The sequence below is a fragment of the Callorhinus ursinus genome, unplaced genomic scaffold (assembly GCF_003265705.2).
Source record: "Callorhinus ursinus isolate GAN/ISIS: 27379988/994484 unplaced genomic scaffold, GSC_fseal_2.0 scaffold13, whole genome shotgun sequence".
Lineage (NCBI taxonomy): Eukaryota > Metazoa > Chordata > Mammalia > Carnivora > Otariidae > Callorhinus > Callorhinus ursinus.
In genome coordinates this window covers 20,937,152-21,081,330 of record NW_027397075.1, presented here as the reverse complement: position 1 = coordinate 21,081,330, position 144,179 = coordinate 20,937,152, and the positions used below count along the sequence as shown (strand labels likewise).

Below are 144,179 nucleotides of genomic sequence, written 5' to 3'. Positions count from 1 at the left end.
CATTATAAAAAGTTAAAAGAAACAGGTGAAAGTATTATCATTTCAACATGTAATCACTGCAAAAGCTTATTAATGAGATATTTTACTGAGTTCTTTTGTACGAGTCATCCAATTCCAGCGTGTATTTCACTCTTCTATTTCAGCTTGGAATAGCTACATTTGAAATGTTCGACAGCCACGTGTGGACATGCATAGGTCTACACACCTCCACTCTGGGCAGCCGAACTAAAGCACCAGAATGTTTTGTCTGGTTCCTAGGGGGACTCCTGTACTGAGGATGGCACTGCACCCCCCTCCTGGGGTTTCCCTCCACTTGACATTTACCAAATTCTGAAAATATTCTTGGAAGACTGAGTGGGATTTTATTTTATATTATTATTATTATTATTATTATTATTATTATTATTTTCACTTTCCCAGCTTTGGGGTAGCCAGGCCCTTCACTGCAGGGTTCAGAGTAGGGGCCCTTCTGGCTCTGGTTTAAGGCCGGCCCTGGAGCTTGGTAACATTATTTCAACTCCTGGATCAAGCCAAGCCAAAATCCAGTTCTACCTATAGACACTTGAGTTATGTGTGTCCTCTCTTCCCCTTGAGGCAGTTTAAGAAGTGTTCTCTGTCAAGTACACAGAAAGAGTCCTAACTGATACAAGGTCCAGTGTTTCCCTTCAAAGGCCTGGGGTGGGATAATCATAAAGGGCCGTCAAAACCCCTCTGCCTTTGGGGCTGTGCAAACAAGTTACTTTCCAAATGTCAATGAGCCTATGGATTTCTCTAATTGTAGGTAAATAGACAAATCAGACCACATCCAATTGGAACTCCCAAGTGTGCTCAGCTTTTTAGGCAAAGGCATATGTTACTAACATTCTGATATTCACAGCATTCTTCACTTATTCCAGATGCACATCAAGCCCATAAAACAATTCTTCTGAAGCATTGGTAAAAAAACAAAATCTCAGGAATATGAAATCCTGAACAGAAAGAGTACATTACTGTCTTTTTAAAATGGAATGTTTCTATACACTAACAGTGAACAATTAAAAAAGGAAATTAAGGGGCGCCTGGGTGGCTCAGTCGGTTAAGCGTCTGCCTTCGGCTCAGGTCATGGTCCCAGGGTCCTGGGATCCCACATCGGGCTCTCTGCTCAGCAGAGAGCCTGCTTTTTCCTCTCCCTCTGCCTGCCGCTCTGCCTACTTGTGCTCTCTCTCTCTCTCTCAGTCAAATAAATAAATAAAATCTAAAAAAAAAGGAAATTAAAAAATTTCTATTTACAGTAGCATCAAAAAGATTAAAATATTTAGGAGTAAACCAAACCAAGGAGGTGAAAGACTTATACAATGGAAACTATAAAACATTGCTGAAAGAATTTAAAGAAGACACAAATAAGTGGAAAGAAACCCTGTGTTCATGGATTAAAGACTTAATCATGTTAAGATGTCCATATTACCCAAAGCAATCTAGAGATTCAATGCAATGCCAATCAAAATCTCAATGACATTTTTTCCAGAAATAGAAAAAATCCTAAAATTCATATGGAATTGCAAGGGATTCTGAATAGCCAAAACAATTTTGAAAAAGAACAAAGTTGGAGGATTCGACTTCCTTATATCAAAACATATTACAGAGCTACATATTACACATCAAAACAGTGTGGACTGGCATAAGGACAAATATAGATCAATGGAATGGAACAGAGAGCCCAGAAATAAACGCTCACATATATGATCAAATGATCTGCAACAGGGTGTCAATTCCATTCAATGGGAAAAGAACAGTCTTCAACACCTGGTGTTGGGAAAACTGGCCATCCATCCAGGAAAGAATGAACTTGGAATCTTATCTCATCCCACATGCAATAATTAAATCAAAATGGATTAAAGACTTCAAGCTAAACTCCTCAAAGAAAACATTTGGGGAAACTTGATGACACTAGATTTTGCAATGATCTCTTGGAGGACAAATATATAGGCAACAATAGTGCAAACTGACAAGTTGGGTGACAGCAGACTTAAAAATTTCTGTGCATCAAAGGACACAATCAATGGAGTGAAAAGGCAACCTACGGAATGGGAGAAAAAATTTGCAAGTCAGATAAGGGGTTAATATTCAGAATATATAGGGGTGCCTGGGTGATGCAGTCAGTTAAGTGTCTGACTCTTGGTTTCGGCTCAGGTCATGATTTCAGGGTTGTGAGATGAAGCCCTGCATTGGGCTCTGCACTCAGCATGGAGTCGGCTTAAGACTCTCTCTCCCTCTGCCCCACCCCACCCCATGCTCTCTCTCTCCCCCTCTCTCTCCAAAATGAATAAATAAATCTTTAAAAAATATTCAGAATTTATAAAGAACTCCTACAACTCAATAATGAAAAATCAAAAAACTCAATTTAAAAATGGGCAACGGGCTTGAATAGACATTTCTCCAAAGATGATATACAATTTGCCGATAAGTGCATGAGAAGATGGTCAACGTCAATAATCATTAGAGAAATGCAAATCAAAACCACAGTGAGATACCACCTACACCCACTATGATGGCTACTATCAAGAAATCAGAAAATTATAAGTGTTGGGTGATGTGGAGAAATTGGATTCCTGTACAGCGTCGGTGGGATTGTAAACCAGTGCGGCCACATGAAAAACAGTAAAACAGTTCTTCGAAAAATCACAAATAAAACTACTGTATCCAGCCATCCTACTTCTGGGTATATACCCAAAAGATCTGAAAGCAGAGTCTCGAAGAAATGCTTCCACACTCCTGTTCATAGTAGCATTATTCGCAATAGCCAAGAGGTGAAAGCAACCCAAATGTCCATTAATAGATAGATGAATAAACAAAATGGAGCATATACATACAATGGGATATTATTTGGCCTTAAAAAGGAGGGAAATCCTGAACTTTGAGAACGTTCTGCTAAGTGAAATAAGCCAGGCACAGAATGACGCATGCTATATGACTCCACTTGTTTGAGATATCTACGGTAGTCAAATTCATAGGAACAGAAAGTAGAACAGTGGTTACCAGGGGCTGGAGGGAGATGGGGTCGGGGGAGGGGGAGACGACCAGTTGTTGTTTAATGGATATAGAGTTTCACTTCTACAAGATGCAAAGTTCTGGAGATCTGTTGCACAACAATGGGAACATACTTAATACTACTGAAGTATACGCTTAAAAATGGTTAAGATGGTAAATTTTTTTTATTTTTTTATTTTTATTTTTTTAAAAGATTTTATTTATTTGCGAGAGAGAGAGAATGAGAGAGAGAGAGCACGAGAGGGAAGAGGGTCAGAGGGAGAAGCAGACTCCCTGCTGAGCAGGGAGCCCGATGTGGGACTCGATCCTGGGACTCCGGGATCATGACCTGAGCCGAAGGCAGTCGCTTAACCAGCTGAACCACCCAGGCGCCCAGTAAAATTTTTTTTAAAAAGAGATGTACTTCTGGCCCTCTTTCTTTCTTGATGCACCTATGGTTCATTCAGATACATATTCTTCCATGAACGTTACCTTCTATTCCAGCAGCAGAGATATACAGAATCATCAATTCATGGTCATGATCTGAGATTGTTTTTAGGTAAAATCTGCCCCTAAGTAGGAAGACAGGCTGATGCCCCCCTTCCCCATTCATTATGCATTTGTCGTCTTTTTTAATAACCGAAATCTCTGAAGGGACATCACACTGAAAGGGAGGGGAGATTACCAGGATGTGACTAAGAGGCGGAGGAGATCATCGAGGACCATCTCAGAGGCTGTGTAGGCACCCCTGGACCATTCCTCTAACGTGGCAGCGCCATAGCACTCATGATCATCATGCTCTTTACCAGAGCTTTTATGAGGGACTTCAAATAGCCATTTCATAAGGTTCTTCCCATTTACAGCTCAGTGTATTATGTAATTTGTTCAGGGTCACAGAACAATAACCATAATTAGATCTCACAAGTCTTAACCTCTAATGTGTTCTATCCCACAGGGTATTTTTTTATGATTACATGCAAATCATCTTATTTCACATTTATGGAAAATCAACGATGTGCTTTATGGCACCATGTAGATAATGGGCTTGGAAGCAACTATTTTCTTTTCATATTTTGACTGTAAGTGTACTCTTCTTCATATGTCACAATTGGTTTGTTGGAATCAAAATCCAAAGAAGATGTACATATTACATTTGGTGGTTGCATCTCTTTGGTTTCTTTGGGTGTAAGGTGATCTCCTTCCCTCCTCCATACCTCTTTTCTCAATGCCATTGACTTAAGGAAGACACTGGTCTCGTTGTCTCGTACAATATCCCACAGTTTGGATTTTCCTTCTAGTGCCGTTTAACTCACTGTTCCATTGTCTCTCCTGCTCCTTTCTCCCATTTCCTGTAAATGAAAGCTAGCTCTAGACGCTTGATTAGAGTCAGGTTCAATTTCTTTGGTGAGAATATTTCATATCTCGGTGGTATAGCCACTGGTAATTTAATAAAATTTCCTATAAAATCAAGCAATGTTGGATTATTCCAGGAAACACTGGAGATCTCTACTGAAGACACAGTGTCATGGGGCATAAGAACCCCAAAGTCTAGCCACTGGCTTCAACCATTTTTTTCTGCTCCTTGCTAACATTGGCCAGCAGTGATTACCTAGTTTTGTCATTGTCTAAAGCAGAGAACACACTCCAAGGGCCTCATGGAATACGGGATGGGCAGGGAATGAGCAGGTATATATCCTTCTGGTTCTTGGTTGGAAGCCACAGAAATGAACTCTGCCTAACTCATTAAAAGTACTGTATTCAAAGGATATAAGATGCACTATGGAATCCATACTATAGAACCAGGTTCAGAAAAAGGACAGAAATCTCAGGAAGTGAGGCAAAAGCACCTGCAACCAAGGTCATCCCATAGGAACCTCTTGGATGGGCATCAGGCATTCCTGCCACCTACTGTCCCTAGACCTTGCTCAATGGAAGTTCATAACAGTCTCTTGACCTTTGTGTCACATGCTCAAGATCCAGAGTTCTGGGCAGGGGGGGCAACGAATTTGTCATCCTGGCTCACACGTCCACTCCCTACTTCCAGAGGGTTGGAAGAGGGAGCATCTGGACACTTTGGCATACATAGTGGAACACTGGGTCTCCCCCTACTACTCATAAAACGGGAGATCAATTCTCATTGGAAACTGTGTAGCCAAAAAACTGACAAGTATCTATTACACAGAATGGATTTGATGAATGGCTGGATCTGTTCAAAAGATAGGTGAATTGGAATCACTGAGGAGAAGGAAGGTTTTCAAACCTAACAGCATTCGAGATTTTAGGCCAAACACCTACATCTGATGATCTGTAATGGTCGTCATGTTTAAGCATGCATCAGAATCACCTGGATGACTTATTGAACCACAGAATGCTGGGCCATACCTCCACAGTTTCTGATTCTGTAGATCTGGGAAGGGGTCCAAAGGCTTTATATTTCTGACAGGATCCCAGGTAAATTTGGTGCCACTGGTCTTGAGTCCGCACCCTGAAAACCACGAGTTTATGTTCCAGATCAATAACTCTGTGTTTTGTTCTCATTCAGATATGTGTATAAGAGATCGTATGTGATTCAAGCTGCAGAAGGACGGGTGGAGGTGGATTCTTCCAACTGTGACTTTCTGGTCCAGGAGTAGGCTGCAAATATGATTTCTTTCCCATACACCATTCAAATTCTCGAAGCTAGCCGTCATGCTTCCCCAAATTATTGGTCTCTGGACTAAAATCCCTGGTTCCATCACTATTCTTCATGTGTCACAGACTTAATTCTGCTCAGCACCCTTGTTGCTTTCCTATGGATTCTTTTTAGGTCCCTATTGTTCCTGTTAACATGAGGGACCCAGAGTTTGAAACATATTCCTAACGGAATCTATTTTAGAGCAAACCCAAGAAATACCCTCCCTTATGTTGTTCCCTAATTGTCCATTAATTTCATTCAGTAGCTGAATCATATTATCAGCCTCATCTTGAGGGTTTTTTTAAAAGATTTTATTTGTTTATTTTACTTTAGAGAGAGAGCGCGCACGAGCAGGCTGGGGGAGGGGCAGAGGGAGAGGGAGAGAAAATCTCAAGCAGACTCCACGTGAGCCTGATGTGGGGCTCAATCTCACGACCCTGAGATCCTGACCTGAGTCGGATGCTTAACTGACTGAGCCACCCAGGTGCCCTCATTTTGAGGTTTTTATCCATGAAAGTACAAACCAATCTTCCTTCCTTCCTTCCCTCCACATTTCAAAGCTCAATGCCCATGTTTTCTCATGCAAAATTCTTCTCATTGTGAAACTGATTATGGAAGTTTAAGTTTAGAATTTAACATTTATCCCTATTAAATTTTATTGTTTTAGCCCTGACCTCTCACATTTGCCTATTATATTTTAATCTTAAATTACTTGTTTGATATGATTCTTGTGACTTGAAACTTTGTGACAGCTAACATAGTACAAATATTCATTCATTCATTTATTCAATAGGTTTACATATCCTATCATATTACAGTCCCTGCTCTGGTCCCAACCATTAATGAAATGTTGATCAGAACAAGGCCAAGGACAGAACCCTATTGTACCTACTCCCAAGAATAATACGTTGGCTGCTAATCCACTCTTTGAAGGTTTCGGCCATTTTATCCATTCGCACTTTACCTAAATCTATTTTCACAGAGTTTCCCTGACCATAATTTGTTTACAAATGTGTCTTCAGGTTTCTGGCACATACCTTAATGAAATGAGATCCACACTGCCAAGCAACGTGCCCTTCTTCCAGACTAGGAGATTCTGTGTTTCAAACGACATTGTGGGCAGTGACTTGGGTCATCAGAGCAAGCTGTGTGCCCCAGGTCTGCACTCAATACTATGAACCAGTGGCAAGTCTTAGAGCCTTGGCTTCCCCATCTCCACAAAGAGCAACAAAGCCAGCCTCACAAGGTTGTTATGAGGATTAGACATAACGTATTTATTTATTTGTTTTTAAAAGATTTTATTTATTTATTTGAGAGAGAGAGAGAGCATTAGTGGGGGGAGGGCCAAAGGGAGAGAAAGAAGCAGACTCCCCACGGAGCAGGGAGCCTGATGCAGGGCTTGATCCCAGGATCCCAGGATCACCACCTGAGCCAAAGGCAGATGCTTAGCTGACTGAGCCAGCCAGCCGCCCCAGACATAATGTATTTAAATATAATGTATTTTTTTGAAAGTGGCATCTAAAAAAAAAAAAAAATCATAGGAAGAGAAGGATTTCCAGTGAGGGGAAATTGGACTTTTTTCAAATCCTATATAAATTCATGGAAAGCTTTGGTTCAGGGATTTGTAAATCAGAGAATGAAGCAGTATATACAAAACTTAAATTATCAAATAATTTAAAAATATTTTATTGTGATCTTTAGCTTGAATGAACTCATTTTCTACTTAGTTAAAATATACAATATAGTCATTTGGTTCTTTCTCTCATCGTCTGTGGCAGGGTTTACTTCACTGTCATTATATTCCTCTGCAATAGAAGACTTTCCCCAGGCTCAAAGAAAATAAGCAAATTTTATTTTCTCTGGGCTTCACATGTAAAATAAAGACTTTGTGTAGAATTTTGGAAGGATTATACACTATGACATTTTCCTGGTTTCCTGGTTATTCTAAAAGGAAGGTAACAAGACATTAATTAAATAATATAAATATTTGTGTGTGGTTTTTAAAAAGTAGACAAACACAAAAAACCTGGTAACTATAGCTAGAGAGAGATTTTAGGCGGGTGGAAGACAGGGAGGGAGACTTTCCTTTCACTATACAGCCTTTGTACCTTTTGAATTTTGTGCCCCATGCATATATTACTGATTCAAAAAATAGTTAATCCTTTCTAAGGAGTGGAAAAAGAATCTTAAATAACACTATCCTTTTCATTGAAAGCTTCTTTTTATAAAATCTCAAAGCTTCGATAACAAAGAAACCAAAGTCCCTGAAAAGTCCCATTAAAGTCTGATCATATATATGAGTTAAACCAGTTACATGAACCACATTAAAATAGATTTATTTTATAACAACTTCTAAACACTGCCTCCCAGCCATTCCAATTAACAGTAAGTTGTTTCTAAAAAGATGCCTGACCCATTGCAAAAACTTTACGGAGCACATCGACTTTTAAAACACGGACGCCTAAAAAATATAATGAACAGGATAGTAAACTCAATTTAGATGTTGAGGTATCAAAATCTAGTTTTTCAAAATATCTTGGGCCACCGTATAACTTTTATATAGAAGACATTTTTGTGGTTTTATATTTGATTTTTGTTGACAAGATTGTATTCTATGAACAATCAACAATTTACATGAATCCTGACTGCCTGTTTAAGGCAAATAAAACAAGAGTGTTCCAAAGAAAATTGTGCACAAGAGGGAGACATTAAAAATATCAACCATCCCCAGGGCCCTGGGTCGGCTCAGTCAGTGGAGGGAGCGACTCTCCATCTCAGGGTTGTGAGTTTGGGCCCCAGGCTGGGTGTAGAGATTACTTAAAAATGCAATCCTAAAAAAACCCAAAATCCACCATCTCCAAGGATGACTCACAAAGTTTTATATCACAAAATGAGAGCCCTTCAGTCTGTGAAATTTTATGCAAAAATACTTACTTAGAAAGTGTTTCTGTCTTGGGACGCCTGGGTGGCTCAGTGGGTTATGCATCTGCCTTCAGCTCAGGTCATGATCCCAGGGTCCTGAGACCGAGTCCCGGCTCCCTGCTCAGCGGGGGAGTCTGCTTCTCCCTCTGCCTGTGCCCCTCCCCCTGCTTGTGCTCTCACTCGAACTCTCTCTCTCTCTGAAAAATAAATAAATAAAACCTTAAAAAAGAAAAAAAGAAAATGTTTCTGTCTTTAGGTGTGAGCCAGCATCATGGAAATGTCCCTTGTCACAGCAACTGTTATGAAGCAGACATTATGACAGAGACCTGTGTTAGGTAATTTGGCAAATGCCAGAAAAATGAAAACTGATATCCTTGCGCTGCAGGAGTGGATAAGGACCTGAGGATAGAACTGCTTGAGAAAGTCCGTTAAGACCTGCAAAGCACTAGAACCAGACAATCAAAATTACATTCCACAAATATTTCTTTTAAGTATATTGCGCAGAAGACGTTGATCATCAGTGGATATTTAGTGCCAGAGGACTCATAATTCTTTCCAGTTGGTTCAGATAGCCCGAAGAAAATGAGTTGTCTCTTGAAGTAGTCATATAAAAGAGTCTGTTTTTCTTTTTCTTTTCTTTTTTTTTTTAAGACTTCATTTTTAAGTAATCCCTACACCCAGCATGGGGCTTGAACTCACCACCCCGAGATCAAGAGCCACAGGCTCCACTGACTGAGCCGGCCAGGCGCCCCCAAAGAGTCTGCTTTCAAACTACAAGAGATTTCATGCTCAGCAAACACGGGGCGGGGGGGGGGGGGGGGGCGGGGCCGGGAATCTTCCTCTTAATTTACCTGGTGCAACGGTACTACCGCGCTTGCGAAATTCCTGGCAGAACGGGAGGCCCTACAAACGCCTCCTTCCTCACCAAACTCAGCAGCCCACGACTCCTGACGCCTACCCCAAACTGGGGGAGCTGTATCAGTGCCTCCTAACAGGACAGTCCAGTCGCAGACAGTAGAGGAGGCTCTCATAATGAGTTCCCGGAGCAGGACTAGGCAAACCAAGGCTGTTTCAAAGTCACGGGGTGTGACCTCAGACCACTTAGCAAAGCTCCACTGGCCCTTGACCCCGAAAGCATCCAGTCGGTCTCCCAGACGCCATGACGGGGATTCTGAAATCTCAATTCTGAAAACCGAGTGGTTTTAACCCAGACCCAGTGGGGTGTAGACACAGGAGGCCAGGATCTCCCCTGTCCGTATATGTGTATGTTGCTGCTTCTTTCTGAGCTGTATGGAGACCAAGCAGGCCGAGACACACCCGCTCAAAGCTAATATTCTGTTAAACAATTACCAGGACCCACTTGCGAGGTCCCAGCAGCTGTGTGAGGACTCCCAGGGGCAAAAGGCCCTAACCGAAAGGTCTGGCGGTTGTTCCAAAGCTGAATGGGGTGATCGCAGCAACTTCCAGCCCCTCAGATCGGGACTGCCTAGCCAAAGGGCTCCAGAGGCCGCGTAGTGAGCATTTAACTGATGTGTCTCCCCAGCTCTTTGACCTTTTCTCTTCTAGGACGAGAAGGAACTCAGAATAATAAAAAGTAACAATGCCCACCTTTCACGGGGTTGCTGTTTGGTGCCAGACGCTGTCGAAGTGGCTGATATACTACACCAGCCCAGTGTTTCTTCACAACTACTGGGCTATTTTCCCGTTTGGCAAATGAAAAGGCTGAGACTCAGGCTGGGTAATTTGATCAAGTTCACAGAGCTAACAAGCGACAAAGACAGGATTTGAACTCAGGATCACCTGGCATCAATGCCCGTGCTCATTCCACTTAGTGCATCGCTTTACAATTACATGTCGAGTTACAATGTGCTTGGGAAGGCAAGCAGTCTTTAGCAACACAGGATTTTTTTTTTTTTTTTTTTTTGAGCATCAAATAAGAAAACATTTGAAAGCAGGCAGCCTGTTGCCTCTCATTCGGCAGGAACTCAGTAAAAAAAAATTTTTTTTTAAATCATTATCTTACATCCTAGAACATGTATGGTGCAGTGGGGTAGGCATACAATGGTCTTCTCTGGGGCTTTAAATGGGTTGCAGGGACAACTATTATATATTTAAAAATAGCAACACTCACATGGCTCCATAGTAAATCAGTTGGCCAAGTTAAAAATAGATTCTAAACATAGCAGGAGCAGAAATTCAATCTAATACCAAGTCACCGAATGCAGTGACACTGGTTGCAACAGAAAAAGAATAGCAGGCAAAAACCGATTATGCATTTGTACGCAATTATCCACCTCCATTTCAACTTCGGTCTAGCCCTTCTCTGCAGCAGAAAATACATACATGCGCACGCATTCATGTATATATATATATATATATATATACATATGCAAATAAATGAAGAGGACTTATCCCTCCTTATTTATCTGCAATGGCATCATTTGCAAACCCGTTCATTTCGAGGCTTTGGTACTGATTAACACATCCCAGATACCCTACAACCGCATGCCTTTCCTTAAGATCTTCAAGTGGAGGAGAGAGGATATTTCCTGTCTCGCATGGCGAGGCTGGTAGGTACCTAGAAAGGATGGGGCACAGAAGCCACATTCAGAACTATTCCCTCTGTGTCCAGCAAATTCACAGTGGCAGACTTAGAAAGTTGGGTTCCTGCTCTGTCGCTATCATTTGAAACCCTGGGAGCTGGTAAGTCAGATAAAAACTCCAATTTCTGTGCCAAGGACTCCTTCCCCAGAAGCACAATGGCTTTCAGAAGGCCGGAGCTTCGGTTCTGCTTTGGTCCCCTACTTTAAAGATGTTGTTTCGAGCACACCATTTGCTTTCTTGCGGTTGCCAGGGTGTCCCAGCTGTGTGCGTGATTCTTTAGGGAGGAAGCCATGAAACGTGTGTCCCTAATTCACAAAACTCCATGAACAGCAAGAAGAGAATGACAGATGGGTGTGTATTATAACTTGAAATAGAACATCACATCAAGCAAATCTTCCCATAAAAATACAGATATAAAGACACATTTGAGAACTGAAATCTTGGGGTACCATATAAAGGATTAAAAAACGTACAGAAGGACTCACCATTATATTGCTTTATCAATTAAGGAACAATAACCCTTTGCCTTAAAAAAAAGTTTGAGAGAGGTTTATTTGTAAAACATGAAACAAAATAGGATTACTAAGGAACAAAAATAGGAGAGTGGTGAATAGTGCGGGTTTTGGAATCAGACTAGCTGGGTTCATAACTCACTTTGGTCAATACAAACTCTCACTTTGGGTCTTTGGATAAGAAATCTCACTTCTCCAGGCCACTGTTTCTTAGAATGTCAAGAGGGAATAATCGTAGTATATACCTTGTAGGGTTGGTGTGAGGGTTAAAAGTGTAGTTTTGGGCCTAGCACATAGGACTCTAAATATTAGTTATTATTTTATAAAAGTAACAGAGGGGCTAGATATCATTAAGTACCTGGGATAAGCTGATTACTACAATCAAGGACTGATTTTTCCCAAGAGCTAAAGGAAAAAAAAAGATTTTGCTTTTTTGGCAAAGAAACAATAGGCATTCATCAAGGAAGGCAACCCAAACTTAAAGAGGAGATTATTGTTATTTTTTTAATTATTTATTTGAGAGGGAGCGAGAGAGAGAACAGGGGGAGGGGCAGAGGGAGAGGGAGAATCTCAAGGAGGCTCCACAATGAGCAGGGAGCCCGGCCATGAGATCAGGACCTGAGCTGGAATCGAGAGGCAGGTTCTCAATGGACTGAGCCACTCAGGTGCCCCTTAAAAAGCAGATCATTCACTGAAACTTGGAATACAGGATATTACGTGGAATGGCAGATATCTTCAATGGCAAGCTTGCACATGACAGAAACAGTTGTTCGAGGGAGGTGCCTTCTGTCGCCTCTCTGAAAGAGCTGAGGTCTACAGCACTAGCCTGGGACTCCTAGCGGAGAAAGCAGACATGCTCTAAATTCTTTGCCTTATGACACATAGGCATAGGACAGGGAAAATCTAAAAAAAAAAGGGAAACATGACAACATTTTGAATGACTGGTACCTTAAGTGTGCATTTAGCAGAAGTGGATCACAGTTCATTCATAACTTACCTACATTTTTGGTCCAGCAAGTATTTGTTTCAGGCATTGGGCAAAAAGGTATACGGGTCATGAAGACAAATAAGATGCATTACTCTTTTTGGACTTAGATGTTCAGCATGTGGATTAAAGAAAGAGCCACAGGCTTTGGATACTTAAAAACTTCATGTAAAAATGAGTCAAATGTCTTCTCTCCTCCCAAAGAGAAGTCCAGTGGGGTTGGTGCCATGGGGATGGGGCTGCCTCCAGAGAGAGCCATGACAGCATTTGACTTGAGAAAGCTATGAATGAACTAAAACCCTAGGATAGCTTCACAGTGAGTACATCAAGTTACATGCCCTATAAGACGAGGAAATGATTATGGCCTGAAAAACTTTAGGATAGGTTTAATCAGTCCTTCTCTCTATTCACAAGTTGGCCCTAGGGTAGACTTTGTCTAATTTCCAGAAATATTGAAGGTGTTTTGGAATTAGATTTAATTGCTCCGCTCTGTGCTCCCTCACCCTTGGGCCTTTCTCTTTTCTAGTACCTTTCTTATTGTACTGTTTTCCCCCCTGTTGGTTCTGAGGTACCTGTTCATTAACTGAGCCAGATTATATAGATAATGCAGATTAAAAAGAAGAGCTCAGGTACAAGGCCGAGTTCGACACAGTTTCTTGAATGGATTAGTTCATTGATTAATCCGGTGTTCCCAAACTCTATTCAGTTATTCTTCACTTCTGGTTTCTGTCATATCCATGTTACTTGTACAATTAGGTAATGTTTTCTCTAATTTGACATCAGTTGAATAATTTTTATTGAAATCATGGGTTTGAGGTACTAGATTTTTAAGTCCATTATTTAAAAAACCCAGCTATGTAAATTTAAAAAAATGGTGAGCCACCTGACATAGTCTGCCACTCATTTGGGCAACAGGGGATTAATAAATGAATGAAATTTTGAACTTGAAAGACCTCTTTTGGCTTTTCTAATCCAATCCAGAGTTCCGTGGGGTTAGGAGATTGGGCCAAAGCCACCCGTCAAGGGGACAGTTAAGAGCAGAACCTTGGTCTGTGGTTTAATATTGCAAGTTTAGTGCTTTCTTTGTCATGTTTGGTTGCAAATTGTGCCCCCAGCTAGCTGATTAGCTATTTAAATATGGGAATTTCCACCAAATAAACTAATCTTAGTCTGGGTATAAATGACACGAAAGTACTTCTTCTGTCAGTAGCTAATATGTCCAACTGCTTACAATCACCAATACTTTTTGCCAAAGAAATAACCGTCTCCAATTTTAAAAATATAATAAAATAAAAAGAATAGGATTACATTAATATAAAATTTTAATGATGGGGAAATGGTGGGGGAACCGAAAAGAGGTCTATGGGAACTTCGCTTAATTTTTTTGCTTTTAAAAATAAAGTCTATTAATAAAAACAAACAAACAAAGAATGCTATTGAGGTTTAATCCTCTTTTTTTAAAAAAGATTTTATTTAGGGGCACCTGGGTGGCTCAGTCAGTTAAGCATCTGCCTTCGGGTCAGGTCATGATCTCAGGATCCTGGGGTCCAGCCCCACATCGGGCTCCCTGCTTGGTGGGGAGTCTGCTTCTCCCTCTGCCTGCCATTCCCCCTGCTTGTGCTTACTCTCTCTCTCTCTGACAAATAAATAAAATCTTCAAAAAAAATAAAAAATAAAAAATATTTTATTTATTTATTTGAGAGACAGCACAAGCAGGGGGAGGAGCAGAGGGAGAGGGACAAGCAGATTCCCCGCTGAGTGGGGAGCCCATCATGACTTGGGGCTCCATCCCAGGACCCTGAGATCATGACCTGAGCCGAAGGCAGATACTTAACTGACTGAGCCACCCAGGTGTCCCAAGGCTTAGTCGTATTTAAAACTGGGATTATGGGATGCCTGGGGGGTTCGGTCGTTAAGTGTCTGCCTTCGGCTCAGGTCATGATACCAGGGTCCTGGGATCAAGTCCCACATGGGGTTCCTTGGTCAGTGAGGAGCCTGCTTCTCCCTCTCCCTCTCCTGCTCCCCCTGCTTGTGCTCTCTCTCTCTCTCTCTCTCTCTGACAAATAAATAAATAAAAATATTTAAAAAAAAATAAAACCGGGATTATATAGGACACCTGGGTGGCTCAGTTGGTTGCAATCAACTCTTGATTTCAGCTCATGTCATGATCTCAGGGTCGTGAGATCAAGCCCCACGTTGGGCTCACACTGGGTGTGGAGCCTGCTCAAGATTCTCTCTCTCCCTTTTCGTCTGCCCCTCCCACCCCCCTCACTCTCTCTCTCTAAAAAAATAAAATAAAATAAATAATAATAATATAAAAATAAAGATTCATTAAAAAAATAAAACTGGGATTATATCTAACTGATACTATTCTTGTCCACTTCACTTTAATGTTGGGTATTGTTATGGACCATGAAGAAGCATTAATTGCCAGGATAGCTCAAGGCTGGACAGACAAGAGTGAAACAGTGTGTAGACCCTGGATTGGATATGAAATTTGCTTTTAACATTATCAATATCCTGATCCTATTTAACATGTTTGATCCTCAAACTCTATTTGTGTTGTTAGTAGGTAAGTGATACTTCATGGAAAAGATAATAATTACCATCCTAAGATTTCAAAGCATACGTGTAATCGAGTGGTAAAGATGTAATACCCATTTTAAAGACACGGAGGCCAAGAGGTCTGATAAATATTCCACAGCAATTCCATCAGTAGATATTCCTGAAGAGCATCAGAGAAAAAGAGAATGAAAATTCAGGGCCCTCTCATTATGCTGTTCATTGTTAAAGTGATCATTTTTTAAAATAATTAACATAAAGAAAGGGTCACAGTTTTTGAGCACTCACATGTTGAAGAGAGGGGCATTAAAAAGAGATAGACATAAGCCTTCATCCTGTGCAGACATAGTTATTTAAGATTCAGGAAGGGTTTTATGTTTGTGGGCATTAATTTTAAAAGTATTTATTATATTCTTGGTTTTTTTTTTGCACATTGTTGTATGATTAGAACAAATATAATACATAGCCCTCTCCTCTATGAGATAGCTATAATTAGTATTAAGTTTCTAGTTAATATTCTACTCAGTTAAAGGTCAATGAATTCAAAGGCCTTAAGACCCATTCGAGGCACTGAAGTAAAACAATCTAGTGAATAGATTTTGTCAAATTAAATTCACAATCTCCTGTTCTTCACATGGAGGTTTAACTCACCTCTTACCTCCTGGAGAAGGACACCATTAGTCTAATCCAAAAAAATCCAATTTTTTCCCCTCCCCCCAATGACATACTTCTTTGGTGTTCTGGCTAACTGAGAATTGATCACACATTATAGATATAAACCACTATGGCCACGGTAAGGGTATAGTATGCACTATACATCATTTGAAGGAGAAAGTAGCTGTGGTGGGTGAAGAGTTCAGTTTTGGGGGTCAATAATAAATTTGGGACCAAAAAAAAAAACCCCACCCCCAAACCATGGGGCACCTGGGTGGCTCAGTCAGTTAAGTGTCTGACTTTGGCTCAGGTCATGATGTCGGGGTCCTGGGATGGAGTCCTGCGTCGGGCTCCCCACTCAGTGGGGAGTCGGCTTTCCCTCTCCCTCTGCCCCTTCCCCCCACTCATGTCTCTCAAATAAATAAATCTTTAAAAAAAAACCCCAGGGCGCCTGGGTGGCTCAGTCGGTTAAGCAACTGCCTTCGGCTCAGGTCATGATCCTGGGGTCCTGGGATCGACTCCCACATCGGGCTCCCTGCTCAGCGAGGAGCCTGCTTCTCCCTCTAACCCTCCCCCCTCTCATGTACTCTCTCTCTCTCTCTCTCTCATTCTCACTCTCTCAAAATAAATAAATAAATCTTAAAAAAAAAAAAAACCCAAACTCAAAACCAAAACCCAAACAAAAAACCGCTAGCTTAAAACTACCAGCTCAAAAGGTATCTCAGCAAACAGAGAGCAGGTATCAGTTATCACGTTAGTGAAATCCATGTCATACCTAATAGACTGTCCTGCAGACACAATAGGCACTTCAAGTTTTCTATAGTGAGTGAATCTTCCTCCTGAAGACTGGAGAGGGAGGGTAACTTGAACAAGATGGCGCCCTCTGGCTATATCCCCCTGCCCTCCCAGGCATTTGAGCTGACTTCCTTTTATGGCTTGATGGAGAAGGATTAGGAGTATGTGAAGTAAGTGGGACTAGAGAAGTAGTCAACCCTTTCCCAGGTAGCCAGCCCTCCCCTGGTGCAGGCTGCACCTGCCCCCCTCTCTCGTGTGAGATAGACTTTCCCTTCCCACCCAAGCCTTCCTAAAAATAACTCTCTTTCTAACCTCTCTCCAGCTGCCGCCACTCACTCTCAAGTCTCACACCTTCCCTTACCTTCTTGAAAATATAGCTGACCTGAAAAAAGAAGAGTATGAAGAAAAACTCGGCAAAACCCAAGAAGAGGGGCGCCTGGGTGGCTCAATCATTAAGTGTCTGCCTTCGGCTCAGGTCATGATCCCAGGTCCTGGGATTGAGTCCCACATCAGGCTCCCTGCTCAGTGGGGAGTCTGCTTCTCCCTCTCCCACTCCCCCTGCTTGTGTTCCCTCTCTCGCTGTGTCTCTCTCTGTCAAATAAATACATAAAATCTTAAAAAAAATGCAAGAGGCTTTTTAATCTTTGTAGGTGTGTATTGTTTGCTTATGATAGTGTCTGTTGGGGGTGGGGTTGCAGATCCCTGTTCTGGGGGAGTTACTAGAGAAGGTGGAAATGTAGAAGCAGTTAGCTTCCAATTCATAAGAATGTTGAGTCTCAACTGATTGTTATTTGCAGGCATTTTAGTAAGTGGTCCTAATCATAGGCCAGGCCTATGCAGGCAAGGTGAGGGATAGCATGGAGCCAATTTCTTCTCAATTCTAAGGCTACAAATGGCATTGGAATTGTCTATAATACAAAAAAATAGTACTATATACAGCAATTAAGAAATCCATACGGGGGCGCCTGGGGGGCTCAGTTGGTTAAGCGTCTGCCTTTGGCTCAGGTCATGATCCCAGGGTTTTGGGATCGAGCCCCGCATCAGGCTCCTTGCTCCATGGGAAGCCTGCTTTCCCTCTCCCACTCCCCCTGCTTGTGTTCCCTCTCTCTCTGTGTCTCTCTCTGTCAAATAAATAAATAACATCTTAAAAAAAAAAAGAAATCCATATATACCTACATCTAGAACTATTTATTTATCCCTTAGGCTATTTTTCTTTTGTCCTGTAAGAGCCACATGGACTGGTGTTAATCTGCGTAAACTCTGGGAAGGAAAATTAATCATGGTAGTGGTAGCATTGAAACGATAGGGTGAAGGAAAAGAGCCACATGGGCCAGGCACACCCTTTTACCATCTTAGAGACTCAGAGTAGAGAGCTTTACTAATTAGGAACCATGTCTTTAAAAAATTGCTAGGATTCCAGGATGCATATATCCCTCTCTTTCCTCATAGGTCAGCAGTGAAACCCTTGAAATTAAAAAAAAAAAAAAAAGTTTCCACGATTGTATTTAAGGGTAGCAAGGATGGTGGTGCCAGAGAGATAGGAATGCTACAGCCCCCTTCCCCTCGCCTCATTGGCAGACAACGCCTCCTTCAAGAGCAGGGAAAGCAGGCCAGTCCCTGGGACCTGGCAGAGGGAGGAAATGAAAAATCCAGGAAAATCAGGAGAGACTTTGGGGCACAACAGTAGAAAAGTGACTTTTCCTTTTAGAGAAGCAATTTGGGGATCTTCACTCTGGGTTTCCTCATCTTTAATATGGGTATCATACTAGTCACCTTCTTACAGGGGTATTGTGATGAGTAAGCTGGATGGTCCGCGTAAACTGCGCAGCGAAGTTCCTAGAACACTGTAAGTGCACCAAATAGTATCTCTACTGGCCCAGGAGCCATTGAAGACTCAGCTGGCCATAGTCCAAAGAAATAAAATCAGGCCAGAAGTTAAGGGAGCTGTAGAGGTGGCTTCATGTCCCAACTGTTCAATCGTCTCCATATGTCCCTCTAACCTCCACATAACCGCAGGTGGGGAAACAGTTTCCAGAGGAGAAATAACATGTCCAAAGTCAAATAGCTAATGGGTAGTTCAATTCAATCCTGGGTCTGTTTAATCTATTAGCTTGATTCTTCTACACTGCATTATCTCCTTATGTAAATGTTGACATCAGTGAAACTTAATTTTCCAAGATTTATTTTTTGGAGCTGGAACTAAAAAATCATTCCCAAGTCAATTACCGGCATCATTCTACGCTATTTCTCTATGTTTCACACTTTTCGGGGGTAAGAGTTTATGTGAGCAGTCATAAACATTTACTGACTCTCTGGGTCAGCTCCACCACCCTTCAACTCTCCGGTCTTATTTTTCAATGAAGAAGAAAACAGAGACTCACCAAAATTTGCTTAGCGCTAAGGGTCCCTGAAAAGTGCCGCTTAGGACAGGAAATGTTTAAGTAATGAATTAAACAGTGACTTGCCGTGTCAATGTGTGTTTTGAAATGAAACAGAAAGAAACATGTGCTTTTGAGAAACATAGGTCCAGGAGTGTGATTTTTCTAAATGCTGTAAGAGCTGTGGTTTCACGTAACAAATTATTTTCAAGATGCCCACAAGTGCTGCAGTCCTGGCTTCCTGCTCTGGGTCTCCCTGAAAAGCCCAGAGGATCTCTGGCTCTGAAAATGCTCTTGTCCGGGGCCAAGAATGTAACACAATTCTCCCTCCTTCTCCAGAGGCCTGAAATCTCAGTCTGCAGGGAAGTGGGGAGGGACGAGAAGATGAGCAGACCACTGGGTCATGGGGGTCATTCTCAGAAAGAGTGAGTTTTGCCTCCTCTTCTGCCATCGGAAAGCTAGGACCTCAAGTCTTTGTCCAGATGGGGACAATGTGTATGGCATTATCTGGTTCCCTCAAGTGTCCCTAAGAGTCTGTCCATTGCTTTGGTTGATGTTTTGCAGTGCTAAAAAAAAAAGTGGGGAAGAAGGTGACTAATTCTGCCCAGGACTGTTGCCCTTCTCTAAATATTCAGGTTACTAAACAGGATATAACACTGATATATTAAGAAGCGGTATAGCACAGGGGCTCTGGAATCAGAACTAGATTCCTAGGCAGCTCTCTTGTTGACTGAGACCTTTCAGCAGGCCATTAATGGAAAGATGTAGCTTTTTCATCTGTAAAACAGGGATACCAGGAAAGATGTAGCTTTTTCATCTGTAAAACAGGGATACCAGTAACAGCCTCATAAGGATTTTTCTTTTAAAGATTTTATTTATTTATTCATGAGAGACAGAGAGAGAGAGAGAGAGGCAGAGGGAGAAGCAGGCTCCCAAGGAGCAGGGAGCCCGATGCAGGACCCGATCCCAGGACTCTGGGATCATGACCTGAGCCGAAGGCAGACGCTTAACCATCTGAGCCACCCAGGCGCCCAGCCTCATAAGGATTAAGAGATAATGTATACAAAGTAATTAGAAGAGTTATTTTTATTGCTATGACTGTAATGAAACCAAACCGTTATTCTGTTGTATTCTGATGAGGTTTTCGTTTTGAGATCCCAGGGTAAGGCTACTCACCTATAGGTAGGGATAGTATCTTGAAGGGCTGGACTTTTTTTTTTTTTTATGATTTTATTAAGTAATCTCTACAGCCAGTGCGGGGCTCAAACTCACCACCTCAAGATCAAGAGTTGCATGCTCTACCAACTGAGCCAGCCAGGCGCCCCAGGGCTGGACCTTCTTGATGTTAATCATCTAGGGAGGTGTTGTAACTTTCTTTAGGAAACTGGAATTAGACAAACCAGGGAAGCAACTGCCTTTCTATCATTTCCTGGGTCTAGAGCTCAAGGAGTCGAGATATGCTTAAAGCCACTCCTGCTTGAGGTTTAAAAATGGGAAGGTGGAAACCAGGAAGGGGCAGCACACTGAAGATGCCAACCTCTATCATGTAGACTACATATGTCACGCAGGGAGCAGATTCTCGTAGTGAAGGGTGTGAGGCCTGGAATCAGACCACCTCCTGTTGTGTAGGAAAGCACTGGAAAAGCAAACTCTCCCAGGAGAAGCTGAATCTCAGGAAAGAAGTTGGAGTTCGACTTCTGAGGGCTCCTTCCTACATGGAAGTGGGGGTTTATCTCAAAGAATGTGGATTTCCTTACAAGTGCTCCAAACTCCCAGGGAGTTTGGACATTGCCATTTCTATTTTTCTGAGTTAACAGAGTTTTTGTTTTGTTTTTAAAGATTTTATTTACTTGACAGAAAGAGAGAGAGAGACCAGCAGTGAGGGGGGAGGGCCGAGGGAAAGGGAGACGCAGACTCCCTGCTAAGCAGGGAGCCCAGGACCCTGAGATCCTGACCTGGGCCAAAGGCAGACCACTTAACTGACTGAGCCACCCAGGCGCCCCCTGAGTTAACCGTTTTATTTATTTTACTTTTTATTTTTTAAAAGGATTTTATTTATTTGTGAGAGAGAGAGATCAGAGAGAGGAACAAGCAGACTCGCACTGAGCACAGAGCCCCACTGGGGGCTCGATCCCAAGACGCTAAGCTCATGACCTGAGCCAAAAGTAAGAGTCAGCCGCTTAACTGACTGAACCACCCAGGTGCCACAAGTTAATGGAGTTTTAAAGAGATGAAATAAATGACTTGCCTAGGATCATGTCAGTCCATGGCAATGCCCAAGGAAAATCGAGTTTTTGTTTTTTTTAATTATTCCTAATCCAAGGTTTCAATTATCCCCAGAATAGGAAAGTAGATGTGGTATAAAGATTTTTTTGACTTATTTTGCCTTACTCACACCACTTATCCTTTCCATTTCAGCCACATCTTAGGTAACTGAGTCAATTGTATTCAGAAGAAATATCTGTGTCCCCTCACCGGCATGGAACCGGCGCCTGTGTGAACAGATTTAACTCACTATAAATTCAAACACGCAAAAGGACATAACCTGTACATATCCATCTGGCCCCACTATCAATAATCAAGCATGTCATTGTCTAAAACTTTCCCCTTGGTTTTTTTTTTTTTTTTTTAATAGGCTAGTAGTTTGATTTAGCCCTAAGATTGTATAATGTCTGAGTGGGACCAAAAATAATTTTCCAGTTTGGAATTTCAGAAAAACTCATGAAAAATGACTCTGAGAATAAGTGAAAGACCGCTTGAGTGGCATACAGTATTACATAGTTACTCAAAGCCATAGTTAAAAAACAAATATATCCTAAAGGGAAAAAATGGTTGTGGTTAGTCTGCTGTTGTCCAAAACAAGCTAATATTTTAAAAGAATTAAAATTGTAACATAATTAGAAGTCAGTTTTCCACAACCAAAGAAAAGTGGAAAGTCAAGTCAGGTAGCATAACACAGATAATTACTCATTGGCATTGTAGGCCTCTATTTTGTCATTTGGATACCCACTTTTTTTTCACTTTGTGGAGTTTTCCAGAATAATGATACACTTTTATGTGTATCAGCTAATTAATTGAAAAATATGTATTAATCTCCTAATACGTGTCCCAAATTAGGCGAGGTACTGTGGATACACGTAAAAGATTTATATGATCAGGCTTCTGTCTTCAAACCTAACTGGAGGGGAGGGGTTAATTAATATACACTGTTTTACTCATCCCAATTTAGAGAAACAGTATTGTCTTAAACCTGCTGTAGGAATTCAGAGAAGTAGAGATTAATATGGTTTGGAATAATTTAAATAATCAATTCAAGTCAGTGACAAGACTAACTCCAGTTTAATTTTTAAAACATATATTATTTCAGACACAAGAACTGAAAAATTGTTGTAGGCACTGGGGATATGGGGACAAAGTGTTTCCTGTCCTCAAGAGCTTACAATACAAATATACAAAGTCATTGCAAATCAATGGAAGAGGCTCTAGAATATGAGTTCTGGACCACAGAGGAGGAGGTTGATCCGGAAAGCTTAAGTTTCAAGGAGTAGGTGACCTTCAAGGAGGTCACTGACAACTGGGAGGGAGCAGACGCGTGTCTGTGGGAGGGTGAATGTTGGGGCCGGGAGCGGGGGGCGGGGGGGGGAGGCATTCCAGAAAAAGGAAACTGCAAACAGCCTCAAGGCACAGTGAGTGAGAAGTCAACCTGAGCCCAAAGCTGAGGTTTTCCTACGTTTATTTCAAAGCCCTTCATTATCTGTATGCAAAGAGGGCGTCTTTAAAAACAAACTACTAGACTATAATGACTACGAAATTTAAATATTATGTGAACGCTAATGATTACTCTCCCGTATTCTGGGAAGTACAGAATTTACTGTAAACAACCGTATTCATTTTATGTAAGTACCTATCCTCTAACAGAAGCCATTTTGCGATGATTCAATAGTTTCGCATCAATTTCAAAGAGAATGCGGGTAATAGCACCAAATGAGTATATTCTATAGAAAAAATAGTTATTTTAATTAAAAAGTTTGCTTTCGGGCTTACTGAGCGATTACAGGAACAGAATAAAAGGAGCATGACAAGTATGTTAAGAAAATCAGCACATACTAGTACCTTGTACTCTGAAGGCTTCAACATTTAGTTAACAGTTCATACATTTTCACATAACGTCCTTTAAGCTAGCACGCGAATGCACTTAAAAATCATCCAAGATTAGCTTTAAAATCTTATATTCGTTTGAACCACAAAATTCAAAAAATCATTTCAGAAAGAAAACGTTCTAGTAGAACGAGCTTATCCTTAAGCCGAGACAAAAATCTAACATCCTGCGACAGCTGCCAAGTTGCAGAAACGCGGGAGGTACAACTTCTCCGTAGTAACCTTAGCTGGAGGTCACGTCAAACCTCACGAGCTAGGACATTTAACGTCGGTGTCGAGGCGGCCGGGCGGGCACGTCTCCGTTGCCATGAGAACCTTCCAGTTTGTGTCAGCAACTGCCGCCTTGACGACGCCGTGTTTGCTCGGCGGCCCCGAGCTCGCGCCGCCGCCGCCCGCCCCGGGGGTGCCGGCTGGGGTGCCCCCCGCGCCCGCCCGGCGTCCCGGCCTCCGGGGCAGCCGCGAGGTCCGACCCTGGCTCTCCGGCCGCGTTTTCAAGTCCGTAGTGAAAAAACCGCGCGGCGCCACGTCGTAGCCACGGGCGGGGAGGGCGCCGGGCCTGCGAGTCCCCACGCGGGTCAGGAGGGAAGGCAGGGCCTGGGGCTCTGCCACTCCCTCGTCCCCCAAGTCCCCCAAGGCCGGAGTGGGCCGGGAGGGGGAGGGGACGGGGACACGTCTGGGGGGAGGGGCGGGCGCGCGCTCGGAGCCTTCCCCCGCTCCCCAGCCCCCCGCCCTGGGGGTTCGGAGCCGCCGGTGCCCCAGGCCAGACTCGCGCGGGGGCTGGAGGGGCAAGGACGCCGCGTCCTAGGGTGACGCCAGGCATCTCCCGGGCGACGGCTCCGCAACAAGATGGCGGACGATAAAGAAAGGGAAGGCACAGGTAAGAGCCGCCCGCCGCGACCCGGGCCCGCATTGGCGCGCCGGGCGGGGTGGGCCGCCCTCCAGTGAAGTCTGCCCCGCGGGGAGAGGGCCCACAGGGCAGGGGGCCACTGACGCGCCCTGCAGCGGAGGCCGCCCTCCCCGGCGCCCGCAGCCTCCCAGCCCACGCCTGAGCCCCGCCCCCTCCCTCCTCTTGTCCCCACCCTCCTTCCCCTCCCCCACCGCCCCCCTCCTCGGGAGCTGCGAGCCGCGGCTCCACCGGGCGAGGCCGATAATGGCGTCCCTGTTCGCGGCCGCCGGCACCCCACCTCCACGGCTTCGCCCCGGCCTCTGTGCCGCAGGCGCCACGCCGGCGGCTGCCGGGCTGCGGGCACCCGGGGCGGCCCGGGGGAGGGACCGGCTCTGGCCGCCCGCGTCCGGCGGACCCTCGGGCCGCGCCGAAGCCCCGCCCGGCGGGAACGCGCCCGCCGCCTCCATTTTGCCTGTTCGGTGGGGACGTGAGGAGACGTGGGGGGACGGTCTCCGGCTCGCGGGCGCCCCCTCCGCGCCTGCAGCCTCGGAAACGCGCGCCAGTTGGGGGGCTGGTCGGAGCACCCGCGCTCGGCCGCGTGAGGAGGGCCGGAGAGCAGCCCGGAGGCGGCGGCTGGGCTGCGGGCGCGCCGGCGGAGCCCTGGCCATCCAAGTTGAGCGGCGACCCTGGACGTTGTGCCAGTGCCAACCCGAGCCTCGGGCCCCTTCCTCGGTCGCTCAAAAGTAACACTCTGTGTATGTGTGCTCACTGGCACATTCGTGTAAAAAACCGGTCAAACCGTCGAGGTAAACATCTTAGAAATGAAAATATACTCCGTTCCTGTTTCCTCTCTGGGGTGCTGCAAACACCGTCACGTGGGACTTTTCTCAGCCTGCAGCCAAGTGTAATCGACTTAACACTTACAAGTGCAGACACCAGCCCCGAGGGAGTCAGTCACTTGTTTGGCAAAAATCACACAAAATCGGCGGAGAAACAGTGGAAACTGTGCCAAAGATCTACCTGTGGTTAAGAGTAATACTATTTGATTTATTTATAGGACTGTTAGTCTGAAGAGTCGGAAGTGTGTTCTAGATGTTACCTTTACTAAGATGGCCTAATTTTTTTATTGTGCGGTCTTAAAAAGTACACCTGAAGGAAGTGATTACTTCTTTTTAAAGTCTACTTTTAAAGGGTTTTATTTTTAGTTTTTTGAGTTTATTTATTTTTTTTTTAGTAGTCTCTACACCCAGTGTGGGACTGAACCTCTCGGACGGGAGATCAAGAGTCATATGCTCTTCGAACTGAGCCAGCCAGGTGCCGCTTTAAGACAAATTTTAAAACTCCCCCAGAAAACCAGATGATTTAGTTGTTATTATTTACAAAAAAAAAAAAGAAATCATTAGCAGATAAGTTAACGTTAATTATGGATATATATATTTTTAAGATTAGGTCAGCATGAGAATGCACTGGATCATGTTGCAAATACAATTTTTCTTTACTTGAAAAATAGCTTTTCTGATTTTTCAGTTTTCAAAAATACTTTTCTACTTAGAATTCAGAGGAAGAAACAGTTTTGTTCCTAAGTATAGAAGTAATGACAAAAGCTGGATGTCATTCATTCCGTTGGCATATATTTAATGCCTATGGAAGGTGTTCTGATTAGGTGAGAATTTTGAAGGATGCAAAGGTGAAAAGAGCTATCTTCTTTCAAGAAAGGTGAGATCAGTAAAGGAGGTAAGACATCCATGGAGAGGAGAGAACAGTTAACTGGGCTGGGCAGCCTGTTGGCCAGACCTGTTTCCAGGTGTGTTATATCCCCTTCTGGTCTGTGGACAGCAGCCTGAGCATCCCTGGGAGCTTATCAGAAATGAAGAATCTCAGTCCCTGCCCCTGACCTGCTGAATCAGTCTGCATTTTAGCAGATCTGTAGGTGATCCAGATGCATATTAAAGTTTGAGAAGCTGTGTTATATGGCATGTTTTATTAACAGTTTTTTTTAAGATTTTATTAATTTATTTGACAGAGACAGCGAGAGAGAGGGAACACAAGCAGGGGGAGTGGGAGAGGGAGAAGCAGGCTTCCCACTGAGCAGGGAGCCCGATGTGGGGCTTGATCCCAGCACCCTGGGATCATGACCTGAGCTGAAGGCAGATGCGTAACGACTGAGCCACCCAGGCGCCCCTATTCTTAACAGTTTTATGAGTTGATTATATTGCAGTTGGTAGGACATGATGAAATGACACCATGTTGCCTGAGGGTAAACTAGCAACTCCTTTGGCAGTTACCATCTTCGTATGGACATAACTGCACTCCTGTATTTGATTCTCAGCTCTGAAGTTTGAGAAATTACACCTAACCAGTTAATCAGAATTGATCAAAGCTTAGGGGTTTCACACAAGCTAACTAATTAATTACGAATTCCATAGGGGTATGTTGATACTTTAACCAGAAAGCTGATCTCAGCAATGTAGTATTTTGTTTTATGAGTATTAAGCTTTTGGTGAGGGTGAATTTATATTTCAAAAAGGTCCTTGATGAGCATGGAATCACACAAAAGAAAGGATAGTTTTGGAGGATATATCCAGTACCCTGTTAGCTTTAAGAGGAAAGGGACCATTTTCTTTTTTCTTTTTTTAAATTTTTTATTTACATTTAATTTGGTTAACATACAGTGTATTATTAGTTTCAGGGGTAGAGTTTAGTGATTCATCAGTTTCATATAACACCCAGTACTCATTAGATATAATGAGTCCTCCTTAATGCCCATCATGCAGTTACCCCATCCTCCCACCCACCTCCCCTCCAGCAACCCTCAGTTTGTTCCCTACAGTTAAGAGTGTCTTATGTCTTGCCTCTGTTTTTTATTTTTTCTCCCCTGCCCCTATGTTCATCTGTTTTATTTCTTAAATTCCGCATGAGTGAAATCATAGGATATTTGTCTTTCTCTGACTTATTTTGCTTAGCATGATACCCTCTAGTTCCATCCATGTTGTTGCAAATGGCAAGATTTCATTCTTTTTGATGGCTGAGTAGTAATCCATTGTGTGTGTGTGTGTGTGTGTCTGTATACACCACATCTTTATCCATTCATCTGTCTATGGACATCTGGGCTATTTCCATATTTTGGCTATTGTGGACATTGCTGCTATAAGGAAAGGGACCATTTTCTGATCTGTTACACTCAATGTCTTGAGGAGGTGCTCAGTACTTGGTAGGAACTCAATAATTGAATTTGGAATATTTGAATTAATTAAAGATGTTTATGTTTTAGCTAAAACATTACTTGCTATTTCCTAAAAATCTATTCTATACCCAAAAGTACATATACTATTTTTAGTGTTTTTTTTTTTCTCATTCTTACAGGTAAGCAGTATGCTTCTATTACTTCTGGCTCAACAAACATCTTTTTTAAAAGATTTGTTTGTTTATTTCAGAGAGAGAGAGAGAAAGAGAGAAGGGAGGGGCAGAGAGAATCTCAAGCAGACTCCCCATGCTGGGCTCGATTCCACAACCCAGACCCATGAGATCATGACCTGAGCTGATACCAGGAGTCGATCACTCAACTGACTGAGCCATTCAGGTACCCCCTCAACAAGCATTTTTTGAGAGCCAAAGTATTCACTGGCCTGTCTTTAAAAAACAACAATTATAAAAATCCCCTTTATAGAAATGTACATATATTTTATTTTATTTTTAAAGGTTTTATTTATTTGAGGCAGAGAGCACAAGTGGGCAGGGGAGTCAGAGGGAGAGGGAGAAGCAGACTCCCTGCTGAGCAGGGAACCCAATGTGGGACTCGATCCCAGGACACAGATCATAACCTGAGCTGAAGGCAGGTGCTTAAAGGACTGAGCCACCCAGGCGCCACCCCCGCCTTTTTTAAAAAAAGATTTTCATATATTTTGAATAGTTCATCTTTAATCTTCAGATTTTTTAAAGTTATAAAGGAAGGTTAAGCTTCTGGATTTATATCATATCTAGCTCTTCAACATTTAGGGATTAATCTTGGTAAAAGTACTGAGAACCTTGGTAACAAAAATTAACTATGACAGGCTATTATGTTCTATTTATAATAGTTTCCTATAAGATTATATACACTGAAGTTGTTCTCTTCCTTTGTAGCATTTTTGTGCTTTAACATAAATTATTTTTTCTTAGGGATGGGTGGGTGGCTCAGTCGGTTAAGCATCTTCCTTTGGCTCAGGATCCCAGGGTCCTGGGATTGAGTTTGCTTCAGGCTCCTTGCTCAGCAGGGAGCCTGCTTCTCCCTCTGCCTCTGCCTGCCCCTCCCCCTGCTTGTGCTTGCTCTGGTCTCTGACAAATAAATAAATAAAATCTTAAAAAAAAATTTATTTTTTCCTAGATGAAAAAATGCGTATAGTTATGTTAGCTAACAAAGAAAGGAATTTAAATTTTATTTTTTATTTATTTTTTATTTTTAAATATTTTATTTATTTATTTGACAGAGAGAGACACAGAGAGAGAGAGGGAACACAAGCAGGGGGAGTGGGAGAGGGAAAAGCAGGTTTCCCGCGGACCAGGGAGCCGGATGTGGGGCTCGATCCCAGGACCCTGGGACCATGACCTGAGCCAAAGGCAGATGCTTAACGACTGAACCACCCAGGCGCCCCAGGAATTTAAATTTTAGAATCAAGTTAATTTTAAAGAGTTAATTTTGTTTTACTGAAAGAATGTTTGAAATGGGATAGCAAAAATTGTTTTTGAAGTTCTATTATTTCTCCCAAGTTTGCTCAGCCAGAACATATTTTTCCTTTTCCTTCTGTTTAGTTTTGTTTAAATAGAGAATCAACGCAATTATTGATTCTTTGAATCTTTTAATCTTATTGTTTCTATCTCCTCGAGAATTTTACATAGGACTGCAAGGAACTTCTGTTTGTAATTAGAATCATGTCTAGGAAACAAACTGCTTAGGAATAAAATCCTCTAACTTTTGGCAGGCCAAAGGAACTTTGTCAGTTTTTTTTAGTAAGCCTCAGATACTTAAAGCTTGCTTAGGATTTACTATTTTTGTATAAAAATATTGTTCATTTCTTTGCATTATTTGGTAAAGTGCCTCCAATTCAACTATCAACTCCTACTAAATAGTAGAGGTTTTACAACTTTTTGTTTGTTTATTTCTTTGTATTGTGCCATTCCTCTGAAAACCCAATATTTGAAAATCTAAGGTAAAAAACAAACTACAGGTGGATATTACTTTTTAAAAAGGGAACTATTGATAGTACAGGGTATACTATGGAGTAGTAGAAAAGTGGAGTAAGACCTCAATTTCCCCAAGCTCTGTCTGATCTTAGCCAAGATGCTAGACCATAGGAGCCTCCAGTTCCTCAAATGTAAAGTGGGAAAGATTTTACCTACTTCATAATGTTGGTATAATGGAGATGGTGTCGTCTTACTCATCTTTATATCCCCCAGCACCCACCATGATGCCTGGCAGTAAAGAAATGCTGAATAAATAGAAAGGGAAGTGCTTGGCACATTCTAGGAGATAAGTAGCTATTAGTATATGTGTGGCATGGAATCTAGGAGTTAAGAAAAACTTAAATCTAAGTCTTACCAATTGTCGATCACACGTGATGCATTCACGCCTATTTTGGGGGCCATTTAATAGTTTTCTCCTTGTTTTAGATGGATAACAATCTAGGTAGAGACTAACTGAAGAAGAAAACTAACTTACCGACAATTTATTTCCTCGAATTCAGAATAAAACTTGGAGAAAAATTGGACTGAAATTTATCTTTGTACTTACCTATAAAAATCGGTCAAGAAAATTCATACTTTAAAAAGTCAAATGGACAATGAGATAGCACTTCACACCCATTAGAAAAATTAGTGTTGGCGAGGTGTGGAGAAATCGGAGCCCTTGTGTGTTGTTGATGGGCATGTAAAATGGTGCAGCTGCTGTGGAAAATAATATGGCAGTTCCTCAAAAATTCAGATATTGAATTACCATATGATCCAGCAAATCTACATCTGGCTTTATACCCAAAATAACTGAAAGCAGGAACTTGAATAACTATTTGTACACCCATGTTCATAGCAGTATTAGCCACAGTAGTCAAAAGGTAGAAGCAACTCAAGTGTCCATCAGTGGATGGTTAAACAAAATGCAGTGTAATCATACACTGCAATATTATTCGTCTTTAAAAAGGAAAGAAATTCTGACTTAATGCTACCACAAGGCTGAATCTTGAAGATTCATGGGATCATGATCTGAGCCAAAGGCAGATGCTGAACCTACTGAACCACCAGGCACCCCAATTTATTTATTTTAGATAGAGCAAGGGTGAGTTGGGCTTGGAAGGGGAAAGGGAAGGGACAGAGGGGGAGGAATAGGGACAAGCAGACTCCGCAATGATCGCAGAGCTGAAGCAGGGCTGGATTGGACTACCAGATCACAACGTGGGTTGAAATCAAGAGTCCAACACTCAACCGGAAAGTCTCACAGTTTTAATGTCATTTCTCCAAAAGCTTTAAAATCCTAAATATCCTAAATATTTTATATCCTAAATATAAAAACTATTTTTATATATAGTTTTAAAGATTTTATTTATTTATTTGACAGAGATAGAGCCAGAGAGCACAAGCAGAGGAAATGGCAGAGGGAGAGGGAGAAGCAGGCTCTGCACTGAGCAGGGAGCCCGATGTGGGACTTGATCCCAGGACCCTGGGATCATGACCTGAGCCGAAGGCAGATGCCTAACCATCTGAGCCACCCAGGTGCCCACTATTTTTATATTTTAAAATCCGTACACTAACTATAAATTATTCTTACCCATTTGTGAACACGTGTTTACTACATCCTATACCTGACAGTGCTTTGTAAACCTCTAGTATGTGTTTTATAGAAACTAAGAGTGTAATAAAATAACTTATTTTTTAAATGCGGCAATAAATCTGGACTCTAAAACCTGGGCTTGAATTTGCATACTGCTTTTTTTCAGATTTTACTTGGGTGTGTCACTTAATTTCTCTGAACTTAGAGTTCCCAGTCTAATAAGCACTAAATTCTGAAGTGGGCACTGGATGAAATGCTTTTACATGAATTAGGTCATTTAATCCTTCCAACAAACCTATGTGATAGATGCCTCTGTTAATATCCTTTTTACAAATGAAGAAACGGGCTCAGTTTCAGCCACAACAGGTTAAGAGTTTGGGAAGTCATCACTTCTATCACTATAAACTGGAAGAAACACTTGGTAATTTTGGCAAATTGCTGGAGGCTACGTGAAATACCGAGTGTGAGAAACTCCCTGGGAGCCTGTAGTCCTAGGAGATGCCTCACATACTCTTGGGTTTTGCTTCCAGGAAACCTACCGGGTCACCTGGTAAAGAGCCAAGAAAGACCCCATGTTGCTCTAGCAGGGGGAGGGGGAAGGTAAACATTTTGAAATCTTCTCAGAGCGTTCCGCATAACAAAGGCCTACACTCCAGGTGGAAAATCTCATCTGAGGGGAGCGGGAGAAGCTAAAAAACACTTGTGAAGGTCACAGCCCAGAGCCAAGTCCAGTAAAAGACTAAAGTTTGAATATGAGGTAGAATGCTTCCCTTTACTTACACTTTACCACCACATCACAGAGTTGTAGTACAATAATAGTGGATTACAGCTGAAATGTGTGTGGTACACACTATTTAAGGAGGAGTCCTTAGAGGAATCTGGCACCCACAGCTATAGCAAACATTAAACACAGCCCTATTCTTAGCCAAATTGTTATGAAGCCTCTTGACTGACTGTCTTAGTTCCTATTACTTGAGTGTTACATCTGGCTTTCAACAAAAAATTAGAAGGCATGCAAAAAGCAAAAACACCATCTGAGATCAAGTAAGCATAAGAACTAAACTCAGATCTGCGATACATATCTTGGAATTATCAGATTGGGATTTAAAAGAACTGAATAATGTGTTTAGGGCTTTAATGGAAAAAGACAACATTCAAGAACAAATGGGTAGTATAAGCAGAGACATGAAACTCTGAAGGAATCAAAGGGAAATGTTAGAAATCCAATGCAGTGGAACAGAAGAAAACCTTTGATGGGTCCATCAGTAGACTCAACATTTCTGAGGAAAGAATGATAGAACTTGAAGATTTCAATAGAAACTTCCGAAGCTGAAATGCAAAGAGAAAAAAGAATGAAACAAAAAAACAGCATCCGAGAGCTGTGGGACAATTTCAAAAGGTGTAAAACCCACACAATTGGAATACCAGAGGGAAAAGAATGAAAGAATGGAGCAGAAGAAATGTTTGTAGCAGTAATGGACAATTTTTTTCCCCAAATGTCCCGAGACACACCAAAGCAGATCCAGGAAGTTAAGAGAACACCAAACAGGGTAAATAGCAAAATATCTATGCCTGGGCGTATCCTAGTCAAACTGCAGAAAACCAAAGACAACAAGAAAATCTGGAAAGAAGCCAGAGGAAAACAATCACCTTACCTGGACTTTGTCAGAAACCATGGAAGCCAGGTCAGAGTGGAGTGAAATAGTTGAAGTGTTGAAAGATGAGACCAAGTTATTTTTTAAATAATCAATATTGAGTAAGATACCGTCTAAGGTCACTAGCTACATGGTGGAGCAAGGGCTCCATTCAAGTCTGACTCCAAAGCCAATGTCCTTAGCCTCTGTGCCTCACATAGAGAAGTCAAGTGGAAATTTATATAAGGAAGAAAATAAATAAAGATAAAATTCATCCATCATCTCATTATCTAGAGCAGTACTCAAACTTAAGTGAGCATCACAATCACAGAGAGGGGTTGTTAAAACATAGATTGCTAAGCCCCCAGGCCAGAATTTCTAAAGCAGAGGTCTGGGGTGGGAGTGTGAGAATTTGTGTTTCTACCAAGTTACCATAGGATGGGGCTGCTGTTAAAAACCATTGATCCACAATCTAGAATAAAGTTTGCCATTTTAACATTTCTTTCCAGATTATTTTTCTTGGCAGATTTGTTTTTCGTTTGTTTCATATAGTTGATATTATATATAGTTTTATATTTAACTTTTTCACTTACTGTTATAAGCACTTTCCCATGTCATAAGTGTCTCTCAAACACATCATTTATAATAGCTGCATTCATCATTATTTATGGAACATATTTAGTTAAGCTTTCCCTGACTGTTGGCTGTTTAGATTGTTTCCAAATTTTCTGTGCTATAAATAATGCTGCAGTCAGTGTTGGTCTACAAAGATCTTTTGATCTTTGATCAGCTTTGATCCCCATCCTCTACCCGCTTTGGGAAATAATTTCACTTAATCTCACCTCTGTTGGTTCTAACTAGGTACTAACAGAGGTAATTTATACTAATTAATTCTTTTTCAATTTTTTGTAATCAAAGGCACATAATTGCCAGAGTTTATGATCAGTGAAAGATACGTATTTGTTTGTCTATCCTATTGTAGTAGAAACTCCATGAAGTCAAGAGACTGTTTCATTTACTGCTGAATCCCTGGAATTTAGGACAGTGTGGAGGATGTAGTAGTCACTGTAAATATTTGTTGAGTGAATGAATGAACCAGGAGTAACACATTGAGTAAAGAAATTTAATGTCACCCTTCATGGTCTCATTATGGGTAAATGTATTTTTCAGTTAACCTTTAAAAAAATATTGAAAATAGCTCGGAGCTACCCCCATTACATTTGGAAAGGCACTCAGACTGAAACATATTTAATCTAACCTCATAAAAAGCTAGAATGACACTTCCACTTCACCATGGTGATTGAGCACACATGTTTATTTTTACCCTTCTTGAAACCCCACTAGAATGACAGTAAAGGACTTAAAAAAGGCATAGACCTACAAGGGTAGGGAGAGTGGGAGAGGAGATAATAGCAGTTTGTAAAGACATTAGAAGAAGAGAATAAAAAAAGGTTAGAAGAGGGCATAATAAATTATTTTTTTAAAGATTTTATTTATTTATTCATAAGAGACAGAGAGAGGCAGAGGGAGAAGCGGGCTCCCCCCTGAGCAGGGAGCCCGATGCGGGACTCGATCCCAGGACCCTGGGATCATGACCTGACCGAAGGCAGACGCTTAACCATCTGAGCCACCCAGGCGCCCCGGGCATAATAAATTATTAAATGGATGGACGAGTGGCCACTAGCCTAGCAGAACCAAAGGAAAGAAAAGTAAGTCTATAGAGGAAGGAGCCAAAAAGGAACAAACCAAGTGGAGCTGTAGGACCCTGGGGAGGCTCAGGATTGGCAGCAGCAACCATCACTGAAGGCATGTGTGAGGCTAATTATGGGAGGTTTGGATTGAAGCCCTAGGCAAATGGTTGGATCTCCCATCCCTTGGAATAACCAGGTGATCACTTCCCTTCCACCCATGCAGGAGACTCTCTGATTATTTTTTTTAGAGAGGTGGGGGTGGGCAGAGGGAGAAGGAGAGAGAAAATCTTAAGCAGGCTCTCTACTCAGCACGGAGCCGGGCACGGGGCCCAGTCTCATGACCCTGAGATAATGACCTGAGCAGAAATCAAGATCAGATACTCAACCAGCTGAGCCAGCCAGGTGCCCCTCTCTGATAACTTCAAATCAGAGAGACAGGATTTAGGGATGCCAGCACTGTGGATGGTAGGGGGTGATGTGCCATCATTATTATTATTTACCATGTTTGATATAGTAGCTGAAATATTATTAAAGTTTGTGTGAAACTCAATTATCATCACATAGATTAAATCTTCTGAATAGAACCCAAGATAATAAACCTGAAAAGTAGTATGTTGAATAGGTTGTCAAAGAGATGGGGATTTGAAATTCTCAGATTTGTACTGATGATTACGTTATAAAGTAGTTTAAGTACTAAAAACTTCAAAAGAAAAGTGAAAGGGAATCCAGAGATTAAAAAACTTCAAGAGAAATCAGTAAATAAGATGGAATTTCATATGAAACTGGGATATAATCAAATGAGAGGGAATTATCTCAAATATGGCCTCAGTTTCAGTGACTTCGATCTGTTATACTTTGGCTGCACACCTCCATAGCTAAACCGGAGACCGCCATAATCTAGAATTGTGACGCCTTTGACATCTTAAATTCTTGGACGGTATCTTATTCAATATTGATTATTTAAAAAATAACTTTGTAATTTTTTGAAATAATTCAAACTTGGTGAAAAATTGCAAAAATAGCACAAAGAATACCCACATTTCCTTTACCCAAATTCAGAAATTTCAACATTTTGCCACATTTTTATCAGTCTCTCATATATACTATAATAATGTATTTTGTGATATACATTGTAATATTATCTATATGATAATGTTATATATATGTGTATTTTTTACTTGAAACTTTTGAGAATATGTTACATACCATTGTGAAACTTTATCCCTTAATACTTTGGTGTGTATTTTCTAGGAACAAAGGTAGCCTGTTCTGTAAAATCTCTACAAAGTTTAACATAGACACCATATTTTCATCGAATTCTACAGTCCACATCCCAATTTTGTCCGTTGCCCCAGCAGTCAAGGGTGCCTGCACTAACATTACCCCTCCACTACAGGTTTGGTCCGGATCACATACTGCACTGACTCTCAGGCCTCTAGTCTCTCATCTAGACCAGTCCATCAGTCTCTCTTTGTCTATCCTGGCCCTGATTGCTTCAGAAAGGGTTTGGGCCATCTGCATGGCTTCATGATCTCATCTCTCTAATCCCCTCAGCTCCCTATTCACTCTGCAAACCTTTTCACTTCCTATATGGCAGAGAAGATATAAGCCATAAGATAGAAATTCTCTCAATTTCCTGACACATACACATTTATCTGTATCTACCGGATTGTGAAAGCCTCCGAAATGGTTTACTTGTTTTCATTTCCAATACTGAAAATCTGGTTATCTGGTTATGAATCCTCTACCTAAAACCCTGTAATGTTTTCCCATTGCCTCAGGACAGACTAAACTCTAACAGAGTAGACTAGGATATTTTGTTTCTCCAGGTCCTTTTCTGATCACATGTCTGGCACCACCCTCCACGCGTTCTACACTTCTTCATAATGAACAGTTTGTTGTTCCCATCATGGCAGTGGTAGGCCTGTGCACATGTTTCCTCATCGTGGGCTTCATTTAATAAATTGTGTCGCTTCATGGCTAAGAATATGAACTCTAGGAGCATCTGGGTGGCTCAGTTGCTTGATTTTGGGTCATGGGATTGAGCCCCGAGTCAGGCTCTCTGGGGAGTCTACTTGAGATTCTCTCTCTCTCTCCTCCTCTCCCTGCCCAGCTTGCTCTTGCTCTCTCTCTCAAAATGAATGGATAAATCTTTAAAAACAAACAAACGAAACCATGAAGTCTATAGTAAATCTTTACTGATTCAAATTCTAACTCTGCCACTTAAGAGCCGGGTAACTTCTGGGTAGGTACTGATCTAATTTCTTCACAAGTCAACTGGGTAAAGTGGAACCTACCTCATATGGTGGCAAAGCATGTAGCAGAGAGCTTCACATATAGTAAGAACTCTATACGTGTTTTATCAATCATTACTTTCCATGTCAGGCTCTGTGCTCTACATTGGGGGAAGAATTAGTTGTGGGTCTTGCCCTCTTAGAGACGATATTACTGTAGAGGAAAGACCTATAATAACATAATTATTTAACTGCATTTGGGATAAGTATGTCAAAAAAGTTCAGGGTTCCAGAAGAGGGACACTTAATTTTTTCTTCAGGGGCTTTGAGTGTGGCAGCCCCTCTTACTAGTTTTCAGCAAAAGGAATGCAAATTCAAGAGGCCGAAGCAATAAAGGAGCCTGGCTTATTAGAGGCATTGAATGAAGGCCAGGGTAGCTGGAATGGAGTCACGTGGTGAGGAGTGATGGGAACTGAGGTTTGCAGAGTAGGCTGAGGCCAGGCCTATTTGATGCCCAGGTTGGAGGGGAGTGGGTGCTAACCTCTATTAAAGAGGAAAAGGAAGCCATTAAAGCATTTTAAACAGGGAGATTATACATTTGGTTTATGTTTTTAAAAGGCCACTTGCTAGGGCGCCTGGGTGGCTCAGTCCATTCAACGTCTGCCTTGGGCTCAGGTCATGATTTCAGAGTCCTGGGATCGCTCCAGTGTCAGGCTCCCTGCTCAGCGGGGAGTCTGCTTCTCCCTCTCCCTCTGCCCCTCCCCACTGCTTGTGCGTGCTCTCTCTCTCTCTCAAATAAATAAATAAAACCGTTAAAAAAATAAATAAATAAAAGGTCCCTTGCCTGTACTCTGGGAGATGGGAGCAGAGGACAGTGGTGGTGCCTTGGACTAGGTGACAGCAGAGGCAATGACAAAGGTTTTAGAGTCTAGAGATTTTTAATTTCTTTGTATTTGGAGGACAGAGTTATGGGTGAATTAGCACCTCCTCATTTCACCTTCTGACTCCTTCTGGTGTCTACCTTAGACTGGATGCCCCCTTGTGCTTACCTAGTACTGTGCTGAGCGCTTGCCCCCAGTGTTAGCACATCTTCTGCTAGTTTGCTGTAGCTGGTTTGTTTTCCTTTTAAATTGGAACATATTTGTAGTAGACGGTCAATAAACATTTCCTAAGGGCGCCTGCGTGGCTCAGTCAGATTAAGCGTCTGCCTTCGGCTCAGGTCGTGATCCCAGGGTCCTGGGATCGAGTCCTGCATGGGGCTCCCTGCTCAGCGGGAAGTCCGCTTCTCCCTCTGCCCCTCACCCCGCTCATGCTCTCTCTCTCTCAAATAAATAAATAAAATCTTAAAAAAAAATAAGGTAAAAAAACATTTGCTAAATGAAAGCTAGATGAGTAAATAGAGTATGACAGTTTTAAGCCAGGTGTTTTAGTGGTATAGTGTCTTTGGATCAAGTTGATTATAAAATAAGAATTCAGTAAGAACTACTCCCTCCCCTCCTCAAAAAAAAAAAAAAGACAAATTGGGTTCTTGACTTTTTAAAGACAGAGTATCTCTGGAATAGGTATGGCAGTACCTGAGACAAACAGAACAATAATGTTATTTGTGCTTCTTGTTAATTAACCTTAGGGGCATTTCTTTACCTACTTTGCTGTATGTTTTATACAGTTCTCATGGTAAGGATTCCTCTTGGGACTTATTATTTCATGTTAATTTCTGTAGCTGGGGCTTTGAGCACCTGGTTAAATATTTAAGTATGTATAAGACATCTTAGGTTTAGGAAAGAACTGAGCTGTACTATTTGTTTATAACTCCACTTTATAGAGACACCTGGCTGGTTCAGTCATTAGAGTGTGTGACTCTTGATCTTGGGGTTTATGAGTTCAAGTCCCACTTAACAAACAAACAAAATACTCCGCTCTATAACCTTAAGTGATATGACTTTTATTTTGGTTATGACAGCTCCTTCTGTATTTATTATCATTAGTTTCTTTTTTTGAAATTAAATGTAACTTTTTTTTTCTTTCTATGGTTTGATTTTAATTTGGTACGATAGCTAATTTTTAGCGTTTGCATTCCCATTGCTGAAAAGCTAGTACAATGTCAAATCGTTGGCGTTGGTAGTGTCTAATATGGAATTTTTTAAAATTAATTTTTTAATTTTAATTCCCGTATAGTTAATATACAGTGTTATCTTATCTTCTGGTGTACAATATAGTGATTCAGCACTTCCATACATCACCCTGTGCTCATCACAAGTGCCCTCCTTAATCCCCATCGCCTAGTTCCCCCATCCCCCCACCCACCTCCTCTCTGGTAATCATCAGTGTGTTCTCTATAGTTAAGGTCTGTTTCTTGATTTCTCTCTCTCTCTCTCTCTCGTTTTTCCTTTGCTCATTTGTTTTGTTTCTTATATTCCACATATGAGTGAAATCATATGGTATTTGTCTTTCTCTGACTTATTTCGCTTAGCATCATACTCTCTATCTTCATTATGTTGTTGCAAATAGCAAGATTTCATGCTTTTTAATGGCTGAATAATATGCCATTGTACATATTCCATATATATACATATATATACATCTTTATTCATTTATTGATGGACACTTGAGCTACTTCCGTAGTTTGGCTATTATAAATAATGCTGCAGTAAACATAGGGGTGCATGTCTCCCTTTGAATTAGTGTTTCTGTATTTTTTGGGTAAATACCCAGTAGCTTAATTACTGTGTTGTAGGGTAGTTCTATTTACTAACTTTTTAAAAGAACCTCCATACTGTTTTCCAGAGTGGCTGCACCAGTTTGCAGTCCCATGAACAGAGTATGAGAGTTCCTTTTGCTTCACATCCTTGCCAACACCTGTTGTTTCTTGTGTTGTTGATTTTATTTTATTTATTTATTTTTAAAAGATTTTATTTATTCAGTTGACACAGAGAGAGAGAGCACAAGCAGGGGGAGCAGTGGAGGGAGAGGGAGAAGCAGACTCCCCTCTGAGCAGGGAGCCCAATGCAGGATTGATCCCAGGACCCTGAGATCAGGACCCAAGCCGAAGGCAGTCGCTTAACCGACTGAGCCACCCAGGCGTCCCTGTGTTGTTGATTTTAGCCATTCTGATAGATGTGAGGTGATACCTCATTGTAGTTTTGATTTGCTTTTCTCTGATGGTGTGTGATGTTGAACATCTTTTCATGTGTCTGTTGTCCATCTGGATGTCTTCTTTGGAGAAATGTTTTTTCATGTCTTCTGCCCATATTTAATTGGATTCTATTTTTTGGGTGTTGAGTGGTATCAGTTCTTTATATATTTTGGATACTAACCCTTTATCAGATATGTCATTTGCAAATATCTTCTCCCATTCACTAGGTTGTCTTTTAGTTTTGTTGATTGCTTCCTTCATGGTACAGAAGCTTTTTATTTTGATGAAGCCCCAATAGTTTATTTTTGCCTTTATTTTCCTTGCCTCAGGAGGCATATCTAGAAAAATGTTGCTACAGCCAATGCCGGAGAGATTATTGCCTATGTTCTCTTCTAGGATTTTTATGGTTTCTAGGTTTTATGGTTTACATTTAGGTCCTTAATCCATTCTGAGTTTATTTTTGTGTACAGTGTAAGAAGGTGGTCCAGTTTCATTCTTTTGCAAGTTGCTGTCCAGTTTTCCCAACACCATTTATTGAAGAGACTGTCTTTTTCCCATTGAATATTCTTTCCTCCTTTGTTGAAGATTAATTGACCATGTAATTGTGGGTTTATTTCTGGGCTCTTTATTCTGTTCCATTGATCTATGTGTCTGTTTTTGTGCCAGTTCCATACTATTTTGATAACTACAGCTTTGTAATATAACTTCAAACTTCAGATTGTGATACCTCCAGTTTTGTTTTTCTTTTTCAAGATTGCTTTTGCTATTTGGGGTCTTCTGTGGTTCCATACACATTTTAGGACTGTTTGTTCTAGTTCTGTGAAAAATGCTGTTGGTATTTTGATAGGGATGGCATTAAATATGTAGATTGTTTTGGGTAGTATAGACATTTTAACAATATTTGTTCTTCTAATCCATGGGCATGGAATGTCTTTCCATAGTTTGTGTCCTCTTCAATTTCTTTCACCATTTTTTAAAAATTTTATTTATGGGGCGCCTGGGTGGTTCAGTCGTTAAGCGTCTGCCTTTGGCTCAGGTCATGATCCCAGGGTCCTGGGATCGAGCCCCGCATCCGGCTCCCTGCTCAGTGGGGAGCCTGCTTCTCCCTCTCCCAGCTATTCCACCTGCTTGTGTTTCCTCTCTTGCTGTGTCTCTCAAATTTATTTATTTGTCAGAGAGAGGGAACACACAAGCAGGGGGAATAGCAGGCAGAGAGAGAAGCAGCCTCCCCCCTGAGCAAGGAGCCCAACATGGGACTCAATCCCAGGATGCTGGTATCATGACCTGAGCCGAAGGCAAATGCTTAACTGACTGAGCCACCCAGGTGTCCTTCTTTCATCAATGTTTTATAGTTTTCTGAGTACAGGTCTTTCACCTCTTTGGTTAGGTTTATTCCTAGGTATCTTACTGGTTTGGGTGCATTGTAAATGGGATTGTTTTCTTAATTTCTCTTTTTATTGCTTCTTTGGTAGTGTATAGAAATGCAACAGATTTCTGCACATTGATTTTGTAGCCTGCAACTTAACTGAATTCATTTATCAGTTCTAGTAGTTCTTTGGTGGAGTCTTTAGGGTTTTCTTTATATATATAGTATCACGTCATCTGCAAATAGTGAAAGTTTTACTTCTTCCTTACCAATTTGGATGCCTTTTATTTCTTTTTGTTGGTAACACCTAATATGGGATTAAATAGAAAAAGGAATTACTATCTAATGACTTAACTTGCCTCTAACTGCAATTTCACCAAATAAAATGCATTTTATATTATATTGATATATTAATTTAGCTATATTTCTCTTATAATAAACAAGTCTTCTGTATGTTTATGTAACCTAATGGAGTAGAGACAACTAAAAAATATAAAGAATGTATTTTTAAAGGAGTATAAAACATACATTTTTATTTAATATTTTAAGAAAGATGATTTATTTAACCCAATACAAGAATTATAGTATTAAAATATATGTAGTATTATATAGTAATCACTGTAATAATATATAGTATTATAGTGAAATATCAACAGATTCCAATATGGTTTATGACTTCATGGAAACTAATGCTAATAATTCTGTGTGAAATTAAATTTTTGCCAATTTTCTCTTTCTATATATGTTTCATGTGAGTGAGTAATAGAAAACTTAGTTTCTTTCAATTAAGAAATCAATCCCATTTAAATTGCACCAAAAACCATAAGATACCTAGGAATAAACCTAACCAAAGAGGTAAAGGATCTGTACTCTAAAAACTACAGAACACTTATGAAAGAAACTGAGGAAGATGCAAAGAGATGGAAAAACATTCCATGCTCATGGATCAAAAGAATAATAAACGTTGTTTTTTTTTAAGATTTTATTTATTTATTTGAGATAGAGAGTGAGAGTGAGTGAGCACAAGTGGGTTGGGGGCAAAGTGAGGGAGAAGCAGACTCTTCAGTGATCAGGGACCTCAATGTGGGGCTCCATTCCAGGACCCTAGGATCATGACCTGAGCTGAAGGCAGACACTTAACCAACTAAGCCACCCAGATGCCCCAAGAATAAACATTGTTAAAATGTGTATGCTACCCAGAGCAATCTACACATTCAGTGCAATCCCTATCAAAATACCTTCGACATTTTTCACAGAGCTGGAACAAACAATCCTAAACTTTGTGTGGAAACAGAAAAGACCCTGAATAGCCAGGGGAATGTTGAAAAAGAAAACCAAAGCTGGGGGCACCACAATGCCTGACTTCAAGCTATATTACAAAACTGTAATCATCAAGACAGCATGATACTGGCACAAAGACAGACACATAGATCAGTGGAACAGAATAGAGAGCCCAGAAATGGACCCTCAACTCTATGGTCAACTAATCTTCAACAAAGCAGGGAAGCATATTCAATGGAAAAAAGACAGTCCCTTCAATAAATGGTGCTGGGAAAATTGGACAGCCAAATGCAGAATGAAACTGGTCCATTCTCTTACACCATACACAAAAATAAACTAAAAATGGATTAAAGACCTAAATGTGAGACAGTAATCCATCAAAATCCTAGAGGAGAACACAGGCAGTAACCTCTTCGACCTTGGCCGCAGCAGCTTCTTTCAAGATATGTCTCCAAAGACAAGGGAAACAAAAGAAAAAACAAACTAGCGGGACTTCATCAAGATAAAAAGCTTCTGCACATCAAAGGAAACAGTCAACAAAATTAAAAGGCAACCTACGGAATGGGAGAAGATATTTGCAAATGACATATCAGATAAAGGGCTGTTATCCAAGATCTATAAGGAACTTAACAAACTCAACACCCCCAAAACAAATAATCCAGTCAAGAAATGGGCAGAAGACACTAACAGACATTTCTCCAAAGAAGACATACAAATGGCCAACAGACACATGAAAAAGTGCTCCACATCCCTTGGCATCAGGGAAATCCAAATCAAAACCACAATGAGATACCACTTTACACCAGTCAGAATGGCTAAAATTAACAAGACAAGAAACAACAAATGTTGGCAAAGATGTAGAGAAAGGGGAACCCTCTTATACTGTTTGTGGGAATGCAAGCTGGTGTAGCCACTCTGGAAAACAGTATGGAGGTTCCTCAAAAAGTTAAAAATAGAGCTACCCTATGACCCAACAATTGCACTACTGAGTATTTACTCCAAAGATACAGATGTATGAAAAGAAGGGGCACCTGCACCCCAATGTTCATAGCAGCAATGTCCACAATAGCCAAACTGTGGAAGGAGCCAAGATGTCCTTCAACAGATGGATAGATAAAGATGTAGTTCATATATAAAATGGAATATTACTCAGCCATCAGAAAGGATGAATACCTACCATTTACATCGACGTGGATGGAACTGGAGGGTATTATGCTAAGTGAAATAAGTCAATCTGAGAAAGACAATTATATAGTTTCATTCATATGTGGAATATAAGAAATAGCGCAGAGGATTATAGGGGAAGGGAGGGAAAACTGATTGGGATGAAATCAGGGAGACAAACCACGAGAGACTCTTGACTCTGGGAAACAAAATGAGGGTTGCAGAAGGGGAGGTGGTGAGGGGATGGGATAACTGGGTGATGGGCATTAAGGAGGGCACGTGATGTGATGACCACTGGATGTTATAGGCAACTGATGAATTATTGAACACTACATCTGAACCTAATGATGTACTATATGTGGGCTAATTGAATTTAAATAAAAAAAACTTAGTTTCTCTCAATCAAATCTATAAACCTTACTTTCCTGAGATACTAAGCAACTTCCCCAAATTAGAAAAACTTAGAAATGATAATGGGTAACTTTGAATATTACTAGAGTTCCGATAGTACATTTCAAAATAACCTTGTGAGATAAATATTCTTGATATTCTTCTTTTTACAGGTGAGAAAAACGGAATATCTGAGCAGTTAGGTAACTTTCAAAAGGTTACAATGCTAATAAGTGGTGCATTTGTTCTTTAAACCAGCTGGCTCTAGAGTGTATGATCTCAACCACACTGTGCTGCAATTTAGAAGTGGTGGCAAAATTTGTTCAAAGTAAGGTGTTAACAAGTTTTTTTTTTAATTAACTAAAGCCTATGCTGTAGGGCCCCTGGGTGGCTCAGTCAGTTAAGCCTCTGCCTTTGGCTCAGGTCATGATCCCAGGGTACTGGGATCGAGTCCCACGTCGGGCTTCCTGCTCAGTGGGGAGTCTGCTTCTCCCTCTGTTTGCCACTCCCCGTGCTTGTGCTCACTCTCTCCTCTCTCTCTCTCTCTGACAAATAAATAAAATCTTAAAAAAAAAAAGCCTATACTTTATTCAAGTTTCCTTAATTTTTACCTAATGTCCCTTTTCTGTTCCAGGATACCGTTTGGGATACTACATTACATTTAGTTGTCTCCTTAGGCTCCACTTGGCTGTGGCAGTTTCTCAGACTCTTCTTGTTTTTGACAGTTTTGAGGATTAGTGGTCCACTGTTTTGTAGAATGCTGCTCTATTGGAATTTGTATAATGTTTTTCTCATGATTAAATCAGGGTTATGGGATTTGGGGAGGAAAACCACAGAGGTAAAGTGCCATTTCCCTAACATTGCATCAAGAGTACAGAGTCTCAGTTTATGTCACTGTTGATATTTACCTGGATCATTTGGCTGAGGTAAGTGTTTGTCAGGTTTTTCCACTGTAAAGATACTCTTTTTTCCTCCTTCCCCTACTGTAGTCTTTGGAAGGAAGTCACTACGCAAAGCTCATACTTAAAGAGTGGGGAGTTTTGCTCTGCCTCCTTGAGGGTAGAGAATTTACATAAATTATTTGGAATCATTCTGCACAAGAGATTTGTCTCATTTATTTGTTTACTCGATCATTATATATTTATATATATATTATATATATAAATATCCAGTATAGACTCATGGATATTTATTTTATACTCTGGGTTATAATCCAGTACTACTTTATTTTGTTGCTCAAATTGTCCCAGTTTTGGCTATTGGGAGCTCTTTCAGTTGGCTTCTCTATCCCTTTGATATAGTACCATCAGTGTAATTTTTTTTTTAAAGATTTATTTATTTGAGAGAGAGAACCAGCAGAAGAAGGGGCAGAGGGAGAGGGAGAGAGATTATCTCAAGTAGACTCCCCACTGAGCACAGAGCCCAATGTGGGGCTTGATCCCAGGACCCTGAGATCATGATCTGAGCTGAAATCAACAGTCAGACGCTGAGCCAACTGAGCCACCCAAGCACCCCTGTAATTTGTTTTTTAAAAGTATTTCCTTATTTTCTGGCAATAAGATACTCTGGGCTCATTCTTTATATTTCTTGCCCTAGTCCTAGGACCAGCCATTTCTCAAAAAGCCCTCGTTCCTTTTTTTGGAGAATGGTACTAGAAACCAAGATCTGGGTGCTAGGCTTGCTCACTGCTACTGGAATGTTATTGCTTCTAGGTGCTCCCTGCTGACAGATCAATAAAATATGTGTTCCTACTAACGTGTGTATATACACATATCTATAAAGATTTATCTTTGTAGCCATCAGTATCAACATTTAGCTGAACATGAATTCGTAACGATATCTCCAGCTCCAATCCATGATTACATGGATCATTCTAGCCTACCATTGCTTATCAGTAAATTTTCACTCTGGCAGTGAGAAACCTGGCTCCCACCACACACCTAACATTTACTTTATTGTTCAGTTCCAGTATACATGTATAGCAGGGTCAGAATTGTTAACGCATGCCCCTGTGGGAAGCAGCATTATCAACTAGAGCACAGTTCTTATGTGCAGTTCCTTTTGCCTTTAGTCTTACATATCCCACTCATTTCCAAAGTTACTTAGGTCAGAACTTTCCTCTCCCTCTTCCTTCAGTGAGATTGTCTCATACATTTGTTATACAGGTAGTTTCTTGGGACTTGGGACTGCCTTGACCTCCTAAATGACTTTCGTTTTAATTGGCATACCTTAAGGTTCACTCTTTGTTCTATGGGTTTTGACAAATGCAATGTCATGTATCTATTGGGGTAGTATTATACAGAATAGTTTCATCATCCTAAAAAATTCCATCACATATTCCGTCGTCGTCTTCTGCTTCACACCCTTTACAGCTACTCATCTTTTTCCTGCCTCTATATTGTTGATTTTCCAGAATGTCATATTATTGGAATTATACAGTACATAGCCTTTTCAGACTGGTTGTTAGAAAGATGTAGTGTTTCAGCATGTCTTTTCTGGGCTTGATAGTTCTTTTTTATCCCTGAATAATATTATAATAAATGGATGGGTCACAGTTTATCCATTCACCTATTGAAGGACATCTTAATTGCTTCCAATTTTTGGCAATTATAAATAAAGCTTCTATAAACATCCAAGTGCAGGTTTTTGTGAAGACAAAAGGTTTCAACTCATATGGGTAAATATCAAGGAGTATGACGAGTCATGTATGTTCAGACTGTGTTAACCATTGTAAGAAACTACCAAACTGCCTTCCAAAGTGGCTATACCATTTTGCATTCTCACAGGCAATGATGAGATATCCTGTTGCTTCACACCTTTGCCAGCATTCGGTTTTACCAGTTTTGTGGATTTTAGCTATTCTAGTAGGTGAGTAGTGGTATCACATTGTTGTTTCAATTTTCAGTTCCTTAATGACATATGATGTTGAGCCTCTTTTCATATGTTTATTTACCATCTGTATATCTTCTTCAGTGAGGTATCTGTTCAGAACTTTTGCCCATTCCCCACCCTAGCTTTAGTGAGGTATAGTTGACAAATAAAATGATAAGATATTTAAAATATGCATTGAGATGATTTGATATATATATACATTGTGAAAGGATATTTCTCATCTAGTCAGTGAATACCATCACCCGCTTACATATGTGTGTGTGCATTTGTCTGTCTGTGTGTATGTGTAGTGAGAATGCCTATTTTCCCCCCCAAAGATTGATTTATTCATTAGAGAGCAAGAGAGAGAGAGAGCGGGCTGAGGGTCAGAGGGAGAGGGAGAGAAATCATCAAGTGGACCCCCTGCTGTACGTGGAGCCCCATGTGGGGCTCATCCCCAGGACTCCAAGATCATGACCTGAGCCAAAATCAAGAGTCAGATGCCTAGCTGACTGAGCCACCCAGGCACCCTGAGAATGCCTATTTTTAACCTTGGGTTGTTAGTTTCCTTCTTGTGGAGTTAATAAAATAATTTTTAATGAACAATTTCTTTTTAGTATTAGTCTTCCTGATTATCATTCTAGTTGCATCTATTGAGAGCTTAATTACTATGAACAAACTTTATGAGTGGTTCCTTTTTTTAAATGGTAATCCTTTTATATACATTATTACATTTATCTTCATAACAACTCTATGAGGTATTATTCTTACTTTACAGATGAAAAAATAGATTAGTAGGAGGTAGGGCCTGTTTGGTCAACATTATCCTGTTACCTGCTATTTAAACTTAATGTTCCAAATTTCTGCAAAATTATGTAAACGTTTTAACATTTATTTAAAATCCGTAAACAAGAATCCATAAGGAAACTGTTTTTTTCTTCACTTTCGGTGCTTTTCAAATCATTTTCATGTAGTTTATAGAAAAAAAAGGGAGATTTTTTTTTTAATGGTTTTTGTGGTGCAGAAAGTAAAGAAGTTATGAAAATTGACTTTCTGGGCTGATTAATTCAAGAAGAAAATCAGTTGGTTTTCATAGAAGACCTTTCACATTTTGTGACTGTGTGTTTCAAACCACAGAAAAAACAGAGATAGGAAAAGCTGGTGGGGAGCTGAAAACTGCAATAAGCTTTCTTCTAAACCATAAAATGTAGTTGACAGACATCTTTTTATAGACATGTCTGTGATTGCACACTTTTTTTAGGCATGAAAATTTTTTCATCGAGGAAAACCTTTCTGTAAAACTTATAAAAGCTGTTTACAGTAAAATAGCAAACTATAACAAGACAGAAACCTACCCAGCTCACTTTGGAGCTCTATTGGACCACATTTCCATAGAAGTGTAGACAACAGCCACGGTAGAACACAATGAAGCCTTTGTTTAGTGAGGAGAAGTTTGTAAATACTACTTCCAAAATAATTTGTCAAACCTTGAATTCTTTATAAAATTGAGAAAGTGGCAAATGCAGATGAGAGAGGGAAGGAAAAGGAAAACTAACCTGATTTAGCAAAATTTGTTAAACAACTACAAATACAGAAATCAAAGAATGAGTTTGACACAGTCCTTGTATTAGTTAAAGATAGCCATGCAACCATTTACCCCCAAACCTAGAAGCTTAAGCCACCAAACACTTAACCATTTCACACAGTTTCCAGATGTAGCTTTAGTGGGTGATTCTGGTTCAGATTTTCTTATAAGTCTGGGGCTCACTGACATGGCTGTTGGCAGGAGGCCTCAGTTCCTTAATGGTTGTTGGCCAGAGGCCTCAATTTCTTGATACTTGGGACTCTCCATAGGCCATTTGAGTGTCCTCACAACCTGGCATCTGGCAGAGAGAATCATCTGAGAGACAGGGAGACAGATAGAGGTCCAGACAGAAGCCACAATATCTTGTATAACCTAATTTCAGAAGTGACATATTATTTTTGCCATATTTTTTTGGTGACATAAACTAACACTGATGTAATATTGGAGGTGACTGCGCAATAGTGTGAGTACCAAGAGGTTGGAGTCATTGGGAACCATCCCAGAGGCTAGCTAGCACAGACTTCCCTCAGACTCCCAACGATCCACATTCCTCCCACATGTAGAGTACACTCACGCACTTCCAAGGCCCACCAAAGTCTCATCCCATTACAACATGAGGTAAAAGTCCAGAATGTCATATCTAAATCTAGTCTTGGGTGTGGGTGAGGTTCCTTGGCTGTGGCTACTTAAGTATAGCTTCTTGAGTGGATTCTCTCGAGCTGTAGATTTGTGAACTAAAGAGACAAGTTATTTGCCACTTACCATCCCACGTGCAGTGGCAGCATAGGTAAGGATAACCTCCATGGACACTTCTATAAAAAAAGGGGGAAAATAGGAGGCACACAGGAGTTACTGGTGGATAAAAGCCAGCTGCACGAATGTTGGAAGGTTCTTGACCAGGACTTGTTTCTACTGTTCACAAATTATTCTTAGGTGGCTTTTAGCTCTACTGTCTGGGCTCTGTCTACCCTCTCTCTCTTTTATGATAAATAGTACATGTTTTCAGTTGAGTAGTTTTCTAAACCTGTTTCCTGCTGATAGAATTTTTGGGAGTCCAAAGACTTTTTGCATTTTGTACCATTTATCTTCTGTCAGTCCAAGCTGAAGGTGTTTCTGAAATATAATAATCTTAGAATCTTCATGGGTCTCCTATGAATCTTGTTTTCCTTTAGACAAAAACCCATACCCAACTTTATTTGAGACAAGCCATTCTCTCCCTTGGGCCTTTGCTGACACAGTCAAGGAACATGAAACCCTACTGTTTGATTGAAACCGTCTGTGGGACATGCCCTTGAACTCTTGAAATGTTTTTTTTGCCATTTTGAATTGAGCCCCGAGACACTATGTTTGATCTTTCTGAGGTCTTAACAAAGGATTTTATAGCCACATACTCTGTTTCATGTTTAGACTGTGTTTTCCTGGCAGTGCCCCAAATTTGATTTTTGCCCAGAAGCCATTTCTTATCTTAGCATCTGTTGCCATCTGGAGAGGCAGGGAATTTTCACAACTAGCAATTCCTGGCTCCTTTTTATTTAACAGGCTTTCCTTTGGGTTATCTTCCTCCTCTTGCATTTTATTACATGCAGCCAGAAAGAACCAGGGAGCACCTTCAATACTTTTCCTTGAGATCCTTTCATCTCGACCACTAGGTTCATTAGGCATGTTTTCTACTTTCCATATTAATAGGAATTTTTCTGCAGTTCATAAAAAGGGTCCCCCTTTGTAGTTGCCAATGTGATTTTCCTCACTTTCCTTTAAGCTCTAACAGCCTGCTCAAAGGCCAGCACTACCTGACTCCAAAACCTCTCCTGAATTTTTAGGATTTGTTTTGGTAGCATCTCACTTGCAGGTACCAAAATTCTGTATTATCTATTAATTATTAGAGATAGAGATAGAAGGGAACAGAGAGAGAGAGAGACAGTAAGACAGAAGCCTAACATTAAAAGTGATGTATCATTACTTCTGCCATATTCTATTCACACGATGAGCCCCAGTATAATGGGAAAGGTTGTTTGCCCTGTTCCTCCTGCCTTTAGGAATTCCACAGGCCAGTGAGTATTTATCAGTGCCTACAGGTTCCAAGCATCGTGTGAGACTATTACATGCTGTTCATCTTGTATATTCACCCCTGAAAGGAGCTGCTACCTCCAGTCGAAGCTTAAAGAGATCAAATAGCTTGTTCCAGAACTCACCGGAGAACATAGATTTGAACCTAAGTTTGGAAAAAAAAGACTTGGGAGCCCAGGCCTTGGGTAAGAGAGTGGATAAATATTCCATAGGATTATTGTTTTTGTTTTAAGCATGAATTTTCTTCAGTGTACTTACGTTTAGCTATATGGCCACTGTTTCATATGTGGACATCTTTGGCCAATTATCTTTTCTTTTTTTTTTTTTTAAAGATTTTATTTTATTTGAGAGAGATAATGAGATAGAGAGCATGAGGTGGGGGAGGGTCAGAGGGAGAAGCAGACTCCCTGCTGAGCAGGGAGCCCGATGCGGGACTCGATCCCAGGACTCCAGGATCATGACCTGAGCCGAAGGCAGTCGCTTAACCAACTGAGCCACCCAGGCGCCCGCCAATTATCTTTTCTTGTAGTTCCTTCTCCACATAGCTCTGACCTTTACCTGCCCTCCTCATCCTCCTACTGATTTTCTTCTTGTCACTTTCCATGGAGTCCTTTGGAACTTCAGACTTAGTCTAATGTGAACAAACTTCTTTACAAATCCTCTCTTCTAGAACATTCCCCTCATCTCTTTTTCGAAATTAATCCTGGCTTTCCTTCTGGAACACCACTTGTTTTGGTGCCATCTTGAGTAAGGGCTATTCATTCTCCCATGTCTTTTTGTCTTCATGTAATGAGATGAATTAGCCCACTTTTACTTCCAAATTACTACTCTTTCATATTTTTATTTTTATGTATTTTATTTATTTGAGAGAGAGAGAGCACAACTGGAGAGAGGGGCAGAAGAAGAGGGAGAGAGAAAATCTCAAGCAGGCTGCACGCCCAGTGCGGAGCCCCGTGCAGAGCATGAGATCATGACCTGAGCAGAAACCAAGAGTCTGATGCTTAACCAACTGAGTCACCCAGGCGCCCCTGTTCTTTCATTCTTATATAAAAATTCTTTTCAGGGGCGCCTGGGTGGCTAGGTATTAGGCGTCTGCCTTCAGCTCAGGTCATGATCCCAGGGTCCTGGAATCAAGCCCCACATTGGGCTCCCTGCTCAGTGGGAAGCCCGCTTCTCCCTCTCCCACTCCTCCTGCTTGTGTTCCCTCTCTCGCTGTCTCTCTCTCTGTCAAACAAATAAATAAAATCTTTAAAAAAAAATTCTTTTCATTTGAAGTTTATCCCATCTTACTCACCTCTTTTTGTCACTGTCATTTATCATCTCCCTCTAACTTGCTCTTTGTTGATCAAAGCCTTTGGTACTGAACAGTTTTCTCTTCATCCCAAATTTCCACCATCATTCTGGGTGAGTTTAGTGACCAGCTAGACCACTCATCCAACACACTAGTTTCATAATTCCTTGTTCTTTTCAACCTCGATGACCTTAATTCCCACTCCTTTTCAACATCCTATTCTCCTGGCTAAATCTTATGAGCCACTTTGAAATCTTTGCTCTTTCTTTCCATTGACTGACTATAATCTCCTAGATTTCCAATGGTGCTCTGCTTCCTCACATATAAAATACTTGCTACTGGGGACACCTGGTTATGTATTTGACTCTTGATTTCAGCTCAAGTCGTGATCTCAGGCTTATGAGATCGAAACCCATGTTGGGCTCTGCGCTGGGCATGGAGCCTGCTGAAGATTCTCTCTTCCTCTCCCTTTGCCCTTCCCCCCTCTAAAAAAATAAATAAAATACATGCTATTGAATCTTACCAAGAGCTCTAGTTTCCTTGATCCCTCTCCTCTCTTTCCCACTCCCAGTTTATCAAGCAAAACTGATTCTAGCTAATGTAAGAAGAAAAGGAATTTATTAGACAATAGCAGGGAGCTCACAAAACAGGCAGGAACCAAGAAGGTTCAGCATCCTGTACTAGAGCTAAAGTATAAATGATATAAGGACAGTCTAGTTACTATGCCACTGCTGGTACCACTGCTCTGGACCACTGCTACTAAATTCTTGCTGTTATCGGTTCCATCAGCCCCACAGGTAATTTAAAAATTGTCCCTCATTTTTGTATTACCTCCTTAAGATTCAAAATACTGCACAAGAACATCTGATTGGCTGAGGCTGGTTCACATGCCTGTTGCACCAGAAGACAGAGTGGGAAGATCTAGCCTCTTCAGCTTACCTAGTGAGAGGACATTGTATTCTACTAATATACCCAACATCGATTCCATCCAAATAGGAAGAGTATTTGGATTCTGAGTGCCAAAAAAGAAATGAATGAAAAGGAGAGGAAGGAGAAGAAGAGAGAAAAAAAGGGGGGAGAAGAGGAGGAGGAAAAAGAGGAAGGAGGGGCATCCATGGATGTCTCCTTTAGCCCCTCATGGCTTGGGGATGGGGGGCTGTCTGCTGAGAGCTGTCTGTACCAGCATCAGCCCCCTGATTCTCAGTAGAGGATCTTGCTTTGTATTTCAGAAATGGTAGCCATAAGGCCCGAACCCCTAACTTGTTGCTTCTACCTTTAGACACATGTTCAACACTCTCCTTTCATGCTGTTCTTTTTATTTTAGTAAAAGAGCTAGCTGTTCCTGCTCTTGTTCAAGGCTGATTTTCTTATTTGTTTTTTTTTTTAAAGATTTTATTTATTTATTCATGAGAGACGGAGAGAGAGAGAGAGAGAAGCAGAGGGAGAAGCAGGCTCCCAAGGAGCAGGGAGCCTGATGTGGGACTCGATCCCAGGACCCTGGGATCATGACCTGAGCCGAAGGCAGACGCTTAACCATCTGAGCCACCCAGGTGCCCCTGATTTTCTTATTTGTATTCATGATCTCATCCACTGTTGTCTTCTCCAGGACTTTTTTTCATTAATTAAGGCTTCTCTCTCTCTCTCTCTTTTTTAAATTTTCTTTAAAATAATCTCTGTGCCCCAAATGGGGCTCAAACCCACGACCCCAAGATCAAGAGTCACACGCTCCACTGACTGAACCTCTTTGTTAAGATTACTTATTAATAGCTCTTTTATGCCAGACCTTGTTGAATGCTAGAGATATAAAGATGAATTTGATACAGTTTTGAAGGAGTTAGTATTTAATAGGGAAAAATAGACACAAAGAATTGGTTGCAGTGCAATTATTTAATCATAATCAGAATTATTTATGTAATTTGTTTACTTTCTGGTTATCCATTAGAATGTCAACATACCTTTGTTCTCTGCTGGGTCTTCAGCATCTGGTACATAGTTGGTGCTCAGTAAATACCGCAGGAGTGATGAGAAGTAAGCACAGGGTGCTAGGAATCACAGAGGATGGGTGGTTGGCCCAGCCTAGAGAATGAAAGAAGGAAGACTGGGCCTGGGAGGGGGAGGACTGAAGCTTGGTGTGGAGGAAACTGCAGGAGCAGCATCTTCAAGGTTTAAGGTCAGCAGGGAGAAAATGAGGTGAGAGTACCAGGCAGAGATGGGAGCAGGAACAGAGGAGGGAATGAGGAGGAGGTGGGTGGCTTGAGCAATTATGTGTTAAATAGTTATTAACAGTTAACATTTATGGAGTGTTTACATACGTATTCTAAGTATTCTGTAAGGTATTATTCCCATTGTAGAGAAGAAAAATAACTTCGATTCTTAGGGAAACTATATCACTTGCACATGGCCGCTTAGCCTATGAAGGTTAGAGCAGGGATTTATTTTGCATTCTTTCTGGCTGCAAAGCCTGGTGTTCCTTAAAACTACCCTGTTATACTAATGTGATGGTTCTCAAACTTGGCCACACATTAAATCCCCTGAGGAGCTTTGTAAAAATACAGATTCCTGGCTCTACCCCAGGATACTGAATCCGAATTTCCAGGGACAGAGCTTATAGATATGTATTATTATCAAGGTCTTGTATGCTTGCCATACAACTGGCCTGGTCCTGGTTCTCTCATCCTTGAGGATCACGGCATCTGGTGTCAAGAGAGCCAGGTTATTGTTTAGACCATGGAGCTCTAGTATTCCTAAGGGTCTTTGACTTTATCCTGCAGGTAATGGGGGAGTTTCTGAAGGATTTTAGCTGGAAAGTGATGTGATCAGATACACATTTTTGCATGCCACTTTGGCAACCATGTGAAAGATGAAGTTGAAGGTACAAGATTGCAAGCAATAAGAACATTTAATTTTAGATTTCTGCCTTAACTGATTCCTTCCTTTTTGCCCACAAACATTTTCAAATATCTATACATTTTTTTCTCGTAGTCTTGCCAGTCTTTCAATTATGTGAGTTTCCTCCTTTTCCTTGCTAAATTCTTAAAAGAAACAGCTGTACTCAATGCCAGGTTTCAGTCAGGTCAAGAAATACTACTTTGTGTGTTCTTCATTGCTGTCTCACCCTTAACAATCCAGCTTCTACTCCCTTGTCCTACGCTTTCTCCAAGGTCATCTTTCATTCAACAAATACTTAATGTTATTTTCAAGCATGGTCCTTTCTCAGATTTTGGGTCAAAATGATAATACCTGTGATCTAAGAAAGGGATCTAAAGGAGTAGAGAGAGTGGGCCAGTGGCAGAGTAATGTCAACAGAGTTGTGTGCCAGCCTGTCCCAGAGCCAGTGGCATGAGCAGATGGCCCACTCGCAACTATAAGTCAGAGGGACCTCCATCTGAAGACGCATGAAGGGTCTGATGGAAGAATACTTTGGTTCTGGATAGGCTGAGTTTGAGGAGGTGAGATTTGTAGTAGAAATATAGGACTGTCACTTGGGTGAGAAAGGGCTTAAAGCTAGACAAATGGATGTGGTAGGTCACAACATGAAGTGGTAAAACTCAGTGTGTTCTGCATTAAATTCATGAAATGTTTTTATAATAATTTGTATCTTTGTAGTTGTTATCTCTTGAGACAAATTCTTCTGCTAAAGGATGGCAAATATATCATGAGGGATTTAGTTTATCTTGATGTACTAGAGTTTAAAATGACACAAGGATTCAATTTGACTTTTAGATTTGGATCATAATTGTATGAGAACCTCCCAAATGGTTGCATTTTAGTAGAATAAAAAAGTACTCTTTTTTTTGTATAGTTTATGTACTCCTTCCCCTCATTTTCTGTTTTCAATTCAAGTTGTATGTCCCTCATTTTATTCTTTCTGTTCACGCTATTTTTCTTTTTATTGCTTTATTCCCCACTAAGTTGTCTCAATAAAGGATGAAAATCAACCTATTTTGTTTGTTAAAGTTTTGCATCAGAGTTTTACTGCTTTTGGTTTGTTTGATATCATTATTGTTATGAAATGTTTCCTGAAGCTGGGTAAGTGTAAATGTAATCAGACTTATTTGCAAACCTTCATGTCCGGGTAGAACTCTTCAGTATCATTGCATGACCTAGAATTTTTAAGACTCTATGAGGGGAACATATTGAAAATAGGCCATAAAACTGGCCATAGTTGGGGCAGTTATCTTCAGTAGAAAACAAAAATTTAGAATACCCATGCCCTATTTTATTATGCGCCGTTATTGTTTAATGTAAAGTTAAACAATTCTTTTGTGCCTTTTTTTTACAACTATATACAAGTATTAGGAAACTTATAAACATTTCAAAGATTCAAAGCTTTTTATGAAGAATTACATATATATCAATCTTAAATGTCAACTCTACTATATGATATTTATAATCCAAGCAATTTTTTCAAAGCATTGAGAAGCAGCATAACGTAGTTAAAAAAATAGAATCTTTGAAGCCATACAGAGTTATGCTTGAATCTTCAATTTCCCCCTTACTAGGTATTTGTCAAGTCACTTATCTGACTTTCTAAGCCTCAGTAACCTCATATGTGAGGTAAGGATATCAAAGGGTAGTCTAGATGATTTCTGTTAGAAATAATAACAACAGCTCCCATCTAATGAGCATTTCTATGTGCCAGGGTCACTGCATACATTGTTTCTCTTAATCCTCACAGCAGCCTTGCAAGGTAGCTGCTAGGATTACTATCATTGTTATTATTATCCCAATATTATAGATGAGTCAACTAGACTTAGGGAGATTTGGTAATTTGCTAAAACTAATAAGAGTTTGAATATTCAAGGTGCCTGGGTGGCCCAGTCAGTAATGCATCTGACTCTTGGTCTCAGCTCAGGTCTTGATCTCAGGGTCGTGAGTTCAAGCCCTGAGTTGGTTCCATGCTGGGTGTGGAGCCTACTGAAAAAAAAAAGAAAAAAAAAGTTCGAGGATTCAATCAGTTTTGTTTTGTTTTGTTTTTGTTTTTGTTTTTGTTTTTTTTGGTGGAGGGGGGATTCAATCAGTTTTGTCTGACTTCAGATCTTTAGCTTTTAAATGAAATCCTCCCAGATGTCACACTTAACCTTGTGTCTGGCATGCAGTACAAGTATTAAATTGGTTTATTCAGACGTGTTCCCCACACCCATCCTGGAAACGAAACCAATATGCCCATCTTTCACATGTTAGGATACAAAGTAAAGGCCATCTCCAAGTTACAAATTCCCAATTTAACATAATAAAAATAGCTTATGTTTTTACGTTATTGCCAAGCACTATGCGCTAAGCACTTTACATATAATATTTAATGCTTACAAGGGCCCTATAGTATAGGTAACTATCATTAGCGTGATTTGACAGATTGGAGACTCAGGCACAGAGAGATTGAGTAATTTACACAGATCACACAGCACCTGGGAAAGCTGGGATCTGAGCAGTGAGTCCAGAGCATATGGGCCACATTTTTTCTATATGTTTTGTAGAGCACAGTGCCTAGTGACTACTCAACAAATATTTGTTAATTGAGTAAAGGAATGAATGAACTAATGAATGAAGCAAGCATGACGTCTCCTTTACCCTTCTCACACCAGACCTTCCGTTAGTAACTAACTTACTGGTACCACCATCTGAAATGATCCGAGCTACTGTTTCTTCCCCATGATCCTCTTCCTTCTTTCCACTCAAGAATTATGGAATTGCTGTATCCAAGTTCTCACATATGGCTAAATACAGTGGTGTAGGTCTGTTGTTGTGGGGCTTGGGAGAACAAGGCTGGAAACTTGCCCTGGGCTGTTGTGGGCAGTGCTTCGTGGGTATTCACACTGTTGAGCGTCCCTGTGGTTTTTTCATTTATTTTCTTATCATTTGATCATACAACAAATTTTATTGAGCGCTAAGTACTCGCTTTGTGTCTGCTTTGATGCTTAGGAAGCTATGTATCCTAGTGACCTAAGAGTGTTGAGAACAGATGAGGCCTCTGACTTTATTGAATTTACTGTCTAATAAGGGTGGGGGAAGGAAACAGTCAGCAATTAAGACGCTTTGGGAAGCAGAAGGTACAGTGGGGAGGCATTCATCCTCTCCTCAGGATCACTACAGGAATCCCCTAACGATCTCTGCCTCCAGCTGAGTTACCTTCATAGCAGAAGAATGATCTTCCTTGATTATAAATCTGGCTAGATACTCCCTGCTTTATAAATCTTCAGTTGATATTTATTGCCCTTAGGATAAAATCCAAATTCCTTTAATGTGTCTCACACAAAAAAAGACCCTGTCCCTACCTTGCATTCTGTCTTATCTCAATGTAAGGATGTTTAGGAGCTCAAACTTGAACTTTTCCTCATGTTTTTTAGTTTCTTTTTTGAACCTGCATTATAGTACAATTTTGCTTTTTATAATTTTGAATTATTTTTTAAGGAAGAGAAAAAAATGATCAAGTCATTGATCAAAAAATGATTATGTCAAAAAAATGACATAATTTTTTAAAAGATTTATTTGAGAGAGAGAGAGCCTGTAAGCAGGGCGGGGGGGCGGAGGGAGAGGAAGAGAGAGAAAGAATTCTCAAGTAGATTCCCCACTGAGCACGGAGCCCCATGTGGGGCTCAATCCCAGGACCTTGAGATCATGGCCTGAGCCAGAATCAAGAGCTGGCTCTTTTTTTTTTTTTTTTTTAAGATTTTATTTATTTATTCGTGAGAGACAGAGAGAGAGAGAGAGGCAGAGGGAGAAGCAGGATCCCCTCTGAGCAGGGAGCCCGATGCGGGACCCGATCCCAGGACCCTGGGATCATGATCTGAGCCGAAGGCAGACGCTTAGTCATCTGAGCCACCCAGGCGCCCAAACAGGGCGTCTGGCCGGCTCTGGCGGCAGAAGAGCTGGCTGCTTAACCGACTGAGCCACCCAGGCTCCTGTGAAAGATGTAATTTTTTAAAAGCACACTTAAGAAGAAGTAGTACCTTGAAAGCACCCCCCCAAGAATGCAGAGGGAAGGGGGGTACACTATAATCAAAAAGTGTTCCTGTTTATTAACACTCTCAAAAAATACCTTTAAGATTCTTATTTTATCAAAACAGAGAAACCTTCAATCAGTATACAGTATACTTAAAAATTTATAATATAGTCTGAAATGAGGCCTATATCGTGGTGGTTCTTTCATAAACATGTGCTTGTTAACTGGTATTTCTGGTATAATTTCACCATCTGACCATCTTGTAAAAGTGCTTATTTCCACATATGGTCATTCCATTTTTTGCTAAATGGGCATTCTATAAAAGGTAACATTCTCTAGAACACCTGCTGAACATGACATTTCTGTGAAATTTAATATGTTATTGCTAATATTTTCCCCTCAGCTGGGCAAAATTGCATATACCTTACTGAAAACTTACATATTCATTTCAGCTGTATTTAATTTTTGAGATAACACTTCTGATACTGAATTAGATGTAACCATGAATTAAATAGAATTACTTCGGTTATCAACCATTTTCTCATACATATGAAGGTTGTAGGTTAAACATGTTCTGTGGCAAGAAATTTATTATTTCCAGAGCACATTATTAATTATGGCTTTATTTCTATTAACATGTTATAACTTAACAAGAGTTAAATATAAATAAGACTGTGCTTTGTGAAGAGGGACTGAGTATGGATTTTTAAAAATTTGCTAAGACTTCAGTAAATACATTTTTCATTAATGGTGGTTATAGTCAATACAGGGCTTCATAAGAACAAAAACAAGTGATCAGTCTTTAAGGTAGAGAACAATAAACCAAACCCCAATCCATGACCACATAAGCATGTTTCAGAGGGGATCCTTTCATTGGTTTGAAAGGGCTAACTGACTCTAAATTCTCTTTCAACTTGGACTCTGTTGTTTTTAATTGATCTTTTCTCTACCGACCTAACTATGTCATCAGCCAAACACTTCATGGTAGTTTCTCAAAATGTGTATAAAATCTTAATCTGTTGTGTGTTAATTAATAACTAATGAAGATATAATGGACCACAGTTAGTACCAATTTATAATAATTTACATATATACAAATAGAGAAAAGCACTTTGATTACCAAAATACTTTAAAAATTAGCAATAACACATTTGATCACTCTAATAAACTTATAGATAAAAAATATATTTCTTAGAATTATTTCTTCAAGTACCTCATTTGTTATATTCCAATAATCCTCAAGATTTTTTCTAGATAAAAGTTTTTTTCATCAAATATTTAAAAATCAGATGCATTTTTGATTGTTATTTTGAAATGTTGCTTTGAGCAGTGTAAGTTACCAAATACATTTTGCAAACATTCACATCCATTATTGGAAAGACATATTGTTATACTTTATTTGAATAGTTTATGTTTTTACTGACAACAATGGAATTTTCTAAAGCTTTCATTAGGTTAACATGAAAATATTAATAGGTTAATATAGCTTTCTGACATGTTATCATGGTATTTTAGCCAAATATGAGGAGATAGGTCTTATATTTTGGCAAGAATGTACACAATCAGGGCGCCTGGGTGGCTCAGTCATTTAAGCATCTGCCTTCAGCTCAGGTCATGATCCATGGTCCTGGGATAGAGTCCTGCATCGTGCTCCCTGCTCAATAGGGAGTCTGCTTCTCCCTCTCCCTCTGCCCCTGCTTGTGCTCTCTCTCTCTAAGAAATAAAATCTTTAAAAAAAAGAATATACACAATCAGGCTTTTTTCTTTATATGATGAAAAATGTAGTTAAAGAAGTCAGGGATAGTAAAAAAACAAAAACAAACACTAGCTGGAAAAGGGCAAAAGGGGAAAGCGATGCTTTAGTTTGCTTTTGCTTGCTGGTTGGCTTAACTACCTGGAACTTCCTCAGGTATTGAATTGATCTTGAGTTCCTGGGGTTAATCCCATTTGGTCATAGTGTACAATCCCTTTTATATGTGGCTGGATTTGGTACACCAGTATTGTGTTGAAGATTTTTGTGTTTATACTTATAAGGGATATTGGTCTGTAGTTTTCTTCTGATGTCTTTGTTTGCTTGGATCAGGGTGATATTGACCTCATAATAAATGATTTGGAAGTGTTTACTCATCTTCATTTTTGGAAGAGTTTGTAAAGGATTCAGGTTAATTCTTCCTTAATCTTTGTACTTTAGATGTGGCAGCATATATATGTTTGCAGCTTAAATTTACGATTTGCAGCATATGGCACAAAAATGTATTCTACATGATAAGTAGCACGATAGAGACAGGGCCTACAATATGGTATGTAACTTTCTCTTTCAGTGTTGGAAAGGTAGAGTAGAATGCATATAAAGAATTCTGATGAGATATTTCTCTCAATTTACTGGTTCATGGCAGGGTAGCTAAGAACCTCTTGTTAAGCTGTCGTACAGCAATTTTTATTCAGAGCTAATATCTTTTGGCTGCACGTATATTAACAGATGATGGAAGGGTGTGAAATAATGGCACCATATTTATCAGATAGTATTTTGGAAAATTCTTCTCTATCTCTCCTATACTAAGGCTTTTGAGAATATTTCTACCACTGAATTATGGCAATTCACACAGGTTTTCTGGTCAATAGTTAAGCAATCTAGTTTGGGAAAGTTAAGATTGGGAAAGGGAATTATCATAGACAAGGGTGAGAAACTTTGGGCTATTAATGCTTTAAAACAAGCTATCACTACAATTTTTTTAAATATCACTACAAAATTTTAAGCAAACATTTTCATGCTGGGATTACTTGCCAGGGAAGTAAATGTCTGGAAATCTACCATTGAGCAGCTAAGATGCTGCCAAATAAAATGTTTATTTTACAGGGATGTGTTCGATTTAATGCCAGTGTATATATTGCCATAATAAAATAGATTGCTTGGCCACTCTGCCCTAACAATAGGTAAAAAGCTGAACACATTGAAAGATTAACAACTCTTCTTGTATCCATGAGAAAGGAGAAGACACTAGGCAAACTGCTGCCCCCAAGATTGGAAAGACAGACAAATGAATACAGAGAGTCATGGCTTAAGACTCCAGGGCAGAGACTCCTAAGTAGAAACTGCTGTGGGAACAAGTCCTGGGGAAGGACAACCTGAACTGTAACTGATGAACTACTGGAGGTACAATGTGGACAAGTCATAGGGAGACCTCACACTTTATGAGTTTTACCTCCAGGAGCTTGACAGGTTCCTATAGTAAATATCAGGGAAAAATCCCCTTGTGCTTTCAGTAAGAGGAGGGAAAAAGGAACCATTTTGAAATACTCCAGAGCACTCCGTTCTTAACAAGAAGAAGCTAGTTAACTAGAACCCAACCTGCTGGGGTGTTAACAGAGCTTAAACTGACCTGGGGGAAGGGAAATACCCAACTCCAGCTCACTCTAGCCATCTCATCCCATTGTCCCACCTAATGGGAGAATAAACAACAGGGAAGCGCTTGTGAAGCTCATAGTCCAAAAGCATAGGCTCACTAAAAGACTGAGCCCTAATCTCAGCACTTCTAGGACACTCCCCCTACTCCCCCACCTTACCACTACATCACTAAAGGCCTACTTATTGTAGTTCCTTTTACGTGCTACATCATGTCCTGCTATAAAGAAAAAACTGCAAGGCATCCTAAAAGGCACAAAACACCACTGGAAGAGGCAGAGCAAACATCAGAATCAGACGTGGGCAGGGATGTTGGAATTATCATACAGGGAATTTTTTGAAAAACCGATTAATATATTAAGGGCTCTAAAGGATGAACTAGACAGCATGCAAGAACGGACGGGCCACATAAGCAGAGAGAAGGAAATCCTAAGAAAGAATCAAAAAGAAGTGCTAGAGATCAAAAATACTGTAGCAGGAATGAATGACTTCAGTGGGATTATTAGTAGACACGAGGAAGGAAGAATCTCTAAGCTTGAGACTGTATCAATAAAAATTTAAAAAAGTAAAAAGAGAAAAGAGAACAGTGACTGAAAAAAAAACAGAATATCTAAGGACAGTGGGGCAACTACAAAACGTGTAACATACACGTAATGGGAATATCAGAAGGAGAAAAAGAAAGGAACAGAAAAAATATTTGACACAATAATGACTGAGAATTTCCCCTAAATAATGTCAGACACCAAACCACACATCCAGGAAAGTTATGGAATACCAACTGGGATAAGTGCCAAAAAGACTACACCTACGCATGTAATTTTCAAACTACAGAAAATCAAAAATAAGGAAAAAATCCTGGAAGACACCAGAGGTTAAAAAAAAACAAAAACAAAACACCTCACCCATAGAGGAACAAAGATAAGAATTACATACAACTTCTGCTCAGAAACCATGCAAGTATGAAGAGAGTTGAGTGAAATATTTTGAGTGTTCAGAGAAAAGCCCCACCAACCTAGAATTGATTATCCTAAGAAATTATGCTTCAAATAAATGAAAGAGAAATAAAGACTTTCTCAGACAAAAATTGAAGGAATTTGTTTTTAGTAGATCTGCATTGCAGGAAATGTTAAAACAAGCTCTTTAAAGAGAAGGAAAATGATATACGTCAGAAACTGGGAACTATATAAAAGGAAGAGCATTGAAGAAGAAATAGTGAAGGTAAAATAAAACTTTTGTTTTTCTTATTCTTAATTAATTTAACAGATACAATTTGTTCAAAATTATCATAGCAACAATATATTTGATTATGTGTGCTTATGTATATGTCTTATGTATGTGTATATGTGCATGCTCATGTTTGCTTATATAAAGGTGAAATGAATGACAGCAATGATATAAGTAAGGAATAGGAGGGAGGAATTAGGATTATTTTGTTATAAGGTATATTACCTGTGAAATGGTAGTATTATTTGAAAGTGGACTTGGATTAGTTGTAAATGCATGTTGCATACTGTGGGGCAACTACTAAGAAGAATTTAAAAAAAGAAGTATAATATATATGCTATCAAAGGACAGAATATGGAATTGTATAAAATGCTCACTAAAAACCACAAAAGGCAGAAAAAGAGTGGAAGACAAAAATAGGAACAAAGAATAAGAACAACAAAAGAAAACAGCAAATATGGTAGCTATTAACACAACTATATCAATAATCACTTTGAATGTCAGTGGTCTAAAGGTACCAATTAAAAGACAGAGATCATCAAAGTGGATCAAAAACCAAGAACCAGCTATATGTTGTCCTCAAGAAACCCACTTTAAATATAAAGACATAGATTAAAAGTAAATAGATGGAAAAATATATCATGCTAACATGAATCAAAAGGAATTGGGAGTGGCTATGTTAATTTCAGATAGAGGAGACTTGAAAGCAAATTATCTGGAATAAAGAAGCACATTATATTAATGATAAAGGGGTCAATTCTCCAAGAAAACATAATAATTCTTAACATGTATGTGCCTAATTTTTAATAGGAAAAATAGTTGAATAATAGGAAAAATTTAATAGGAAAAATAGATGAATCGAGGCACCTGCGTGGCTCAGTCAGTTAAGCATCCGCCTTCATCTTAGGTCATGATCTCAGAGTCCTGGGATCAATCCACGAGTCGGGCTCCCCGCTTAGTGGGGACTTTGTTTCTCCCTCTCCTTCTGCCTCTCCCTCCCACTCATGCTCTCTCACTCTCTCTCTCTCACTTTTAAATAAATAAATAAAATCTTAAAAAAAAAAGAAATAGATGAATCTATTCATCACCCCTCAGCACCCTTCTATCAAAAATGGACAGATCCAGCAGGCAGAAAATCAGTAAGGAGGTTAGTTGAACTCAAAAACATCATCCATCAACTGGATATAATTGACATCCATAGACTACTTCATCCAACAACAGAATACACTTTCTTCTTGAGTTCCCATTGAACATAGATAGACCACTGGGGCACCTGGGTGGCACATGGGTGGCTCAGTTGGTTGAGCAGCCAAGTCTTGGCTTCAACTCAAATCATGATCTCAGGGTCCTGGGATCGAGCCCTGCTCTGTGCTCAGTGGGGAGTCTGTTTGGGGATTTTCTTTCTCTCTGGAATGAATGAAAAAAGAAAAACATAGACCACATTCTGGGCCATAAAACATACCTTAACAAATTTAAAAGAATAGAAATCATACTGTGTCTGCTCTCATACCACAATGGAATTAAGCTGGAAATTAATAACAGAATGATAACTGGAAGATCTCCCAAATATGTGGAGATTAAACATAACTTCTAAATAATGCATGGGTCAAAGAAGAAATATAAAAAGAAATTTTAAAGTATTTTGAACTACGTGAAAATAAATCCACAGTTTTATCAGAATACACACTTACCAGAGATGCAGTGAAAGCAGTGCTGAGAGAGAAATGTGTAGCATTGAATGTATATGTTAGAAAAGAAGAAAGATCTAAAGTCAATCATCTAAGTTTCTGAGGAAACTAGAAAAAGAACGCCATATTAAATCCAAAGTAAGGAGAAGAAAAGAAATAATAATTAAAGCAGAAATCAATGAAATAAAAAACAGGATATCGGTAGAGAAAATCAACAAAACCAAAACCTTGTTCTTTGAAAAGATCAATAAAATCAGTAAGTCTTCAGCAGGGCTAATTAAAAAGGAGAGAAAAATAGAAATTACTAAGATTAGAGGTGAAAGGGGGGACATCACAACAGATCCCATGGAAGTTAAAAAGATAATAAAAAGATAATATTAACAGTTCCATGCCCACAAATTTAATAATTTAGATGAAATGGATCAGTTCCCTGAAAGACACAAGCTGCCAAAACTCACCCAAGAAGAAATAGATAACCTAAAAGGGCCTATATCTGAATCAATAACAACTTTCCAAAACAAAAAGTACCAGGCCTAGATTGTGTTCGTTCGTTTGTTCTGCCAAACATTTAAGGAAGAATTTATATCAATTCTTACAATCTCTTTCAGAGACTAGAGGCAGAGGAAATACTTCCTACCTCTTTCTATGAGGCCAGCATTACCCTAATATCAAAACCAGGCCAATACATTGTAGGAGAAAAAACTACAGACCTCTGATGAACATATATGCAAAAGCCTCAACAAAATATTAGCAAATTAAATTCAACAGTGTGCAAAGAGAATTATACACCATTACCCAGGTATGCAAGGCCAGTTTAGTATTCGAAAATCAATTAATGTAATTCATCACATCAACAGGCCAAAAAAGAAAAATCACATGATCATGTTAATAGGTGTAGAAACAGTGTTTGAGAAAATCTGACACCTATTCATGATAAAAAAAACTCTCGGGGTGCCTGGGTGACTCAGTCGGTTAAGCGTTCCACTCTTGGTTTTGGCTCAGGTCATGATCTCTTGAGTCATGGGATCAAGCCCCGAGTCGGACTCTGTGCTCAGCGGGGAGTCTGCTTGAAGAGTCTCTCCCTCTGCCCCTCCCCCCATTCGCTCTCTCTTGTGCTCTCTAAAATAAATAAATCTTTAAAAAAAAAACCTCTCAGTATACTAGGAATAGAGGGAAATTTCTTCCACTTGATAAAGGATATCTACAAAAACATACAACTAACATACTTAATGGTGAGAAACTCAAGGCTTTCCCACGAAGATCAGGAACAGGGCGAGTGTCCCCTCCCACCACTTCTTTTCAACATGGCACTGTATGTGCTAGTGCTATGCTCTGAATGTTTGCCCCCCAATTCATATGTTAAATCCCACCCCCCAAAGGTGATGGTATTAGTAGGTGGGGGCCTTTGGGAATGACTAGGTCATGAGGGTGGAGCCCTCATGAATGGGATTAGTGCTCTTATATAAGAGACCCTAGGAGTCCTCTTAGCCCCTTCCACCATGTGAGGATACAGTGAGAAGTGTGTAACCTGGAGGACAGCATTCATCACCGGACTGTGTGGGCCATCTGATCTCAGACTTCCTGCTCCTGGAACTGTGAGAAATACATTTCTGTTGTTTATAAGCCACCCTGTCTGTGGTATTTTGTTCTTCAGCCCAGACTAAGACAACTAGAAGAAAAATAAAAGGTATACAGATTGGGAAGGAAAAAATAAAATGGATTGCCTTCATATATAAAATGTATTATTGGGATTCTTCTGAAGCAATTGGCATATTTTTATTTTTCATTTTTCAATAACTGTTGTTTTTTTAAAGACATACACACTAATTAGAATAAGGGAAATGTTTCCTTCCATAATTATCTTCTCTAAGAATTATAATATCCCTCTCCTCTTTTTTATAACAGCTTTATTGATATACAATTCACATGCATACAGTTCATTTCTTTGAATTGTGCATCCAGTGGTTTTTAGTCTATTCATAGGTGTATGTAGCTATCCCCACTGTCAATTTTATTTTTATTTTATTTTATTTTGGGAGAGAAAGCACACGTGTGTGCATGAGCACATACACAGACACATGCACAAGCGGGGGGCGGGGCAGAAGGAGAGGGAGAGAAAATCTTAAGCAGCCTCCACATCCAGTGTGGAGCCAACTTGGGGCTCAATCCTGACCCTGAGATCATGACCTGAGCCGAAACCAAGAGTTGGATGCTTAATTGACTGAGCCACCCAGGTGTCCCACCACTGTCAATTTTAGAACAATTTCATTAGAGAGGTTAATTACTTAACTTTCATTCTTAGAACTTTTTTTAAGCCGTTTTAACCATTTTCAAGTGCATAGTTTAGTGGCATTAAGTACATGCACAGTGCTGTGCAACTATCAGCACCATCTATTCTCAGAACTTTTCATCGTCCCAAACAGAAACTCCCCATTTGATAATAACTTCCCATTCTTCCCAGCTCCTGGTAACCACCACTCTACTTTATGTCTCTATGAGTTTGACCATTCTGAGTACTTCATGGAAGTGGAATCATATTTGTCCTTCTGGGTCTGGCTTATTTCACTTGGCTTAATGCCTTTAAGATTCATCCATGTCTAGCATGTCAGAATTTCCTTCGTTTTTAAGGCTGAGTAATATTCCACTGTGTGTGTGTGTGTGTGTGTGTGTGTGTGTGTGTGTGTGTGTAAACACATTTTGTTTATACATCCATCTGTCAGTGGACATTCAGGTTGTTTCCACCTTTGAGCTATTGTGAATAATGCCACTATGAATATTGGGATACAAGGTTCTGCTTGAGTCACTGCTTTCAGTTCTTTTGGGTGTATACCCGGAAGTAGAATTGCTGGATCATATGGTAATTTGATTTTCAATTTTTTGAGGAACTTCCATACTGTTTTCCACAGTGGCTGTACCATTTTACATTCCCAGCAGTATACACGAGGGTTCCAATTTTTCCACATCCTCACCAATACTTGTTATTTTTCATTTTTATGATAATAGCCATTCTCATGGGTATAAAATGGTATCTCATTGTGGTTTTGATTTGCATTTATCTAATGACTGCTAATATTGAGCATCCTTTCATGCACTTATGAGCCATTTGTATAACTTCTTTTGAGAAATATCTATTCAACTTTTTTGCATATTTTTAAATTGGGTTGTTTGTTTTAGTTGTTTAGTTATAAGGGTACTTTATACAGTCTGAATGTTAATCCCTTACCAGATATATGCTTTCCAAACATTTTCTCCCATTCTGTGGGTTGTCTTTTTCACTCTTTTTTTTTTTTTAATTTTATTATGTTATGTTAGTCACTATACAATACATCATTAGTTTTTGATGTGGTGATCCACGATCCACTGTTTTCATATAACACCCAGTGCTCCATGCAGTACGTGCCCTCCTTAATACCCATCACCAGGCTAACTAATTCCCCCTCCCCTCTCCCCCCTAAAACCCTGTTTGTTTCTCAGAGTCCATAGTCTCTCATGGTTTCTCTCTCCCTCCAATTCCCACCCCCATTTTTCCCTTCCTTCTCCTAATGTCCTCCATGCTATTCCTTATGTTCCACAAATAAGTGAAACCATATGATAATTGACTTTCTCTGCTTGACTTATTTCACTTAGCATAATCTCCTCCAGTCCCATCCATGTTGATGTCAAAGTTGGGTATTCATCCTTTCTGATGGCTGAGTAATACTCCATTGTATATACAGACCACATCTTCTTTATCCATTCATCTGTTGAAGGGCATGTCGGTTCTTTCCACAGTTTGGCTATTGCAGACATTGCTGCTATGAACATTGGGGTGCATATAGCCCTTCTTTTCACTATATCTGTGTCTTTGGGGTAAATACCCAGTAGTGCAATTGCTGGGTCAAAGGGTAGCTCTATTTCAGGAATCCATCAAAATCCTAGAGGAGAACATAGGCAGTAACCTCTTTGACATCGCCCACAGCAACTTCTTTCAAGATACATCTCCAAAACCTAGTGAAACAAAAGCAAAAATGAACTTCTGGGACTTCAAGATAAAAAGCTTCTGCACAGCAAAGGAAACAGTCAACAAAACAAAGAGGCAACCCACAGAATGGGAGAAGATATGTGCAAATGGCACTACAGATAAAGGGCTGGTATCCAAGATCTATAAAGAACTTCTCAAACTCAGCACCCAAAAAACAAACAATCAAAAAGTGGGCAGAAGGTATGAAAAGACACTTCTCTGAAGAAGACATACAAATGGCTAACAGACACATGAAAAAATGTTCATCGTCATTAACCATCAGGGAAATTCAAATCAAAACCACATTGAGATACACCTTTCACCAGTTAGAAGGGCAAAAATGGACAGGGAAAGAAACAACAAATGTTGGAGAGGTTGTGGAGAGGGGGAACCCTCTTACACTGTTGGTGGGAATGCAAGTTGGTATAGCCACTTTGGAAAACAGTGTGGAGGTTCCTCAAAAATTTTAAAGTCTTTTTCACTCTCTTGATAGCAACTTTGATTCACAAAAGTTTTAACTTTGATGATATCCAGTTTATGAATTTTTTTCGTTGTTGCCTATGACTTTGGGGTCATATCTATTGCCAAATCCAATATGAGGAAGATTTTTTCCCTGTTTTCTTCTAAAGGTTTCATAGTTTGAGCTCTTATATTCAGGTCTTTGATTCCTTTTGAGTTAATTTTTGTGTATGGTGCAAGATAAGGATCCAACTTCACTCTCTTGTATATGGATAGCCAGGTTTCCCAGTACTATTTATTGAAAAGACTGTCCTTCTGCATTCAGTTTTCTTGGCACCCTTGTCAAAAATCAATATACCATATGTGAGGGTTTATTTCTGTGCTTTCCATTTTATTCCATTGGTCTATATGTCTGTCTTTATGCCAGTACCACAGTGTTTTGATTACTATAACTTTGTAGTAAGTTTTGAAATCAGGAAGTGTGAGTCCTTTAACTTTGTTCTTCTTTTTCAAGATTGTTGGGTCCTTTGAGATTCCATATGAATTTTAGGATGGGTTTTGTTTCTGCAAAAAACACCACTGGAATCTTTTTTTTTTTTTTAAGATTTTATTTATTATTTGACAGAGAGAGACACAGCGAGGGAGGAAACACAAGCAGGGGGAGTGGGAGAGGGAGAAGCAGTCTTCCCAACAAACAGGGAGCCCGATGCGGGGCTTGATCCCAGGACCCTGGGACCATGACCTGAGCTGAAGGCAGACGCTTAACGACTGAGCCACCCAGGTGCCTCTGGAATCTTGATAAAGATTAGATTGAATGTGTACATCACTTTGGTAGTATATTAATTTGCTAGAGTTGTTGTAACAAAATGCCATAAACAGCATGGCTTAAACAACAGAAATATATTATCTAACAGTTCTGGAGGCTAGAAGTCTGACATCAAGATGTTGGCAGGATTGGTTCCCTTCTGAAGGTTGTGATGAAGAGTCTTTTCCATGCTTCTCTCTTATCTTATGATGGGTTGCTGGCCAGGTGTTCCTAGGCTTTTGCTGCAACACTGATATCTATATTCATCTCCACATGGTGTTTCTGCTCTGTATGTATCTATCTTTCTGTCTATATGTCCCCTTTTTATAAGGACACTAGTTATATTGGCTTAGTAGCCCACCCTACTTCAGTATGACTTTATCATGTTAATAGTTACAATTGCAATGACCCTATCCCAAATAAGATCACATTGTGAGTTTAGGGGGTTAGGACTTCAACATATGAATTTTGGGGGCCACAATCCAAGTTTATAATAAGTAGCTTAACAATATTAAGTCTTCCAGTCCACGAGCATGGATCCCAGGAATCATTGAAAGATTGTAGAGCCGCATGAGCAAATTTTTATTTTAGAAAGGTCATTCTAACAAAGTGTGGACTATGGTTTGAAGGATGGAATGGGAAGGGAGGGAGAGGAGCCTGAAGGCAAAAAGACAGGAAATGACTATATTTATCCAGGCCAGAAGTGATGAGGATCCGTACTTAAGCATCGACAGTGGGAATGGAAGGAGAGACACAGATTTCAGAAGTGTTTCATACAGAAAATCAGAGGGTGTTGATGATAAAATAGGACTGTAAGGTTGGGTTGTTGGAAAATGAATTAGTTGGGGTGTGAACTTTGAAGGACGGTGATCAGAGAATCAGTAGAAGACAGCAATGAGAAGGAGTTAGTAGTAGGTGACATGTCCTGAAGGAATGAAACTTAATGAAGTAGTAGTTTTTATTTATTTTTTATTTTTAAAGATTTATTTATTTGTTTATTTGAGAGAGAGAGAATGAGAGACAGAGAGTATGAGAGGGAAGAGGGTCAGAGGGAGAAGCAGACTCCCCGCTGAGCGGGGAGCCCGATGTGGGACTCGATCCCGGGACTCCAGGATCATGACCTGAGCCGAAGGCAGTCGCTCAACCAACTGAGCCACTCAGGCGCCCATGAAGTAGTAGTTTTTAACAGGATAAAGCAAAGAAGCTCTTAGGTAAGTCCAGGATGTAGGGCATTTTGTAAGACATTGCATTGCCTGGTCTCTTTACCAAGCTAATTTCATGGTGGGAAGGAGAGGACGTTAGGGAAGGATGGGGGACTGTTTCACTTTAGAAGGAACCAAAAAAAACCCCTAAAACCAAAACAAAAACCAAATGCAGTACACAAACTGTGATTAGAGTTTAGGTTGAAAAAACTCAAAGCGACAATTTATGGTACAGTGGAGAAATTTGAAAATGGAATAGTTATTTGATGATCTTAGTGAATTTTTGTTAATTTTAAAGAATGTCACAGTTATATTGGGGTTATGGAGGAGAATGTCCTTATTTTTAGGAGATGCATGCTGAAGCATGTAGGGATGAAGTATTGTAATGTTTGCTCTTTATTTAGGGACAGAGACAGAAGGAGGACAAACAAATGGCAAAATATTAGCAATAGTTCAATGCAGGTGGTAGCTGTAGAGTTGTTTACAGTACTAAGCTTTCAACTTTTGTGTTTTTTTAAAAGTTTTTATTTTAATTCTAGTTAGTTAACATATAGTGTTATATTAGTTTCAGGTGTACAATATAGTGATTCTCCACTTCCATACATCACCTGGTGCTCATCATGTCAGGTACATTCCTGAATCCCCATCACCTATTTCACCCATCCCCCTACCTCAAGCTTTCAATTTTTTTGAATGTTTGAAATTTTTCTTAATTAAAGGACCTGGAAAAAATATGACGGGCGAGGAGTAAGGGACTGTGAACAAAAATGGGGAGCAAAATATTGCTAATATTCCTTAAATCCCTGAGATAGTTGACAGGGAGAATGAGCGGTGCATTCTCAAAGGATTTAGAAGCATCTTGAGGAATGGGTGTGAAACAGAGCACACTGTAGAAAATATCGAAAAGAGGGATTTAAAAGTTAGTGCCCATTCTTAATATGCAAAGTTAGATGGAGAAATAGAAGGATGCTGCCTTCAGTTGTAAGTGATACCTGTTTTGGGACACAAGTCAGCACAAGGTTTGCTGGTCAAAGACTGGCTCTTGAATCTATTAAAAGTAATAATGTTTTTAAAAACCAAAAATTATCATTACCGCTTTATGCATTAAAGTTGCTTTGGTAGTTGGTCAGTGCCGTAAGTCATGAAGAGGAAATAAAAAGTATAAATTTTGGAAGGAAGAGACAAAATGTATTATCAGAAAATATAAATTAATTACCTGAAAAAGGATTATAATAAAAAGTATCAGGAAATAGGTGCATATGACATAAATAGCAGCAACAAAACACTCAACGTTGACCTCAACTGCCAGAAATTACAGTTAAAAAAGATTCCCTCCAGACACCCGGGCATCACTGGATCGCATTTCCTGCCCTACCTTGTCCTGCGACTGCATTGTAGTAACTGGGGAGCAAGACCAGATACAGGGGGCCCCGCTCACATTCCCGTTCTGTACATATGTCTTGGTGTTCTCAGCTGTGCAGTTTAAGATGTGGAAAGACTTTTCTGAAGGATTATCTGGGAGGTACAGCAGATCGTTGGTTCAGAGGGAAGTGGGTCTGCTTCAAGATTGTGAAGACTATTGTCTGGCTTCTCTTGAATATTTTAAACCGAATTGGCATTTTCAGTAATAATTACAATTTCTTTTTGTCGCATTTTATAGAAAGGCTCTTTATTTTCTACCAGTAGCCACTGCTCTTCTTTTTATCAAAGGAAAAAGAATGTCCCAAGAATAATAAAGAATTAAATGAAAAAAAAAAGATTCCCTCACCATATCTTCAAAACCCATAAAATACTCAGGTATAGTCTTCTTGGAGAATTGTATATGACTTATATGAGGAAAACCTTAATGTGCAATATTTAATTTTTTATTTAATTTATAAAAAGGGGTATATACCTAATATATATCTCCTAGATGGAAGATGACATATATAAAAATGTTAATTCTTTTTTAACATAAAACTTCGTTGCAATAGTAGTACAACTCCCAATGATATTTATTTGGAATTTCTAAATTTTATTTGAATTTCTAAATTTCTTTTAGAAGAATAAACTGGTGAAAATATTAATGAACATTCCTAAAAAGAAGACCAATGCAGTGGCAACAAATAAAATAGTATGGTAATTGCATAAGACTGGAAATGCAGATCAGAAAGGAATCAGTAGAATAGTCCATAGAAGTAGTCTCCATCAAATAGGACACCAGATCACATTATAAAGTAGGAGGAAATAAATCAAGTGCTTAGTAAATTAGCAATTACTAAACTAAGATTAAAAGTTAGTCTGTCACTTTGAATCAAGTCAAAATAAATTTCATATGTATGAAAGAGTAAGATGTATTTTTAAATAGTAGAAAAGAATAGAATTGAGTATTCACCAAATCTCCAGAAAAAGGATGATTTTCCCTCTCCTTCTTGGTCCTTTCGAAGTATAAATTCTTTTCCTTTCTTTTCTTTCTAAATGTAATTGTAATGTTTTCTTCACACCTGTAGAATTGTCTTGCATACATACTGGGGTGCATGTATCCTTTATTTAGATGCAGATTAAATGTTAGAATAATTCCCCACTGAAGAATTTTTAGGTGGTATGAAAATCACTTGTACTTGACTTAGGGATGTGACACTAGTATAATATAGAGCAGATTTTACACTAGAACTGTTTGTCTGGCTTTTAGGTTGGCTGCCTGCGGTGGGGCTCTCTGCCTTGCAGAACTCATCAGGCGAGAGCTAGAGAACCACACATTGCACACGTTGTAGGAAGTATTTAACTCCATTCAAGAGTTAGACTGACCTCCAGTATTCCTCTTGAGCTCCTAACCCAGGAACAGCCAGATGAAAGAGATACATAGGGCGAGGTATGAGGGCAAGGGTGTGCAACTTCTGTACCCTCTCTGGGTGGGCCACTGTCCCAGGACCTCCACAAGGAAGGTCCTCAAAGGATAAGTTTCAAAAATTTAAAGGATAAGAAGAAAACTCATCTGATGTGACTACCTAAAAATAAAAGGTAATATACTTTTTAAATGACCTTAAAATTAAACATCATGATAAAAACCCTCAACAAAGTAGGTTTAGAGGGAACATACCTCTACATAATAAAGGCCATCTATGAAAAACCCACAGTTAATAGACTAAATGGGGAAAAACTGAATGCTTTTCTTCTATGGTCAGGAACAAGACACGGATGTCCACTCTCACCACTGTTATTTAACATAATACTGGAAGTCCTAGCCACAGCAATCAGACAACAAAAAAATAAAGAGCATCCCAATTGGCAAGGAAGAAGCAAAACTTTCACTATTTGCAGATGACATAATACTCTATACAGAAAACCTGAAAAACTCCACCAGAAAACTGCTAGAACTGATACACGAATTCAGTAAAGTCACAGAATACAAAATCAATGTACAGAAATGTGTTGCATTTCTATACACTAGTAATGAAGCAGCAGAAAGAGAAATTAAGGAATCAATCCCATTTATAATTGCACCAAAACCAATAAGATACCTGGGACTAAACCTAACCAAAGAAGTGAAAGACCTGTACTCTGAAAACTATAGAACATTGATGAAACAAATTGAAGAGGACACAAAGAAATGGAAAGACATTCTATACTCATGGATTGGAAGAACAAATATTGTGAAAATGTCTATACTACCCACAGCAATCTACACATTTAATGCAATCCCTATAAAAATACCAGCAGCATTTTTTTCACAGAGCTAGAACAAACAATCCTAAAATTTGTATGGAACCACAAAAGACCCTGAATAGCCAAAGCAATCTTGAAAAGGAAAAGCAAAGCTGGAGGCATCACAATTCTGGACTTCAAGTTATATTACAAAGCTGTAGTGATCAAAACAGTATGGTACTGGCACAAAAACAGACACATAGATCAATGGGACAGAATAGAAAACCCAGAAATGAACCCATAATTATATGGTCAATTAATCTTTGACAAGAAGGAAAGAATATCCAGTTGGAAAAAGACAAGTGGTGTTGGGAAAACTGGACGGCAACATGTAGAGGAATGAAACTGGACCACTTTCTTACACCAGAAAAAAAAAAATCGAAATGGATGAAAGACCTAAATGTGAGACCTGAAACCATAAAGATCCTAGAGGAAAACACAGGTAAGTTACCTCTTTGATATTGGCTGTAGCAACTTCGTTCTAGATATGTCTCCAGAGGCAAGGAAAACAAAAGCAAAAAATAAACTATTGGGATTTCATCAAAATAAAAAGCTTCTGCACATTGAAGGAAACAATAAAAAAAACTAAAAGGCAACCTTTGGAGTGGGAGAAGATATTTGCAAATGACATATCTGATAAAAGGTTAGTATCCAAAATATATAAAGAACTTGTAAAAGTCAACACTCAGAAGACATAATCCAATTTAAAAATGGGCAGAAGAAATGAATAGACATTTTTCCAAAGAAGACATGCAAATGGCCAACAGACACACGAAAAGCTGCTCAACATCACTGATCAGAGAAATACAAATCAAAACCACAATGAGTTACCACCTCATACCTGTCAAAATGGCTAAACTCAACAACACAAGAAAAAACACAACAAACACAAGGTGTTTGCAAGGATGTGGAGAAAGGAAACCCTTTTGCACTGTTGATGTGAATGCAAACTGGTACAGCCACTCTAGAAAACAGTATGGAGATTCCTCAAAAGGTTAAAAATAGAACTACCCTACAATCCAACTGTTGCACTACTAGGTATTTACCTAAAGAATACAAAAATACTAATTTAAAGGGATACATGCACCCTGATGTTTATAGCAGCATAATTTACAAGAACCAAATCTTGGAAACAGCCCAAATGTCCATTGACTGATGAATGGATAAAGAAGATGTGGTATATATACACAATGTAATACTACTCAGCCATCAAAAAATGATTAACATAGCATAATAATAAAAAAGTTTTTTTTAAAATGAAATCTTGACATTTGCAATGACGGAACTAGAGGGTATTATGCTAAGTGAAATAAGTCAGAGAAAGACAAATACCATATGATTTTAGCCTTATTCGGACTTTAAGAAACAAACAAGCAAAGGGAAAATTAAAAAAAGAGACAAACCAAGAAACAGACTATAGAGAACAAACTGATGGTTACCAGAGGGGAGTGGGGGGCGGGCAGGGCAGTAGAATGGGTGAAATAAATGATGGGGATTAAGGAGGACACTTGTGATAAGCACTGGGTGTTGTATGGAAGTGTTGAATCACTGTATTGTATTCCTGAAACTAATATTACACTGCATGTTAACTAACTGGAATTTGAATAAAAACTTAAAAAATAAATGAAATGACCTTAAATTTAAAAAGCAGATATCAGCTTTGTGCATTGGCAGTGTTATAACCAGTGAGACTTTACCAAGACAATTTTTTTTTTAAAGATTTTATTTATTTATTTGACAGAGACACACAGCAAGAGAGGGAACACAAGCAGGGGGAGTGTGGGAGAGGCAGAAGCAGGCTTCCCGCGGAGCAGGGAGCCCGAAGCGGGGCTTGATCCCAGGACCCTGGGATCATGACCTGAGCCGAAGGCAGACACTTAACGACTGAGCCACCCAGGCGCCCCTTCTAAGACAATATGATGACTAATTAGAACCTTCCCAATACCCCACACAAATCCAGCTGTATTCAACTCATTGTATTTCAGTGAGATAATAAGACAAACTCACAAAGATGAGTTGGGCAAGCTTGTTCACTAAAGAATAATTATAACAATGGAAAATTGGAGACAACTGAAAGTCTACAATTAGAGGGTTGGCTAAATTATGATAAAGCTCTATAATGGAATACCAAACAGTCACTAAAAATGATAATGTAATCAATATTCTTTTGAGAGTACAAGATGCTCCCAATTTATTGTTGAGTGAAAATTAGATTAGGAGAAAACAATAAAAGTAGCTAACTCTGCATGGTAGGATTTGAAGTGATTTTTACTTAATCTAAACTCTTTCTTGCATATCCTTTTTTTTCCTCCAGTAATCATGTACGATATTGATGATCAGCAAGGATATGAAACTGGTTTTATTTTAGGAAAACAAATGCAAACAACTAACCTGAAAAATTGTTTGCAGTAATTATGACACAGGGTTAAGTCTTCATTATTTAAAGAGCACATACAAATTGCTAAGAAAAAAATGGAAGATCCTAGTAGGAGTGAGCAGAGAGCAGGAACAGATAGCTCACAGCATAGAAAGAAGAAGTCACATACAAGCATATGGATCATCATTCAGAGTCACTTGTAATCAAGGAAGTATAAATTTAAATAATGAGATAACAGTTATTTTTTTGCTTATTAAATTAGCAGACATGGTTCATTGTCATGTTTTTTATGATAAAGAAAAATTAATATCAATAAATTGTGGTATATTCCTTTTGTACTGTTAAAATGGAAGGTTATATAGGTTATGAAGTGATTAAGAGTTATGGTTTTTAAACTAATGAGTACTAGCAGTTAGTGAAGTGCGGGGTAGAGTGTGGGAGAGAGCAGGATCTCTCAAGTGAGATAAATCCAGTTCAGTCCAGCTCTGCCACTTGGCAACTCTGTGATCTTGCACCAGTTGCTTAACCTCTCTGAGCTTTATTGTATTTTATTTGTTTTTGTGTGTGTGTGTGTTATTTTTTTTTAGAGAGAGAGAGAGCCCGAGTGAGGGGAGGGGCAGAGGGAGAGGGAAAGAAAGAATCCTAAGCAGGCTCCACGCCCAGCGCGAGGAGCTTGAGGCAGGGCTTGATCCCACGACCCCAAAATCATGACCCAAGCCAAGATTGAGTCTAATGCTCAACTGATTGAGCCACCCAGGCACTCCAGACCTCTCTGAGCTTTGATCGATACTTATCTCTGGTTATAAATGTAGGTACGGCACCTGACACAGAATCTGGTACATAGTGTTTCATTCGGTAAGTTTTTGTTGAGTGAATGAATGGTAGTTCTTAAATGATACATATAAAAAGTTGTGTATGAAGAAAGATTGGAGGAAAATATAGCAAAGTGATGAGTGGTTATGTTAGGGTAATGTTACTTGTAGGGAATATGAGTAAATTTTTTCCCATTTTCTGCAATTTGATGGTAATATATTTATAATTAAAATGAGTATATGAACTCAATCTCTCCCTTTCTGGGCGTCCTATGTTACTTATTATTTGAAAAATAAATTTTGAGACTTGACTGCATTGTTTTTCCCTTTATTCTTCCACTCAGCCAAACACCTTGGAGTCAACCTCAACCCCTTTCTTTTCCTCTGCATCTAACATCAAACCTATCAGCAAGTCTTGTCAACTCTGCCCTTTAGAATATACCCAGAATCCTATCATTTCTCACCATCTCCAACTGTTTCCATCCTTGTCCTGTCACCATTAGACTCTCTCTAGAATACTGCAATAACCTCCCAACCGGTCTCTCCTTCCACCTTTGTTCCTTTCTGGTATATTCTTAACATTATAACTGAAGTGAATATAAGCCAGGCCATGTCACGTCACTGCTTAGAACCTTCCGGTGGTTCACTATCTCATTTAAAGTAAAAGACAAAATCTTTAAAGCAGTATACAGAGACCATATAGAACTTGTCCTCCCCCCCTAAAATCACACCTTTCTGACCTTATTTCTACCATTCTGCCTCTGCGGTTCTATTTGCCTAAAAACTCCTCCTGTAGATATTCATAAGGCTGGGTTTTCCCCCTGTGCAAAAGACACCTTATCACTAAGGAGGCCTTCCAAAACCACCACCCCACTCCTTTCTCAAGACCCCGCCCCCCCAGCACTCTGTGTCCCTTACCTGCTTTATTTTTTCCAGCACCATTTGACTTAACAGTGTATTTTTTACCAAATATGTAGAAGCTTATATATCTCCCTCAATAAAAACAGCTCTGTGGAGGTAGGCATTTTTGTCTGTTTTGTTCCCTGTTATAATGTTAGCAGTTAGAATAGTGTCTAGCACCTAGCAGAGACTCAATAAATGTTTATTGAATAAATGACTTTTTAATCATTTCTTATAAGTAAGTCTTAGTCTCAAAACTAGTTTGAAAGCCCTTTGAGAGAGTGTCTTGTGTTGCTTTTGCATGCTTCCCACTCCCCAACTTCAGCCCTCCTGAAGTGCACAGGCAGGCACACCAGTGAGCCACACTCTATCCGTAGAGCTGGACTCCTTCTGCCTCTTGGGCTGGGACTCTGCCCAGACTACTTGCCACAAAAGATAGGCTGTGTTGGAAGCATTCTATACCTTGATCTGCGTGGTGGCCTCATGACTACATACACACGAAATCCATGGCACTGTGTACTCAAGAGTAGTGCACCTCTGGTACTGTGTTATGTGTGTCTCGTGCCTCAGGAAACGAGAGTCTGTCCATTCCTTGCTATCTCTAGACGAAGATGAACATGCTACATGATGCTAAGATTAGGAAAGAGTTCTGCATGCTCTTCCTCATTGAGAACTTCTAGCTTAGTGGTTGAAATTTTTGTTTTGAATTCAAAGGTAAAGTAAAACACTTTTTATTTACTTTGTCTTTTGCAGAGATAGCCGTAGCAGAATATCACAAAAAAATCAAGGAGGCTTTTGAAGTGTTTGACCATGAGGCGAATAATACAGTGGATGTGAGGTTTGGCAATGTTTTCTTTGTTCTAATTCTAAATTACTGATATAACTCTTACGGTAGAAGAGGGCTCTTGTCTGTTTTTCAGTCCTTGGATTTATTATGCTATATATCTATTTATTTGAGAGAGAGAGTGTGTGGGGGCATGTGAGTAGGGGAAGGGGCAGAGGAGAGAACGTTCAAGCAGACTCCCTGCTGAATGTGGTGCCCAACGTGGGGCTTGATCCCTCGACCCATGAGATCATGACCTGAGCTGAAACCAAGAGTTGGACCTTTAACCGACTGAGCCACCGAGGTGCCCCTTATTATGCTATTTAAATTTTTTATTTTCCTATGATTGCTTCAGATCAATACTGTTTCTTACTCTTTATAGTCTGGTGAAAAGGATATCCACATTGGCCATTTCAACCTGTAGACTGTACGTTCTGTGAGGGAGGTGAACTCTGCTGGAGCATTAGTGCTAGAGACTTAGTAAATAATTATGTGTGCTCAGTAAATAATTGTTGAGTGAATGAGCAGAATTTCTTTTTAAAATGAGTATAGGGCACCTGGATGGTGCAGTTGGTTAAACTTCAGACTCTTGGTTTCAGCTCAGGCTGTGATCTCAGGGTTGTGAGACTGAGCTCCGTGCTGGGCTCTGTGCTTAGTGTGGAGTCTGCTTGAGATTCTTTCCTTCTCCCTCTGCCCCTCCCACTTGTGCTCTCTTTCTCTCAAATAAATAAATAAATCTTTAAAAATTAAGATAAAATAAATAAGTATGTATTATCAAGCCATGAATTAGAAAGATTAATTATGCTTAAATGATGATGCACTCCCCAAGTAAAATAACAAAATGAACCCAAATAAAAGAACATAAAGGATGAGAGAGAGACATGAATACTGGTAGATCAGGAATGGAGTAAAGGGGATGGAATAGTTCGAGACCAGAAAGAAAAAAAAAAGGCAGAGGGAGATGATCCAGGAGAAGAACAGAAGTTGTGGGATCCACGGAGCAGCCATGAAACGGTTCTTCCAGAAGAGCAGCAAGCTGAATGAGGAACATTTGGTGGGATTACAGTCTCAAAACTCAGAGCCTAGTACACAGAGGCCAGCAGGGCTGTGGGAAGAGACGGAGTGGAACTGGAGAGGGACAGTTTGGTGCCCTCACTTCCAGGACTGGTCAAGGACCTAAGTGCTTTAAACTGGAGGAACAGTATACAATTTTCTTTTATTTGTGACATATTGTCACTATACATGTTGTTTAGTTTCTTACACCTGGAGGCACAAGGTATGATTGCAGGAGAGGAGACTGAGAGGTGCAGTCCAGTTGATTACTTTATAGTAGCACCTTATAAAGCTGAGTTTTATACCTCGTCTGTGTTTATGGGCCTTACAGCAGGGGATAAGGTTGAGAATTACGTTCCAGAACCATCACTGTAGTCGGCCCTTTGTGAGCCCTGGCTCAGCTATTGCCAAGGAAGTGTGCGGGTCATGTGCGGGGCTCCAGGCGCTCAGGCACTGGTGCGGGCTGAGAGAGCGACCGCGGAGTGCGAGTACCTGAGGACGAAAATGACCGGGCGGAGGGGAGGAGGGGGCGGTGGTGGCCGTGATAGGGTTTGGGATGGGGTGGAGAGCATTTGACATGCGCGACCAAATCCCTGGATGGCCTTTGCCTCAGACCCCTCACTGAAGCTGCAGAGCTCTCCTGGGGGCAGGGGAGAGAGGGACTGTGAGAGAGGCCAGGGAAAGTGGGAGGAGGACCAGGAGAGCTTATGAGAGAGAAGGGCAGCAGAGAAGAGAAGCCAGCATTTACTCAAGGCTTGCTGGCCGACAAAAGACCTGTAATTGGGTGCAGGGCGCTCGTGTGTATGACCTCATCTTAGTCTTTTTATTTGTATGGTAAGAGTTGGCATCTCCAGTTTCTGGAAATGAAGAAAAGGTAAATAGCTTGCTCAAGGTCATTTCAGGGTTTTAAAATTCTAAGTCTTCTGCCGTGCCCCGCTCCCCCCTTCCCCCGCCCCTCCTCACCCTTCGCGGACCTCCTGGACCTGTCTCCTGCCTTTGGGCCCCATGAAAGAAGCAGTGAAAAGAAAACCTCCCAGCTCTCTTAGAGCACTGATGCCAGGTCTTTTTTGGGTAAAAGTGCTAATTCAGGAAAAATAGACATGCTTATGGGATGCATCTTTTTCCCATTCAAAATTTAAAAAATTTTCCTGAGACCCCAAGGGAAAGTGTATATTTTTACAACCTAAATTGTCTACTTAAATTAAGTAAAGAAGATTACAAAGAAAATTGGCATTATTTTTCTAAAATATTAATGCTACGCATATTCGAATCATAGCAACAGGGATGGATGGAGCTTCCTAGTCTTCATTCCTTCTGTTAATTTGTATAGTACTCTGAAGCTCGTAATGGGTGTTCTCGGGCGGCTGGGGTCATTACTGTGCGCACTTTATGGGACGGAGGAGCAAAGTGACTTGCCCAAGAGGGCACAAGGGGCTAGCAGCAGAGTCGGAGCTCGAGGTAGTTCCCTGTGTTTGGGCAGCTGCCCAGCAGCCCCGGACGAGCCCCCCGGGAGCGCAGTGATGAATGAGATCTGGTCCTGCCTTTCCCAGCCTCCGCCCACTCTTGTAGAAACAGTTAATCTAGCTAGAATTTATTTTGGCGTGTGATTAAAAGTGAAGGTCAAAATATAGACCTTTTCCCCCTCCAAATTGCTAAACAGTTTATTTTATTTACATCATGAATTGTTACACCTACTTTATAATATACTGCATTTTCTATAGTTGAATCTAATTTGGGCTATGTATTCTGATCTATCACTTTACCTTTAAATCTTCTGCTAGGTCAGTCCAATACTAATTGCTGTAAATTTATTTTTTTTAAAGATTTTATTATTTATTAGAGAGAGAGAGAGCACAAGCAGGGGGAGCAGCAGGGAGAGGGAGAAGGAGAAGCAGATGCCCTCCTTGAGCATGTGGGGCTGATCCCAGAACCTTGAGATCATGACCTGAGCCAAAGGCAGACGCTCAACCAACTGAGCCACCCAGGTGCCCCTAATTGCTGTAAATTTAAAATGTGTTTTAGTATCTGATAGAACTAGGCTCTTTATTACTCTTCTTTTTAAACATTTTAATTAATTGAAAAACATTTAATTGAGAAAAAATAAGACATAGAAACAACCCAATTGTTCATTGACAGATGAATGGATAAGGAAGTTGTGGTGTACACACACACACACACACACACACACACACACACACACACACACATTATTCAGCCATAAAAATGAGGAAATCCTGCCATTTGTGACAACATGGTTGAATCCTGAGGGATATGCTAAGTGAAATAAGTCAGAGAAAGACAAACAACCTATGATTTCACATGTATGTGGAATCTAAATACAAACCATCAAAAAAACAAACTCAGAAGAAGAAATGGGACTTGTGGTTACTGGGCGTGGAGGATGGGGAGGGGGAATTGGAGGGAGCTGGTTAAAAGATGCAAACGTCTAGTTACAAGGTGAGTACTAGGGATGTAATGTACAACAGGATGAGTACACCTAACGCCGCTGTATGGTTTATAGGGAAGCTGCGAGGAAAGTAAATCCTAAGAGTTCTCATCACAAGGAGACCCTTTTTTTCCCTTACTTATTTTTTAATTGTGTCTGTATAAGCAGATGAATGTTAGTTGAACCTCTTGTGGTCATCATCTCCCAACCTACATAAATCAAACCATCATGCTGTATGCCTTAAAATTACACAGCAATCGATATATGTTGATTTTTTTCTCAAGAAAACTGGAAAAAAAAAAAAGAATTGAAGGCAGAATTCAAGTGGTGTAGAGAAGCGTTGGATGGAGTGGGGAGTCCAGAGACATAGATAATGGCTTGGTTTGGGCAGGAGAGAGCTGTTCCTAGAGGGGCTTCCAGCACGTTTGGCTGTGTCTCCCCTACCCTGTAGGTAAGACGCCATTTTCCTTGTAGGACAGACCTGGGCCCCTTTACAGATGAATTTTGTGGCTGTTACTCTCCCTTCTCCCAACCTCTGCTTTGCACAAATTGAAAGATTGAATTTGAAACTGTACCACTACGTAAAACATCATGAAAGGGTTCCTTGCTGCTCTCCTCCTGGCTCCCAGGGGCACCCCCCCCCCCCGCCGGGGTCCAGAATCAGACCCCTTGGGCTCCACTCCTGGTTCTCTAAGTAACTTACTTTTCGCCTTCACCTCCTTTCAGGGGTCTGAGAAGTCAAAACTATTTTTTACAATAAATCTAAGGCAGTATTTGCTATTTTCATTCTCATTTTTTCACAAGTATATATTGGAGTTTTTGAAAAGTTACATGATGTGTGATATTGCAACAGATTGGTTGCCAAACCAGATAGGAGAATCCAGCTGTCTTCTGTTAAGCCAGACATTACAGAGATTTGCAAACATGTAAAATGGTGCCATTCTTCTAATTAAATTTGTTCTTGTGGAAAATATAGTTATTTTTCATAAAATTATGTTATTGACCTACACTTGTAATGGATTTATTTGTTATTTCTGAAAGAAAAATTTAAAGTATTTTAAAAAGATTTCTAAGTGAATATTTTAAAATTTTTTGAGGTTTAATTTCTTTTATGGCAAATATAGATAAATACAACTCACATAAGGAAAAGCTTTCTGAGGATTTCTTACCATTTTTAAGAATGCAAAAGGAGTTCTAAAACCCAAAAATATGAGAACCACTGTTGTCAGTGGACATTTTTAAAGCTCTTAGAACAATATTAGCTCAGAACAAATTAGCTTGGGATTTAAAACTTAGAACAAATTAGGTATTATTAGTAGTAGTACACTTTATAATCTTAAAGTCAACAATTTAGAGTTGTTTTTCTTCTGTTTACTCTGGATTAGTAATTATACATAACAAACTTCTCATAAGAATTTTTTTACATATTTCTGTGCATTCTGTTTTGATCTTTTAAGTTTTGAAGTGGTTCATTCTCCTTGTTAAATAGTTTTTGAAAGTTGGCACCTTGAAAAACATCGAGGCAGGTTTTTAAAAAATCACAATAATTGGGGGCATTTTAATTTGTCTCATGTAAAACCTGGAACATAATACCTGTTGACTTACGTACATTTTCCTGCTCTGTGTTGAGATTTCAATCAAAAGACTGATTGAAAATCAAGTTTTTGAATAGGTAATATATAGACGTGGGGTAAGATCCGAAAGGTACAAAAAGTAGTGATGGATACATCTTTTCACCTCTAACTCCTGGCTATCCAGTCCTTTTCCTTTCCTAAGATTTTATTTATTTATTTATTTGAGAAAGCGTTAAGAGAGAGCATGCGCACAAGCAGGGGGAAGGGCAGAGGGATAGGGACAAACAGACCCCATGCTGAGCGTGGAGCCTGACGTGGAGGCTCCCTTTCAGGACCTTGAGATCATGACCTGAGCAGAAACCAAGAGCCGGACACTTACTGACTCAGGCACCCAGGTGCCCTCTCCAGCTCCTCTTTTTAAAGGCAAGAGTTGTTACAGGTTTTTTCCAGAGAAAGTCTGTGCAAATACGAGTGTGTGTGTGTTTTATTGTGTTAAGTATATATAACATAAAATTTAACATTTTAACCATTTTTAAGTGTATAGTTTAGTGACTTTAGTACATTTACATTACTGCTCTCCATCTTCAGAACTTTTTCATGTTCCTAAACCAAAACTCTGTACCCTTTAACTTTTTTTTCTGAAGATTTTATTCATTTATTTGAGAGAGAGTGTGAGTGGTTGGGAGGAACAGAGGGAGAGGGACAAGCAGACTCTGTACCGAGCACGGAGCCCGATGCAGGGCTCGATCCCACCACCCCAAGACCATGACCTGAGCTGAAACCAAGAGCCAGGCAGCCAACCAACTGAACCACCCAGGTGCCCCAACTCTGTACCTTTTAAACAATAACTCCCCATTCCTCCTCTCCCTCACTCCTGGTAACCACTATTTTGCTTCCTGTCTCTATGAGTTTAACTGTTCTAGGTACCTCATATAAGTGAAGTCATACAACATTTGCCCTTTTGTGTCTGGCTTATTTCTTTTAGCATAATGTCTTTAAGGTTCATCCATGTTGTGACATGTGTCAGAATTTCATTCCTTCTTAAGGTTGCGTAATACTCTACTGTACATATATACCATATTTTGTTTATCCATCCCTCTGTTCGTGGACATTTGGGTTGTTACCGCCTTTTGGCTTTTTGAACAATATTGCTATGAACATTGGTGAACAGATATTTGTTCAGGTTCCTGCTTTCAGTTTTTTCGGATGTCTACCCAGCAGTAGAATTGGTAGATCATATAGTCATTCTATGTTTAATTTTCGAAGAGACCACCATACTGTTTTCCACAGGAACTGCATCACTTTACCTTTCTACCAGCAAAGCACAAGGATTCCAATTTCTCCATGTCCTTGCCAACACTTGTCATTTTCTGTTTTCCATCTTTATTGTAATGGGTGTAAAGTGGTATCCTGTTGTGGGTTTTTTTTTTTTAAGATTTTTATTTATTTATTTGACAGAGAGAGAGAGAGAGAGACATCGAGAGAGGGAACACAAGCAGGGGGAGTGGGAGAGGAAGAAGCAGGTTCCAGCTGAGCAGGGAGCCCGATGTGGGGCTCGATCCCAGGACCCTGGGATCATGACCTGAGCCAAAGGCAGATGCTCAACGACTGAGCCATCCAGGCGTCCCCCTTTGTGGTTTTGATTTGCATTTGCCTAGTGAATAATGATGTTGAGCATTTTGTATGCGTACATCTTCTGTGGAGAAATGTCTGTTTAAGCCCTTTGCCCATTTTTAAATTGTATTGTTTGCTTTTGTTTTTGTTTTTTTTGATGTTGAGTTATAGGATGTGTGTGTATGTTTTTACATAAGTGGTGAGAAACTAAATTATTCTGTACTTTGCTTTTTTTCACTTATCATAATTTTGTGATTATTCTTTATTAGTACATAAGAGTTTCCTCATTTCATTGTATGGATGAAACATAATATACTTACTTAATCTCCTCTCAATGGGTATTTAGGTTGTTTTCAGGCTCTTGTTATGCTAGTCCATGTTGCTGAGAATATCTTACTCTGCATGTTATTTTCAAAAGTGAGAATTTTTCTTTAGGATAAATTCTACGTATATCAAAGTGCATGAATATTTTTGCTAGAGGTTGCTATATTGACAATGTATGCTCTCATTTCCTTTTATGAGCGTGCCTATTTTCCTGCTCTCAAAGGAAGTTAATTATCAAACTTTAGAATTTTTGCTAATGTGATACCTGAAAAATAGAAGCTCAGTGTTAATTTCATTTCTCTAATTATGGACATGTTTCTGTATATCTAAAAATGATTTATGGGGATGCCTGGGTGGCTCAGTCATTAAGCGTCTGCCTTCAGCTCAGGTCATGATCCCAGGGTCCTGGGATCAAGCCCCGCATCGGGCTCCCTGCTCTGCAGGAAGCCTGCTTCTCCCTCCCCCACTTCCCCTGCTGTGTTCCCTCTCTTGCTGTGTCTTTCTCTGTCAAATAAATAAAATCTTAAAAAAAAAAATAAAAGTGATTTATATTTCCTTTTGTTTGAACTGGCAGTTCATGGCCTTTCCCATTTTTTATTGAATTGTTTATCTTTTTATATATTAAAGATCTTAGCCATAGTGTGTGAAATGTATGCCACCTGTCTTTTGACTGGTTTTACTTTCTGGTGTTCAGAAATTTAAAGAAAATGGTTAAATTACACACCATTTGAATATGGATTTGACTTTTGAGGGTGCCTGGGTGGCTCAGGTGGTTAGGCGTCTGCCTACGGCTCAGGCCATGATCCCAGGGTCCTGGGATCGAGCCCTGCATCGGGATCCTTGCTCAGCAGGAAGACTGCTTCTCTCTCTCCCACTCCCCCTGCTTGTGTTCCCTCTCTCACTGTGTCTCTCTCTGTCAAATAAATAAATAAAATCTTAAAAAAATGAATATGGATTTGACTTTTGGAAACAAACAAAAATCATCAGAGTAGTTTTAATAGAATAAATTTAAGTTGGCCTGAATAAAGCTAGTATGGTAAAAAAGAAAAAAACAACATTCCACAAGGAATGTCTCTAAAGTAAAGGAGTGAGTTAATTTTTCCATGAAGCTGATAAATTTAATTTGAATGTCACTCAAATCTGAATCACAAACCAGTCTAGTTTTTTTAATGTATGTTCTTTCATCTTTGACTCTAACAGAATAAAAGTATACTAGAAGTTGGTGGAGTCAGTTGCTGGCTCTATCTTTGATTTTTTTTTACTTTATTACTAATTCCCTATGCTGTTCTTTTCATTTGTTATTTATTTTATAACTAGAAGTTTGTACCCCTTAATCTCCTTCACCTGTTGTATCCACCCTCCCCCCCACCTCCTTTCTGGCAACCACCAGTTTGTTCTCTGTATTTAAGAGTCTGTTTGGTTTTTGTTTGTTTGTTCATTTGCTTTGCTTTTTAGATTCCATATATAAGTGAAATCATACGGTATTTGTCTTTCTCTGTCTGACTCATCTCACTTAGATAATATCTTCTAGGTCTATCCATGTTGCTGCAAATGGCAAGATTTCATTTTTTTTTATGGCTAAGAAATGTTCCTCTGTGTGTGTGTGTGTGTGTGTGTGTGTGTGTGTGTGTGTATCCCATCTTCTCTATCCATTCATCTATTGATGGATACTTGGGTTGCTTCCATATCTTGGCTCTTGTAAAAAATGCTGTAGTAAACATGGGGGTGCAGATATCTTTTTGATATCTGATATTTGATTTAGTATTTTGATTTCTTTGGATAAATACCCAGTAGTGAAACTGCTGGAACATATGGTATTTTTATTTTTAATTTTTTGAGGGTCTCTTACTGTTTTCTATAGTGGTTGCACCAATTTACATTCCTACCAACACTGCCTGAGGGTTCCCTTTTCTCTCCTTTTTTGCCAACACTTGTCCTTTTTTGTCATTTTGAGACTAGCCATTCTGATTGGTGTGGGGTGGTAGTTCATTGTGGTTTTGATTTGCATTTCCCTGAGCACCTTTTCATGTGCCTGTTGGCCATCTGTATGTCTTCAGGAAAAAATGCCTAGTTAGGTCCTCTGCCCATTTTAATCAGATTACCTGGGGTTTTTTTGGTTTTCCATTGTATACATTCTTTATATATTTTGGATATTAACCCCTTATTGGATATGTCAGTTGCAAATATCTTCTGTCATTTGCTAGGCTGCCTTTCTGTTTTTGTTGATGGTTTTCTTCACTGTGAAAAAGATTTTTATTTTGGCACAGTTCCAGTAGTTTATTTTTGCTTTTGTTTCCCTTGCCAGAGGAGATATATCTACAAAAATGTTGCTAAGGGCAATGTCCAAGAGATTACTGCCTCTGTTTTCTTCTGGGAGTTTTATGGTTTCAGATTTTACATTTAGGTTTAATCCATTTTGAGGGGGTTTTCTTAAATGTGGTGTAAGAAAGTGGTCCAGTTTCATCTTTTTTGCATGTAGCTATCTAGTTTTCCCAATGCAATTTATTGAAAAGACTGTCTTTTCTCCATCGCATATTCTTGCCTCTCTATCCTGTTCTACTGATGTATGTGTTTGTTTTTGTGCCAGTACCATACTGTTTTGATTACTATGATTGGATTTTTATGTGTCACCTTCTTTTTATTCATTTTCCTTATACCTGCATCACTTAAACCACAGGAGTGTTAAGAGTAGTAAATGGAAAAATATGTAAGAGTTTTTGAAAAGTATATAAGGTCAGATCAAGTTATATATGTTTTTAACACTCCATTCTAATCAATTCCAGAATGGATTCATCCTCAAGAATTTGGTGCGCCAAGATGATGTAGGATCCAATCCTGGAATAAAAGTGCTGGTCATCCCCCTTTCCCCAACTACACCCATCTGTGCCCTTGCTTTGTTTCAGTGCCTTTGCAGAGTGACATCATTGGTATTCTAGACTATTCTGTGTTTACTTTATTCTTGCTTCCACTATAGGAGATTTTTCCTAATATTTTCTTGTTGTTTTCTTAGTCTTTGAGCAAATTTTTTGTAGCCCAGCTGTCCCAGGTGTCCTCCTGCTAATGCAGTGAGTCTCTTTTCCAGTGCTTCCATCTCAACTCAACATGAGTCTCTGAGGCACACAACACCCACTGTTCATTTTTTACACTGATAAGGAGTCTTGAGTTTCTTAAGCTGTTGCCAGGAACTTTGAGTGTATTAGGTCTTGTCTAAAATTCAATAAGAAGTAGGTAATAAGAACTTCTCTGTGATGGATTAGGGATCACTCTTCCAAAGAAGACTGGAGGTACCATAAATATTATTTCTACCTCTTCAGATTTAATACTATGTTTGAAGATAAGTTAATAACAACATTTCACAATACATTTAATCAGGTAGTAAAAAGGGTGAGCAATATGGTGAGATTGCATGGGCAGTTTCCCTAAACAATTATTACCTGAGAAAGCTTGAGACTCAAAAGAGCTTTTGAAAAACTCTACAGGTCCATGGGTTTGTATTTATGTGATGGAAAAACAGTGTAAAAGAGGAATGGAATTGTTGGACCCATAGACCCCTTGATAGGGAATTAATTGTAAAAACTGGGGTCCATTTATACATAGTTCACACATATGAGTGAAATGTATGATGAACTAGACTAGATTATAACTTGGATAAATTTTAAGAACAATGTTGAGTTAAAAAATTACAGAAGGAAGCAAACGTTCTAATACAATATATGTAAATCTTAAACCTATAAAATAATAGTGTCTCTTGTTTATGAGTACAATGACATGCATGGGGATGATAAATATTATCCTCAGAATAGCGGTGGCATCTGAAGACACAGGGGGAAGGGATGGAGAGTGGGACTTTAGCTGTTTTCTGTCATGTTTTATTCTTAGGGAAAATATCTGAAGCAAATGTGGCAAAAGGTTAGCATTGGTTAAATCTCAGTATTGGATATATGGCCATTATATTTTTTCTCTACTTTTTCTGTAATATTTCACAATTACTCATAAAAATAAATATTTTTTCAAGAGTGGTTTATACCTTGTCTTTTCACCATCTCACTTACCAGTTGCTTTGTAAAAAATTGGGTTTGCTTATGGGGACCTGGGTGGCTCAGTTGGTTGAGTGTGTTGAGTGTCCGACTCTTGATTTCGGCTCGGGTTGTGATCTCAGGGTCCTGGGATTAAGCCCTGAGTGTGTGTGTGGGGGCGGGGGGTGTCCCTGCTCAGCAGGGTGTCTGCTTATCTCCCTCTCCCTCTGCCCCTCCCCCAGCTCACCAGCACAAGTGGTCTCTCTCTCTCTAAATAAATAAATCTTTAAAAAAATTGGTTTGCTTATAATGGCCCTTTTGACGAACTGTGATTAAGTAATCACTTAAAGTTTAAAAAATCATCCCAAATCCTACCTCCTGAAAGAACAGTTGTTAATGTTAGACAAGTGTAGTTCTAGATGTCTTTTTACCCATGTGTAATAAGATACATGGTTAGAAGGGTGGGGAGTTGATAAGAAAGGAAGGAGAAGGAATAGGAAGAAAGGAAAAAGAAAACATATGCAAGAAAAAAATCTAGAATATAATCTCCCTGAGGGCAGGACCTTCTGTCTGTTTTGCTCACTGCTATATTTCAGGACCTAAGACTGTGTTTGGTGCATAGTAGGTGCCCAGTATACATACATTTATTAAATGCACGAAGGAAGAGATTAGTCTATAAAAGTAAGATCATACTACTTAAAAAAAAATAAAAAGTATTAATTTAATTTTACTTGAATTAACAAAAGAAAAAAATAAATTTAAAGAAATTATGGACTCTCAAGTGTTTCCTGGTCATGAGAGACATTATTTTAAATTCAGAGAAGATAATGAGGAAAACATTAAGAGATTGTAGTCACTGTGTGTGTTCTTTCTTTAAATTTATTTTTTATTTTTTAATTTAGAGAAATGGGGGGGAGGTAGGAGCAGAGGGAGAGGGACAAGCAGATTCCTCACTGATCGTGGAACCCGACTCTGGGCTGGACCTCATGACCCTGAGATCATGACCTGAGCCAAATGAAGAGTCAGATGTTCACCCGACTGTGCCATCCAGGCGTCCCATACTGTGTGTAAAAAGTGTCAGTTGACTCCCTCCTGTGGAGGATGCCGACGTTAGCACTTTTAAAATTCCTTCCATTTTTTTCCCTCTCTCAGTCCCCCCATGTATCTCAGTTATATTATTATTTTTACACTGACAAGGTAGAATACTCATACTTTGTTTAGTATTAACAAAATTTTAAAGTATATTTTGTCTATATTTGAATGAAATTACTGCTGACCACCATTTCCCCTCCATTCAGGTATTCTTTGATTTGTATCTGCCATCTGGATTCTCATCTTGTCAGTTTTTCTTGTTGTTGTTGTTTTTTCAGAGAGGGCTCTTGGGTATTTTTGCAAGTTCTTTAGTGTTTAAGATGTTTGCTTTAGGGCGCCTGGGTGGCTCAGTTGGTTAAGCGACTGCCTTCGGCTCAGGTCGTGATCCTGGAGTCTCAGGATCGAGTCCCACATCGGGCTCCCTGCTCAATGGGGAGTCTGCTTCTCCCTCTGACCGTCTCCCCTCTCATGCTTTTTCTCACTCTCTCTTTCTAAAATAATATAAAAAAATCTTTTAAAAAAAATGTCCTGGCTTAAAAAAAAAGATGTTTGCTTTATATTCAGATATTTTGTACTTGAATGACATAAGTTTATGTTATCATTGTTAATACCTGCAAGGTGAACACCTTGCGATGTATCACTATACCATAATTTAACATATCTCCTAATTTTGGCCATTTGGGTTGCTTATAATATGATGCTACTGTTATGTCAGGGCTAAAGTTATTAATGTGGAATTGTACAAAGACTGTAGCCCTTTCTCAGAATGCCAGAAAATAAATCCTGTAAGCCCAAATTCTTTTCTCTTTACCTTTTCCTGAAGAAGATTTTTTTTCTTGTTGGGAGATAGGGTGTCTCAATCTACATAATTAGGTTCTGATAGTCGAATGGTGGGATGTGGTGGGGTGGGGTGAATAAGAAACTGCTATGGTCTGAATCCTTGTACCCCCCCCACAATTTCATGTGTTGAAATCCTAACCCCCACTGTGATAGTATTAGGAGGTGGGGCCTTTGAGAGGTGCTTAGGTCATAAAAGCAGAGCCTTTGTTGGTGGGATTAACACCCTAAGAAAAGAGACCTGGGAGCTATCCTGTTCCTCTGCCAAGTGAGGTTCTGGCAAAAAGACGCTATCTAGGGAGCGCATTCTCACCACACCGAATCTGCCTGCACTAGGACCTTGGACTTCCCAACCTTCAGAACTAAAAGAAATAAATATTAGTCATTTGTAAGCGCTCAGTTTATGGTATTTTGTTAGAGCAGCCTGAACAGACTCAGAAACTCACTCTCACTGTCACAGGAAGGGGAGCTGGTCAAAGATGGTAAGGGGGAAGAAAGATGCAAGGGAGAATAGTAGATCTTGGTGACAGGATATGAAGGGAGTAATCAGTAAAGGGGATTAAAATTAAAAGTACATTTTTTAGGGGTGTTTGGGTAGCTCAGTCGATTGAGTGGCTAACTCTTAATTTTGGCTCAGGTCCTGATCCCAGCGTCCTGGGATGGAGCCCAACCTGGGGCTCTGCGCTCAGCAGGAAGTTCTCCCTCTGTCCCCGCCCCCAGCCCCCCTTGCTCATTCTCTCTCTCTCTCTCAAAATAAATAAATCTTTAAAAAAACATTTTTTACATAGATAATATATTTATATGGTTAAAAACTCGAAGAGAACAAAGTGCAGATAAAAGTCTATCTAGCTCCCTTCCACCAGCCATCCAGGACCCCTCCGAAGTACGAGCAACTAAAGTACTAATTTCTAGGAATCACTCCAGAAATATTCTATGCATACATATATATCATTTTCTTACCCCCCCCCCTTTTTTACTCAAATGGTTGCATACTTTCATTGTATGGTACTGTTCCCTTGGGTTGGGATCAAGCCCGTGATGAAGTTCATTTTAATGACTTCTCAGTAGCATTCAGGAGTCCAGAATGGATGTAGCTTTCCAGTTTATTCTTAGTCTAAGTGCATAAATGCACTAAGCTTTAGTGTATTGGAGGGCATCAGAAAGCTCAGTAAACCATACCCCAGGCTTTATAAATGGGAGTTGATTAATAGGATAGCACGTGACAGACAAATAACTCTTGGATTCGGACTACCCTGTTAAGACACTTCATTTGCTGTGTGATAAAGAGGACCTTTTCTGTATTTAATAGCTTGGGAGGCTGACTTGCTTGACTCTGGATTATAGATATCTGTCTGTTGTGTTTATTGTATTGTCTAGATCAAGTACGAATTTTGGTGTATGGCCATAAACATCAGGAGCCAGCCATATAGTCAGCTGAGGATTGGTGGTCTCAGGGGGTGTACTTCCTGGGGCCTCTGGGTGTGTACCCTCTGTGGCTTCCTGGTTCATATTCCTGCAGCCTCAACCTGTTCCCCTTAACATAGGAAATAAAATATGGTAAAATACAATAATGATGGAGCAGAGTGCTAATGATAGTGTCATAGGGCTTTCTGTTGTAGGTCTGTGGAGAGATATCATATTTGGCTAAGTCACCATCTCTGGTTAAAACAGCTGTGCCTAGGGAAGCAGGTCAAATGGTACAAAGCACCACAACCTGCATGTTAAGGAACTCTCACAAGGACTACAGATTGCTCCCTATCCGGTACAGTTACCCCCAAATCCTGATGAGGTTGTATAAGCCTCATATTAGGCCATTTCAACCCAATATCTAGGCCAATAGTGCTACTAATTCTCCTCGTCCCTGGTAGTGCTAGTGATTCATGCCACGGTGGTTGACTGTGGTAGAGATCGGGTAGTCTAATTTTATTACCTCTCTTCCTGAGCACATAGCTAAACTATAATTCTCACACTCCTTTGAAGATAGAGGGAGGCTGGGAAGTATGGTTTAGGTAGAGTTTTGGCCAGTGGAATGGAGGTGGCAGTGAAGTGTGCCACTTTTAGACCTGATCCTTAAAAACCTCCCATGTGGTCCTCCATGTTTTCTCCCCTTCTGGCTGGACACATACAAGCCGAGTGATGTTGGAAACCGTGTGTTGAAATTGATGGAACCACAAGATGGAAGGAGCTGTGTCCCTGAATGATTATTTGGAGCAAAGCCATTCTTCGATCAGGAAAACCCATTTTGGATCTAACAGAAGCCACCTTCATAAGTGTAGTAAGCCACGGGGTGTTGACGTTTGTTGTAGTGGTGGCCATTATCCTCACAGAGTAGCATTATTGAGTTTTCTCCACAGGAACCCAAGGAAGGGTTTGGGACCCCTAAATATCTTAGCAAGCTATGTCCTAGGTTGTAGCTGGTTGAAGAGGGCTGATGATGACTAGAGGAAGAGCCATCACTGTTTGCTACTCCTGTCAAGTATGACGTGAAAAATGTCTCCTTTTACGGCCTACCCTACGAATCACAGGCTATGGAGATCAGATATATTTGTGGTTGCATAAAAAAGTCTGGGAGTTGTTTGAAATTGCCCCAGATCTCCTTGGGGGAAGTGAGGAGGGCAGTAGGGGTTAGTGACCAGGGGTTCTGTGTCATACACAGTGCAAGTGACTCCGTCCTGACCACTGTGGCCACAATTGTGGCCATGGAATTCAGTGTTCTACAAATTCTACACAGAGGGAGCAGCAGAAACTTCATCCATCTCATCTATAGAGACAGTATGGCCAGATGTCTAAATCTGTTCTTTCCCTGGGGGAGGTGAGAAAGACGGGACTGTTCTGGATGCTATTCGAGTGGCTGTGAAAGGGAGATTTGGTTACGTTAGCAGGGTCCCCAGGAGCATGGGAATTCATTATTTGTGTCTTTGAGGGACTCCGAAACAAGTGTTTGGAAGTGTCACTGCATAATGCAGTGATGAAACCAGGCCAGAAGCCAGGCTGCAAGTGCTGTAATTCAAGTCGGCTTCTGGTTAATTTAAAGGCATGGTAGCTACACCAGCTCCTAACCCATAGCCTTCTTCTGTTTCATTTTCTGAATTACTGAGAAGTGATACTCAAGTGTCTACTTTTTTTCCTGAAAACTACCGGTGCATTTTGTAATAGTTTCCAGCCTTTCACTGACAGCTCATTTTGGCCATCTTTCCTTTGCTCACCCAACTCTAAAATTGTTTTTGTTTTTCACTAAGAGCTTATTTTTCTTGCCTCTCCTAAGTTAAAAACGTATTTAAGACAAAATGTATTTAATGTTTGGATTCTTTAATGTGCACAACATCGTCTTTTGTCTATAGTCAGTGCCAATAGTGTTAGCAGAGTGTATGTTACTCATTTGTGGAGTTATTAGAAATGAATGTGTAAAGGTGGGTTGGGGCCATTCAGCAAATGGTCTTGTTTGTGCCCTACGGAGCCTGGGTTTTGTTATGTGGGCTTTAGAAATCCTTAAGTGCAGAGAAGTAACAGATTTGGGCTTTTAGAAAGAAAACTGTAGCTATAGGATGGTAGATAGATTGGCATGTAGACTAGAGCAGTGGTTTCCAGTTCTGAGGGCATATACTAGAATCACCTGGGACCTTCTAAAAAAAACCCCATACAGAGAGAAATGAGCAAAGACTTGAACAGGGACTTCCAACAAGCTTCAGTGACACAAATGCTTTTTTTTTTTTTTTTTAAGATTTTTAAAATTCATTTGACAGAGAGAACACAAGCAGGGGGAGTGGGAGAGGGAGAAGCAGGCTTCCCGCTGAGCAGGGAGCCCGATGCAGGGCTCGATCCCAGGACCCTGGCTGGGATCATGACCTGAGCTGAAGGCAAATGCTTAACAACTGAGCCACCCAGGCGCCACCTGGTGACACAAATTCTTTCAGTAGCAGGTACAAACAAGGATATGGGGTAAGAGGAATTCCCATGCTCTGCTCAAAGGAATCTTAATTAGAGGTTGGGGAAAATTTGGCTAACAGAGTGCGTGTGTGTGGTGGCCTCACAGAGCTGCCACATCACCCAGATAGTCCCAGACTGCATGCAGAAGAGCGGCAGGACTGCGGCTCTTAGAGCACCGAGAGCTCTCCAACCTAAGGAGACCCATTGGCTCTCCTGAACCCACAGCCTAACGCAAAGCAGAAACAGGGAAGTCTGCAGAGGGGCAGGCATGGATGGTATGAGCGCCTAGCCACACATTCACGAGTAAGTCAGCTTTCCTCGGCATTCACCCTGATCTCTGTATTGTGCCGAGTTCTCCTCTCCCTGAAGCAGTGAACATGGAATGCGCTAGCCACCTTGGTTGGGGGGAGAGGGTACCATGAATTGGATGGAAAGGCTTTCATTGTCATTGCAAAATATCCCACTACATACATGTCTTTCATATAAAACAAAAAAACTTCTACCCAGTAAACCCCCCAGCTAATGCCCTATCACTGTCTTTCTCTTCACAGTTAAGAATCTTGATAAGAAAAAGAGTTTGCGGGGCACCTGGGTGGCTCAGTTGTTAAGTGTCTGCCTTCAGCTCAGGTCATGATCCTGGGATCCTGGGATCGAGCCCCACAATGGGCTCCCTGCTCTGCAGGAAGCCTGCTTCTCCCTCTCCCACTCCCCCTGCTTGTGTTCCCTCTCTTGTTGTGTCCCTCTCTGTCAAATAAATAAATAAAATCTTTAAAAAAAGAAAAAGAAAAAGAGTTTGCTTTTATTGAGAACCTTCACTCTGTTCATTCTTCATGTGCAATTTGTAATTTGACTTCTACCTCCATCCCCCTTCCCATTCACACTGTTGTCTCCTGAGGCCACCAGTTGTCTCTTCCCTTGTCTTCCCTGAGTTCACCTTCTGTTTTCATCCAACATCTCCAGTTCTTCCTTCTCAGCTCCTTTTGGGGACACTACACCTCTGGATGACTTATTAATGTCCCCTGGAGGTTCATCCCCATCCCTCTTTTCACTTTATACCCTTTCTTGGGAAATCTCATCCATATCCAAATCTGGAGCTCAATCTGGAAAAAAATTTTAAAGTCTATAACAACTCTTAAAGTTTTAGGACAATGAAGGTGCCTGGGTGGCTCAGATGGTTAAGCATCTGCCTTTGGCTCAGGTCATGATCCCAGGGTCCTGGGATCAAGTCCCGCATCGGGCTCCCTGCTCCTTGGGAGCCTGCTTCTCCCTCTGCCTCTCTCTCTCTGTCTCTCATGAATAAATAAATAAAATCTTAAAAAAAAAAGTTTTAGGACAATGAAATTGAAAACTTCTGGAAAGTAACTATAATGGAAATGAGATATGAAAATGGAAATGGCATTAGAATCCATGAGATACAACCAAATCAAAACTCATGAATGCCTATATCAAGCAAAATAACAGCATAAGAAAATGAATAGAATATTCAGTTCAGAAAGCTAGGGAAAAAGAATAAGCTGAGAGAAAGCAGAAGGGAGGGATTGGTGAAGATAAAAGCATAACGGCGCTGGGAAACAGGGAAACAGTAGGAACTAATAAATAAAATGAAAGGCTGGTTCTTTATGAAAGGTTAAAAAAAGAAATTCACTGGCTTTTTTTTTTTTTTTTTGGAGAAAACACAAAAAGGCACCAATGACTGGGGTGAAATGGCAATCAAAACAGGAAATCTAAACATATCATGAGAATAGTTTGTACAAGTCTATATAAGCACATTTGAAAATCTAGCTGTAAAGGGCAATTTTCTAGTAGAATATAATTTGTACAAATATAATTGTACACCTGGATTCGAACACTTACTATCGTTAAGCTGGCAATATTCCCCAAATCGACCAGCTTATTCAACATAATCCCTATCAAAATCCCAGCTGCCTTTTAATTTTTTTTCAATAATCGACAAGCTGATCCTAAAATTTATATGGAATTGCAAGGCACCTAGAACAGCCACAAACAATCTCAAAAAGGAAGAGCAAAGTCGAACTCACACTTCCCAATTTCAATATTTAAACAAAGCTATAGCTGGGGCACCTGGGTGGCTCAGTTGGTTAAGTGTTTGCCTTCGGCTCAGGTCATGATCTTGGGCTCCTGGGATTGAGCCCCATGTCGGGCTCCCTGCTTAGCGGGGAGCCTGCTTCTCTGCCTCCAGCTCCCCCGTGCTTGTGTTCCCTCTCTTGCTATCTCTCTCTGTCAAATAAATAAATAAAGTCTTTTTTAAAAAAACTTAAAAAAATAAACAAAACTTTAGTAATCAAGACTCTGCGATATGAGGTTTACGCATGTACTTCAATGGAACAAAGTTGAGTTTGGAAGTAAACCTTTACATTTATGGTCAATTGATCAACAAAGTTGGCAAGTCAATTCAATGGAGAAAGAATAATATTTTCACCAAATGGTGCTAGGACAGCTGGATATTCCCATGCAAATAAATGAAATTGGTCACCTGCCACATGCCATATACAAAAATTATCTCAAAGTAGATGAGAGACCTATGCTAGGACCTAAAACTATAAAACTCTAGAAGAAAACATAGGTGTAGGTCTTTGTGACCAAAGATTAGTCAGTGGTTTCTTAGATATGACACCTAAAGCATAAGTAACCGAAGGAAAAAAAAATAGATACATTGGACTAAATCAAAATTAAAAACTTGTTTTTTACCTTAAAGAAAATAAAAAGTCAGTCACAGGAGGGGGAGAAAATATTTGCAAATCATATGTCAGCATCCAGAATATACAAAGAGCTCTTACAACTCAATAAAAATACAAATAACTCAATTAAAAAGTGGATAAAGTATTTGAATAGACCTTTCTCCAAAGAACATATTTAATGGCCAATATGCACATGAAAATATACCAAACATTATTAGTTGTTAAAGGAATACACATCAAAACCATAAAGAAATGCTAGGGTGGCTATAATTTTTCAGATCCACTAGGGTGGCTATAATTTTTTTTAATGTAAAATAGTGAATGTTAGTGAAGATGTGGAGAAATTAGAGCCCTCATATGCTGCTGGTGGGAATGTGAAATGGTGCAGCCACTTTCAGAAACATTTTTGTAGTTCCTTGAGAAGTTAAAATACAGAGTTACCATATGACCTAGAAATTTCATTCCTAGGCATATACCCAAGAGAAATGAAAAATTATGTTCACACAAAAACTTGCACATGAATGTTCATAGCAGCATTATTCCGAATAGCCAAAAAGGAGAAACTCAAGTGTCCATCCACTGATGAATGGATAAACAAAATGTGGTGTATCCATACACTGGAATATTCTTCAGCCACAAAGGGGAATGAAGAACTGACATGTGCTACAAGGTGGGTAAGCCTGGGAGATATTATGCCAAGTGGAAGATGCCAGACACAGAAGGCCATGTGTGGTATGACACTTCTAGGAAATGTCCATAGTAGGCAAATCCATAGAGAGGGGCAGTAGTTAGTGATCCCGAGGAGGTGAGGGGAGGGGAACGAGAAGGGACTGACAGGTCCGGGATCCTTTCTGGGGTGACGGAACTCTTCTACGATTAGGTAGTGGTAGTGGCTGCTTACTATTGTGAATTTACTAAAAACCACCGAATTATACCCTTTAAAAAAGTTAATTGACAAAAAATAAAGCAAAACAAATGAACAAAAACTGGATCCCAGTAAAGATAGAAAATTGATAACATTACATAAAAACCTAATGATGTACTGTATGGTGACTAACATAACATAATAAAATTAAATTAAATTTAAAAAAAAGATAGAAAATCGAAACATACTAAATTCCATAGAATGGATAGGGAAGTTTTCAAAGAGCTCTCTCACCAAAAGGCTTCCATCCAGATATTTTCATAGGAGAATTCTATCAAACCCGGAAAAAACTTTTGTACCAAGTTCTTCTAGAAAATAAGAAAAGAACGAAAACTTCTTCTAGAAAATAAGAAAAGAACTTCAACAACAACTTAACTAAAAATATCCTCCAGAACAATCTTACTTATGAATATCTATATAAAGATTATAAGTGAAATGCCAGCAACAAAATGCAAGATCAGATTAAAGCAAAATGGGATTTATTCCAGGAGTGGAAGAACAGTACTATGTTGGGAAGTGAATTAATATATTTAATTATATTAATAAACCCTAGAGGAAATATCATAGGATCATCTTTATGGACACTTAAGAGGCATTCGACAGAATTCAACACACATTCATAATTTTAAAGACTCAATGTGTTGGGGTTGTGCAGAGAAACAGAAGCCGCTGGATACGTCTGTATCATCTATACCTACATCCGTATCTGCATCTGTATCTATATAGAGGGGGGAACGTGATTTATTATAGGGATTCGCTCACATAATTATGGAGACCAAGAAGTCCCATGACTACTGGGTGTAAGCTGGAGAACCAGGAGAGCCATTGATGTAATTCAGTCTGAGTCTGAAAGCCCGAGAACCAGGGGAGCTGATGGTATAAGTCTGAGTCCAAAAGCCCGAGAAGCAGGAGCACCGATGTCCAAGGGCAGGAGAAGATGGAGATTGTTCAAGCAAAGACAGCAAATCTGCCTTTTTTTCCGACTCAGGCCCCCATCAGATTAGATGATGCCCACCACATTGGTGAGGGCAATCTTCTTTACTCAGTCTACCATTCAAATGCTAATCTCTTCTGGACTGCCTCACAGACACACCCTGAAATGATATTTTACCAGCTATATGGGCATCCCTGAAGCCCAAACTGACACATAAAATTAACCATCACACTCAGTAAAGTAGATCTGGAAATATGTATATCTTCACATGAAATATGTGTATCTCAGCCTAAAATCCAGTTTCTTTCTTAATGAGGAAGGACAATCAACATTTCTGTTAAAGTCAGGAACAAAACGAGAATATCCATATTTGCCATTATTATTTAGTTTTTATTTTTGTTTTTAAAGTAGGCTCCATGCCCAGCATGGAGCCCAACATGAGGTTTGAACTCAAAACCCTGAGGTCAAGACTTGAGCTGAGATCAAGAGTGGGACGTTTGACTGACTGAGCCACCCAGGAACCCCCAATTTAGTATTAGAGGTTTTAGCTAACACAATTAGGTAAGTCATAATGGAGGCATAAATATTGGACATGACATGGTAAAAGGTAGAAAAGAGAGACGAGGGGCGCCTGGGTGGCTCAGTCGTTAAGTGTCTGCCTTCAGCTCAGGTCATGATCCCAGGGTCCTGGGATCGAGCCCCGCATCGGGCTCCTTGCTCCGTGGGAAGTCTGCTTCTCGCTCTCCTACTCTCCCTGCTTGTGTTCCCTCTCTCGCTGTGTCTCTCTGTCAAATAAATAAATAAAATCTTTAAAAAAATTAAAAAAGACGAGAGAAGGAAAACTATTCCTATTTGCAGATATGAAATCATGAAATCTCTAGAAAACCCAAGAGACCCAAATTATCTCAGAAAAAAAAAGTCTGATAGAGTAGTAGGAAATAAAACTAATAGACAGAAATCAAGAGCCTACAACTATACAATGACCTGTCAGGTGATATATAATGGAAGATAAGACCCATCTATCTACAAGCTAAAATTTATAGACATAAATATAACAAAAAAATTACAAATGCTAGCTTAGGAAAACCTGAAAGATACAGAAATAGACTTGAACAAATGGAAAGATGTACCATGTTTTTTGGACAGGAAGACTTGAACTCATAAAGATGTCAAGTAATCCTAAATCAACTTACAAATTCAACATAGCCACAGTTAAAATACCAGTAGGTCTTTTCTGGAGCTACACAAGTGAATGTCATGCTCATATGAAAAATAAATAAGCAAGAATAGCCAGGAAATTGCTGATAAAGAAGAGAAAGGAGGTGAGTTTAGCTTTATTTGATAGTAAAACATTACAGATCCTTTGCACTGAAAAGAATGTGGCATAAAAGAAAATGAAATAGAACAGAAAACCCAGAAATATTCCCAAGTGCATATGGAGAGTTCACTTATGAAACAGGGAAGAAGTCAGTTAAGCGTCAGACTCTTGGTTTCATCTCAGGTTGTGATCTCAGGGTCGTGAGATCAAGCCTCACATTGGGTTTTGCTCTCAGTGCTCACCGCAGAGTCTGCTTGAGATTCTATTTTCCTCTGCTCCTCCCGCTTGTGCGCTCTCTCTTAAATAAACAAACAAATCTTTAAAAATATATACAGGTAGATTTCTTTATGAATTTGAAATGGGGAAAATGACTCACAACAAGATCCTAAAGTAAAAAGACTGATCCACTCAGCCACATCCCAAAAATTTCAAGCAAAAATACCTTCAAAAAAAAAAAATCAAGAGATGAACGACTATCTGAGAAAACTTATATTGCAAATGGCTAATATCTCTGAGGTGTAAAACTGATAAGTCTTTAAATATATCTGATGAACCAGAACTCTCCATTCTTTGATCATAGAGAAAAAGTCATAAGTTATTTTAAAATAAACTTTTTATTTCAAAAATTTTAAATCAAAGTTATTTTAAAACTTCTCAGTGTTTCTAAAAACATTTTATTTTGAAATTAATTTTAGAGTTACAGAAACACAATAAATAGTGCCGAGCATTCCTGTGTATCCTTTGCCCACCTTCTCCTAATGTTCACGTCCTAACTAGACGTCCCACAATTACGGAAGTGAAGATCTGGGACTTTCACTGGCTTTCCCATGACCCTCCATTCTCTCTCCAGGAGGCAACCCAGAATCCTGGTTGCATTTAGTTGTCAAGGGTCTTCAGGCCTCCAACCTGTGACAGTTCCCCAGTGTTTCTCTTTTGTGACCTTGATACTTTTGAAAAGCCCTGCTTAGTGATTTTGGAGAACGCCCTTCAGGTTGGGCTTGTCTGATGTGTTCTCATGCACACACTGAGGTAAGGCATTTTGGGCAGGAATACCAGAGGAGTATTCTCAGAGCATCATGTCAGGGGGTACTTGATGTGCTTAGGTTTCACTACTGGTGATGTTAACCTTGTTCACTTGTTTAAGTTTTCCCACTATCAAGGTTCCCCATTATAAAGTTACTATTTTTCCCTTTGTAACTAGTAAATATCTTGGGGGAGATACTGCAAGACGATGCAAAATATCCTTTCTCCTCAAACTTTGCCCACTGATTTTAGCATTCATTGATTGATCTTACTCATAACAAGGATTACTGTCGTGTTTGCCAAATGTTTCAGTGTTATTTCTTGAAAACTCCAGGACAGTGAGCTTTTTGTTGGTTTTGTTTGGACAGTGAGCAGCCATTTGGCAATGTAGAACTTGGAATTATTTAGACCTTTCACAACAATGGAAAATGTTTTAGTTAATGAATCTAGTAAGCATTTATTAAACTCTTGTTATAACCAAAACATCCATGAGAAATATGCAGAAGCCATGTTTGTTCTGTTCCGCATCCGGGTCTTTTTCTCTGCCACTGTTTTCACCTCAAATCACATTAACCACCATGATTTGTCCTAAGAAGATGTTATTGCAAAGAGTCCTGAGCGACAGAATCTCAGGAGTCAGAGAGTGGAACTAACTTCCAGTTTTGCTCCATATACTAGTTATGTTCCTAGAGGGTGAGTCCAATGCCTTTTCCAAGTCCTAGTTTCCTTATTTTTAAAATAGGGACTATAAAATGGATTGATGTGAAAATTAAATGAGTGAATACATATGAAAGTTCTTTTTAATTGAAAGGCGTTTCTCAAACTGCAAAGTGTTCTACAAATTCATGTATTACTCAACAGATGTATACTGAGCCCCTATTATGTGTGAGTTCCTTTTAAGTGTTGGAATGTAGCAGTGAAGGGCCTCGGTCCGCATGGAGCTTACATTTTATTTTATTTTATTTTATTTTTTTAGAGAGAGAGTGGGGGAGGGGGAAGGGAGCTCAATCCCACAACCCTGAGATCATGAACTCAACCGAAATCAAGAGTTGGCTGCTTCACTGACTGAGCCCCCTGGGGCTTACATTTTAGAGTGAAGAAACAGACAATATACAAGTAAACAGATTTCAGATAGTAATAAGTGCTATCAAGTAAATAAAACAGGACAGTGTTATAAAATGCTATTAGGAAGATAGAGGAGGATGATGTATTAGCAAATGAGGGTGTAGTGAGGTGGGATAAAACTGTGTAGACCTCTGGTCGCGGAAAGTTTCTCTGGAGGTCATTTTTGAGTTAAGATCTTTTAAGATTCGAAGGAGCCAACCATGTGAAGAACTGGGGAGTAAATATAAAGGTCCTCTGAAGGGGCAAGGGTTTAGTGTGTGGGAGACCAGCACAGGAGGGTGGAGTGGCAAGGTGGGCGGCTGGAGACCAGGGTGTGAGACCAAGTCAGAGAGGTTGGCAGGTCCAGATTAGGTAGAACCTCACAGACATTATTAGTGCAGTGGGAAGCTTCTAGGCAGGGGAATTACATACTATGATTTTCATTTTTTAAAAGATTGTTCTGGGGGCACCTGGGTGGCTCAATCAGTTAAGTGCCTGCTTTCAGCTTAGGTCATGATCTCAGGGTCCTGGGATCGAGTCCTGCATCAGGCTCCCTGCTCAGCGGGAAGCCTGATTCTCCCCTCTGCCTGCCACTCCCCCTGCTTGTGTTCCTGCTCTCCCTATCTCTCTCTCTGTCAAAATAAATAAAATTAAAAAAAAATTTTTTTAAAGATTGTTCTGAGAGTGGATGCAGATGGCTGGTGAGAGCCAAAGCAGAGACTACATGAGGGTGACTTCTGTGGTCCAGGTGAGAAGTGGTGGCCAGGAAAGGTGGTGGTGGTAGGTGTATAGTACTGTGATGGGCCCAGATGTGTCCCCCGGAAGTCATGTCCCTAATGCCCAGCACCTCCCCATATAGTCTGATTTGCTGATAAGGTCTTTAGAGAGGGGATTAAGGTAAAATGAGTGCACTGGGGCAGGACAAAACCCAGTCTGACTGGAGTCTTGTAAGAAGAAATCTGGACACACTGAGACACCAGGGACGCATGCACACAGAGAACAGTGTGAGGACACAGGGAGAAGGTGGCCATCTGCGAGCCCAGGGGAGAGGCCTCAGAAGAAACCCGCCCTGCTGCCATCTCCATCCTGGACTTCCTGCCTACAGAGCCGTGAACAAATAAATCCTTGTTGTTTCAGCGCCCCCCACCCCCCAGGCTGTGCCGGTTTGTTGCGGCTGCCCCAGCAGACCAATGCAGTTATGGTAATAATGATGGTGGGGGTGATTTCTTCGTAGGGTTTACCACTGCCTGAAGCTCGTGCATAGACGTGTGTGTGCAGGCTTTCTCCCCCACTTGGTTGCCTAGGGTAAAAGTAGTGTCCGATATTTTATAGAGCTTTTTTCTGAGATACACAGGAAACCGAGTTCTTCACTCAGGCTGTAAACTCTAGCACATAGGACGGTATGAGAAATAATACCGTAACAAGTTAGAACCCAAAGCTTTTTGGAAAGCATCTTTTAGCAGTGGAAAAATGATCCGCACTTGATTAGAGGGACCCTCAGAAAAATAAGGCTTTTTTTTTTTTTTTTTTTGAGTAGAGCCCTTGTCTGAATAAGGAGGTTTAGCCATTATTTCGGTTTCATTTCATGGCTTTGCGAAAGGAGATCAATCTGTGAAAACGCTCTCTGCGAGGACAAGGTCTTCTTTTTGTTGTCTGCTGTGCTGTAAATGGTACCTGGTGCACGGTAGTGTTGGGCAAATATTTATGAAATAAATGAAAGTCATTTTCAAATCCTGCTTTTGTTTCTTCTCAGATATTTTTGACTTGTTTTCAACATTCTCTTATACTTAGATGAATATCAGCTAATATCATAGGGGAGGTAAAGTATTTTGCCTGCTCTTTTCTCCCTGAGAATTGCGTCCATTGTCCTGAGTCAGGTCTTCACTTGGAATGGTTTTGACCTTAGACCGCCCTAAAACGGAGGACTCACCACCTAGCTCCGTGGCACTGGCGCCACCTCGTGTCAGGAACGTGATACTGCACCCGCCGAAGGCCTGCGGGGAACCAGCCTGGGCCCGACCCACAAGCTGTGCATGAATTAAAGCAAGATACCTCTATTGGGCAACCTTATTGTGACTCATGTGTTCTGAAGTGATTTTGTTCCCATGTTTACTACGTTATATATAGTGCAAGTGCAGAAACAGATTCTTAGTATTGAACCATAAAGACTTCTGGAGTTCATTTGTAGTTCTTTTTTGTTTGTTTAAGATTTTATTTATTTGACAGAGAGAGACAGCAAGAGAGAGAGCACAAGCAGGGGGAATGGGAGAGGGAGAAGCAGGCTTCCCGCTGAGCAGGGAGCCCGATGCGGGGCTCGATCCCAAGACCCTGGGATCATGACCTGAGCTGAAGGCAGACGCTTAACGACTGAGCCCCCCAGGCGCCCCTCATTTGTAGTTCTTATCAATATAAGACCACATCCACTCCGACAGAGGGAACGGCTCTGCAGATGTTAAAGACTTTATAAGAAGTAGTTGATTTAATTGAGGTGTCATCAATTAAAAAAAAAGAAAATCCCATGAAATTGATTTAAAAGAAAAAAATTTTTCCCAAGGAAAACTGTGGGTTTTTTTGTTTTGTTTTGTTTTTTACAAGGAATGTATTTAACTTCCGTTCTGTAGGCACAGCAGAACACTGAGTGGGTTGTTCAGAAGATGAACCTGCCTAGGGACCGCAGGGCTAGGAGCTGTCTGAGCAAAGTGGTCGGGACTTGGAGAATCAGTGTTGGAGCCAAATCATGCTGACTGGCACAAGAGCGGACTGTTATGTTTTCAGGAATTCTGCAAGCTACTGTTACCAACTAATTTCTATAAAAAGTAAATTGCATAAACTTACAAGGAAATTATACTAAAAACCCAAGGCGCTCACTTGGGCAGCACTTACAGTGACATTGGACCGGCACACAGATTCACCTGACCCCTGAGCTAGGGCGACGGGCAAACTCATGCAGTGATCTATACTTTTTCAGGCTGTTCTGTGTAAAATGAAACATGAATGTGTTTATGAATGATAAAAAAGTACTAAATACTCAAAGTTGACCTCCACCTGATTGCAGTACCATGGTTTACTCTGACTCATGCTTGGGAGGCAGTTAGTACACGTGGGGGGCCTCCCGGCAGCTGGGGATCCCAGAGGCATCTCTTCCCACCTGCTTCCCCAGCGACTTCCCCAGCAACTTGGGCAGCTTGAAGTTGGTGCCCTGTGGTTGTGGTTGTGTTGACTTGGTGGAAATGCAAATGCTGCTAATCAGGGCTTTTCTCTCCTGAGGAGCCGGTTGGTAACAGCACACCCACTACCTTACACAAATGAGTTTGTTTCTGCCTTTTCTCCACGCTCTTTTCCAAAAGCCTGATAAAAAGACTTCAGGAAGGAATTATTAAAATTCAGAAACTATTTTAGTTTTATTTCACTACATTGACTTTGGGAAGTTTCTAACTGGTTGCTTTAAAAGGTTACTTTAATAATTGTAAATACTTTAATGATTTAAAAATGTTACAATCATTGTAAAAATTTATTTTTTTAAGATTTTATTTATTTGAGAGAGAGAGAGAGAGAGCACGAGCAGGGGGAGGGGCAGAAGGAAAGAGAGTCTCGAGCCAACTCCGCACTGAGTGCGGAGCCTGATGTGGGGCTCAGTCCCACGACCCTGAGATCATGACCTGAGCTGAAATCCAGTCATATGCTTAGTTGACTGAGACACCCAGGAGCCCCTTAAAAGATACTTTAAAATAACTTTCAATCATTTCACTTGATTCAAAATCCCGTTTAGTAGAATGAAATAGGTTAATCAGCCCTAATGTGTGTAATTGTGTCGCTTTATTTCATAGTTTTGTTTAATGTTCCAGTTGTCTAGTATCTTTGTTATTTCTTATTTCTGAACTTCTTTTATTTTCATCGTGAAGTTTTGGAATTTCTATTGCTTGTCTCTGAAAGCTACAGTTTTGCCTCCTTCTCCCCATTTCCTTTTCAGTTCTCCTCCTTTCTAGACCCCTGTCCCTTTCTCAGGCACTCATGGCCTCACGGTTTTCTGGCCTCTGTTCTTCCTTGCTCTCTCTTCCTGTTTTTCTTAGCTCACCTTTAGGAGCCTCACTACTCCTGAGGCTGACAGGTTAGCTACGTGGTTTCCTCCTTACAGCCAGGACCCCAGCCCCATCCTGGCACCATCTGGGGTTCTGGAGGCCCACGTGTCCCTCCCCCCCCCCCCCCCCCCCCGCTTGCATTCCTGTGTACTTGGCACCAGAATCCTAACGCCACAGGAACTCTTGGGATCATCTGTCTTCTGTGCCTCTGGCCTTGTATTTTGGAACGAGTAAGAACAAGAGGAGCTCAGAGGCGTCTTTGCTTCTCCTATAATTTCCCTCCCCTCCCTCCTCTTGTCTTGTACCTACCCGGAGCAATTTACCGTACAGGGCTTCGTCTTCTCCAGATACTTTTACTTGTTCTGAAGCCAAAATGATAGATGGTATATGCCTAATTGTTTTAAATAGTTTATATGAGGCAGGATTTCTGTTATTACTTCTTACTACTTTGATTTTCATTCCACATATGCTTGTTTGTTTTTAAAGTTCATTTATTTTTTAGTAATCTCTACACCCAGTGTGAGGCTCGAACTCATGACCCCAAGATCAAGAGTCGTGCGGTCTTCCGTCTAAGCCAGCCAGGTGCCCATGTCTTGTTTGTTTTGTTTTGTTTTGTTTTTCAATGAAAACTTTTTATTTAAAAAATTTTACACTTATAGACAAATAGTAAGAGTGGCCCACGGAACTGTTGTGTGTGGTCACAGGGATGTACCAATTATGAACATTTTGCCACATTTGCTTTTGCCTATGTTCTCTCTCTCTTTTATAATATATATACACACGTATTTACATTGTATACACATTTACACATTTTATTGTTATTTTAATTTTGCTGGGCTATTTGAAAGTAAGCTTTGGACATTATGACTTTTCCCCAAAATACTCCAGTGTATATGTTCTAAGAACTAGAATATTCACTTACATAAACCAGAGGTGTGTGTGTGTTTAAATATAATAGAATCAGAGCAGCTGGGGAGAACTTGAAGAGGTCATTTGGCTCCTTCCCAGGCTTCTTGCTGGTAAATTCCTAGAGTAAATAGCTGTTTTCCAGGAGTGATAAACCCAGATTCCCCAGGGACCAGGCCTGTGACCTGAATGTGAGAGGCGCACAGGCTTGGACAGTTCTGAGGACGCGTACGAGTGGCCCCATCTAAATGAAGAGACCAATGCTATGCTGAACGTAACCTTATGTACTGGCCACATCTGTCCCTCGGGTCATCAGTTTTGAGCCCTGGATCTGTCTTCAAGGCTCCCATAGGGTGGAGCCTCCGGTTTTCTTTGGAAGCGTCTTGTTATAGTCAAGTTCTCCTGTAAGTCTCACGAAATCCTCGGCCAGGTTTCTGAGGGGCAGCAGCACGCAGGGGTGAAGAGGGTGGGGTCCAGCCTGCGTGTGGGAATCCCATGGCCATGAATTACTAGGCTAACGGGGAAGTTACCTACCCCTTCTGTGCTCCCATTTTCTTCATCGGTAGAATAATAGTAGGCGCCGTCCTCCCGGGGCTGTTGTCAGAAGTAAGTGGGTGAGAATATTTGAAGCGTTTGAGAGCAGAGCCAAACCCTTGCGTGGCTGTGTGCGGCCAACGCTCCCCTGCAGCCTGCAGGTGGTAGGGTATGAGTGAACTGCGGGGACGACTCCTTCTCCAAGTCCCAGAGGAGCTGTTGGTTCTGCCGTCCCTCTGTGCTGCCCCATGGTCGGACCCGCAGCCTTGGCCCTCAGCTCCCGGGGGGTCACTGCTGGGATTGGCCGTATGTGGCCCCGGGCAAGTTATTGAATATCCCAGGGTTGTCTCCTTATCTGTGGAATGGAGAGAACGAGGCACCCCCCCTGCAAGGGGCCGTTGCGAGGAGTAAAGGCATCCATGGGGGCAGAGTTTGAGTGCAGAGAGTGCTGGCCAGCAGTTGTGGGTGCCCCTCTAGAGCTGCCACCTTCCCCTGCTGTGTTCTCTGTGCCTGCTACTCAAGTCCCCCCACCACCGCCGCTGGCACCCCGCGGGCTTTCTGTCCCTCCCTCCCTGCAGGTGCTGCTGCTGAGATCACCAGTGGCCTTCTCTCTGTCCGGACCTGAGGTGCTGCTTCTTCTCTTAGGCTCTGGGAATGGTTTTAACAGTGAGGTCATCCTGTAAGCAGGGTCCAGGCCGGGGGCAGTTGAGGGGCAGAGAGGAGTGGAGAGGCTCACGGAGGCAGGACAGACTGAGTGAGTGGCAGAGAGCTAGGCATGGCAGGTCTGCGGAGCGTCTGGGCCTGGAATGGACAGCAGGCAATGGGCTGACAGTTGGAAGAGGAGTAAGTTAGAACAAGGAGTAGTGAAGGAAGCAGAGGGAGCATACTCGAAGGTGCTAAGGCACCTATCAGAATGTCTTCAACATAAGGAAGGAAGATATCTGAATATTTTAGGGCAAAAGAGGAAGCAACTAGTAGAGGAGAGGATGAAGATGCTGAGTGGAATGCAAGTGTGTCCAGAACAAGAACCAAGACCGAGGGGCTTAAGAGTACACTTATCGAGGGAGAAGAGGGAGACCCAGAGCAGGCTCGCTGTCTGCTATGTGAGGACACAGAGAAAAGTGGCCATCGCAAGCCAGGAAGAGGGTTCTCACCAGACACCTGATGACATCCTGGTCTTGGACTTGGCAGCCTCTGGAACTGTGTGCAATCATGCCATGTTTTCATCTGCCCAGGCTGTGGTGTGTAGCTTGCAGCCTGAGCTGCCCCAGCAGGTGGTAGGAGGGTCAGCCGTGGTGCCCAAACAATCGGCGTCTGTTCTGGGAAGTAAGGGACAGGTCTGGGGGCTCTTCTGCTGAGATTAGGTGTATCCACGGTATGGAGCTTGAGGCAAGGGATGATAGATGGATAGAGCGAGCAGGATGGAAAGTTAAGGGGCCCAGAATCTACGATGGGGCAAATGGCCATTTTGAAGGGTTAACGAAGAATATTGAGCAGCTGCGTGTAGATGAATTAACCACTAAACACAGCTCGAGGGCTAGTTTGTAGGGGTACAGGTGTGTTCTTGAGTTATTGTATTGTTCTTTAGGCCACTGTGGACTTGTCAGCCAAAGAAGCTTTGCCTTTTCCTCTTACATCAGTCAGGCCTTCGTGTTTTAGGACTAGAGAGAAAGAAGCAGCTTGGTGCGTGAGGGACATCAAACGAGCTTTGTTTTCTGTGGTCTCCCTCAGCAAAGTGAGACAGTCTAGCTGGAGTTACTCAGGAGAGGCGAGGAGGGTGATAGGTCCTTCAAAGGGGAGCCAAAGGGGAGAGAGGAGAATTTTCTGGCTGAAAGGAAGGACCTGCCACCCTCTGATGCCTGCTGGTGGTGGCAGGACCTGGAGGGTGGGGGGTGCGCAGGTGGTTGTGTGCACACTGAGTGCCGAGCACCAGCCCTCCCATCTCCCCAGGAAGCCACCTTCCTGAGCCAGGCCCATCTGCATCCAAGCGCGCTCACCTCTCTCTGGTCCTACAAAATCTTCCTTGACCCAATGTCCCCTCCAGACATCCCTTCCTCCCCTTCACTTCACACATCCATCCTCCTGAACCCAGTGCAATCAGATTTCTCCACCATCTTCGACGGCAGCTTCCCTCGTCAAAAAATCACCACCAGTCTCCTTTCCTAAATCCAATGGGCGTCTCTCAGAACTTACTCGACTTCTCAGCAGCATGTGACACCAAGATGATGCCCACTTTTCCCCCATGTCTTTCCTTAGTTCCCTTGACACGGCCCTCTGTGGATCTGTGGAGTTCTCGCCTAGCCCTATGGCCCCTCTCCCTCGTGTCTAATGCAGGCCCTCTTCCTTGGACCGCTGGGTCAGGGCCAGTCTCTGGAGAGTTCTTGCTGGACCCCTGGCTGGTCTCTTCCCGTCAGCACACTCTTCTAAGACCTTCTTCCTGCCCACGCCATCTGGGGGTGGATCACGCCCCACCCGCAGCTAGTGCCTTAGCCCTTCCCATGTCCTGGGTGTTGGAAGCTACAAAGGGCTCATTTCAAACTGGTTTACCATTTCTTGGAGAGGCACAGGGGGATTGATTACCTTGCTGACACAGCACAAAGTCATTCTTCTTTTCTCTCTACATACCTCTCTTCTCACAGGCTGACTCATGATGGCAGCTATTCCTAGCCATTTCCAGAAATGGGGGGTATTGGATTTATAATTTAAAATGTTCTAGTAACCATATTTAAAAAAAGGTAAAAGAGAAACAGGTAAAATTAATTTCAATGCTATGTTTTATGCAACCCCGTATGTCTAAAATATTTCATTTCAACATGTGTCAATTGAAAAATTATCCATGAGATATTTGACAGTTTTTTTTTTCCGTACTTGGTTTTTTGAAATTCGTGCGTATTTTACACTTACAGCCTGTTGTCACTTGGGCTGGTCCCTTGCCCAGTGCTCAGTAGGACCACTGTCCCGCATGCGTGCCTGCAAAGGCTTCCAGTCCCCTCACCTCGCCCTGTGCCCCCCCAGCCCCGTGCTCCCCCTCCCCGCCCTCCCCATCCTGCAGGGTGACAGCCTTTCCTCGGATCCCTCTGATTCCGGACTTCCTGTGGTTCTCTGATGCACACAGAGAGGCCTGGAAGGTTATGGAGGGGCTAAATCTGTGAATACTGACCGTATCATGTTTTGGTTCCTGCCTCATTAACTATCAGTTGGAACGTATACAGCAGGAGTCTGATGTTACAATGATATATTTATTACAGTGGTGTTAGCCAGATTCATGGGACATCTTTAGGGACTTCTTGGAAGTATAGTCTTATAGAATGCTTCAGCGTCTAGTCCCACCATCATGTTCACGTCCTGCCTTCATGAAGGATGTGGGCGTTAACAACAGTGCACAAGTGTTAGGACTGAGGTGCTTGGGCAGGTAGGAAACAGGAAGACGTTACATGTTAAGTTGGTCCTCATTTATTGTGAAGGAAAACCAATAAATGAAAGTTAATCCCATCCTCCACAGTTACTGACTTTCAGTTTTCCTCTTGATATTCATCCTGCAACCTCTTTAAGTGAAGAACCTAGACATTCTTATTTAAAATGTTTTCTCAGTAAAATAGTAAATATAACACCACCGATATTATCCAGAATGGTAAAGAAATGAAATATCCTAGTTGAGTGAATATTTGTGAAATCAAGTACACATCCAAATACTACAACTTTAATTTTAATAATTTTAAGTGGAAATACTTAATAATCTATTACAAATCCTGTCTTAGCATCTAGAGAATACTGAATGTAATTCAGACTCTTCTTAGGTTATTTGCTGAATTAAATTACATTGTTATGGGGGGGCAGGAGAGTAACTAATATCTATGGAGTGGCTACTCCTCCAAGAGCTATGCTTTTATTACGATAGTTCTCATATTTTACTGAGGGTGTTCCCAGCCCCATTCTAAGTATTTGAAGGAAGACGCTACATTTTGCCCACCAGGTAGGCTTATGCAGTCGGAGACTAGCCCGACCTGCCTGGCGCCGTGCAGAGCTGGGATCTGAACTCGAGCGAGCGCGCACTAGAGGCCACGTGAACTTCAGCACAAACCTCTGTCCTCCTTTTACAGATGCAGAAACTGAGGTGCAAAACAGTTAACTAACTTAAACTCGGCTAGTAAGTGGCTGACATTTCTTTTTCTTACTCCTCCGTTCTTTCCGTTTTCTAGAACTTTCTGGGTTTTGGCTCAGGCAGGCCTTGCGTTTGCTAATCAATGCACACACTTCTTTCTCCCTTTGGTTCGCTTGTCTGCCTCTTCCTTTCCCCAGAAAGTATCTTCTATCCTCACAAGGCAGTACTTACTGAGTGACTTTGTTTGCTGGGCTACAACCACCCTGAAGTCCTTTAGAGAGACACCGCACTTGCTTTTCAAAGTTTAAATTCTGAAACTATTGACCATTTTTTTCCCACAGAGAGATCGGAACAATTGTCAGGTCGCTAGGGTGCTGCCCCAGTGAAGGACAGCTGCATGACCTGCTCGCAGAGGTAAGCCGGCTGGCAGCAGGGCTGCGTGCGGTGGGCTCTCTACTCCCCCTGCTCCTTGGATCTAAAAACCGTTAACTGCAACTGGGCGTGTCCTAAACTAAAGAATGTGCTTGATGAAGACATTGGGGCAGCTTTGCAGATTGGCCAGGCAACAGTTCTGAAACAGTATCAGATCTGGAAGAAATGGCTTTGACCAAGTAATGCAATGGCTCAAGTAAGGAGCCCGCCTTAGATATTATTTACACTCTTTGAAATTAATTGAAGAGGGCCTCTGGGTGGCTCAGTCCAGTTAAGCATCTTGGTTTCAGCTCAGGTCATGATCTCAGGGTCATGGGAGGGGGCCCCACATCAGGCTCTGCTCTCAGCGGGGAGTCTGCTTGTCCCTCTCCCTCTGTTCCTCCCCTGCTCGAGCTTTCTCTCTCTCTCTCTCTCAAATAAATAAATAAATAAATAAAATATTAAAAAAAAAACTTAGTTGGAGAAAGGCCATCAGATGCAGGGGACTGACTGCAGAGAGAACACTGACAGATGGAAGGAACATAGTGAAGAATGTCAGTTCAGAGGGGATGGAAAGGGAAGTAGAGACTGTAAGAGATTTATATTTATTGAGGGGAAATAAAACTAACTTTCAGAAGAAATAGTACACATAATGAAATAATAAGAACTAACTTGATATTGACGGAATGGTCCAAGAATTTTAAAAACGGTTATTTGTAATAGTATAGATGAGTCTCTGGAGAGAATTACCCCAAAAAGCAGTGATGAGTGGCCCGAGACCAGAGAGCTCCATGCCCTGTTTGGTTTTCTAGAAAAGCGTCTGGTCTAATATCAAGTGCAGTTTTCAGTTCAACAAAGCAGAGGCCTGAAGGGAACAAAGCTACCTGGGCCCCCACCAGGAGAAGAATCTGTTCAGAACTGCTGATCTAGGTGTGTGGGTTTTGGTGGAGGCCAGGCTTCGAGCAGGAGACGGGAGGCAGGCAAGGAAGTGGGGGTTTGGTTGATTTTTGTGCCCAGCATGGCATTGGGGTGAGTTACCTAACCTCCGTGCCAGTTTCTCCATGAGAATACCTACTTCAAAGGTAAATGAAGTAATGTATTAGAAGACTTGTTTTGAATCCTAAAGCACTATATACAGTTAAGAAGTGGAAGATTGAAAAGAGGACTCTGTTGCCCACGTATTAGCATCTTGTAACTAAAAAGCAGGACTGGTTTTTCATTAGCATTTAAAAATATTCAGTAAAGCACAAAATCTTTACATTGTTTTTCTGTTTGGGGATCCAATAAAACTATTTTTACTCAGAGGAGAAAAATCTTATTTTTCCTGAGTTGGTCCTCACATTTTTAAAAAAAGGTGTTGATCACTGCTTGACAGTGTTTATCGACAAAGCTAGAATTTGTGCTAGTGAAAGAGGAGAGTTGGCACCATGGAGCAGATAGGAACTGGAAGATGAACTTACAGTGAAATCATAATTACTGCATATACTTCAGTAGAGTAGGTGGAAGAGTAAGGAAAAATGCCTCCAGAGAATAAAAAAGCAGAACCTTTAGAGCCTAATTCCTTTTGTCTGTTTTAATCAGCAAACCACAACCCCTGGGCCAAACCCCATCCACCACCTGTTTTTATAAATAAAGTTTTATTGGAACACAGCTAAATTCATTTATTTACATATTGTTTCTGGCTGTGCTCTCATTGCAAGAGGAGTTGAGAGTCCTTGCGACAGAGAGCATATGGTTCGCAAGCTTAAAATATTTACTGTCTGGTCCTTTGCAGAAAAAGTTTGCCAACTCTTCATCTGTAAGTTTCTGTGGCAAATTAGAATAAATACCACATCTTGGGTCAGGAGGTCTACATTCGAGGCCCATAGGTACCACTTACAGCTATGTGGCCTTTCAAAGCCTGGTTCCACAGCCACAAAAGGAATGCAACAATAGTAAAGTGTATCTTTATGAGGATTAAATCTAATAACTGTCAGGATTCATGTGTTACTTGGTGGGCTCTCAACACATATTTGGGTTTGCTTGCTCTATAGGTGGCTGTCTGCTGAAGCAACCCCACGGGTTTGCGCAGTTAATCACAGTAGATGCTTGGGTACCAACGTTTTAATTTGTCTTTGCCCCTTTCTTAGACATACTGACACAACCTTTGAAAATTGTACACGATTAGAGCAGTTGTACCAGTAGGGATCACTGTGCTATCTAAGCCCTATACACATTTTTCTGTCCTTATGCACAACTTATTCAAATTAAATTATAGCGATATGCATAAGAAGTTTTGGGCGTGACTCTCCTTTTTGTGGTTTCCCAAATAAGTGAGGGGAACAAAGCACATAGATAGTTGTAGGTATTGAATACATTTACAAAATCAGAGCTCCAGGTAGTAAAGCTCTAGGGGTGAATGTCCTATTGCTAAGTGCTCTGTAGTCGTTTCAGAAATGAAACTATTTCTGCTTTTTTTTTGCTTTAAAATGCAATAATGTGATAATTCTCTAAAATTCTTCAATGGGGCACCTAGGTGGCTCAGTCATTAGGCGTCTGCCTTTGGCTAGGGTCGTGATCCCAGGGTCCTGGGATCGAGCCCCACATCGGGCTCCCTGCTCAGCCAGGAGCCTGCTTCTCCCTCTCCCTCTCCCACTCCCCCTGCTTGTGTTCCCTCTCTCGACATCTCTCTCTCTGTCAAATAAGTAAATAAATAAATAATAAAATAAAATTCTTTGATAAAACGTTAAAACCTGTGTGCAGGTCTCTAGTTGCCATTTACTTGAGTTTTAGTCGAAGTACATACTGACTCTCAGCCCCTCACTTCCAAAGAGCGATACGAGATCTGATGTTGCTCTTGAAATAGATCATTTAAAAATCGCTCAGCATTGATCCCTCTACTTCATATTCTACAATTACCAACTTGCCCCAAATAATCTCTGCACATTTGGAATATCACAAAACTCAACAACTGTGACAAGGGTTAATACCCAAATTTTATTGACATACAGGTTACAAACAATTCTTCCTTTTCTAAGAAGTTATATCCTTCCAGGATCTTCCATGTGGGAGCTGGGAGGACATGACAGCATCTCAGTACCAGTGGGAAGGGTGTGGAGAGGTCGACAGCCTTTGAAGTTCAAACCTAAATGGAATTGTGGAGAATTTAAACTAATTAGAAAGGAGAGCTAAAAAAAAAAAAAGTTTGGAAAATAAGACCTATGTTGGTGAGATTTTGACATTGTACAGTGATTTTTTTAAAAGGTCCATTTATCTCTTCCCCTGAGTGGCCTGAGGTGACCTCTGAAAATGGTTCGCTATTCGCTTGACCCAGAAAACCCTACGAAATCATGTAAATCAAGAGGTTCAAATCTTACTGTTCACTTTAAGAACACATGTGAAACTGCCCAGGCCATCAAGGGTATGCATATCCGAAAGGCCACTGAGTATCTGAAAGACGTCACTTTACAGAAGCAGTGTGCCATTCCGTTGCTATAGTGGTGGAGTTGGTAGGTGTGCCCAGGCCACACAGTGGGGCTGGACACAGGGTTGGTGGCCCAAGAAGAGTGCTGAATTTTTACTGCACATGCTTAAAAATACAGAGAGTAATGCTGAACTTAAGGGTTTAGATGTTGATTCTCTGGTCATTGAGCAAATCCAGGTGAACAAAGTCCCCAAGATGCGGCATAGAACATACAGGGCTCATGGTCGGATTAACCTGTACATGAGCTCTCCCTGCCACATTGAGATGATCCTTACTGAAAAAGAGCAGATTGTTCCTAAACCAGAAGAGGAGGTTGCACAGAAGAAAAACATATCCCAGAAGAAACTGAAGAAACAAAAACTTATGGCCCGGGAGTAAATTTTGCACAGAATAAATGCAAATAAAAATAAAAAGAGGAAAAGAAAAAGGTCAATTTATCAGAATGGTATAAAAATTTTAAATGTCTGTGTATGTAATAACAGAGCTGCAATAGACATGAAACAAAAATGGACAGATGAGAGGGAGAAACACAATTCCATCATCATAGAAGGAACTTATAACAACCCTCCCTAAATAATTGATAGAACAACTACATAAAATATCAACAAAGACATAGATGATCAACCGTTAGTCACTCTGGCCTAATTGATATTTATAGGACATACACCCACAAATGCAAAATACATGTTCTTTCCAAGCGTACAGGGAATATTCAATAGGGTAGATTAAGTGCTGGGCCATAAAACAAGTCTCAGTAAATTTTTAAAATTAAAATCATATAGGATATGTTCTCTGATTTTAAAAATGGAATTGAGGGGTGCCTGGGTGACTCAGTCAGTTAAGTGTCTGACTCTTGATCTAGGCTCAAGTTCATGAGATTAAGCTCCATGTCGGGCTCTGTGCTCAGTGTGGAGCCTGCTTAAGATTCTCTCTCCCTCTCCCTCTGTCTCTCCCCACTGCTCATGCTCTCTTTCTCTAAAAAAAAAGTAAATTAAAAAAATTAAAAAAGGAATTAAGTTAGCAATCAATTGAGAATAAGATAATTAGGAAATCCTCAAATACTTGAAATTAAGCAACCTTCTTCTAAATAATTCATGAATCAAAGAAGAAATCACAAGGGGAATTAGAAAATATTTTGCCCTGAATGTTAATGAAAATACAACATGTCAAACTTTGTGGGATACAGGTAAGCAGTGCTTAGACACCAATTTACAACTTTAAATGTTTACACTGGAAAAGAAAAAAAGACCTAAAATTAATTACCTAAATCCTCATCTTAACAAGCTGGAAAAAGAAGAGCAACATAAACCTAGTATAAATGGAAGAAAAAAAATTATGAAGAGCAAAAATCAGTGAAATAGAAAATAGAGAAAATCACTAAAAGCAAAAAACTAGTCTTTTCAAATAAAATTGGAGTAACCTCTAGCTAAGGTAATCAAGACAAATTACCAACATCAAAATTAAAGGAGGGTTTATCATTATCCTTCAGACATTTTAAAAGGATAATAAAGAAAAACTTTATGCTAATAAACCTGGCAACTTAGATGAAATGGACAAATTCCCTGAGACACACAAATTACCAAAACTGACCCAAGAAAATCTGGAGAATTTGAATAGCCCTGAATCAATTATGAAAATTAAATTTATAATTAAAAAACTTTCCCATAAAGAAAACTAGAAGTTCAGATGGCTTTGCTAGAGAATTCTCTCAAACATTTATGGAAGCTCAAAAACTAATGATGTAATGTATGGTGATTAACATAACAATAAAAAAATAAAAAAAACATTTATGGAAGAAATAATACCAATTCTACACAAAACTCTTTTTGGAAACATCACAGGAGATAACACTTTCCAGGCCAGCATTACTCTGATATTCAAGCCAGACAATCCTATTACAAAAAAGAACAGAGCTTACTGACATAGATGTAAAAAGTCCTTAATAAGATTTTACCAAATCAATTTCAACAACATGTTTAAAGGATAATACATCATGAGCAAGTGGAGTTTATCTCAGGAATTTAAGGTTGGCTCAACATCAATCAATGTACTTTATTATTTATTACATCAACAGAACAAAGTAGATAGACCATATGATCATTTCAGTAAATATAGGAAAAGCATTTGAAAAAATTCAGTACCCATTGAAGAGAAAAATACTCAACAAACGAAGAATAAAAGGAAACTTGTCAAGCCAGCCAAGGGCAGCTACGAAAATTCAAGGCTAAAATCATACTCATACTCAAATCATGAACAAGGCACAGATGCCTGCGTTCATCACTCCTATTCACCATTTACTTGAAGCCCCAGCTAGTACAATAAGGTAAGAAAAAATAACAAAAGATATGCAGTTTGGAAAAGAAAAAGTGAAACTCTGTTTCAGACATGATTTTTCACGTAGAAAATCCTAAGAGACTCACCAAAAAGCCACAACAAGAACTAGTATGTGAATTTAGCCAGATCACAGCCTACATGGTCAACATGAAAAATCAATTTTATTTCTATAATTAGAAATCAACAATAAGAAAAATGAAATTAAGTAAACAATGCCACTAAAAAAGCTTAAAAATAGAATAATGAATAAATTTAACAAAATAAAGGCAAGACCTATTCACCAAAAACAGCAAACACTATAAAGAGAAATTAAGAGTTAAATGGATAAATATATGTGTTCATGGATTGCAAGATAACATTGTTAAGAGGGTAATTCTTTGATTAATATATTCAGTACATTTTCAATCAAAATTATAGCAGGATTTTTTTGAAGAAATTTATGAGCTGATTCTGAAATTTGAATGGAAAAGCAAAGGAGCTAAAATAACCAAAATAATTTTGGAAAGGAAGGGCAAGGGTGGCCTTTTACTAACTGCAAAATTTACCATGAAACCACAATAATCCTGACAAGTGTGATATTTGTGTACCAAGAGACCTGTAGACCAATGGAACAAACTGGAGGATCCAGACATAGAACCATACTTATATCTTTGACAGAGGTGCCAAAGTAATCCAGCGAAGAAAGGATCATCATTTCAATAAATTGTATGGGAGCAAATGGGTATCTGAATAGAAAGAAAACAAACTTCGGCACTCTTTTCCTCCACACAAAAAGGTTAACTTGAAGTGGATCATAGACCTGAATAGATGAGCTAAAACTATAAACTTCTCTGGAAGAAGACAGAGAGAAAACCATGTGATGTTGGGTCAGCCAAACATTTCTTAGATAAGACACAGAAAGCATGAACCATAAAAAAAAAAAAGCACAACAAATAACGATTACCTTCATCAATATTAAAAAATTTTGCCCAATCAAATGACACAGTTAAAAACAAACCAAGTAAATGTAGATCACAGATTGAGGGAAAATATTTGCAAATAATTTATTTGACATTGTATCCAGAATATATTAACATCTGTTTTAACTAATATTAGGAAGGCAATCAACCCAATTTTTAAACTGGCCAAAGATTTGAATAGACATTTCATAAAGGAAAATATATTAATGGCTAACAAGCACATAAAAAATGATGAACATCTGTACCTGTTGGGGAGCATGAAGTGCCATACACATCCACGAGAATGGCTAAAATTTTAAATTCTGAAAATATTAAACACTGGCACAGTGTTTAATATTAGTACACAAATTCTAGAACAGCTATAATTCACACATTGCTGGTAGGAATATCACTTTGGAAAACTGTGCCAGTGTCTTATAAAGATAAACATACACTCATTATATGACCTGGCAATCCTACTGGTAACTATTTATCCAAGAAAAATGAAAGTATGGTCCACACGAGATTTGTAACCAAATGTTCTTGATAGCACTAATCATAACAGCCCCAAATTGAAAATAACCTAAATGTCCATCGACTGGGGAATGGATAAATCCTATGGACCACTACTCTACTCAGTGATAAAAAGGAACAAAATATGATACACGCATGACATGGATGAATTTCAACAAGAACATGTTAAGCAAAAGAAGTCAAACATGGGACTTCCGAGGAAGATGGCAGAGTAGGAAGACCTTAAGCTCACCTCGTCCCACAGATACAACTAGATAACACACATATCCATGTAAAAAGCCCAGAAAATGGCCCAAAGACTGGTAGAACAGACTCTCCCTAGCTAACCAGAGAGAAGAGGCAACATCCAAGAAGGTAGGAAGGAGGGAGACATGATCGAGAGCCAAGTGGAGCTGTGGGACTGACCCAGGGAAGGGAGGGATGTTTTGGGTGCAGAGAGGGAAGGGAGCAGACCCCCACCCTTGGGACCCCAGGCACAGGGGACAAGCATGGGAAGATAAATCCCTATAACATGTGGTTTTGGAAACCAGAGATTGTAAAATTGGACTTTAAAAAGATCCATTGTATGTGTACTGACACTGAATCCTGCCTTCAGATGATAAACTGACCCCTTCTCACCACTTCCACACCCATCACCTTGGTCCAAGCCACTGCCCCATCTCCCTGAACTACCATGGCGGTCTTTGAACCCTCTGCTCCTGCGCTTGGTCCTCTGCAGTCTACTTGTCACACGATGGGCAAAAAGGATGCTTTTAAAAAAGGTTAAGTCAGAGCCCGCCACTCCACTGCTCAGAACCCTACTTCTGAGGTGCCCAACTCACTCAGGAAAAGGGCCCAAAGTACTGTTACCACAGCTGGCAAGGCTCTAGGTGGTCAGGCCTGACACTTCCTGCCATTGTCCCTGCTCACATGTTGGTTCCAAATATGTCTGCATACTTCTACACAAAGTCTTTGTTCTTGCCCTTACCCATGCTCTGGGCTGCTCTTCTTCCAAGTACCCACAGCACTTAGAGACCTGACGTTTAAATCTGGGCCAGAGTGAGTCCTAATGTGGCAAGAAAGCATCTCGGTGATGATGTTGCCATCCCGAACTGCCCCATGCCTCACTGGTGTCTTATGACTCTTTATCTTTGGAGGTTTGATACTAGGTAAGATCTCTCATTCTGGCAAATCTGATTTGACAGTACAACCCTTTGTGTTTCATCTGTAGTGTTCAACATAATCTGAAATTACCGATTTACTTCTGTCTTAAAACTCCCTTCTGTCATAAAAACTCCTTGAAGGCAAGGATTTATGCTTTGTACATCAGTGCATCCTTAGCACCAAGAACAAAGTCTGACATATTCTGGTTCAAGAACATGCTGTACCATTTCCTGTGGGCCGAGCAATATTCTGGTTATAATTACAGTTCTTACAATGTCTCTTTTTGCTCTTGCAAGACCTACTATCAGAATAGTGGAAAATTCAGGCTTGCAAAGCACTGCAGACACTTGAGAGAAGAGTTTTACAATAGATCTGATCCATGGGCTCAAAAATTCCAAGTTTCCAGTAGTAAAAGTAGTTAAAAACTATTGCAAGCTGGTAATCATTCATTTATCAAATAATTATCAAGCAATTACCATGTGCCAGGTACCAGGCATTCAGAGACACAAGAACACTGAAAAAACTCCATCCTAATTTGGCTCAAGATAGTTTCAAACACTTTAAAATTGTGAACATCAAAAATTTAAATACATAGGCATTTAAATATTTGAGATTGTGTTCAGTCTCATTCATTTAACTAAATGAAGAAACTCACCCACAAATGAATGTTCAGTTGCATTTTCTGTGGTCAATGATTTAATGTTAAATTAATAGTGGTGAGAAGCCTTTATGATGTCAATGTGTTCAATATTCCCTAGTAACCAGCTAAAACAATGTAATGATTCTACTGAGTCATTTCCTGCATTTTTCATCTTGGATGAAAAATATCATACCACACCAGAAATACCATAAGCCCCAGAGGTCCCAAATCAGTTTCTCATTTTTAATTGGTTAAGTATTCTCAGAAATTTTTGTCTTTGAAACTTCAGAAATGGCTGTCTAGTTAGTAGAGTAAAATCTATATAATCCACACACTTGTAAAGTGGCCGTGTCCATCCGTCTGAACCATAACTGCATCATCCTGGTTCCAGATGAGCCCTGAGATGTCACAGCATTCAGAATCCAACTGTGCCAAGCTTCTCAGAGATTGGGAAAGGGTGAGGTAATTATGTTCTGGTTTTGAAGCAGCAGGTGATGTGAAACATTGTTGTCTGTTATTTTTCCTAAGCACCCTGGCATGGGAGAAGATGGGAGAATGTAGTAGATCTGTTCTAATTTGTGCGGATGTTAGATGCTGGAGTTAAAGAATTGTAGACTGATTGGGGCACCTGGGTGGCTCAGTCGGTTAGGCAGCGGATTCTTGATTTCGGCTCAAGTCATGATCTCAAGGTCCTGGGATCAAGCCCCACCTCGGGCTCTGCACATTCAGTAGGGAGTCTGCTTGTCTCTCTCCCTCTGCTCCTCCTCCTGCTCTCTCTCTCAAATAAATAAAATCTTTAAAAATAAATAAAAAAGAACTGTAGACCAAGAGGTACTTTGGAGATTACCTGGTGATGGCTACCAGCCATGACTTCCAAATGGAAAGAGGTAAATTGGGGGAGGGGTGTTGAGGGGATTGTGTTGTACAAGGAAAATATCTGTAGTTAGAAGAAAAACACTAAATGGTGCTAAAGCAGCGATCAGCAGCAGGAAACAAAACCCAGGGAAATCTATAAAAGTGGTTTTCCCTCTCACATAAATACATGGTATTTATGAATAAATGCATTTCATAATTTTATATAAAACAGCCATAACAGGAGATTAATATGTTTTTATTTCAAAATTTTTATGTATATTGGAAATATAGGAAATTTTTAAAGAAATAGAGAAAAATCCTTTCCAATAATACATCACCTTAATATGACCATTGTAATATTTTAGTGCACTTCCTTCCATATTATTTTCCTGTGCATGTTTTCAACATGATTGTAATCTTATAGTATAGTTAGTTTAGCTGGAACCCCTTGACTTCTTCCCCCCACAAGAGAATGAAATAGGGAAATTAATGGCTTGACAGCCACCAATTCCCCCATAGCTTCAAGGTGTAGAAACTCACAGGTGGAAGGGACATTATCAATTATCTGGTTTAGCCACCTGTTGGTTCTTAGCATCTCTGATGGTCTAGCTGAGAGATGATTCAAACTTTTTTTTGATACTTATATTAATAAAAGGGACTTCTAACCTGAAAGAATCACATATCCTAATTTTTGTCCAACAGCCTCTGCAATGTCTGTAGTAAATAAATTTTCTAAAGTCGGTGACTTTTTAAATTTTCCATTTGGGGGCGCCTGGGCGGCTCAGTTGGTTAAGCGTTGTACACTTGATTTAGGCTCAGGTTATGATCTCAGGGTCCTGGGATTGAACCCCTTGTCGAGCTCTGCACTGAGCGTGGAACCTGCTTAAGATTCTCTTTCCCTCTCCCTCTGCCCCTCCTTGCTCATGCTCGCTCTCTATCTCAAAAAAAAAAAAAAAAAAGATTTTTCATTTGTAAAGGTAATTTTTTTTGGCAAATGCCAATTAATTTTTGTTATTATTTTATTCCATCCAAGGTAGAGAAGTATTTTCTAAATTGTCCTGTTTTCATTTTGAAACATGATTTATGTCAAAATTTGAATATGTTATTTAGAGTCTAACTTGAAATATCTCATATCTTTTTTTTTTTACTACAAATAATTAAAAAATGGTATGTATATCTTATTTGGTGACCTGGAACTAGTTGAAATGTAGATGCTTTATAAACCATCTTAACTACTGATATTATCTTGCATTTGTGAAGCATGAAATAGTTCAATTTATTGACTAAGGGTTGTGTCACTGGGGAAAAATGAATTTTCACTGCGTGTTTTATTGCCCCTACTCAGTGAGTTTGGCATTAAAATAAATAATGCTTTAATGAGAAAAGTTGGCCTGATGATTTCACCGTGGGAATGGGGTAAGGAACTCTGGGCCGTGGTCCCATCAAAACACCTGACAGACAAGGTGGGCACTTCACCTCCGGTGCCTGACTTCAGCAGAAGCAAAACAGATTGAGAAAATGGACTTTTGCCAAAGTGGAGTGAGAATCAGGCTTTGATTTTTTAAAAATATTTTTTAAAAATCCCACACCATATATATTTACTGAGCAGCCTTCATGCTGGGAAGAGGGGGCAGAGAGACTGGGGTGTCAGCGGCCGCTGTGGTGGCCTCCAGGACGGGGCCCTTTGTGGGGCCGGGAATGGGTGTGCTCTCTTCAGGCCGCCTGCTCCGCCGGGGTTCTTGGGAGGGAGCAGCCCGGCGGGTCAGGGCCCTGGTCGGCCAGGCGAACAGCTGCCAGGAAGATGAATTCACTGTAAGTGGGGTACTTGAAGGCGGAGCTGGGGGGGGTCTTCCTGCAAAGTGGCTTATTATTTCTGCATTCCTAAATGCTGCCGAGGCTACTTGCCAATTGTTACCTCCTTTTCAGCACCTCATCCCTCCTCGTGGCTGAAGCAAACCAGATTATAATGTACTTGCCTCGTTCCTGTTGGCGGTAATAAGATCTATTGGTTGGCTTGGTTTTGTCTTTTGAACAGGAGGGGTGTGCTTGGTGGCCAGCTGGTACTCCCCCTGTCGGATCAGCCAGTCCAAAGAGGCACCGAGGGAGGAGGCAGCGGGGGAGGCAGGGGGAGGCAGCGGAGTGAGAGGTAGGGGGAAGCGGGGGAGGGAGAGACGGAGGGAGGCGGCGGAGGGGGAGGCAGGGGGAGGCAGAGGGAGGTGGCAGAGGGGGAGGCGCATGCCCTGTCCTCCCGGCCGGGGCCAGGGCCAGGCACAGGGTAGTAGATCGGCCCCGCAATGAAGCACGTTCTCGCCACAGGCCGTGTGGCATTTACAGACACAAGTTAGGTCCATTTGGTGGGTCCAGGAGGCTGTGTTGGAAATTTCAGCACCAGAGATTGATTCTTTCGGGAGGAGGTGTCATTGCACGATAGAGAACCAGGTGTGTGTGCACTGTTGATAGAAATCATCATAATCATAACAAAAGACTCACAGTTCACAGAACCTCCTGTCATGTCTCATGTGAACCTCACGGCAGCCGCGTCGGGTAGACCTGCTACCGAGGAGGACGCGAGGGGGGCAGATTAGTCAGAATCTTTTATAAACTGTTCTTGGTCTCACATGTTGAATAGATTGTGATATTTTTCCGTGAGAAAGGCAACATCCATTTTTTGTAAAGAAACTCTCCAGTACAGGGTAGAAGTGGGTTTTCCCACTATGGCTTTGCTCAGAGTGAAGAAATGGCCATGAATTCCTAGTGTTTTCCAACATGTCCCCTATTACCTGGGGGTCTTTCTTGAGTTCATTTCGTTATAAGTCGGTTAATTGAGTTTTTTCTTGGAGAAAGTAGATCCGGGCTGCATTATTTTCTCTGTATCAATTCTGTAAAATCAGTTCTGAATTTCGAATATCTGCTTTGTTAATCTCCAATTGGTAATTAATGGGACTTAAGCTTGATAGTGATTCAAAGTCTTTGGGTTACAATGTGTCATGTATACTTAGAATGTGTGTGTGTGTGTGTGTGTGTGTGTGTGTGTGTATGTATGTGTGTGTGGGTATGTGTGTGTGTTTGGTAGAGCTGCTATAAGAGTATCACAAATAACTTAAACAACAGGAATTTATTAACTGACAGTTTTGGAGGTTAGAAGTACAAAGTTAAGGCACAGGCAGGGTTGGTTCCTTCTGGTGTCTGTGAGGATCTGTTCCAGGCCTTTTGCTGTGGCTTGTAGATGGCTGTCTTCATGCTCACATGGCATTCTCCCTGTGTGCATGTCTCTGTGTTCAAATTTCCCCTTTTTACGAGGACACCAGTCATATTGGATTAGGGCCCACCCCAATTACCTCATCTTAACTTGATTACCTCTGTAAATTACCTCTCTTCAAATAAATCACATTCTGAGGTACTGGGGGTTAGGACACCAATATACGAGTTTGGGGAGGACACCCTCAATCCCTAACTCACTCTCTCTCCCTACATCTATGTATATATCCCCCTTTGACACACACACACACGAATATAGTTCGATACATGATACATTTCTATGAAATCTTAAAGTCATTTTATTTTATTTTTTTTTAAAGATTTTATTTATTTATTTGACAGCGAGAGAGCACAAGCAGGGGAGCAGGAGAAGGAGAGGGAGAAGCAGGCTCCTCGCTGAGCAGGGAGCCCGATGTGGGGCTCGATCCCAGGACCCTGTGATCATGACCTGAGCCGAAGGCAGACCCTTAACCATCTGAGCCACCCAGGTGCCCCTTAAAGGCATTTTAATATATGGGTCTAAATAACCATTGAGCCATTATTGTGTAACATTTCTGGAAAGTAGTGTTTTTGTCCTGTCTTACTATGGCCTCATAAGGTTAACTAGCTTGTCTGCACCAGAAATAATAGAATCACATCTTATCCTTCCCTGTCCCCACTCTTGTTTCCAGATTCCCAGAATCTTGTTTCCTCATTATGATAGAGGAATTACCATATTTTAAAAATGACTTTTTAAAAAAAGATTTTATTTATTTGTCAGAGAGAGAGTGAGCACAAGCAGGGGGGAGCTGCACACAGAGGGAGAAGCAGGCTCCAAGCTGAGCAAGGAGCCTGACACAGGACTCAATCCCAGGACTCTGAGATCATGACCTGGGCCAAAGGTAGATGCTTAGCTGACTGAGCCACCCAGGCATCCCGAAAAATGTCTTTTAGAAAAACAAATGGAATCCAAATAGATCATGGAGTTTAGTAAATACTAATGTATTAATATCACTCCATTAATTGTGACAACAAACCAACTAAAGTTGTACCATAGTGATCTAAGGGTTAACAACAGGGAAAACTGGGTAGGTGATATAATGGGAACTCTTCACTATTTTGCAACTTTTCTAAATCTAAATCTAAAACTATTCTAAAATAAAAAGGTTATTTTTTTAAAGATTTTATTTATTCGAGAGAGAGTGTGCTCGAGCACAAGCAGGGGGGAGGGGCAGAGGCAGAGGGAGAAGCAGACTCCCCGCTGAGCAGGGAGCCCAATGCGGGGCTCAATCCCAGCACCCTGGGATCATGACCTGAGCTGAGGGCAGACGCTCAACCAACTGAGCCGCACAGGCGCCCCCAAAAGGTTAAATCCTAAGAAACCTTTTATAATATAAAATATTTTCTAGTATATATTAAACAGGTTATTAACACTGTATTAAGAATGGCCATATAGTTGTATTGTTTTTATGCCCTTGCATGTCTTTCTGTACAGAGGAAGGGATTAGATGTGGCCTCTAGAGGACAGTGTTGGGTCATAGAAAGATTTTCACAATCTGCCCAAGATGAAGGTGGATTTGCTTATTTTTCCTATTCCTTTGTAACCACAAGCCCTCTGTTTATTCATTATTTCTCTTTGACTTTAAAAAAAAGTCAAAGAAAATGTATGCCTCTTCTGCTATCCCGATTAGCTGGAGATCTGCTTTAACTTACTGTTTTTGTGCAGTTTTGGCTCTTCACAGATAGATGGGGCAAGAATGATTGCCATTTTCACCCTGGCGTTCAGAGCCCTTGGGGGCTCGTGGAAGTCCTGTGGGAGCTCGGGGAGCATCACAAGGCACATACTATGTGTTGTGAATTCTTGCGTGGTAGAGAGAGTGCTAGAGAGGTGGATTCCCTTTGGAAACACTACAAACCATTTGTAGATTGATGAGGATGCTCATAAAATACAGAGGGGTTTTGATCTCTCAAGGTCAAGACTGTTTGCTCCATGGTGATTTGGAACCATTGCTCTAGCTTTTGGAGCATATTTCTGTGTAGGTAGTTACAGAGTGTGACTCAAGCACATCGGAGCCAGATGAACATTAATTTGCAAAATCTTGCCTCGTACGTAGAGGCAGCTGAAACAATTGTTCATGTATTGATGGGCTCAGAGATTCTGGAGTATCATTCCGTCATTAGATGGATGACAATTTCTGTTGATAGTGGAATCCGAGGGCTCTGCTCATTCTAGGTGAGAGCATCCAGTATAAATACTGGAAAACAGTCATTTGGACAACAGGGTATTCCACTTAGCAGCAACTTACAGATTTCTTATATTTTGCTCAAAGAATAAATCTTTTAAAAGGTCGTCTGTTGAATTGGGATAGATGAGCCTTTTAATGGGATTTTTGAAAGGGAGTAGAAATTTTCTAGCTCCTTGTAAATTGCCTGACATGAAAGTTCAGATCAATAGTGTTTTATTCAACCACACCATCAAAGTGAACCTATGGGCAGGAGTCTCTCCTTCTCATCTAACAGTGCTAGATACCAAATTTCTCTTTCTCAGGTGTAGTGTTCTCTTATTTAGTGGTGGTATAACAAAGTTCCATTAACCATGTAGGCATTTAGTAATTATTACAGTGATTTGATATGTACTTTTGTCCTTGAGATATGATTGGTCCCCTAACCTGGTCCCTTATCCCATGTTCCTTATCACAGGGAAAAGCATTACTCCATCCCATTTGTGCAAGTCAGAATCCTTGACTCCTCTCTTCTTTCTCATCCTTGCCCATAATAGATGCAGCACCAGGTTCTATTGCCCTTTTTTTGTGTGTGTGATTTATTTATTTTGAGAGAGAGAGAGAGAGCATGCGCACATGACTGGGTCAAGGGGCAGAGGGAGAGGGAGAGGGAGAGAGAGAAAACCTCCGACAGACTCCCCATTGAGCGTGGAACACCACACGGGGCTCGATCTCACGACCCTGAGATCATGACCTGAGCCGAAACCAGGAGTCGGACACTTAACAGACTGAGCCATCCAGGTGTCCCTGGGTCCTATGGCTTTTACTACTTAAATATTTCTTGAAATCATTCACTTCTTCCCCATGGCCACCACTCTAATCCAAGCTCTATCACAGCTGCTGAGTCCACCACAGAAGCCGCCTTGCCCACAACCAGTGTGATCTTTCACACGCACATCTACCAGAGTTTCAGGGATCTCCCGTTGGTCTTAGGATAACAACCAAAGCCACTTTCATGGACCATAAGGCGCTGTAAGGTCTGGTGTCTCTCTCTCCCTCTAGCCTCATCTGGAAACATTCTCCTCCTTGCTCCCTACGCCCCCTAGCCTCCTGGCCTCCAAGGCCTCCTCTGCCTGGAGTCTTGTCCCTGCTGGCTTCTACTCACACTTTATAAATCAGCTCTGGTGTGATTTCCCCATGAGTGCCTTTCCTGATCTGGCCTAGAACTTTCCTTTGCTCTCCACTCTAATAGACCCAAGCTCCTTCACTTCGCTGTGTTTATAATTAGACACTCAGCTCTGTTGTTTTTTGGTTAATCTATGTCTCCACGACCAAATAGAAACTCTATGAGCAGAGACCATGCCCAAGAATGCTCATTATCAAATTCCTAGCCCTTGGCATAGTGAAAAGGAGTTGCTCAATATACTTGTTGAAGTAATATGTGGTTATATTTTGCTGAATGTTTAGGTAGAGGAAGAAGAACCCACTGGATACATTCGATTTGAAAAATTTCTTCCAGTGATGACCAAAGTACTACTGGAGAGAAGGTAAGAAGGTACATGCAATTGTTAAGGGAAAGTAATGATTAGAATTCCATTAATTTCAAAACACTTGGCTTTTTCACTTTGTATATTATACTCAACCAAATATTTATCCTGGGATAGCTCCCTCTGACTTTTCACTATACCTCTGAACTGCCAGGTGAAATGTGCTTAGACATATCAACTACTTTTGTATTAATCTTATAAGCAAAGTGTAATTACAGAGCAAAAATGCCACAAAAGTCATAAGTCAACAACATGTTTATTATCTTCTATTGTGAGCTATCAGTGAGAATTCACCCTACCTCTTTTTCTAAGGGACGTGTAATGTTACCTTACCACAGTTGGTTTATTGTAGAAATTTTGTTTCCAAATAAGTTGATTTTCACAACGATGAAAAAGGCTAATAGATATCACATAGGCCAGTGATTTTGAACTTCTGTGGGTGCGGAGTACTTTCGACTTTCAGATCTAGAAATCCAAACATGTTTCAGTGAGGGAAATATTATTATCCTTGTATCTTAGCAGCTTTTATTTCATTTTATGTGATCATTTATTGTGTAGAGACTGAGCTAAATACTGTGGTATGTGCCCCTTTTACTGCATAATTAGATACAGACCAAGTCCAGAAGATACCCTTCTTCGAGCGTTTGAGGTACGTAAGCTCCAGATTTTATATATATGTATGTATATGAAAAATTCATCCTGTAGAATTTATTCACCAAACAAAAGCTATAATATCTGCCCTTTCTTTTCTCTTAGGTGTTAGATCCATCTAAACGTGGATTTCTGACTAAGGAAGAACTGATCAAGTATATGACTGAAGAAGGTAAGAGTAATTTATTCCTTATTTTATAACTGTGACTTATTTAAGTGATAAATAATTTAACAACAATTATGGAAAAATTCTAGGAGACACTCTTAAATCAATCATTTTGGTTCAAAGAGTTATTTACTATTCCTATTATTTTGGTATTGGTGTGGTTTCTGTTTTGTGGGGTTAAGTGGACAAAGCGTAGGTTGAGGAAGATTGATTGTTGCCTTATAGGATTTTGTAACGAATAAAGATACTTCTGTAAATTGAAGTCACTCCATTCACTTAGAGTATTTTTCAGAATAAAAGCTATGCCTCTTGGAAAACATGGACTGTCAATCATTATAAATCAATGCCTGTTACTAGATTGAAGATTTGAATTGGATTATATAAAAATTCCTTTTTAAACAGCTTTTCAGTTGATGAACTTACAGATAATACGGCCTCCATTGCATGGAATCCACACAAAAACTTACAGCTTTTTATGCTGGTGGAACTCTGTATTTGCTTTGAGCTTGACCTACACACGCACACACACTCAGCCATCGTATTGGCACACCTATCCGTGCCGCCATGTTTCCTTGAGGCGCTCTCTCTCTGCTTCGGCTGATGTGTAAGTTTGTTTTCCCTGAATGTCAGTGGCCTAATGGGTGTTCTCTTGAAACCATGCTTCCCTTGGTCACCTCCCCAATCTCCCATCCTTTGTTCAGTTCACTGGTTTGCAGATCGAGCCCAGTGTGATTCAGAGTTGTAATCACTTGAGATGGAATCGAAGTGCAACTAATTGCAAGGAGGGGAGACCAACACTGCGTTCACCTGTGCAGCTGACTGGACCACGTCTGCCTGACTCACTATGATGTGGAGCCACAGGCAGCGAGGGCAAGAATGACATGGCTGTCACAGCTGCCACCAACCTCTTGTGACACTGTAACAGATGTCTTAGGAGTTCACTTTGAGTTCACTTAGGAGTTCACATTTTAAGGGGAGTGAATCCTGGGTTATATTAGGCAATATGAATTGGTCAGAAAGAGTTCATTGTCATTAATATGGTGACCTGCTGTGCGGAGGTGAGGGGCACTAAGGGCAGTGAGAGGTACTAAAATCTCCATTTCTCCAGGATATTTTACTGGGGGAAAGAAAAGTGACGTAAGACAATTCACAACGTAAGACAGTGGATTCTCAGGATGGTAGACTTTGTATGGGTGAGTTACTGAGAGCAGATTGTCTTATGCGTTCCAGCCCTCACCCAGTCAGTCTCAACAAATGTGTGTTGAATGAACGAATGAAAGAATGAATGAGCAGATGAACGAAGAATGTGTGAAGGGGCCGATGGAGAGAGATGCATCTTGATCACACAGTGTGAACAATAGCAGGGAAGCAAGGGTGAGTGTGATGTCGCGATATCACAGAGTCTGTAAGGGGAGAAGGCCCAGAGGGTCTTGCTGGCAGACACCAGGAGACGAATCTGGGGAGATCTGTGGGCTGGCCTGTTGAGGTGTGGGCTTGGGGGTTGGAAGTCACTGTGTGGGCACCGCAGAAACCTTGGAGGGTGCTGAGCACATGGGCCTCGCGGTGCAGGAGGGATTGTTGGAAGGTCTGTCTGGTGCTGGCAGTTCATCAGAGGAGTGAGAGAGGTGTGCCTGGCAAGACGGGGGGGCTACTGGGGCTTTTGAGAGAGAGCAGGGGGAGGGGCAGAGGGAGAGGGAGAAGCAGACTGCCCGCTGAGCAGAGAGCCTCATGCGGGGCTTGTGCGGGGCTTGATCCCATGACCCTGAGATCATGACCTGAGTTGAAATCAAGAGTCAGACACTTAACTGACTGAGCCTTCCAGGTGCTCCTGGTGTCTTCTGTAAGTGGGGTAGCTGTTCTTCCTGGGTGCCTGGGAGGTTAACTTAGTTAATGTATCTGAAGCACACAGGTCAGTGTCTGGAACACAGTAGCTCTCAATAAATGGTTGTTATTAGTATTCTTTTAAGGACCTCCATGGTGCCCATCAGAATTCGTTGGCAGTGGATTTAGCCCGGTATAAGAAAGATTCAGAATCTGTCTCCATAGGCTCTATAGGCATTCTTTTCTTAGGATGTAAGTATGGTTTCAAGAACTTGACACACTCCCCTTGTTTGATAGTCTGTCATCATTGTCATCACGATCACCACTTGAATAATTTCTGTAGTACGAGCTGAATTCCAACCTAGAAAGCATTGTTCATGGTGGCAGGTGACAAGCTCAGAAGGTAAGTGATCCTCAGGCCTTGGTAACTCATCTGCTCAGAGAAGACTCTTTAGGGGGGAAGGTGGCAATTTGGATGTTTCTGTATTTTTGCTTAATATCAGGACAAAGTTCTTTCTTACATAGTCGGTGACATTTCCAACATTCATCCTGAGTTTGCTTCTCATCTTGGTGAAACCAATGTCCAAGATGATCCTCAGCTGCTCTCTGAATCCAGCGAAAGCCACAGATTTTTCTATGCCACTTTTGGTTTCGTTTTACAGCAACACTGGGCCAAACTATAACAAAGAGGGCTGTTTAGACACAGTGGATGAATGGCATCTGTTCCTGGGCTCAGCCGGCATCATGAAGTTGCCCGGACCTGGTTAGGGACTATTCAGAGACACAGTTGTTGCAGTTCGAGCCTCTGCTCTTCAGCAATTGCATCGAGACCATGTGGTCCCATCCTCACACCCTTGTGAACATAATGATTAGACTCCCTATAAAACTGGGACTTCAGGTGAATCCTTAGGCAATCCCAATAGCCTTAATTTAAAGAAACAACCTTGTTCAGGATGTCTTAATGCTCTCCTGCTGTGTTGGCTCAAGTGATCAATTTTATAGGTTGCTTGAGCTATGACATCTGCAAGGTAAAATAAGCCCCAAATCTGCCAGGGGCACGGCAGCATGCTCTTGGAACCTCTGGACTGGCGTGATGTGCTGACCCCAGGGCCCCAGGAGGGGAGCCAGCGACCCAGCGGGGGCCTGTGCAGCTGCAGGGCAATGAAGCTGGCTGATGGAAAGAGAAAGAAAACGATCAGAAGATTGTCAGTGATGAATCTCCCTTCTTATCTTTCCCAGGTGAGCCTTTTTCTCAGGAAGAAATGGAAGAAATGCTGTCTGCTGCCATTGACCCAGAATCGAACTCCATTCATTACAAGGACTACATAGCCATGATGGTGGTGGACGACAGCTAGATGCTGGAGACGTAATTTCTCACCGAAAGGATGACCGTAGAGATGGCCTGTCCCTGTTAATTTCACATCTTATAATTCCTGCACATGCTAATTAATGCCCAGTGACAACTATTTCACAATACTTTGTTTTTTAAAGATGAACACAAATTTATTTGGTATGTCTGCCTTATGTAATGACCAATGGCTAATTATTTTAAAGCTTATTCTTAAAAACATTTTAACATTATCCATGGATTGTTGTGGATTTTCTACAATAAAACCCCGGTGACCTCCAAATTCATTACACTGACAAAATGAAGAATGACCAGAATGACCAAGGTTTGGCATAAAAAGATCTTGGGAGGGGGCAGGGTGACCACAAAGTGAGGACCAGTATCAACGTGGTCAAAGCAACAAACAACAAACCTTCAGCATCTGGATGGGGAGGGGGAGTTGTTGAAAGGAATATTAATAATTAATCCCTTATGAGTGTCGATTACAAATCTAATTTGAAATGTTAGTAACTTAGTGTAAAAATGTAAGTGTGCTAATCCAGTGTGTTACCATTGTGCGGAGTAGCGAATGGAGTTGAGGTCACTGAATCTAGAGACAAGAAGACTGAATGGAAATTGACAACATAAGGAGTGACTGTTCTCTTCCGGTCTTCAGAATTCTTAGCTATTCTAATCAAATTTAAATAAAAAAATAAACAAAAAAAGAATTCTTAGCTATTCAGAATAGCTGCTGTGAGAATAGTGTTCTGAATACTGAGTAAGAATATTGAGAAATTGTGTGGTATGGAGGAGCTACAGCTGTGGGAAAAGCAGAATAAAGTCTGAACACAAGGAATCATGATGGAGAAAGACCCAGGGACTCATAAGCAAAGGGCAAAATAAGGTGAATAATCTTCCATAACCTATGTGTTTTGTCATGCACACACAGTGATTTCTATTTGAAGATGCTCCACCCCCCCCAACATTTGATGTTGCTTATGATTCTTCCTCCTAGGTATCGGAGAGATGATTTGTCACTGTTTGTTCATTGGTTCATGAAACATTTATTGAATATTAGGTACTCTGTTAGGAACTGGAGCAGCGAGGTGGCTCCATCCCTAACCCATCAAGGTTACAGTTTAGTGGGGGAGATCTGCAAGTCAGTCAGCAACCACATTTCAGGCTGGGGCACATTCAGGGTGCTGTGGAAGTGCAAAAGAGGGGCAGCTCACTCGGCCTGGTGGGTGAGTTTCTGGGTGAGGAAAGGGTCTAGTGAGCAGAAAGGGCCTCCCAGAACAGGTGACACCTAAGGTAGAGGCAGGTAGTTTACTAAGCTGGTGGCGGGACACAGGGGGTTTCCACAGGGGAGCAGTGAGTACAGACACCCTGGGGGTGTCATAAAACATGGAGCACTCTGGGAATTCAAGGTAATGTAGGAGATTTGGGGGAACATGATGAGAGATGAAATTGGGGTGGTAGACAGGAGCTGTATCGTTAAGGATATTGGGTTGGTCATACAGTTAGGTTTTTGTGTTAGAATTTGGACTTTTTCTGAAGATCACAGAGAAAGATCATTTGTAAATTGTATGGAAAATGATCTTGAAGAGTCAAGACTAGAAGCAGGGAGACCAGGTGGTAAGGGAGTTGGTTGGTGGAAGGGGATAGGTTGGGAAAAGCCAAGTGGGTGGACAGCAGGTGGATTATAGAGAGCCATTTATTTAGTGAGGAAATCAAGAGGCAAGTCAGCGTTGGTGGGCAAAATGGGGAGTTTGGCGGTGGACATCCTGGGATCGGCGACCTAGTGAGACACCCAGGGGAGACATCCAATCAGTTGGGTCAGTAGGAGGAAGATCTAGCAAGAGAGATGGATTGTGGAGGTCTCAGCAATAGTTAAGCAAAAAACTAGTAGAAGAGTAGTGGAAAGGAAAAAGAAGAGCGTCGACAGTGCAGGGGGGACGTCAGCATTTAAGGGCGAGCAGAGGAGGAGGAGCCCACGAGATGCAAGGGGGAGAGGAGCATGAGGAGAAGCCAAGTGCCGCAGAGAGGGCAGGTAAATTGAAGACGGAAAATGTCCACCAGTTGTGGCAGAGTTCACTGATGGCCTCTGAGGAACAGATTTGGTGAGTGACAGGGTACAGGGTTCAGTGACTGGAGGGCCAGAACGCTGTGGGCAAGTGCAGCATGAGGACAAGGCTGGAGAGAGACTGCAAGGCGGAGGGACTGATTTTCAGCCGAGCGGAAGCATGCAGGTTTGTCCTCCGAGGGCTGAGGGCCAGCACGGAAGCTGAAGACCCTAAGGAAGCAGGAGGGGCTGGATTCCAGAGCAAGAAAAGGGTTGCTCTGGGGTGGGTTGGAGCAGCGAACCAGCGTGTACAGCTTCTACCCAATGGCCTCGGTTTCATTGTCGAACGAGGAAGAAGGGAGTGGGTTACGGAGCAGGAGATGAGTAAGAGCCCATGTAAGGATTTTCAGGGAATCCTGGAGGATTGTGTTCAGTAACCCAGGCTCAGCAACGAGCACGGAGGGTTGCTGTGTTGACTCAGGGTTCAGGTTTTGGCATCTGGGATGGAAGCAACCGAAGGTCCAGGCGGTTGGGAGTCACGAGCATGCAGGTGTAGTGATGGTCCGTGGAGCCCTCGTATGAGGGACAGATGCCGGGAGGAGCAGCTACCAGACTGAAAGGAGGCAGGGCCTCAGGACGAGCCTCTACAGGCAGCGACTAGTGTGTGTGTGGGGGGTGCCGGCTCCCCTGCCATTCCCAAGTAATAACCCAGGCTGCTAGAAGTTTGACTGCACTGTGTCCTTAGGGTCGTCCCATTTAAAAATAGCAAATACAAATGAGGGTGAGGAAGCATCACTTGTGGAAGGTGCAGCTATGGGAGGCATTTGTGCCCCCTGTTTCCCAGGATTCTGCCAGGGTTGAAACCCAAGTGGAGGGTTGGCGTGCGGCTCACTTAGCCATGTGTGTGAGAATCACCACCCGACGGGGGTCTGAGCCACATGCCTTTGGGCCAGGGTGGAGCAGCATGGGGAAGGGGGGTGTGGTGACCCCTCAGAGCAGGAACACAGCCTGCTTGCGATCGGGGACACCCCGCAGCCGCTGAGGAGGGCGGCAGCGACGTGAAAGGTCCTTGAAGGTAGCGCACCCAGGGGCACATGGTTCGGCAGCAGTGGCCAGCACCAACATGCCGCGGCGAAGCGTGTGCCGGTGCACAGGGCGGAGACCCAGGCATGGACTTGTTTGGGGCACATGGGCGGCTCGGGGTTCTCTTCTAGAAGCCTATTGCCCTGCATGACCCCGGTGCCTGAGAAGCACAGTGTGGTGAGTTAGCCCCGATGTCTTCATAATTTTGCTGAGGAGCAGCACCCTCCTTGAAGGATGGCTCAGGATCAGGTACTCCAGTCTAGAATTCTCTCGAAAGTTCTGACTGATGTCCTACTTCACTGCCTGTCTCAAGGAAATTCTGTCTCTTTAGTAGTCATAAAAGTTAGCTCTTTGGAATCTGATTCATTTATCTTTAGCACAAATTTGGGTTTTTTTTTAAGGCCTCCAAAAAAGAGCCACACAGACTTCCCACAGAAATCTCGTTTTATCTCCCAGTTGCAGAAAAAATGCGGCATAGTCACAAAGGGAACACTTGTCTTTCTACTCAAACCATTTCGGTTCATATTTTACCTCTCTCTCCCACTTAGCCACCGACCTCCGATTTCAACCACAAGGGCATTTTCCTGGCAAGAGGAGTGCTTGGTCTCTTGTGCAGGCTTGTCCTCATGACCCCTGGCTTCTGCAGAGCCTGCCACACCCCCCAGCTCCGCGGGGCCGGGTGGGGAGACAGCTTCATCCTCGCACCCCCGGGCTGGGGACACTGCCTGGCTCAGGGCCCGGAGCATGGGCCTGGGAGTCAGGAGGTCCCCCCACTCCGATCCCTGTGTTGTCCATGACTCACTCTGGTCAGGTGCTCCCCTGCCGTGCACCTCACATGGAAAATAGAGCCCAGCTCTGCTTCTCCCGTTTCCCAAGCATCCAAGTGCCAAATGCTAAGAGACAAAGAGAATGTCCAAGACTGGTTGGGATTTCCACTGGCAGGATTATTTTCCATGGCATGGGATGCGTCTACATCTTTCTCTCTTCCTTCCTGCTTTCCCTCCTTTGCCTTTTCTAGCTGCTCCCAGGTGAGAGAGTGCCTTGTTCATACAGCCACTTCCTCATAGAAGGTCAGTGTCACTACGTTGCCTCTTCTGGGCACGTTAAAAAAGCAGAAAGCCCCCTGGTCACATACGCCCCACCTCGTGCTGGGCAGAGCAGCTGCATGTTTCTTCAAGTCGGGTCATTAATCTCGTGCATCAGGACACCTGGAAGGGGTATCTCTTAGAAATCTGGACTCCTGGCTCCCATCCAGGCCCTTAAGACAGAACCTCTGGGGCAGTATTATATTGTGAAGTCAAGTGTGGGGTGTGGAGCTAGGCCCTGCCACTGATTGACAAGGCAGTGGGTGCAGTCATTTAATATTGCTGGGTCTCTGCATCTTAATTTGCAAAGTGGAAAGAACACTGACCTTACAGGGCTGGTGGGAAAATCAAATGAGATGATAAAAGTGAAAATTCTTTAAATGGGTATAAGGTATGACACAAATTTTACTTATAGGAAACCAGCCTGGGTAGGGAGGAAATGAAGGAGGAAAAGGAGAAAGGGGGGGTGGAGAGGGGAGAAGGGGAAGGGGAGAGGGGAGGGTGGGAGAGCGAGAGGCCCCCGCTGCCTGGGTAGGCAGGTGGGTAATAATATATTTAATCTATGGGTTGAGGGTGGACAGACACCTAAGGTAGTACTGGTAGAGATACCAGGAGATATGCTATCCTGGTGCTGTTAATTTTAAGCTCTTAAATTTACTTCTAGATTGTGAAATTCGGAGGTGTTAGGCAGTGCTTCATCTTTCTTAAAACTGTAGTAAAAAAAAAGTATAAAATGAACCATCTTAATTATTTGTTAAGTGTACAGTTCAATAGTGCTGAGTATGTTTTTGTGAAATAGATCTCCAGAACCTTTTCATCTTGCAAATCTGAAACTTTATACCCATTAGACAATGCCCCTTCCCCCCCTGCCACTAGCCAATACTATTCTACTTTGTTTCTGTGAGTTTGATGACTGTGAGTTAGATACTGTGTGTAAATTGAATCATACAGTATTTGTCTCTTTGTGACTGGCTTATTTCACTCAGCATAATGTCCTCAAGGGTCATCCATGTTGTAGCAGGTGTCAGGATTTCCTTCTTTTAAAGGCTGAATAATACTCCATCGTACATATGTACCACATTTTGTTCATTCATCAGTTGCGGGGGGCATTTGAATTGCTTTTACTTTGTGGGGCGCCTGGGTGGCTCAGTCGGTTAAGCGTCTGACTCTTGGTTTCAGCTCAGGTCATGATCTCAGGGTGGTGAGATTGAGCCCTGCGTGTGGAGCCCCAGATCAGTCTCTGTGCTCAGCAGGGAGTGAGTTTGCTTGAAGATTCTCTCCCTCTGCCCCTCCCCCGACTTGTGCACTCTCTCTCTCTCTCTCTCTCTGATAAATAAATAAATAAATAAATAAATAAATAAATAAATAAATAAAATCTTTAAAAAGAAAAAAGTGGTAGTAGTAAATATATGGGTCCTGTCCAAAGGAGGCTGCGCAGAAATAGGCACCACATTTGAATTGCTTTCACTTCTTGGCTCTGGTGAATAAGGCTGCTATGAACATGAGTGTACCTCTCTCTCTCTGAGACCCTGCTTTCAATTATTTTGGATAAATACCCAAAAGTGGGATTGCTGGATCTTTCTTCTTTTTAAAAAATTTGCTAGCAGCCATAGTGCTTTTTTTTAGTGCTTTTAAAGTGGCATAAATTATTCACCTCACCTCCTGGAGAAAACTCTCATTCATTTGAGGAAACTGTTTTATTTTGATCAAAAAAATTCATGAAGTTGAAAATTTGGGGCCAACTCCAGTTCTTTGGAGAAGGAGGTAGGATAAAATAGCTCATTCTGAAAATCCGGACATAGTTTTATAGGCGTGGCTGTGCAGAGTGGCAGATGATCCTTCCCTAGTTAGTCGTCAGCTGCTCCGTATGAAATCTTGACAGAGGCTTCTAATCATTTATCACTAAGTTTATGCAATTTATGAAAGTATGGATTGAGCATTACCTGACTTTAAGTGTACCTCAAAAAATCCAGGGTTTGTTTTTGTGCTCTGAATGCTTAGTTTTTATTTTTATTTTTTAAAGACTTTATTTATTTGAGAGAGAGAGCAGGGGAGGGGTGGAAGGAGAGGGAGAAGCAGGCTTCCCGCGGAGCGGGGAGCCCGATGCGGGGCTCCATCCCAGGAGCCCGGGATCACGACCTGAGCCGAAGGCAGACGCCCAACGACTGAGCCCCCCAGGGTCTCCTGGACATGCTCAGTTTTAAATATCTTGCCGGCTGTGGTGGCTCCATTCGGAGCCCGGTTACCCGCTCAAGGCATGATATCCCCGGGGGCAAAGTTCATTGTTAGTGAGAATGAAGGTAAATTGATTTGCCAGCTGGTCTTTTTGATAATTCACAATCTTTTTTAGTTACTTTTCACGAAATCAGATGAGACTTGTCACTTAGCTGACACACAGCTCTGCCATTTTCTTGGTGCTCACGGCTGCCAACAGGGCCCGTGCTATTTTCAGTTCCAGGCCACTTTGTGGGAAACTTTTTAAGCCTCTTATCAGTTTAGGGAGGCTAGTTTTGTTAAAACCAGATAACATCTGTGAATGCTCCACTTCACTGGGCACCCATATATTTAGTAAAGGGTGAGAGTGTGTAGGGGGCCGAGGCACGCCCGTGCTGCCCTTAGGACACCTACCTGCCTTCCTGACACGTGACTCCTGACACATGCACCCAGTGATGATGCATGTGGTCAGATCTGATTCTAATTTTGAGAATCTCCAGAGGAAAGGGTCTTTTGGGAAAGCAATGTAAAACATAAAATACTCTAAAAATTGTTACAGTATTTTTAAAGCAATGCATAGCTATTAAAAAGAAATTAGAAAATACCAGGAAGCAAAAAAAAGAAAAGAAAACCCAAGACTACATATCTTTTTTTTTTTTTAGATTTTATTTATTTATTTGTCAGAGACACAGAGCGAGCGCAAGCAGGGGGAGTGGGAGAGGGAGAAGCAGGCTTCCCGCCGAGCAGGGAGCCCGATGCGGGGCTCGATCCCAGGACCCTGGGACCATGACCTGAGCTGAAGGCAGACGCTTAACTATGTATCTTTATATAACTTCTTCAAAATATCACGGGGGAGTCGATTGGTCGTTCTTGGGGTTCTTGACTATAAGGACGGAAACAAGCCTGCTTAACCGAAGCAAAAGGGGATTATTCACTGGGAGGCAGAGGAGCTCACAGAGCCCACGGGAGCGGGGGAATGAGGCTCAGGGCAGACAGGAGCCAAGAGGGCCTCTGGGGGCAAATAAGTGAGGAGCAAGATGTAGCAACCACCTTCTAACTGGGACAGCCTGTCAAGGGCCCCTGTCTCGGGGGGTGACCTTGCATGGGCTCAGGTCAGAGTCCTGGGAGGGGTGGCGGGGGGCTGGGGAGTTCCTGCTCCTAGGCATCCGTGGAAGGCAGGAATCATCCCAGGGATCACTCAAGCCCTGGCTACCCCCACCTGAGGGAGGAGAAATAAATAAACACAACAAATATTTATGACAAGGTTCATATGACACATGCTATTATGTAATCTGTACTTCAATACACCATGAACAATTTTTCTGTGTTCATGTATCTTCACCCAAAATATAAATTTAATCACAGAATAGTATCTAATTGTATCTATTTAACTAGTTCCTTATTCCTGGTCATTTAAATAATTTCCAGTTTCTATTATGATAAATCGTTATAAACATCCGGGTAGTTAAATCTTAATTATTTGCTTAGAATATATTCTTAGAAGTAGAATGGTTGAGTCATCTTTAAAGAGCTGGGGATGCCCCTATTTATAAGCCTATTGTTAAGAATGCGTTTTTGAACTGTTCTGGAGAAACCCTCAGCATTTTTTTGGCTTTTAATATTGCCAATTTGACCGGCAAAAAATAGTATCTATTGATTTTTTAAATGTCTGCATTCCATTGGTGACTTGAGCTTTCTAAAGGCCCATGACAACGTGTACTGGAGGATTCAATTGGATTAGCTCCAGGAGGCACCAAATTTGAGCCCTTTGCAGACTGTTTCCAGCCACACAGAAACAAGAACCACCCCCCACCCCCCACCCCAGCTGCAGTGAAATGGAGCCCACAAGGCACATCATTTCGGCAGAATCCCAACTCAAGGGGCACCTGGGGGGCTCAATTGGTTAAGCATCTGCCTTCAGCTCAGGTCATGATCTTAGGGTTCTGGGATCGAGTCCCACATCAGGCTCCCTGCTCAGCG

At 40.9% G+C, this 144,179-nt stretch overlaps 1 protein-coding gene and 1 long non-coding RNA gene across 3 annotated transcripts; one reads left to right on the top strand and one right to left on the bottom strand.

The window, feature by feature from the left end:
- The first annotated feature begins 24,382 nt into the window (after positions 1–24,382).
- DRC8 (dynein regulatory complex subunit 8) lies at positions 24,383–136,009 on the top strand. The gene is given in 8 exon segments (XM_025877887.2): positions 24,383–24,700; positions 24,702–24,942; positions 79,890–79,974; positions 114,808–114,880; positions 131,711–131,790; positions 132,397–132,439; positions 132,547–132,613; positions 135,668–136,009. Coding segments are annotated over 8 exon segments (1,005 nt in total). The 5' UTR covers positions 24,383–24,400; the 3' UTR covers positions 135,784–136,009.
- LOC112828657 (uncharacterized) lies at positions 117,829–124,379 on the bottom strand. 2 transcript variants are annotated; one of them, XR_012380516.1, is made up of 2 exons: positions 124,265–124,379; positions 117,829–118,001 (listed from the first exon to the last, which is right to left on the bottom strand). It is a non-coding gene; the product is annotated as an uncharacterized lncRNA (long non-coding RNA). The 2 variants fall into 2 exon arrangements; XR_003209561.1 differs by lacking the exon at positions 124,265–124,379 and adding an exon at positions 123,945–123,991.
- Positions 136,010–144,179: the final 8,170 nt, after the last annotated feature.